Source organism: Lingula anatina, chromosome 9 (assembly GCF_051362555.1).
Source record: "Lingula anatina isolate TDL-2025a chromosome 9, LinAna3.0, whole genome shotgun sequence".
NCBI classification, from domain to species: domain Eukaryota; kingdom Metazoa; phylum Brachiopoda; class Lingulata; order Lingulida; family Lingulidae; genus Lingula; species Lingula anatina.
In genome coordinates this window covers 1,510,727-1,623,485 of record NC_141775.1, presented here as the reverse complement: position 1 = coordinate 1,623,485, position 112,759 = coordinate 1,510,727, and the positions used below count along the sequence as shown (strand labels likewise).

Here is a 112,759-nt window from a genome sequence, read left to right as displayed (position 1 = left end):
AAAACATTTTGTAACGGGTCGAAAAATGCGTTCCATCGCAGGACTTTCACCATTTGACCCTGTTTCCGACACTGATACGTTTTCATCGGTAGGATGAGTCGCGTGGAGTTAATTGGTTGAAATAATGTGAGTGACTAAGTTGAAATGACTGCTGTAATCAATTTTCCATTTGTCAGATCGTCCGTGAAAATGTCATTGATGAAGCAATACATCTGGCAGACAAATATAGATATAACAGAAAAGCTAAAAACCTCTGGTTTCAGATCACGCGTAGATATGAACGACGGCGACATCTTGATCTACACCAGTTGCTGCGTACAAAAGAAACCGGAGTTATTGGGTAGTATAATGTCTGACAGTATTAGGTAGTATAACGAGTGTGACAGATGTTTAAGTTTTGAAGTGAATGTCTTCAGTCCAGTGCGAAAACATTGCTAAAATATACTGGAAGGTTAGGGAAGAAGAATGACTGATATCAGTGAGCAACAGAGGGTTTCAATTGCGACTTACTTGCCGAACCAAGACAATTTGGCGGAAGAGAATAAAAACACACTTTTCCTTTCTCATTTCGGTATTGCTGATCCTTTCTGTTACGTGAGCGAAAGCGAAATTGACCAGTTTCTTGAAGCCGACGAGCCGATCAGTTTGGAAAATATACCAAACAGGTCACTCAACAAAGGGCAAAATGGACAGACCTTCAAAGGACACTTAAAGTACTGGGCTTGGATGGTCAGTTCAATGATCAGTCAGGGATACTGCTACGGACACGGACTTCTAGCCCTAATATGCATGATGGACAATGACCACGTGGTGTTCAAAAATAACCACGCTTCTGTAAGTGACGAAGGCTGCCAGGCTGACAGGGTGAAAGAGCTGGTGCTGTACGTGCTAGTACACTTCATCGTCTTCAACCAATCCTTCCAGGCTCTGCGTTGGCTTCGTAAACTATCGCGCTTCAAAATACCATATTTCATCCCGACGTATAGGCGTGTCGGTGGTAAGGCCACGCCCCTCGCCACACCCCTGTCCAAGCCCCCAGTCACGCCCTCCTACACCGTAGCTCTGCTTCTCTACCTTGGCACGCACGTGGGAGTTCAGGTCCTGGACACGGCACTGGACTGCGGCACAGGGCAGAACTTAAGACCCGACCTCTGGTTGATGAGCGTCGCCGACCCCGCTCTATGGGAGAGGCTTACTCGAGCCCAGTGCTATGGGGTAAGCTTGCTCTGCATGCTGCTGCTCTATTTCCCCCTTCTTGCTTACGGCGCGGCGGCAATGGTGGTGGCCCTCTATCTTCAAAACAGAGCCTATGTACTCCGTAAGTTCCGACAGAGATTGAGCAACTACGGACCATTCAAGGCGGCGGTGGTGTTGAGAGAACGGTTCATGTGGAGAAAAACTGACACGCTGATCGACGTGGATTCCTTTGTGGTCCGTATAATGTACGTGGGGTCGTTGGCGATTCTTCTCTACGCCCATGCCTTCCGATTGCCGCCCAAGAGCGCCACGTTTATTCACTGGCTACGGCAGATTACCCAGATCGCGAAAATTGCATCCGTTTTTGTCCCTCCTTGGCTCCTCATATCTGCTGCGTTTCTCGAGCTTCAGGAATCGTACGCCAAGCTGAGAAGAGAGATTGAGAGACTGGCGGTAGCCGGGTCACACAACGCGGACCACGGCTGGGACTTCGCACTCTCTGTCTTCTCTAACTCGGTGGAACGAACATCCGGGTACTACTCTCACTGGCACGGGGGGCCGATCGATCGCAACTGGATCGTCACTGTCAGCATAAGCTCAACCGCAGTATTATTTTGGCAGATCGTAGACCAGCTGAACGAAATCAACAAGATGGACCACGGTCGTCTGCTGGCTCCCAGCTGCGGGAAGTGGGTCATATTATTCGGGTCGGTTGTCGCTATGGTTGTCGTAATGGCTATTTGCTTGAGACAGCCCAGTGTTCAAGGGTTGCGATATCAGATCTCGTTTTATCAGGCTATTTTGGCAAGGCGTCCCCGACTTTGCTTCATAACTTATGGACTCCTAATAATAGGTTACGCGTCTGTACCGTTAGTTTTATTCCATATATTCTGCCCAACCGCGCAGGACTGCAGGTGTTCTGAAAGTGTGTACGAGTGTTTGAACATCAAAAACGTTACCAGTATTTTATAATTATCCCAAGCATATAAATCGATGGGGTCCTACGCCTATGACATAATGCCTTAATTTGTACATTATTTTTTGTACAGGTAGATTTAAAAAAGGGGTGACGGGGGGAGGTTTGCAAAAGTGGAGGGGTGACTGCACACCTTAAGTTACGCGTTACAGTTGGCCTCCACATATTGTCTCTTTCACTGATGAAGCTGAATAGGAGAATATTGTAGCATAATAAAAAACTGATTCGCGGTTTTCTTTATACATTTTCATGTTAAAGCCTGCGAAAGCCAACGTGAATTTGCTCTGTACGGTACTGCAATTAATTCGCCCTTGTATTATTACCTTGCAAATCGGTGGTCTGAAAGTCAATTGAAAATCGGTGAAGTGAATTGAAAGATGGGGTTTATTTCGAGCAAACCATGATGAGTTTTATTCACGAGAAATTAGAAAGTGCATTGCAATAAATAATAAAATCAACCTGTATCCGCTCATCAGATTGGATTTAGAGCGATCATTGGAGTAAAAATACTGTTGGCCCTACTCATATCCACAGCAACTGTACATTCAAAAGAAGTCCATTACGGATTCCATTACGCCAAATAACCCCGTGCTGACAAGGAGAAATTAAAAAGGAGATTGTAAAAGAACAGTTTACTGTTATCGAATACAGCTCATAAATCGTTTGTCGTTAGACGTCAATAAGGCCGCGTGGACTGATGAACAATAAATAACTACATCTATACTGACTGCGGAGATAGAATTTATTGAAACAAATGGATACGGATCACCGTTTTCATTTTTTGAGCATGCTACAGTTCAGGCACCAATCAATTAATATTCGCCTGATATATTTTCTTACTGTTACCCCTTCATGGTTTTAACTAATTAATATATTACGTTAAGATAATTAGATAGTGACAGTATGAAAGTGTACAATAGCGTTAGGTACATTTATACTAGTGCTTCACTCACGACACATTACGGTTCGGAAAAATAAACAAAATAACATAACATTTAGTTATAGGCCTATCTTTTACAATCTTTACGCTAGTGACCTTTTATATACGTCAGAACGTGCTGGTTGGCGTGCACCAAACGACTTCGTATTAAAACAATTAATCTTCTCTTTTGCGTAAAGCTCTTTTGAGCTCCTCATTGTATTGCATAGTTACTATAAAATAAAGAGCAAGCTTCCCAAGAATTCTCGCAAATATGGACCTGTGGCACTTAACGGTGTCATTATAATTAGTGTTAAAATGGTGGTCGCATGTGCACAGTTAAAGGAGATATTTGATAAAGCGATTCTGCAATTCCTAAACCTTCCGCTCCCTCAACAACAGCATTATGGTGTTATTGGTAAAATGACGTGCAAATTGAGTCAGTGAACACTAAATATTCACCTGTCATTAAACAAATGCAAATAAAAGCAGCAATCCTCGAAGATCTTAAATATCAATGCCTGATACCTTAATCAAACGGCGTGCAGAAAAAAAATGTGTTGTGAAACATCGACCTCTCTTCAGCATAATTATGGTATTAATATAATAATTGGTTTGCAAAGTTCAGCAAAGTGACACGTGGCTCCGGTAGATCAAAGCAAGAAGTTATAATGAGATCTTGATCAAAGCAATGAACAAGCTCTGTTTTTGTAATCTCCGGGACTAAACCAAGTGTTAAAATAACACACGTATCTCTTCCTCCTGATGTTGTCATCTACGGTCACTGTCACCTGCAATTAAATTATTTAATGAACAATTGAATTAATATAATTTATTTTGTTAGTATATTTAAGTGACACATGTACCGTTTTTAAATTGACATTGACACCAATTAAATAAACGCCACGTTGAGAGAGAGAGAGAGAGAGAGAGACTTATGAAGTCGCGGTCTATAACATCTGTGCAGCTGTGAGAAAGTTTACAATGCGTGTTAAAAAAATTGCAAGAATGACTTGCTATTAAATTTTTACACTACTCAACTACAACAGAAATAGAAATACCTGGCGGAGTTTCCAATCATTTCTATTAAAATAGTTTGTTTTATCATGCCTCAGGTGAATCTCAATCTGTCTCAGTGAACCACAGAGGGGGAGCGTCTTTGTGACCGTATCCACACTAAAAACAAACACTAATAATAATTGGTGCGAAAAAATAATATATTTACTGCATGGTAAATTTTACGAGGAATAGTTTTTGCTTCGCCTTGCCACCACTTGCCATTACTCATGAAAAAGATCCGTGGGTGTAATTTAAACTGCAAATGTATGGCGCTAGTTCAAGAACTCAAATCTCTCAAAAACCTAATAATAAAGAGTGTGGAAGACTTACTTTCCATATTCAAATTTTCCCCACACTTCGAATTGTGCCTTCTTCAACTCCCCAAATTTTTGAACCCCAAGTGTAACAACCACGCGCTCATCTGTTCCTGCTCCACCCGTCCTAGAGGTTTCAACACTGACAGAGTAAGTGCACCCTGAAAAACGAATATGCTTAATTTATTGGGCCATGGTGTTCTGCAAGCTCATTTATACAGGATGGCATATTATTCTATTCTGAATTTATTAATTTATAAGGATTTTGGGATCAGAAAAGAGTCTGACGTAAGTTTTTTCTTATCCATCTACAGGTACATCTGTGACTCATAACAGCGAACTAGGAAAACTTTTAATCATTTTTTTAAAATAATGATATATTCAGAATAAAGTTTTGTTTGTTTGCTTGGTGTTTAAAACCTGTATCGCTTCATTTAAGATCCCATTTGCTTTCTTAAGGCGGAAAGTTGTGTTTGGGATTGAAAATCTTTATCAAGGGTTATCTATAAAAGAGACCCCTCCCCTCTCTGCGTTGCATTCCTACTTACTCTGGATCCGGTCTAGGCATTGCAATCCTTCGAAATCCTCCGTACATTGGCATTTGTATCCATCTGGTGCGTAAGCATCCGGTACACATGATCCGCCATTGTAACAGGTAGCTAAGTCACACACTCGGTCTGGAATAAAATAAAATGTTTATGTGAAGCTGTCTATTTTAATAACAGAAGTGCAACATGATAAAACCATGGTCAAAAGATGAACCATGCTTCCACACTTTTTCCCTTTTGGGCCTCTTGGCTGAACAATTTGCATGTCACAAGGTTAACGAGCATAACGCCAATCATAATTCCACCAGTAGCTATCAATTCTGCAGTACTTAGAATCAACCGTCTGTAAACTGCCATTTTTTAAAGTCAAAATTAAAATGTTCTTCGGTAGCATATCCGTCATTTCAATAATACGATAAACAGCACCATATTTACCTCCGCTAAGGAGGTTATGTTTTTACCCCTGTTTGTCTGTTTGTTTGTTTGTCATCAACATAACTCAAAAAGTTATAGACCGATTTTGATGAAAATTTCAGGAACTGTCAGAAGTGGGCCAAGGAAGAGATAATTAGTTTGGTGGTGATCCGTATCAATAAATCAATAATAATCAAAAACCGCTGCCTTGGCGGAGGTCTGCGCTCTCGGAGTGCTTTTCTAGTAGTATATGCGTTTGAATTGTACCGCTTGCAGCATCCGGCGCGCCTTGAACAAGTTGAAACGAGCAAAGTCAAAGTTATCTTGGAGATTGCATTAAAAGTAACATTTCTTTGATTTTACTTTCAATCCATCGATGCGCCTTTCCACTTACCTTGACAATTTCTCCCAGTAAAACCTAACTGGCATTGACAAGAATAAGTATTTTGCTTGTTCAAGCAGTAACCATTCCCGCTACATTCTTGTCCGGAGCAGTGGTCCACTAAGAAAAAAGGGAAAATAACAGAAAATAGAAAACCATAACAGAACTGAGATATCTCTCCATTGAGTCCACTTTGTTTGAGAGGATCTGGTGAGATGCCAGAGAAATTGAAAAGCTCAAATATATTATTAAATGTGGAAAAAGGAATTAGTGAAACATGGTTTAGAAAGTGCAGACTAAGAGTGCATTCCCAGAGATTTAGATCGATCCATCCGGATCGACCTAACTCCCTGGGGGTTCACGCTAAATTGCAGTCAGCCGAGCGCTCACGGTAGTTAATTACCCCCTTACAGCTTTTAATAGGCGGGATAGACGCTTAAGCAAGCTAAGCTGACAGTGATCTAGTGAGACTGCCCACAGGGATAGATCGATCTAAAATCTGTGGGAATGGGGTCTTAGTTTGTTCGAGTGCATTCTGTAAAGAAACAATTATTCGTTTCAGTGGAATAATAATAATTATAATAATAATTATTATTATAATAATAAACCAATATTATCTTTGGTGTTAAACTGCGCTTCACAGAGTCCTCAGCGCTGCTTATGGATATCATGCATCAAATATACAGCCACAGAATCATTTAATTCAACTAGATTTAAATTAAAAAAAAACTAAAAAAAAGAGTAGCAAAAGCTAAATAGGGACTCAAGATAAACCAGTGTTAGCATTTATGTGTGACGGACGTGCGTGTTTACGAGATACATGTATATGAACACAAGATTTGGGGTTTCAGATCGAGCAATGATACTTGAGGAGGAGAAAATATTTTTTTCGTGGGACATTCGAATAAGTGGGAAAACCCCCGGGTACAGTACTTTTGAACTCACCCTGGTCACAGTTGGTCCCCATCCAGCCATCCTGGCAGTAACAGCTGTATCCGTCCACCCCAGACTGTGAACACTGCCCATACAAACACGGGTTGCGAAAGCAGGGCCCATTTGCTGGAAGAATGAAAAATTAAACAAAAACCTGGAATCACCAGAAGTTATTGTGTCAAAGAGACCCCAAAACATTGAATTCTTTATGAGTGATCATTCTTATTTTTTTTTGTGAACTAGATAGACGCATGGAATAAAAGCTCTCTTGAAAGTACGTTAATTACCATTTTCACAAGTCTGTCCGGCAAATCCAACTGAACACTCACACCGGAAGCCGCCATTTTCTTCATGACAGGTGCCGCCGTTGAAGCAAGGGTACGACTCACAAGGACTTGTCTCTGTAATCAGGTGAAATTAGAGGTGTGCGATTTAGTATAACATGCATGGAATCATATCATATATAATATGTCCGAAATAGGAATGAAGCATGGACGAACAGATATACAACCATCAATTTCCTAAAACAAAAATTAGGCCTACGGCTAATAGCTGAGTGGTTGATTGATTTCTAATTACAAGAGAGTAATAAAAATTATGGAATATAAGGAATGTTTAAGTAACTGAGTACCGCCCTGTAAATGTACATGGTTAAGTACTCTATGCGTGCCCTATGTGTAGCTTTTTAAAGTCCACACTTAGCTCAGTGACATGCGGCACTACCTTTTCTTCAATATTATGTACTTTGTAGAATAGATATAATATTATGTTGCATGTACTTATGGCTTTCAATTAGATTGGAGGAAGGCACTACTGTTTTCTTTTCAAAAAATTAGTAAAAGGTTAAACTGCTCATATGCCCTTCATACCGACGCAGCCTGTAGCAGTCCTTATGTACCCAGGTTTGCAAACGCATCTTCCATTTTGAGGTGACCAAGATCCGTCAAAAGAGCAAATTCGCTGCAAAGGCGGGTCGGAAGGATGCGCCCCACTTATACAGGACCCTTGCACTGGCGAAGTAGATGGGAATGATTTGGGGAATGATACAAGCACTCCCTGTATAGGCATGCAAATGAAATATGCAACGGATACAGACAGGCCTTGAGTACAACTTCCCCGGTCATGAAGAGCAATCCGTATTTGGTCTGTCACGGAACCTTGTGCACGAGCGGCGGTGACGTTGTACACGACGTCGACGCTGTCAGGAGCACCCGGAGAACGGAGCTGGATATCTTGAATTAGTTTGACTGCGTCTAGACTGGATGCGTTGATAGAGTTTGTCCCTGGCGGGAAATACCCTGCATACAGCTGAATGTAATTCTTGCATTCGTCCAAGCTGTATTGTGTATAGTCGCAGGCGTGCATAAGGAAAGATACACGGATGCGCAATGGTAATAATGCACCTGAAGGGAGTTCTGGCGGCAGGGGGATAGGGGGCGACACAAGCCAGTTTTCCTGCCCAGACTCTAGAGTGCAAGTTTGGAAGGCACTCAGGACTTGTACCTTTTGCCACTGGAAAAAAAAATTATGACACCATTAAACGACCAAACACCCGAACTACTGTATGACATGTATTCGTAACCCAACAATTATCAAGCAATTAACTGATTACCATTTACATGAAACATAAACCATTTTTCCAATTTAATCAACATCCTTAATTACTGCATGAAGATAATAAGGCGAACTGGTAGAAGTATTGACTTCTTAATTAAATTGATAAAGACATACATGTACATGTATGATGCTGTCGACAAGATTTACTTTTAATAGGGGATGTACTGTGACAGCGTTTGGAAAAAAATGCGTTGTGCAGTGTACTAGTGCATGTTATAACGATACAACATGAATGTAAACATGATTATTTTATAACTCTCTTGTTGGATTGTTCCTTGATACCGCAAAAAATCGATTTTCAGCTGTTTAGAAACGGACATCTGCGTGCTTCACGATGCGACGCCCCTTAAATTGCTGAGAAGCGTTAACGAAGCTTACTGCCAGAACGCGATGTGAAACTTCTGTTCTTTCCTTTCCCCTCGTTCCTAATGCACTGCGACCTGACTGTATTGTGAACAAGGGGAAAGGAGCGAACATAAGTTTCATAAGGTCCAATAGAGGCAATACGCACTTCCGCCCCCCCCTCCCCCCCCCCCCCCACACACACACACCTCATTAAACAAATCGTCTGGCATTAAATACCCTACATTATTACCTGTTTGGATTCTTTCGAATCAAAATCTGCCACTTATTCATATTTTCAGTGGTGTCCCATATATGGTGATTCAGGGGATGCAGTTCGCAGAGAGCCATATTACATGTACATGTAGATAGAGGCAATACGCACTTCCGCTCACCCCCCCACCCCCACCCCACCCCCCCATTTTACTAAATGAATCGCGTGGCTTTCAATAGTCTAGATTATTACCTGTTTGGATTCATCTGAGTCAGAATCGAGTTGTAAAATCTGCCACTCATCCATATTATCATTGGTGTCCCATATTTGCTCTGAAAATATCGTAAAGGATGTACAGTACACATTACCACTCCAGGAGGTGGAATGTTTATTTAAATAATACAGCTGAAAATAATACCGGAAGGTGTCTTACGAAGTCAGCAGTGCCACTTGAAATAGGATGGTATTTTACTCACGTGAATCTTTAGGGGGTGGAAGTCCCAAGAAGGACGTATGTACGCTTAATATGACATTATGCCGAGTGTGCTGTGTGTGAAAGAGACAAAATATCAGGGTCCTCAATGAACTCATCGTGCATCCGTCTTGGGAGCCCCCCCCCCCCCCCCCCCCCCTTATGTATGGTATTTGAAATAACCACAAGAACAATATGCTCATATACTTATAAATTGTTATTTTTAAAAAATGCAATGTAGAGACATGATGCGAATACGCACGTACTTTTAATTTACAAGGAGTGGTACATGTAATTCTACCATAGTGTATTTTACTCTATCTTTAAACAAACTAGAGCGCTTATCGTCTAAAACTATGGTATTGTATTCTGACGTCAACGCACGCTACCTTGTAACAGTAACCCGTAACAAGGCAATATTTTAGTGTATTGTGACGTCACACTGTGAAGTCGACGTCATTAGGTTCTTACCCACATATGCTAAGGCTCCTGTCATGGAAATCAGTACAATCAGCAGGCCCGAACAGCAATCCATGACGGTGCTACTGTGCTAAGATAAAACAAAATAAAATGAAATAAAACAAAACATAAATGTTAGATCATAAGGCTTGTATAGAATGTGAATATTCCTGGATTGCCAAGCCCTTCGCATTGACAACTATTCTACGCAGTTTTTGCATCGACCTCCTTGATTTCTGGTACTGTTCCAATGTAAATTATTTATTGTCAAGTACCTATCAATCTTCTGTCACTGATTTGTTGCCGAACCTAGTTAAGAGATATCTTATTTTTACATTCACACTCTACTCCGTATGAACCAGGATACAAGGCAAGCTAATGGGGAGTGGTGGAATTGGAAGAACTACATCATTGAAATTAGAGTACGGTATATTGGTCATAACTGTGCTGGGTTGACCGAAGCTTTTCAACCCTCAAACAAAACGTACCGCAACGCTTTACTTGACATCTATTGTATTTTTGTGATCCCACATGTTTGACATGTTCATTTCATTTTGAATTATGGTTAAGATTTTTTCTTTTCTTTTGTTTTTAATAAAAAAAGCATCTTTGTGCTAGAAAATTACCACCTGATAACAGTAAAACGGATGCGTGATGACCTCAAGATTAAAAGAATTATTATTATTATTATTATTATTATTATTATTATTTGTTAGACAGTCCGTATTTAGGTACTTTAGTTCAGAGGTACCCGGATCTGGGGGATAGAGTTCAGAGGTACCCGGATACAGGGGATAGAGTTCAGAGGTACCCGGATACAGGGGATAGAGTTCAGAGGTACCCGGATTCAATAAAGGCAGTACTTGCTTCCGCTCACCCCTCCCAATTTACTGACTGAATCGTCTGGCATCCAGAACATTCCAAGTTAAGCAAGGAAAAATGTGCCTACTTTCCTCACCCGTCTATCTTGGATAGATTGAACAACAAACCTGACTGGTATTAGAATTTTGAAAATTGTTGACCCGAAATAACGATGATGTCGCTAACATAGAGCTGAACTTAATGATGTAGATTTGTTTTATACAAAATGAGCTCATGATACGAATTCACGATGGCATTAATAAGAATAATAATAATAACAATCGACTATATATCGGAACTGTAATTATCGCGGAAATGACACAACCGTTCCGAAAATTACTTGCTGCATGTTGGGAATCGACGACACAATGCAAATTCCGTGAGACAGTTCAGTACCCTGGAGTAATTGCTTTCCTTGCACTATAGCTCCAGTGCTTTAGCTACCCAAGTACACATGTCCTGTAAAACTATACACTGTCACTTCCCCCTCCCAAACCCGTCATTGCTGTATTTGGATAGAAAAAGAATGGATATCGGAATTCGACACTGCACACTGAAGCCTATATATAGTCGGTGAAATAGTGGTTGTAGGTGGCAGTGACGTCTGCTTTTTTGTTGTAGATAATTGAAACATAGAAAAAATTGTTTGGTATGTTTACAAGCGAGTGCAGATACAGTTTTTAAGGAATTACGGGAAAGGGTAAATCACGAGGATCGACTAAAAGCTGTTTTAACTGTTTTTGATTAGTATATCTTGCCAGTTTGTTAGTTATAGTAAGTTATATAGTGACCCACTTCATAGCTAGTATAACGTACTACACACTATAAAAACAATTGGCTGACACGCCTTCACGCAAATCCTGTTTTTACTTGAATCTACAGTCACGGGCAGAACTGCATTTGTCTATGTGCATGTGCGAATGTGTGCGTGTGTATGTGTGTATGTGAATGTGTGTATGTGTGTATTTCTGTGTGTGTGGAAAAGGAGAGAGAGAGAGAGAGAGAGAGAGAGAGAGAGAGAGAGAGAGAAAGGAGCAACGTATCCAATGCAGTATAGCGGAATCAAAGAGAACGTATCATGACGTCTTACCTTGCTTTATGTGATCTCTTCTAGTAGGAATCAAAATCAACCCGTTAACAGATGACGTCCAGAAGTAAGTAGTGAGATAATAATAATAAAAAAGTACGAAACACCCCTCTCAAGTGCAACCGTGGCTCGGCGTGACCCTGTTGACGTACAACTGAAGTGCATAAACCGCATGCTGTACACTCACTGCCTACGCAACAGGATACGCGTGTCAGCTGGAGCGGCTTCACAGCAATATAAGGACCACGCGTGTCCGGTTTTAGCTTGTTTGGTGACCTGCAGTGCGCGACTACATTTTACTTAACCTGCAGGAGAAGAACACGGTCGTTGACTCTTGCTTTAGGTTTTAAACTGTACAGGTTTCATGCACGTCAGGTACAGGATATTTTTAGGAAAAAAAATACGAAAAATTAGTTTATTACAGTTGTCTAGTGTGACTAATGCCATCTTTACAGTATCCACTGCACTGGAGAAGATTTATATATAATAATAAATTGTGTATCTCTGAAAGAAATATTAATCCTACTTCTATTTATTTATTTACTTTCGGTGGAAAGTGAATACTTTCCTACACTAGCTTTATCGTTTCGTTATGTGCAGTATGTTTTGTTGAAGGGTTCGGCTTGAGCTTGATTTTCCGAGGTTTCATGTGAAGACAGGCATATTCTTAAATATGCTGGATTCCAGAAATTACTCTGGATTTTCCCATAAATTTATATAGTTCGACTGAATTGTTATTGGATCAGAAATGTCACTTTTGTATGTGTTTGGATGTAAATTTGAGCTTGATATACATAATTTTACCCTTGGTCACTTAAATACAAAGGTGTATGCAGTTCTCAGCAGGAGCTAGAAAAATCACAAAAAAGCTCAAGTTCATTTGGTCCTTTTTCGAGATTGACCTTGGCATTCAGACATGTCATTGGGTGCATTCCTAGAGATTTAGATCGATCCAGATATTTGGATTTAGATCGACCTAACTCCCTGGGGGTTCACGCTAAATTGCAGTCAGCCGAGCGCGCACCATAGTTAAGCTTCGTTCACATGAAAAATCTATTTTCTAAAAATCTATTTTCTATTCGCGGTATCTTGTGATCACGGTCTGTGCCCTGAATACCCCGCGGCGTAATTACTGGCAGCGCGAGCCAGTTACTTCCAAAGCTGTAATTAATTCTCGGCTGCGCTTGGAATGATCACAAGATACCGCGAATAGAAAATAGATTTTTAGAAAATAGATTTTTCATGTGAACGGAGTCTAAATTACCCCCTTACAGCTTTAAGTAGGCAGGACAGACACTTAAGCCGGCTAAGCTGACAGTAATCTAGTGAGACTCCCCACAGGGATAGATCGATCTAAAATCTATGGGAATGGGCATTTAGGCATGTCATTGACTTCTAATGACTTCCAAACTTTTTTAAATGAATGGCGATGCCCTTGAACATTAAAAAGATACCTCTAACAAGTTTGTACGTCACCCAGTTTCCATGATATGCCCACTTAAATACCCTCCCTTATGCATTTTTTGCGACCTTTTTTTTTTTTTTTTTTTCACTTTGAATGGGTGGATTCCGGTGGGAAATTGTCTGGGTTATGCTGGCCCACAACTGGACCGGGTTCTGTTGTGTCTCCTTCGTTAATATTTTTTTCCAAACTAAGTCGTTCGTTTCATGGACTATATGACTTTATCGTTTCGTAATGTGCAGCATGTTCTTTAACGGGATTGGTTTGAGCTTGATTGTGAAACGCAGCACGAGCCAGGTTCATTGTACTTGTGTAATATTTGAGGTTTCCTCGGCGGATATCAAATTCTCATTTTGCTGCAGTAGATAGAAAATTATAACAAAACTGATGAGAAGGAGTACCAACATGTCGCATTGCTTAGCTTTTAAAAGTTAAAGGGATAATAACTCTTTGTATGAGATCTATATTTCACAATAAAAACCTTGTGAATAACTCGTAGAAATATAATATATTCTGTTTTACCACAAAAACAGCAGTTATAGCTTTTATTCTGATATCTGAACTTGTCTTTAGACCACGTGACCTCCATTGATGTCTATACTCTGTTAAAATCTCTTAAGAGATTTTAACAAAAAACCAAACTTTTTAGAAAAAAACCAGGGACTAACTTTGAATGTAAAAATGGATTCATTAACCATTGGTAAGTATGGGAAAATTGTTGTTTACTCCAGGAAAATTCATTTTTTGGCCGAAACGAAGAGTTATTATTGCTTTAAATATGAAGCGAACATAGATTCCGCGAAACGCATGTAGATCACCCCTACCTATTTCTCAAACGATATCAATAAGGGCTACATGCAAAAGAATAAACAAAAATAATCACTCGGCCAAAAAATAGCTTTAAACTTACACCTTTTTACAAATTTCTGGTCGTAAATTTGACACTTCAGTTCGTGAGTGACCGCCAAATGTACTACTACTGAGCGCAATTTAGCATAATTATCGTAATAGCAATAGCATAATTATTCAAATGAGATTTCGAAAAAACGACCGATGATTAAACAGTATATAGCCAGAAACTAACATGGCTACATGCATGTAAATAAAAAAAAGGTGTTTTTTTCTGTGTTTTAATTAATATTATGATGTACAATCTAATGCTGTTATCATAATCTACAGTGTCAAGAGCCTTTGTATTTGCATGGCATCCTCGGAGACTTTTAACATCAAGAAAACCTGCTGTCCGAAGTTTGGCACCAACGAGCTAGCAACTGCGTCTTATAATTCCTTTCGATCTTTGTACCTGCAATGATGTCTTTATCAATTAATTAACGACGGTAGATATTTTTTTCACTTACGAATGAGTACCAATAAACATGTATTTCGACCCACGTTTAACATTTACAGGGTATGTTGAGGGCATGCTGCTAAATCAGTTGTTATTGACAATGCCAGCTGCAGTAAACAGTAATATGAGTGGTATGCATCTAACGAAGATGGCTTTAATATGTGTAGCTTTTCACCCAAAATATAATCATTTTGACAGTCAAACGAGTAGGTACAGGTATTTCACTACTTTTACAGTGGCTTTACGGTTGTAGTATTATAAGCAAAACCTTTGTTACAGCGTTCAAATATAGTATTAACAAACAATATTATATATGATTTAGATGCAATTTTCATCTAAGGGCTGTGATAAAATAGAACCGACAACGTCAAAGCAGAGCTTTCAAAGTAAAAAAGGATTTTCCACCAATGTTTAGAGCCCTAAAATGTCAAGTATCAGGATTCATTATCGTTATCGGCGGTTTTATCTTTCTTGTGTTTTGATAATTTTATGAAAACTTATATGGAGGAAATTAAACCACATTGAAAGCTCTAGCTTTAGAATAATAATAATTAAAAATTACAGTAAGCAAATGCACCACGGCAGTACGGTGAATATGTACACTACAAATGTCAATTTATGAAATTATGAAAACAAAATGATATTATATCGACATCGGATAATGTTTGGGATGAATTGTCATTATAATTGGATCTTTATCATCCTTGACATGCGATCGAATCCTGTAGGTTTCCCCTACGAAAATTTGTCTCTTTTAACGTCCACTTATACGGTTCTCAATCTATTCTAGAACATTTGGTGTATTTTTTACAGTTCTAATGTTGTTCTGTAATCAATGTAACAGTTCGAGAACTGTTTTGGGGAAGTCCTTCAGAATGTCCTAGAACAGATTAAAACATTTTTGAATTAAAGAGAAAAACATTATGTTCTAGGGCAGATTGAGAACCGTAAGTGAGCGTTAAAGGAGACAAATTTTCGCATGGGTTGTGTCACGTAATCCGTCGTCTGCCAAAAGCTTTATCTGGAAATTGCCAGCTTTCACCTTTTCAGGACTTGCAAATAGCCTGCTAGTTAGGACACGCAATCCGACTAATCAAGCAGTAGTCTTTCCGGAGAAGACAGAAACACGGCATCGATTACCCAACCTCTGACGTGCCAGCTGTGAGCGACTCACGCAGGGATCAGAGGAGAGTGGACATGCAATTGTTTGCTCTGTGCCAAAAAAGGGCCCTTCAGATCAAGTTGACCCGCGAACTATCAGATCCTCGGACTAAAATATGGTCAACTCACTTAAAGGCAGCGCCGACTAATTCCACGATGGCGTCCCGGCCTCCACGCGCGCCGTTGTTGCGGGGCCTTGCATTTAAACCTCAGAGCTGAGAGTTGATCCGTTTAATGGCGCGGGTGTGGGCGGGGAAACAATCAGAGGATCACGCGGCGCTTTGAGGTTCGGTCGGCCATATTTAGTCGGTGGATCAGTTAGTCCGCAGATCATCTGTTCTGAAAAGTCTCATAGTAGATTGTAAACAGCATTAAAAGTACTGGCACATACAGGGTATAGCAGTTAGTGAGTATATTAGAAAATTTACCCATACGCAGACAGGGGCGGATACAGAGATATATTCTGACAGTCTTCCAAATTATCTTTGTTGATCCATCCTTCATTTTTGACCGTCTTCCGACAAAAAAATAGATACCCATCAACGTAAACTTTAAAATCTGACTGTCTTCCGGAAGACCCAGAAGACGGTCTCAATCCGCCCCTGCCAGACAAACACAAGAGGTTCGTTAGTCTTACGTCATATACGCCTCGAGTACGCAAGCAAATTAACACTGGTGTACGCGGAGGTAGTTAAATGTTTGAACATGTTGAAAAACAATTTCACACGCTGCTTAAATGCTCATTTTCATAGGGATAATCTTCAATCAGATTGACAGATTAACACGCCTCCCCCAGGCGTCGAGCATTATACAGCAAAGCTGGTGATTATGCGAGAACGCTGGTAACAATTAGGAGAGGAGGCGAGTTAATCGGTTAATCTGATTGCATTCAGCGAGAGTCCCAGCGTAGAACGACAGTTTCATTAATGGGTCCTTATGAGCCAGATTTTCTCTTTAGGATACGTGTTCGTACAGGTAAATTGATTCGTTAACTCCATAATATAGAAAAGGTATTGACGAGCACAAACGTTTTTAATGATCGAATTTATTTTATCCGGTGTAACTAAACAGTATGGGTTTAAATTTAATACAACTTACTGGTGCTATTGATAATATACTGTATACTGTACATACCAATTTGAACGGTTTTACTCGGTTACAGCGGTGCAATATTTATATGAGATTTAAAAAGGCAAGTTTACTTAACTACTGGTACGTAAAGTCTGTGTGCGTAACTATACAAAATCTTATAGTCCCATATTGAAAATAAAATTATGAATATACAGAAACGAGACCAGAAAGTTCACCTTGGGCGCTGCTCCTATTAAATGTTCAGTGTCGACATCTACCGCCCATTGTTCTTTATTCTGCACTAGCACTTAATTACTCTTTGGATCGTTCATGTGTCAACTACATTGTACATTATCACAGTGTTACAAGAACATTGTTACAAGAAAATTTCTGTTACAAGAAAATTTCTGTTACAAGACAACAGACTGTAACAATATTGTTCCGTCTCTGAGTTGAATACGTTCACGCTATATAATTATCAATTCACAAATCACAGTAAACAAAAGATACTGGTACATGTACTGTACTGTAATACATGTTAACTAATAACGTGCCTCGAAAATCCTGAAAATCACGAATCGCCAACTGGGCATAATGACTTCGTTTCACGAAGGGCGGAGAATAAAGGTCGCATTTATGCGTCACGGGAATGGGGTGCTTCACAAATCACGCTATATAAAATGAACGTTTCATGCTTCTCGGGAAATAAAAAGTGACTTTCAAGAGTGACGAAAATACCCTGTGGGACCCTCGTTTATCTGTTTCAAGTGGCAACAACTACTCCCTTCCGTATGGATAGTGTCACTTGGAATACATTAAATGAAACTGTACTGAAGACAACACCTTCGATAATTTGTGGCATAAACTGCTTTGTGAAAAACAACAACTGTAAAAATCTTTTGACCAACAACAATATGAATAACAATAATATCCATACGAGCACAATAGTTAACGTTTTCTCAAAAGAATTATTAAACATCTCGTAGAATTCTAGGCATGCAGTTATAACGCACAATAATTTACAGTATGCGTTCGCATCACCAGTTACTGCCATAAGGCGCAACATCATTTCTATGAAAACACGTGACCTTTTTAACAGGCCTATGCTTGGCCAATCACCATTCACTATTGCTAGAGTGTCCGGTTTATTACAATAGTTAAAAAGTACATAACCAATCACATGTAGGCTACTGTACAAATAGTGAACTGTATACTAATCAGCAACATTAAATGCTGTAAGAATGCTTTTCTCAAACATTGGTGAACAAAAGGTACAATTGCCACGGGTCCCACATGTATTGCCTCTCAATGCATTGGGTCGTATTTTCAAAGTGTAGGCGAGGGCAGGTACTATTTGTATAATATAAAAATACAATTGATTAGTTTTATATCTTTCGCAACAATGGACTCAATAAACCAGCCAAAAGAAATGTAATACGAATCCATTAATTTTCTATTTACTTGTTTGTTGTCCCTTAGAAAATGACAAAATATAAAAATAAATATAGGCCTAGTATACATTTCACAAAAGAGTCGATATTTAGACAAAAAGGCAGTCAAACAGACAGGTACAATATCTATTAGTTTAATCCTTTAAGGATGTTCTTTAATTAGTATTTGTTACGCCATTTGAGGTAGTCACGGGACTGCCGCACCAGAATCTCCGCAAGGCCTGCGAAAAATTCTTATTCATAAGGCAGTAAATCAGGGCGTTGGACGTGAGGGCAATGTTATAGAGCGCGGTACAAATGACATAAATACCTCTATCGACAACGAAGGCCAGATCTAGGGCGCGCAAAAAGGCAAAAGGAGCATAGCCCAGGATAGTAATGGCGCACATGACACAGAACATGCGGCACAGCTTGATTTCTCTGTTCTGAATAAACGCGCTTTGGGGTGGGGCTACATGTACGGCGTACGGGTCGTGGGGAACCACGCTGTTTCCGCTCTTTTTGATCACCATAAATATACGTATGTAGCATGCGTATATCGTTATCGAGGGGATGACTATGAACAGGATGAAACTGAGGATCTTTTGGAAATCTTCGGTGTCCGAGAGAAATATACAGTCAGTCCCAAGACTGTCGATGTGGTACTCCTTGAACTCTTCGTACATGGAGGGAATCATTGACAATGGCGGTATGACCCAACAGAAAGCTATGTTCATTGTGAGTAATTTGGGACACTCAATGAGCTTCTTGTTGTTGAAAATTACACAGGTGTACCGCTGCAAAGCAATGAGAGCCTGCTGCAGCATGGAGCAACCAAAGAGCGACAGGTTGACGAAGGTGAACACGTGACACAGCACTTCACCGTACTGCCATCTATCGTTGACATACGTGTCGATGATGGCGACAAGGAGAAAGAGCGTAAAACACAGTCCGCAGACGCTGAGGCTTATCAAGCTGGCCTTTCCTTTGACGTTGATCACTTTGTCCTTCACAAGAACTCCCAAAATCAGAATATTTCCTAGGAACCCGTTTACGAAGGACAGGATTCCAAACGTGGCACCTGTCACTCGCCATCCTACCGTCAGGCCGTGAGCGGCGCTTCCATCACTAGAATTATACATTTTGTGACTGAGTCTCTTTTAAAGTTGTTGAGGCGTCAGTACACGTAGGGAAATGCCGATTAATATTTCTGAAAATATAGCAAGAAACACAATAAGCAACCGTGCATATGCAATTGAATTGACGAAAAATGAGATACACAGACCCGCTAAAAGGCTGAGGAAGGCACATTTCGAACAATTGTCGGGTGAATTGTGCCCATTGGCGGATTTGGGGGGGGGGGGGGGGTCATGGGGGGTCCTGACCCCCCTTTGATTTCTGAAAATCCAATGGTCCCCTCTTGAAATTAAAAATTTGAATAACTGAACCATAGTTCTAAACAGTACCAAATGGCACCGTTCGCCCTCAAAAATACCAAAAATTTCCGGTGCCTTTCAGCGGGCCCCGAAACAAAGGCGAAGGGGGGAAGGGTCGGCTTTGCATCATCGTACCCCCTTCAAATAATCCTGGATCCGCCCCAGGTTGTGCCGTATGCCTTGACCTCACCACGGACCTTCTGTTGCTTGTTTTGAACATCAATCGTGTCTCTTCTGATATTTTTCACCATCATATGCATTCTTCAAATCTTTTTCCGCCAAAAAAATCAAATTTATAAATAAAGAACTTTTTTATTTTGACATAACTCGTTGTGAAAGAGACTTTATGTGTTTTTCTGATCTTGCATGGTTCCTACCGTTGAAATGGATGCCAGCAGTTTTGTAACAGTTACAGTTCAGCCGTCTTAAAATCACTTAAAAAGTGTTCGTACTTCATGAATTATAGGCGTTTTGAGGAAGATGCCCTACACCCTCATCTATTGGTATGCGTTTTGGCTGCAATCCTGGCTTCAAAAGAGTCCCATCTTATACCTTCATATAATAAATTTACCCAAAGGATACTTTTGTTGAGCATACTAATTCCAATACGTCTTGTCGCCCACGATATAAGCGCATTGGCGTAAAAAGTATAAGACAAAATTTATTATTTGTGTTTATAGAGCTTTTTCAAATGTAATTTCACACCTCCATAACAAGGAAAATAAGCCACGATTCCATATAAATTTTAAGCAAATACACGTGGAATTGGATGTGTGACAGCCTCTTTGGCCAAGAGTGTATCTACGGACACCGGACAGCAAAATGAGCAATTCAACAATATTTACATAATAATAATAATAATAATAATAATAATAATAATACAGCAAAATGAGCAATTCAACAATATTTACATAATAATAATAATAATAATAATAATAATAATAATAATAATAATACAGCAAAATGAGCAATTCAACAATATTTACATAATAATAATAATAATAATAATAATAATAATAATACAATGGCTGATTGATAAATAAATTAGTTAATTAAATAATTAATTATATGATTCATGAAAATAATAAAATAAAAATAAGTATGTTATAAAATCTGATCACACTGATTTTCAAAAGGAAACCTGCCCAATTAACAGACAAAGTCACTCAGCAAATTGAAGTAAAACAAAAGTACGATTTGGCACTTATTGGACAAACGCACATTCATGAATATGCAGGAATGACTAGAAGTAAAACTTGGTTCATACACATGTATTAAACTTCAGACAAAGCCTATCGTCTTAACAGTAAAGAAACATTCTTTCTGATAGTTCATATACTTAATATTTCAGCGATCTGACATTTCAATTTAAATTTTACATCGCTCTGTTGACAACAGGGCTGGTGCCTACAGTCTTCTATTGTAGAATGACAAGCATACTTCTCTGGCCATCACAAATGATTATTCGCAAAAAAAAAAAAAAAAAAGATAAAGAAAACACGAGAGAACATTGCAAACTCCGACTCTTGGACAAATTGGTTTGGCAACTAGACTATGGCTACTTCAGCAGGGAATAAATAGGTTGATTGTGGGGTTTGAAGCTAATCAAAAACGTTTATCATCTGCATCGGTCAAAATCCCCTGCGGCATCGCAGCGGTAACAAAGCTGCTCGAATCCAATCAGTATTGACATACCGGGGCAATATCAAACGAATTTGAAAGACTACAACCTCCCTTTTATTTTTTTCATAAATAGATGGTTTTAAAGTTACATATTTATTTATTTTTTAAATGAAATGCTTAAAGTAGAATAAAACCTTTGGATATAATGCCCGATTTGACAAATCAACTCTTAATGTTTCAAAGAAATGACAATTCAACGTCGCTCCATATTTACCGCCGTCGTCAATGCCTTGTCGGATTTCATTACACTTGTTAGACCTGTGAACAGACAAGGAGGTGAAAAGTCCACATTTTTCTTCTACATTCAAGGGAAACATTGACTTGAGGTATTGGCAATTCTATTTTTTACCCTTAAGAAATCACCGCTGAGAATTAAAGCAAGCAGAGGAATCGGGTCGTTATTTCGATGACTGATTTCCCAGGCTGTAGTTACCATCTGCTTAGCTAATTTGCAAAAGCTGGTTTCCTTCGTTAAGGATGTTTTTATGATTATCATGTTTATTGATCTCAGTCAATGACGGAAAATGTTTTAGCTAGTTTTCCTCTGTCCTCCGTTTTCAGTTTCTTTAATTGCAGCGGTTCCACTAATTGGCTCACTTGTTGAATAAATGTTTTTATACTTATCCAACTGTGCCAGCTGGGTTTGATTATCGCAGAGAATATGCAATCGGAAGTGTATTGTCGCACTGAATATTACCATACATTATGTTATCATTTTGCAAAATGTTTTGTGTCCATGTTATCGTGCAGATGTGAAATTTGGGGCTTTAGCGATTTATAATTAATATATTATTATATTATTAATACAATATATTATTGAATAGGTGCATATGAAATTTAATAAAATCTTGTTGAATTTGAAGTCTAGCGCAACAAAAGTACTGATATGTGCTATATAGGGACAGTTTAGTAGGCTCTTCTTATGAGTCAAACATTAACAACTTATCTGTTATCTACCGGCCTAGCTCATTTTACATGCTGTCGTTTCAAAACAAAAGCATCTGTGTTGACGTGTGAAGCTTTCTAGCATTAATGTATGGGTGTTTTCCAACGTGCTGCCCCCTCTTGTAATAAATAAGGGTGTCTGACCAATAGGAACTAGGACGCCCTCCCCTTTCTCTCTATCTGCCTCTCTCTGGCTCTCGCTAAAATTATTTTATTAGTGTCTTGAAATTTTTTATCAGATTAATGTCATATATATCTTTCTCAAGTTACAGTACCTGTACTTATAGTATATTATAAATGTCATATCCATTTTTTATCTGCAGAATTAGTATCATTATCAACATGGATTTAAATCCTCTAAATACAACATGAAAAAAGTCTTTACGGAAGGCATATGATGTTCTCAAACCTCTTGATCTTAAAACTCGATCGTTAAAGAAAGCCTAAAGGCCAAGAAAACCAATGAACGATATCTTACTCTCACGCATCTTATCACGCTAGGTAAATTTCACTATAATAGGTTTTGATCTATCTACGTTAATTTTCCGTTAAATGAAATGAGATGACAGTAAAAATGGCTTGACCTTGTTCAAAGGCGAAGTAATGATAAGTTAAAATAAACACCTACCAGGCTCACAGTATAAAATACAGTTTGCAGTTGTGTGCAGACTTTTATTTGACGTTGAACAACAATGATTTAAATTTTTACCAGTTAACGTGGAAAATGTGATGGTCAAGCAAGTGCGGTTGAGTTGAAATGACGAAGTTGATTTACCAATACAACTTGTACAAAAACATAAGGATCCCCTTTCAAATCGTCTGCATTAGTTTTATATATAGTAATTAAACTGGAGGAGTCAGTTTCAGTTTCAACAAGTTTCTTCTTCTTTTTCTTTCTTTTTCTTTTCTTTTTTTTTTACTTTAAAAGGGGGGGTTATCGTTTTATTTGAAGTGAACGGAATTATTTGAAGCCAACGGAATGCAAGAGTCCGTACTATAATCAATCAACACATTTACTCACCTTGCGTGAATATAAGATCCCATACGATTATGACAAAATAATGAGATACAAAATAAACCTACTGAACAACTATATGAAAGTCAACTCACGCGCCAAACGTCTTTATGCACACGGCACCATTCTGCTCTCTTTGAATCGCCTCTTTCAGATGGACTTCTCTGAGAAGATAGCTTTCACGAAATGATTTGTATCGATAAGAAAAGGTGTCTTTATATAAGCCTTATAAAAGGTAAGTTTGCATGTCATAAAAGTGAGTTTTTGTCAATGCGATATTTCCGTTCACACGTCAATAACGTGTTGCCAAAAGAAAACTAACCTCATGTTATCATTCGAACAGCACGATTTTCAGCCACTTTGACAATAATAATGTGTCTTACGGCACATTTCATTAAAAATCTCATTACGCTTTACAAAATATCTAAAATTATTCTAAAAAACGACAATGGAATGGCAATCACTAGCAAAACAAGGTTTGAAATACTATTAAAAATGCTCATAGGCCCTACTTTGTAAAAATTAGCATATGGTCTTAGTCATTTTTTCCAATAAATTCAAAACTTACCTGTCTTCCAGTTAAAAGCTTTGGATGTGTTAAATGCAGGGCCCCCGTGATATACACTTGCTTCCCTAGCGGCAGGTGAACGCTGAAAAGGATACTTTACAATTTGAAAAAAAAAAAAACGGTTTTTTGAACTACAACATCTGTTATAGGGCTTAACAGGTATGACAGGTGCAGGTAGGTGTTAATAGCCAGGAGAGGTTTTATAGGTGTTAATGAAGCCTGTGATGTTCATATATACCAAAATTGTCTTACAAAATTGTAAAAAATTACAAAACTGTCTTACAACACATTATGGTCCAATTAAATAACTAAGGCTGTCACATTAAACTGTTCGAAAAGACACAAAAGCACGCAAAATTTGTAGCATAACCCTACACCACCTTTGATTCAGATACAAGTAGTCAGAAACCATAAGTAAAACCTATGAAAAAAAGTAGTGTTACGGTGATGACGGTGATGATGATTAGTAGGAAATCTTTTACACGATAGAAAGAAACCGACCTGTCTTGATCATTGCAACCTGTTCGCGCCAACGTTTGTTGCTCTGAAGTAATGCTTCACAGTCGCTAAATAATGAGACGAGGACCGTGCTAAATAATCATCTCATTGTCTATCTCATTGTCACGCGTATTGTCACCAATTAGTGCTGGTCCACATCGCCCAGACTACTGCACGTCTAATGCGCCATTTTCATCCTTATAACTGCTTTATTCCTAAACTCTTGCTAGAAGGTTTGGAATAACCCAATAACATGAGAATACAGTGATTGTAAAAAAGGCCAAAAAACACAAAATAAAGCATCCCAACAGCCATTAACAGTGTGGAATCTATAACTTCCACTGAATGCCTTTGCAGCAGAAACATTTTAATTAAAATGTACATTTAACCTCGTATTCTGCGCAAAGATTGCCACGCACGGTGTAAAACTCTTGCTATGCACCTTATGTGCACCATACCTGTACGCTGTACTAGCAACTTGTTCTATTTATCTAATTATAACTTGGAACTAGTGCAATAATAATAAAAATAATAATAATGGTTATAACTTAAATTAAGTCACATACACGTGCCAGCTATGAACCAATGGTTCTGTAAAAACATTCACCTCTCAGGAGAGGGTGGGGAGAGAATAGCTTCTTCAATGAAATAAAATGGGGAAGTATCATCAATCTCATCAGCTGTGACCAATTCTTTAGAGAGCGATGTTTAAATTGCCAACAGTCACCGCCAAATGGTATGGATCTAAAATTTATGAACCCAATTTCCCGGTTTCGAAAAATTAATTGGGCTTTAATTTACGATATATTCCGTTTTTTTCAAGCAAAAGTGTACTTTGAACCCACCTTTGTTGGTGTCGCCAGCAAGATGCCCTCAAACTGCAACGTTCCGCTTTTGCTTCTGCCGTCCTTAGTTTCACTCTCTGCCGCCGTGTTCCTTGGAGAGAGAAGCAATTAACACTGAACGCTCTTTGTCCAGCCGCTGGGTCTTGCGTGTCGCGATGAAATGAGATTACTGGTTGCTTGAAGACGTCACTCAAGATAGTACCTAATGAGCCACAAGACAAGCGTGATATTTACACGGCATTGCTGTGTAATAGTACACTAAACCAAGAAATTGGATTGGTTATCTCATTCCTAGACTCAAAATAGCTGTGACAAAACATGCTAACAAATAATACGTATAGAAATGGCCGTCAAACTTGGATTCAAAATATGTGCAAAAGGAGAGTATCAAATTCATGAAATACAATGCTTGGGTCTGTTTACATAATCTTAACTGATTAACATTTCTTCCCATTTTCCCATTATTATGCTGTAAGTATTTGTCACGGGGACGAACACATTTTTGCTCAGCGAAATTTGCATCGCCACTGACATGCCGCATAATATTGCACCAACGACTGACTCGCGAGGATGTTGTACAATGTAGCATACTACATGTACGACAACTGTCGAGAACAGAATAAAAAAGAACACAAAACACGGACCTGCCGTGTCTTGCTCACACGTCACATATATAGATACGAGTTATTCACTTGCCTAGGTCTTTTGTTCGCGACGTTCGTTATTGTATAAGCCAGGAAGCATCCTCCCTAACAAAGTGTTTGTGTTATCCGCCTGTGGTTCTCGCTTGTGTTATTACACACGCCCCGTTGACTCGTGATGTATCTATTACTTAAGGGAAAATGCTAGGAACAATTTCAAATGTGGGTTCTGAGTCTGAAATCATTTAATAATTTTAAATTCTTTTTTACTTGTGGGGTTTTGTATTTCTCCTAGAGCCAGGCATCAGCTACTTAAGTGCATGTATTTATACAGTTTATATCAATCCTCTTGTTTTCTGAAAATAGTTCTTAAGTGTTTTAAATGCCTGGTATTAAAGCTAACTTAGTTTATAATCTGGATAACTGTAAAACCAAAAAGTTCTCTGCTATACTGAAAAGGTGTTTGGCGTCCACGCTCTATCACAGCGCTTCATTATGATTCAAACGGCATTCATCCGACAAGAGAGACTTTCGGCGCTGTGGGACGTCATACGAGACTTGAAACGGTGCGAGAATCCGCGTGAGGTAGGGGTTAACTTTTCCAGGTAAGAATAAAACCGAAGTTCGACCAGATGACCATGTGGTTGGAGTGGCCAATTCCGGAACAAGGCATAATACATGCACTATACAATATGATCCTGCCTGCGGCATACAGGTGCCGGTCCTTCATAAACGTTCTTTGGTGAGGCTTCCTCAACGTCACATGGTTTAAGCATGGGTAATGCTACTAGTTATATGTTTATCTAGTCCGTGGACATATTCTGTCAGATTTCATTCGTTGCAGCACGGCATTTTGCTTATCTTTCTTCAATTCTGGTTCTATTCTCATCCAAATCTCGCAAAATCTCTTTAGGCTATCTCTAATGATGACCATTTCCCCAATATTTCTGACTCATATATAATTATTTGCCTTGTTTTATTTTACATATATACATGTTTATATTTTAATTTGTGAAGATTTTAAATCCATTCGTTCGAAATTCATAATGTGTCAACAGAAATATCATTTATCTTATGACCTCGTGCTAAATACTACACTAAGCTTTAATAAAATTTAAATACATGTTTCAGTGAAGGACAGAAACATAGAACCAAGGACCTGTTTTGCAGTCTAAAATAAGTCATGATGTTTAAGTCTTAACCTACCAACCTAAACGACTATTTGATATTACACAATCAGTTTAAAATTCTGCTTACCTCTTTTTTTTTTGGCCTTCCAAATAGGCTCAAATGCAATAAGTCGTATTCTACTTCTAGAAAGGTTTAATCTCAAGCTGATCACTGCAACAAAGCAAGTAAGAGAATGTATCATATATGCCATATATATTACCATTGCGTGTGTAATACTTTAGCACTGCTTCCGGTTACTACGACTGACACATGCATCCAATATTAATATAGTTATAGTTAAACCAAATGTGTCCTTTTCAGCCGCCAAACCCACGGGTTAAAATACACAGAAGGTTAATAACCTTACACGTTATTGATCCAAAATGGTGTCAGTTATAAAGCTGCAGATGGGAATGAGGATATTTACTGAGAATGTCGCGGTAAATGACCCCATTCAAATACTGTTAAGAAAACGTGGGGATGGGATGCTCCTAAAATGTGGACGCTGCTGGGACCGTGCGCTGTAATCCCATGTACACACTCTTCCAGGGGGCCTTCTCCAGTATGTCTACCCACTCTCATTCGACCGTCGTTGGGACAACTAGGTTACAATGATGACTAGGTACATATAGGTTGTGGTCTCTCTCTTTCTCTCAGTCCATTGTGGTCGTGGGAGGGGACATTAACTGCGTCATTTAAAACAGACAATGTCTTATTTCATTTGCACAAGGTAGCTTCAGGGGCAGTTAAATACCTGAACATTACACACACCTGCTCTCGATTTCCGTCTAGAGAGCAATTTCTTGCTGATTGCTAGTGTTCTCAGAATGGAACAACCCTGGTTGAGCCGTATGCTACAAACCCAATAGAGCACCAGTGGGATGAATTGGGGTGTACGGGCAGAGGAGAATCGAACCTCTTAATAATGTGAATTCGACCAATCGTCCAGTGTCAGACGATTAAGCCGATTACACTGATTGCACTTTATTGAGAATCCCCCGCAGAGTTGGACCGATCCAGCAGGTCCGATGTTTGAGTTTGAGCGCGGCCTTAAGTTTGTTATAAAACTGAATTGCGAGAGGCGCAATTATTACTTTTACCATACGCATTGGCAACTTGAAGCCACGACACTAAGTAAATTTAGAAAACATTCACCCTGGGGCCCTGTTTGCCACACGCAGACTGTGCGGGTCATCTCTTGGACTCCACCCCTCAGCCGAAGAGAGAGAGATCTAGAGAGAGAGAGAGAGAGAGGCGGCAGCTATCCATACTTCGAAGCGCATTTTGAGAGCATCCCTTACTTCTCGCTTCCCTTCTGTCTGTAACTGATTTCAGTATCAAGGATCATATAACATTTTTTATGTTATTAAAAGTAAGCGAGCCGAAGAATTATTTGTCCAAATGGAACTTTACTTACATCAGTCTAGCAAAACAATTACTTATTTTATCTGTTCTGACACAAAAAAAAAATCAATGGATTAAAATTTAAACCGCCATCTCGCATTTTCCAATCGATCTAATTTTTTTTCTAAAATAAAAATTTTCAACTTATCAGGAATCATGTGTCTAAAGAAACGGTTCTACTGTATAGTATGTTTAACGTCTCAGAAAATGACAAGAAGTTTATTTCAAATAACGCAATAATTAGCTCGCAGCTATTTTCGCGGTGTCGTCCGGCTTTTAAGAATGGAAAAACCCTTCGTGACGTCTTTTGCAACAGGTCATTGTTTTTTGTTTGTTTGTTTGTTTGTTTGTTTGATGGCCTTGCAATATTTCAGCCATTAATAAAATCCTCAATTCAGTTACCTTCATGATTAGTAAGACGATATGGTGACAGGGCGCAGTCAAATGTTTTACAGGAACCACGGCAAAACTGCATATTCTTAGAAAGCAATTTGCAAAACTTTTTTTCAGGTAATGTACACATTGAAGTTGAGGCCTAGCTAGCATAATGTCGTGAAATGTAATGAAATAAACGTGCATCTGGCAATACTCCTTCGGCGCAGTCCAATTTTTGTTATATTGCAGCTTTAAAAAAGTGCAAATATCATCATTACATAAAGGGTTGTTATTCTTAAAACTTCCGTTACTCAAACTTTCATTAATGGATACGAAAACTGTGCATATTAGCTGCTCTCTACCAGGGTGGCATATATTATAGGCACATTTTCAACATTAATGAGAACCAAATGACCGTCTGTTTTCCAAAGATGTATCTGTGAATATCTTGTGAAAAATCAATCTGTGGTCTTGGTAGAGGGTACATATTAGCACTGCATGAATCCGAAAATGTTTGCATTATGCAAACAAAAATTAAGGAGAGATTGACCACTTTCTGCCACCAGAGTTTTAGAAAAAAAAAAAAGAATTTGCGAATACATCTTTAACTTCTTTTTTCATTGTTCTTGTTGCCCTCAAAGGAATATATATATATATATATATATATATATATATATATATATATATATATATATATATATATTCTCTGTATATCTCGCTCTCTAAGTAGCTACCTATTTTAGGAACAAAAGCGCATAAAACGCAAAATAAGATACATGTACCCTTTACTTTCTATACTTTTTACTTAGATGCCCTTTATTGATTAAATTTGATAGGCGTTGCATGGTCATGTTCATGACACCTGCTTAAAGAATCATTTTTTCTTTCAATATAAACATATTGAAATTCTCTGTACATATCTATCACGCTCTCTAACTAATTAGCTACCTATTTTAGGAACAAAAACGCACAAAACGCAAAATTGGATACCCTGGCGTGTCATTTCTATTGGATAGGTTTCTGTACTCGATAGCGGTCCTTAATTGTTTAAATTTGATAGGCGTCGCATGGTCATGTTCATGACACCTGCTAACAGAAAAAAAACATCCATGCGTATGGTGCTGAATTCGATCAACTTTTTCTCTTTCTTTCTTTCATTCATTCTTTCTCTCTTTTCTTTCTCTTTTTTTAAATTTGTGGGGAGGGGGGGCAAACGTAATCTGCTGAACCTAGGTTAAAATAATCCAGACTTCAACGCCGCGTGTCTCTGAATAAGACGCCCGTATCATTAAATGCGCTTCAATGCAATTGCCTATAGTTATGTAACTGAATTACGCCATCCTAATGAGAACAACTGATTCCAGTGTCTCCTACACACCACCCAGCCAAGCATAGTTACCATAACAAGAAAAAAAGAACTGCTTTGGAAGGCAGAACCATTTCATATCAATTGATAGCGTGGGGCAGGTAAGTTTACGTTAACAATTGTAAGATTGGTACCACTTGCGAATGATGGAAGAACAGGTTCAAATTTCATTACGTCGACTTTCATGTGTAATTACCGTCTGCTCCCTACTGTAAGAGACTTTGACTTGAAATGTAGCTCGGCGGAAAACTTGATCATATTACACCATATATACCGTTCTATTTTATAGCTGACAGCACGCCCACTGCACCTTGGTTTTCAGCGTCTTTACCAAACGCCCATTAAAACCAGCAAGCTAAGTCATTTCCTGGATGTACATATACCACCCTGAATCCCCACGTTTACCAGAGAATCTCCTAGAGGGCAATGTGTAACATAAGTGTACATACTTAACATGTTTTACCTTCTCGAAATAAAGCATTTATTATTATTATTATTATTATTATTATTATTAATATCTTCAAAACCATCTAGGTCTAACTACCCCCCCCCCCCCCCCCGACTTACTCCATATCCTGTGAAAATTTCTGTGCACCATTATAAGTTGATAAATTAGTTGTGGGTTAATACAGATTAATACTATGGGTGAAGCCTACCCTCTACATCTACCAGGATGACGCTGGCAGATATTACAGCCACATTTTCCACGTTTCTCCAGTTAAAAGATTGACCATATTTATCTGGGAATATCTAGTGAAAAAATCAATCCGTGGCTCTGGTAGAGAGGGTACCTCACCTGCGCCGCGTTATAGCTGGTACGCTTTTGTATGTGGCGTACAGCGGACGACTTCGACTTGTGTTGTAACTAGTACCTATAGCTTCACTTGCTATATACTAACACGTTGATGGAAAGCGGACGCGAAGTACAGGGTTGGTATTTTTAACACCGTTATACCCAGGGTGATGGAAAGCGTGTGTTTTACCGGCTACAGGAGAGCGTGTGTCGAGATGAGAAGAGATTAGGCTAGGAAAATCCGTGCTTAAGACCTTGTAATGGGATCAACAAATCGAAAACAGGCTTGCAGACACCGGTGTGAATGGTATGCACCTGTTCTCAAATCTAGGTCCCAAAGGAATGAGTATACATGTACATTCGGCTTAAGCCTAAAGGGGCACTTCATTCTAACCCCTTGCCTCCCCCCCCCCCCCCCCCCCGAACCCGCCGTGCTTGAAGCTGAAATGTTGATGTTATTGCCACTCAAATACCCACTGCCTACGGTGTCTTACGTATACTGTCATATAACACCCATGGACTCATTTCCTGATAAACATGTGTTAGGAGACTGTGGTATATATTTGACTGGTTATGACTATAGCTGTAAAAAAACAGGAAATTATAATTTTGTCATAGATCAATACCGCAAAACAGACAATTCATAAATGTACCCGTTATATTTAAAGGCACTGGCTATTTTCGTTTTTATTTATTTATCTATTTTTAAAACAACTCCGAACGCGCTAATTCAGTCAGCCAGTAAACTGTTAATCACTGTCATGAGTGCAAGCTTACACATGTAATGGAGTTCCCGTGTTCAGAGGGCAGGGGTCAAAGGGCAGGGGTCAGGGTCACAGGTCACAGGTCAGCACAAAGAGCAGGAGAGAGGGAGGAGAGAGGGAGGGAAAGGTCACTAATGCAAACCATGTGTGTAGTGACAGGAATGGTAGTCTGCTAGGAACCTCTTCCCATTACTTTGTACAGGTGACATTCCTCCCATATACTAACCCCAATACTCCGACCACCCCTAACCTGTGCCAATCCATTCCTAGGACTACCGTTCATGTCACACAGGTCTACTTCCGAGAAATTAGTCTTACAACGGTTTATACTATCTCATTCCTCTTTGGTCCATCTGAGCGCCATCTGGTGGCGCAGTATAAAACACCCCACCCCTGTCGAGTAAGTTCGGTTAGTCTTTGCCTTCTTCTTCTAGCGCCTAGGTTACTTCCCAAGGACGATCAAGATTTTCGGTAAGTTGCTGACTTGAATGAAAATATATCACGGTAGGCAGTTGTTACTTAACTTTTTTAATGATCCTGGTAAGTTTGAATTCAGGTTGTGCAAGTTTATGGGAATTATTGTTCAGCTAGTACCCCTGCATTAGCCAATACGGTTTTTGACTTAAGAAAGTGAACAATCTTTATTCATTTATTTATATTGCTACCCTGCATTAAAAAAATTACAGTGGAATTACACGCCCACCATTTTTAAAAGAAAATAGATGTTAGACTTTATTTTATCAATTAGGGAATAACTACACTGCCATCAAAGATGTAATCAGCTTCCTTAATTAGTACAAATTACTTTTAACTCTAAAATATCTGGCGCTTATGACGACAGAATTGATATAAAGCGACAGAAATCTCGCTTGTATTGAAGAAAAATTGTTATTCATGTGTAATACTACTGCTCAAGATAAACTTGTATTCCATATATAAATGAAATTGGAAGTCACACCAGTGAAAAATTTCTGGAAGGAACTCTCGAGATCTCCCCTGTTTGGCAATCCTTTGCACTTTTTTTGTTAACAAGGGCGCCAAGACGAAAATTGTAAAGCCGACTGAACTTCTTCCAAGGCTGTAAGACATAAAGCAATGCTTCAAATTGTACCTTTCCTGTTCTTTCAAATAGTTGATTCGCTTAACTCGATAAAATTCTGTAATCTTATGACACGTCTACCTGGCCATCGCCCAAGGTAAACCTTCTGGTTCTTAAAACTTTTTTTTAACTCGGCAAAAGTTTCCTGTTGCCCCTGTAAGCGCTGCTTGGCTTATGGCGAATTTTAAAGATATAAGGGAAACAAAAAGGTAAATATCATCTTATGAAATAAATAAATTGATTAATTAATTAATTAACGATGGTAATGTAATACCATATTACCTATACTAACTTGACTCTTTCTTCCAGCTACTTTGCCGAATTTGATATCATTCAGTATTACAAGAATAAGATCCATTTAGTATTTGTATTGGACTTCAGATAATGTAAACTTTAATTGAAGAAAATAAGGTTTGGAATTAATTTCACTTTTACTCAAACTCTGAAAACTGCAGGCGATACTTAATGTACGCCTTCGTGCCCGTGTTACTCAGATATCATTCAGACCCATGGCTTATATCTTGGGTCGCATTCAGAAAAAGAAATAGTCCCATCGACCTCATTAGCCGGTTGACCCCCGTTTCACCCCCCCCCCCCCCCCCCCCCCCCACACACACACACACACACACACAGAACAGTAAGTCTGTTTTCTGGCTAAAATCCTTGTTACTAACTTTACACAGTCAATAATTCAATAGTCGTCCATCAAAATAAGGCAGTCATATACATTGTCCCATACATTGTCCTTCTATTACTTTATTTAACCGACCAAGCGTATTCCTTAATAATTAAAGGAACAACACGTACTGCTCTATCGTGGCTTAGATTTTGCCATAGTAATCATCCTTAAAGCTAGCATTGGCTTTCCACCAGAGTGCTTTCGAGAAACTGACCACTGGGTACCGTTCAGCGTTAACAACACCATTCCCATACCTAGATCGATCTAGCAGGATCGACCCATCCCTCTCTGATGTCTGGCGCGCCTATACTGAAGCTGTTAGGGGGTAATTAACTATCGTTTAGCATCTTCAGTAGGCGTGCCAGACATCTAAGCCGCTTGAGCTGAGAACAATTTCGAGAATCCCTTGGAGATGGATTGATCCTGTTAGATCGATCTAGGTATGGGAATGGGGTCTTAATGTCTGATGTCATGATCAGGTAGTTGGGTGTCGCAGTCTCAGAACATCGCCGTACTCATACAATTGTGTGAAATTTGGATTGTAATCTTAATGCTAAGATATAGATAAATAATCACCACATTATTGTTTAGAATGAAGTTCAAAAATTTAATAAAAGAAGGCATTTGCTGTCAATGGCCCTGCACGTTTGCGAATCGCCAATTAAACTCTACTTAAGTGTCTTTTTACATGTTTATCAAACTGCTTAAAGCAAACGAACCATTGGGCTTCGATTTTGCAATAAACTTCTCATTCCTCAAAGCAGCGCGTTTTCTAATGGAAGAAGAAAACAATCTGTTTACGACGGTCTCGACATGGAACGTTCGCGTCAAGCAACGCGATTTTCAAAAAGAACTGTTAATGAAAAATACATGTAGCGTTTCGTGGGTCAACGGTTGACCATGGTGCTGAAGGGTTATTTTTTGGCTGACCAAGCAGTCTGTTCGAGCTACAGGGCGCAGAGACAAGAACAAATCTATGTCTGAATGTCAACAGGCGGCAGAGCGTCCCGCTTTGACAGTAAACACAATCGTTGAGCAATTTTGAGCTATGAAAACACTCGCCACCATCTTACTCGTAAGGTTTCCAACGCAAGCCGGGTGATCATTATACGGTCTTAAACCCAGCTTTGTCTGGGATTGAAAGGAAATCCACAGCAGAGAGGAATCAGCGCATCAGGCTTTGATTATCAAATGACCGTGCTGAGAATCGAACTCTGATTATCGTGTCACATCCAATCGTTTCACTTCTGGCAAATATATTTTTACGAGAAGCTCAGATTTGTTATGATGTGGTCAGAAACGCATTAAATTTAACAGGTATAAGTGCATATGACGTCAGTAATCGTCCTGATGTCCCATTGATTTATATAGACAATAAACCTCTGAAACACGTACGTCCACCTATTGTGACGTCATTTAGTGTAGTCCCAGTTCCGCGCCTCAGCGTTGAAGCGGTAATTATTGACCAGGGTGGAACTAGGGGAAGGAAGAGAGGGGGGGAGGTCATGGTTTCTGAATTTTCCAAGAATTATCATCAGGTCTATCTTCACTCGTCTCCATTAATCAACAAAGGCTGTCAGCTGGTATGTAATATTCGATAAAGCAATGCCTGACAATAAGCTGCCAATCAAGTGTATTTCTTTTTTTTTTTAAATCTTTGGGAACCCAGGGAAAACTGATGCCTTGATGTTATGAGAACTATATTTTTACAGAGATGATTGTGTCTATTGAGGCTTTTTCAAGACAATTTTAATATGTGGTCATAGTATTGGCTCTTTTCCAACATCGCCGTGATGTTCATAAATGGTTCCATTCTCTTTTCGAAGAATTCACATGACAAACCGCATGAATTCGACACTTTCACAGAAGTGTCATAGGTGACATTTCCGAAAGGCAGTCAGTTATTAGTAATTGGACACACTTACCAGAATTTGCTGATTGCGCTCATTATCAGCTTGTCATGGTCTTAAACGTGGACGGCTGTTTGGGCTTAGATGACTGACAGGAGTACTGTTCAACGCTTTCACGACGAGCTTTGAAATCAATATTGTTACATGATGTCAAAATAACTGAGAAGAAAAATGCCTCGAAAACTATGGCTTCTGTTAACAACATCACGCAGAGTTGTTTTGATAGTGACGCACTCTAAAAAGTGTCCACAAGTTCCGAAAACACAAATGTCTTGGTTAAATTATTGTTTACATCAACATGTTTCTCTTTTCTGGTCGAGTTTTCAATTGGAACTGCGCAATTAAGCGCAAATTTGTTTTGAAGGGCGCAGCTACATGTAATTGGCTTTTGTAGCCAACTCGACATGTGCCAAATACATCCATCTTGACACGAATCCACTAATTAACTAGCATTATCAACTGCTACATCATTTTAGATGAAGCAAAGCTTACTTGGAAAGGGCCCAGAGTGCTCTGGCTTCCTCCAAGATAAATAATTAACATTAAATTAAACATTAATTGATTGATTAGCAGATCATCTCCAAAATCTGATCACTGTAGCCCATTTCTGGTATCTTCTGACCTATACTGAAAATATCAGCAAAATCCGTTTAAAACGCTTGTCAGACAGTTGCTTACATAAAAAACAAAGAAACAAAAGGAACCACACGCAAAACTCCTTAACGGAGGTACCAAACAAACAATCAAACAAATAAAACAACAACATGTTAATAAATAAATAAATAAATAAATAAATAAATAAATAAATAAAATAACAAACTACCGGTAACTAAGGGAACCTCTTTGTTGGAGTCAATAAGCTTAAAAAAAGTTTATTTCTCTAAATTCTTCAGAGAAGGTATCATTTTAATGGAACTACGTTTAGTTGTATTATCATGAATTTGCAGATTTTAACCAGGAAAAAACCGATACCTGAATAAAATGAGATCTGTAAATTTACAGAGGTTTTTATATTTATGGAAGTTTTTTACGAGAAAAAAAAACAGCTTATTAATCTTAGGAATATTAGGTATTGTCCGGCAATTCTGCGAGATAAATAATTCCTTTTCCATTTCGACGAATTTACATGGCATGGCAGTGCATGTCATGAGCCACTGGTGCCCGTGGGAGTGGCTTTCATTGTACACTGTTCGTGTATGTTGTCTGCAATGAAGTTCAAAAACAAGTCAATCTTTTCAGTTGTTGTCATGCACCTGGATAGGCTCGTTATCACCTTGTTATCACCTCTGACGCACACGACTAATTGGCTCATTAATACTAAAAATAATGATCCGTTTATTTTTTGAGTCTAAAAGTCGTGCAATGTTCAGTAGACTTTACAACGTATTAGATTTATAAATGGTTACATATAAAAATGATTAAGATACACAGACTTAAAATTGACTATGCAATTTTTATCCAAATAATTTTTCTTCGATTTTTTCCTATTTTTTTTTTTGACTGATAATTGAAAACAAGGCTTCATGTTTCAAAAACTTTTAACTACTGTATCTGTGACACTGTGACATTTGAGTGCATTATCCTAATTAAGCAATCAAAAAATACATGACTAATTTTAAGCCATACAACAACCATTAAAAATGTGATTTAGATCTTCATATTTTCCAAATTATGATCTGTATTAGAGTTATACGCCTCTCAAAGGACGTCCATATCAGTGCCAAGGTCAATGTTGCTTCTAGCATCATCTGGATGCTCTGTTTGGGCGGGCATTTTCATCTGATAAAATAAAATAGTTCCTGAGGTGGCCACCAACAAATGGCAGGCAAGTGGTTTCCAGAAAATCCTTACTTGACATGGGTAAGGTTTCCATTGCGGATTACCATTGGCGTTTTGGCACCTATAAGAATTCCCCCCCCCCACCCCAAAGATACTGGTGCTGGCACTGCCACCAGTCACTTTAGAAGCAACACACTCGTAGGCCTGCACTTCTTTATTTGTTTTTAGTGAATTGGCAGCTACCGTTGAAGCTATTCAGAATGTTATGTCACCATTTGTTTTTAAACTAGCTTTGGGAGGTTCTAGTACTATTTTGTCACCGGGCTTCATGGTTCTTTGAGGGTATTTATATCCAACCAGATCGGTTATATACAGTATATTTTGAGCTAGATAATAAAATGCAGCATGAGTAAAAACTAAGAATTGAAATAAAATTCTAGACCGAACTGGAAGCCAGTGCAGTTGCTTTAAAATTACAGAAATCTGGCAATCTCTAGGCTGTAACATAAACAGCCATGCCGAAACATTCTGAATGCGTTGTACTCTTTAAATCTTCAAGACTGCAGACAAAAAGTTCTCTGCAGACAAAAATGTCCTTGTTAAGGGATAATATCTGCACAAAGGAAAATGGCGGTTGGCTTTGGCGAGTCCACGTAGGGAGCTGTAGTCTAGAGGCGCATTCAGAACAGCGGACTAACAAATCCGAGGGTCAAATATGGCGACTCACTAAAAAGGTTGCCGCTTAATTCCCGCTAAGACACTGAATAGATTCCCTGCGAGGATTACGCAACAAGCATTCAAGAGAACCAGTCATATTTGGTCCGCGGATCTGCTATTTCGCTGTTCTGAATGCGCTCTAGGATGTTTTGTGTGGACAAGCCAGGTTCCAAGCGATTTGATGGCTTATTCTATTTTATTTGGATTTTCAACGTGCGTAGTTGGTGTTAAAGTTCTGTAAGCTTCCATAACGCTGGTACCTTGCGATATTATCAAGTTCTATTAAAATGCTTAACCGATTTTAGTCTGGTTCATTGCATTATAGAGTGTGATGTTCTTAAGTCATCTTATGTGCTTTTTAGATTAATGGACTGGACAAGGTGACGGATAACATGGAACAAACGATGCGCCTTAAATCTTACTGCAAGACCTTGTCTATTCGTCTTTGTCTTTTACAGTGAAAGAAGGACAATTTCATGCTGGGAGATGGCTAGGCAATTGTGCATTGTGTTAGCGGTGCTGATTATGTTTGTGGACGTCACCAGCGCGCGCAGCGTCATGGAGGAGAAGAAAGAATGGCGGCAATGCTTCTGTCCACGCTACGAGCCGTACAACTCTATTTGCCCATCTGAGTACCACTGCTACGGGTAGGTATTGCGAAGTCTTAGGCTGTATTCAGAACAGTGCACTAACTAGTCCGAGGGTCAAATATGACCGACCCACTTGTACACTTTCCCACGGGATATCTAATCAGTGTCTATTAGCAGATTAGACGGCAAGTTTTTAAGTGGGTCGCCATATTTGACCCGCGGACTAGTTAGTGCACTGTTCTGAATGCGGCCCTAGGTTCAGTTTAGAGCTGGGTTAATTCTTAACTGGGAATTATAAAGCGACTGTTACTAGACCAGTTGCGAAACGTTGACTTTCCTGCCTATTTAAGAAATGATGAGGGTCTCTACAATCTTTTTTTCTGGTGGCGTAATTCATTCATTATTTTTAATTGAAGCTAGATCCATTTTCTTTATCTCGCTTGTTTTAATAAATCAGTCAAATCAATTGAAATTTGATGGTTCTTGTGTTCTCTGTTTAGTTTATTTCTTAGAGACGCTAGCCCAGAAATATTTTCCGTCTTTATATCAACTCATTTTCGTTGACATTGTCACCTCAAATTTCAAGCTACATGTACTGGACCTTAAAATCCATTTTTAAAGAAAAGTCCCAATCAACGCTATTTTTTCTCTTCCTTCCACGCAAGCGTCCAGTGTGAATGCGTCACCTGTGGCTGCAACCCCCCTCGTGGCACACCCTGGGGTCCTTACCCGACCTCCAAAAACACCGACTCCCTCTATCAACACTACATGGTGAACTACCGCAGGGACCAGGCCGGCATTGGAGCCAACTTCTCCCCGCATCCAGCAAGACCGTATAGCAATGCACGCCCCGCTGACGACGACTACTACTGGAGACAAATGTTGTACTTGAATATGCTCCGTTTCCGTGACAGCAGACCAAACTAGACGCTCTCTGTCGCCAGGATTGCCGGTATTATAGACCTCAAACGTCCTGGCGGAAGATTTTTCATAATATATATCACAATCGGTGCTTTGGTGCGAACGTAAGCGGCAGACGCAATACGTAGAATGTATGTCTATTAGGGGAACTTGTATTTCCATTAAGAAAACTATTATACATGACAGTCAGACCATTCAACGAGATGCTGACGCCCACTCCACTGTGTTTTCTTTGAAGTGTTTTAGAGTTAAGGACTAAAATTGTAACGAATTGACTGTGACAGCATATGGAGCATCCTGTATTTCAGGAAAATGATATTTTCATAGTTTCGGAGCTGTAATACGACTGATAAAAACACGCTTGAGCTCATTGTACTAGATAGCGCTTAACTGCCTTGGTGCTATCATATACTATGCTTAAATGGTTGTTAAAAGCTTATCACGCTGTGAAAACAATGCAATTTTACGGCAACATTCATCCCAAATCACTCAATTGGCGATTCCTTACGTGAGTTAACAGTTATTTTAATTCAGCCGGTAGAAACCTAACCGAAGAGTTTATTACCTAAGGCTTAGCTGTACCTTGTCACATTCGTCTTTGTCTTATACAGTAGAAATAAGAAAACTTCAAGTTGGAAAATGAGTAGGCAGTTGCTCATTGTGTTAGCGGTGCTGATTGTGTTTTGTTGCCAAGCGAAATTGTTTTGAATGGATATTCATGAGAGTGTTGTTGTCAAGACGTGCAGGTGGATTGCAAAGTACTTAGTTAATCCTAAATTAATTTCTTTTTCAGTCCGACAACCAAAGTAAAAACTAAAATTCCCGAGTTGAAAATAATGTGAATGTAACCCCACTAATAAAGGACTTTTGTCACGCGTAACTTAAGAGACACCTTAGTTGTTAGAACATCACTGTTCACTGTTCCAATACAATACTGGACTAATAAAACTTATTTATAATTTAAACCTTGTTGTTCGTTTCGTTTTATTTACTGTTATTGATTGTCTCTTCGAGCGCATTTAGAACCGCGACCAAATAAAAAGCTTGTCGGTTAATTCCCGATTAGACACTGAATAGATTCACCGCGGGGATTACGAAACAAGCATTCAAGTGGATCGACCATATTTGATCCGCAGGTCTGTTAGTCCTCTGTTCTAAATGCGCTCTTTGGAACAATTTGACCCTTCATATTAATAATTCACACCGACAGTTACTGGTGTAAAATTTTGTGATGCCTGTTACGGTCACTTATCGAGATTTGTCTAAAATGCAATATATTTGCCAGTAAATCAAGATTTTGACAAAGGGTCTGAGCGTAAAATGTCTAATTAAAATAAATTAATTGGTTGATATTTCAATATTTTTAAATATTCACAATGTTGTCTGTATCCTTATTTTATTACTAGACCATATTTCACTAAAATCCTGCCTACAACAGAGTATACTGCTCTTAATTGGAAAACCGACCATGTTATATAGATTTTTGTATGACTGAATTTTTAAAAAAAGTTTCCCTCAAAATTCACCAAGGTTCGCCTTATTTCAAACCAGCAAATAGATTCCAATCTATAGGCATATTTTCCAAGTTTCATATTTCTATATTTTCTATGGTAGCGAGTTACGAGAGTGACTCAAACCAAGAAAACTAGAGCTCAAAAATACTTTTATACTTTTAAACGCATTAGACTAGGTCACGTGGTCCGACGGCACGCACAGATGCCAAAATAATTGCGTTAACCGTCGTTTGGAGGTAAATTAGAATTTATTATATTTCTTTTAGTTGTTTACAATGTGTTCATCGTGAGATTTGAATCCCATACGAAGAGTTGTTATCCTTTTAATGAGTTACAGGGGTAGGCTTATACATCAATTATGTATCGATGTGTCCAATACCATGTCAATGTAATGGGTCAATGCCCCTGTACTGTTCACTGGACACCAGTAAATCAATATGAACCCAGAGTGGACGGTGCACATAATGGCATTTATTGAATTTTATTTAATGTACATCGGTGGTCAAATAATATTTAATTTATAGGTTAGTAGAGTACATACAACCCACGTTACAGATGCGGTCGTCACTTTTAATTGCAGTGACGTCCATTCTTTTTCGATTTATTCATTTTATCGTCGGATGTTGACAGTGATAGATTTTTCTTCGTTTCCAAAAGCAACGCCTCCCAATGAGCGGAAATTGGTGTTTATCAAAATTTTCAATAATCCAGTCTGGCTTTTGATTCAGAATTGGAGTATTCAGAATTGGAGTATGAAGGAAAGGCTTTGAAATGCACAGTTGTTATACATGTATATGTGGTTGTTTGATTGTTTCTAATGTAAACATACGTTGTTTTATTGAAAGGCATTTTAACGCAAAACCCCCCTCACTTATTTACTCTCTTTCTCACTCGACTAACTTTGAATGTCGTAAGAGATTCTTTAACTATTGGGTATGAGTATGGAGAGTCGTTCTCGTACCCCAGGAAAATCCGTTTTATGACACTTTTCCCTCCAAAACGTAGAGTTGTTATCCCCTTAACCTTGCTGACGTACACGTTACCAAACCCTGATTTCGTAATCTTAAATCTTTATCTAGTGGAAAATGCGAGAGTTTTTAACTGAAGTTTAATTAACTAATTCGATCTTACAATTCATTTTAACGATACATATTCAATTTCCAAATCTATTATTTTAAACGATGGCCGCAGGGCTTTTTTTTGCTAATGATATAACGAAAATTTAGGATCGATTTTTTAGCCAAACGAAGAACTATGTACACCCAGACAGTCGATATTTCATCACTTTACCTGGTGTTGTTTTGAACTACAGCAGTCGATAAATCAATATCCAAAATATCCATAACTTCTTAGTATTTGGTTTGATTACATAATTATCGATTTCTTTTCAAATTACAGTAGGCATTACTATTGAACGAAGGGTCAATTTATTTTTAAATACTTGAAGTAGCAGTGTATGGCAAGCTGCATGAACGTCAAGTTATTTTCGCTGTTGGCGTTCACTTTTACTTCACACTAGGGAAGTGTCAACTGCAAGCCTGTAATATATATTCTGATGGGTTACTTTACGCTTTAACGCCGAGAACAATAAAATGGAGGGAATGATTGAAATACTGGTAAGTTCAATAAAAATGGTGGTAGACACCTTTCAGCCAAGTTAAATATCTTGATTTTAAAGAATCAAAAAAGTTTTTCTGGCTAACGTTGTTGAAGTGGATCGATACATTAATATGATCTGAATCGTTAAGAAAAAGGTTTTTCTCCCGTTTACTTTATGTCAAATACTTATCTTGACAATAGTGCAATAAAATTAAACGCTTTTAGAGCAAAAACTCCCTTTTTCATTCCCCCCCCCCCCCCACCCGCCCGCTCCTGCTCTTAAGCGATGTTCCCGTTTATCGCCAGTTGAACTGTTCGTAAATTGGTGTAAGAAAGTGATTGGTTTTTGCTCTACTCCGTAACTACATAAACCAGATATCATCATGAGTATTGGAATGGTTGACGACAAGAATTTGAAATACAATCCCAAGACAGATTTTACATTATTTTTCTTGTTTAATTAGCCTCCAATCACAATATTCCGTCAATTAATTAATTCGCTTACTTAATGATAAATTCCACATTAAGCTTTTCAAGTATATCCCCTGACAACAGATTTTAGTAGTTCTTGTTAAAATGGTGTTGATGGCTGTCCAGATGAGGGAGACCTGTTTGAAATCGAAAACATAATTGTCAAAACAAAAGCTCTACTGGTACGGCAACAGCCTGCTAGTTCTGATTTAACGTTTCGCACGACTTTAAGAAATAGATTTCGTTCATTTGTCTACAGATCCATATAAAAAGATCGACCAATACATATTACATAGAACAGTGTCAGAGTGACAACCTTTACAGTGAGATGGATAGATGAATCTGGAGACAAAGTTCGATTTGTGTTCTGAACTTTTTTATGAATTTAAATATACCAACGATGGGCTTCGGCCTCAAATCACTACACGTCCAATCTTTATAGACTATTAAAACCATGTATTTGATTAGAAGTGTTTGATAACCCTATAGCGAAGATGATGAAGATGATGATGATGCAGTAATAATCCGCTAAGATTTCTCGTTTCAGGTCCTTTTTATCATATTGATGACGCTAACGCCGGGTAAGTGGTCTCCTTGGTGAATTTATAACACAAATGAAAAGCGGGAAAATTTTGTGAATTAAAAGGATATAAGTTATCGAATATCTCATATGACTTAATTGTTATTTCAAGCCAGAAAAGGGCCGTTTCTAGCTATAAACTTGAAATCTTGGCTCAAATACAGCTCCTTAATCTCTTTGCATATTATGAGATGCATGTCAGCTGAACTCTGATAGAAATGTCTGAAAGAGTAGTAGTGATAGTTGCCGAAACACAATTTCACACTGTTCACAAAATTTCTGAAACAACATGGTTTGTTCTGCCTAAGCTTTTTCGTCAACCTACGGCAGTAATTCTAGAGTTTATTTTGTTTTTTTTTTCTTTCGTACGTATCTAAGTCGCATTATGGTCATTTGTGGTTGTAAATCATACACGAAAAAAAGAATATGGATAATGACCAATTCGATACATTACGTAGATCAAAGTGTGTAAAAGTGATTGTCCATTTATCAGCACATTGATTGACCAATAAATCACTGTATATATTTGACCAATATATTTAAAGCGGTATGGCCTTGACCTATACGATACGAGTATGTTAATTTTTTCTGTTAATTTATTCGGGGGGGGGGGGGGGGGGGGGGGGGGCAAAGCGGCTTTTAAACTGCACTGAGTAGCCACAGGTCTAAGCAGTATTCGGCAAAGTATTGTGATTATTTCGATCCCAAAAATAATATCAACTGAAGTATTTATTATTATTTATTTATTTATTTATTAATATACTTCAGATCCGATCTCGGGTAGTTGTGACAGCGGCTGGACACATAAACCCGAAGTAGGAATGTGCTACAGGGCATACCATACCTTCCAGAGCTACCAAGGCGCCAAAACCAACTGTGAGAACGTCGGAGGCACACTTGCCATGCCAAAGACGCAGGAGTTACAAGATGCCTTGGCGTCCATACTGTATGTTTGATGCATTAGAGTTTAGGGCTGGATAAGAGAGAAAAAGCAATTCTGGTGGCCCCAAATAACAAATAGGGATATATCTCATGTGCATAATATACATTAATTGTTTCAGCTGTGCTACTGGTGAAAGGTCATAAAAGTATATAAGGCAGTACAAGTATATAAACTGAATTAATATGGATATGAATGAATTTATAAAACTTCAGCATTAAATGTATTGCATTGCAGTCAATTCATAAACCGAGTCGTTAAAGTAATACGCCTTACAGTACACTGTAGTGATACCATATCTTCTTCAGGGAGGACAGAGAGTATTGGATTGGCCTGGAGAGACTAACTGGAAACACAGATACCTGGTTGGACGGAACATCGGTCTCGTGGGACTATATCTGCCCATGTGACGGAAAACAGTCGTCTTGCGCTGCATATCGAACTTTGGGGAGCTACTACGGTGGAAATCACTACTGGGCAGACACTGCCTGCTCCTATTATTATGTTTATGTGTGCGAAAAATCAGGTAAGTTTTTTTTTTCGTGACTTGGTGACTACGACCCTTTTCACATCGGGCCGTTCACTTAACAACAATGGCCCATTTACGAGCATGAAGCACTCAATTCTGCCAATTAATTAAGTTAATTAAGCATAAGAAATTCCCTGGATCATCTGGCACTGAATGCACCCACTGACATCTTAATTTAGGCCCTACTATATAAGTATACTAGTAGATTTAAGTCTTCATTTTCTGTTCTAGATGGCACTAGTGGCGGCGGAGGGGTGCCTAACCCATGTCCCTCAGGCTGGTCCCACAAGGCGTCTGTCAACAGATGTTACTGGCAATCTGGCAGCACGCATGCCAATTACGAGGACGCTAAAGTGGCCTGTGCTGCCAAGAGCGGCGCCACCATCGCTATGCCGAAGACCGCAGAACAACAGGCTGCAATGGCGTCCATATTGTAAGTTTGTTTCTAATCGAAATTCATCACATGGGCAATTTGCCAAATGCACTTCAAAATGGGGGTTGTATGGTCAACTTCACTGTGTTCATTCTTTCGGATATAAACAATGGATGCAAACGCATTTTCCAGGTCATTGACATAGGCCTACGATCGACTCGAATTTCGGGGCCGTAGCGATAGTCCGAAGGTTCAATAGTCCGAAGGTTCATTGGTCCGAATGTTCACTATAGAACCTTCGGACCAATGAACCCTTGATTAAAAAATCGATGAAAATGTTACCACTTTTCGGACCAATGAACCTTCGGACCAATGAACCTTCGGACTATCGAGACGCCCCCCGAATTTCGATATTTTTATAACAGCTAATGAATTTTAAGAATGGTTATTTTTAACACAGCAAATTAAAGCCTTTTGGTCAAAAAGCACAAGGTACATCTTATTCTGGCAGCAAATTTGGCATATTTTTTCTTTGTTTTCTTGAATTACTACAGGTCAGGGGGCTTGTTAACCGGTGCACATGCAGAAATTGTTATTGGTCCGGTGGGCACGAAAACATTCGGGGGCGTCTCGATAGTCCGAAGGTTCATTGGTCCGAAGGTTCATTGGTCCGAAGGTTTATTGGTCCGAAAAGTGGTAACATTTTCATCGATTTTTTAATCAAGGGTTCATTGGTCCGAAGGTTCTATAGTGAACATTCGGACCAATGAACCTTCGGACTATTGAACCTTCGGACTATCGCTACGGCCCCAAACATTCAATAGGCCTACTCGCAATCCCCGATGTAAATGACAGAAATACCCTGATTAAATTGGTTTGAGCAATACTTGTTTTTCCATCTGGTATGACTTATATAACATCTTTTACACCGTTAAAGCATGCCTATTCAACATAAGAGGAAAAACACATCGTTTACCGGACATGCAAAGTACCCCTATATATAATAACGTAACTATCGCTGCTGAATAGTGGGATATACCAGCTTCCAGGGTCTGCCTGTAGATGGCGTGGAAGCGTTCTCGGTTCTACTAAAATCTCGCGTTTTTTACTTGCGGTTTCACACCATAGCATTAACGTGAACACGCGTCACTGACTTTAAACTAACTCAAACGCAAATTATTCGAATACGGTATTCGAATATGGTTGATTGAATAGTATCTTTTTCATTTAATTTTAAAATGTTAAATGAATATTTTTTTAAAAAATCGCATTTTTGTTTCCTTCTCCTATATACACTGTAACACCAGTCATTCTTTCTTCAATTTTTAAATGACACTGGTAATTATTATTATTATAACGGTTATATTGTCGTTTCTGGTCTCCAGGTTAAGTGCTCAGTATTGGATAGGGCTTGAACACATGGGTTCCAATCCCGACCAGTGGGCCGATGGTACCACACCAACCTATGATAACATATGCTCATGTGATGCTCGCGGCAACGCAAATTGCAATGCCTATCGGGCACACAACAGCTACAGTTACCAGTGGATGGACCGTTCCTGCTCTTACAATTATCGCTACGTGTGCGAAATGATAGGTAAGCACTGGTGGGTTGCCTTTCAGACCCCGTTCCCATGCCTAGATCGATCTCGTAGGATCGACCCATCTCCGAGGATTTTCTAGCTTAAATGCATTCGGCTTAAGCGGCTCTGATGTCTGGCAAGCCTACTGAAGCTGTTAAAGGGTAATAAACTATCATTTAGGGGGTAATTGACTATCGTTTAGTAGCTTCAGTAGGCTTGCCAGACATCTAAGCCGCTTAAGCTGACTGCAATTTAGCAAGAATCCCCTCGGAGATGGGTCGATCCAGCTAGATCGATCTAGGTATGAGAATGGGGTCTAACACTTCTGCCTCTTGCGGAGTTGGCTTTGGACCGTACTGGCAGCTACACATATGTTTACTCCAGTGTCTTGTAGATTTCTCTCATTGGCATTAGGTGCCTCAAGTTTACTAGTACCTCACTTTCATATCTTACTCCGCTTCGCACTTGCCGCAGGTAAATGTAATAATAAGGCATTATCGCGGCCTGTGTAAAAGATCATAAGCGTTCAGGAAATCTTAATGTCCGACAAACTTAACGTCCTACTGTTTTCGTTTATAGCGATTGATCTTCCGATTGGCCTTATATTTCAGTAAGTGCAGGCTGCACTGCCCCCTCGTCTCCTGCCGATACCACAGAGGTCGTAGCGGGCACTAACGTAGGGGACAGTATCACCTATTCTTGTGTGTCCGGGACAACTCATAGCAGCGGAAACCTCGTCCGGAGTTGTCAGTCCGACGGGACATGGGACGGCTCGGCACCCGTGTGTCAAGGTAAGGAAAGCTTGCGAGACACGTTTAAACTGCTGCACCCTTCATGAGGACAACACTTCAAATAATGAGGTATCTGCCCTCTCTATTGCGGATTTGGCGGTTTAATCATTGATGTTACTGTAAGTCAGAAGGGCAGCTATAAAACTACTACTACTACTACAGGGGTAGTGTTGACCTTATAAATTAGTTATAAGCTTAGGTACTCCTTTTGCCGTTTCTGGCACCAGTCATCATGTGGAGCTTAAAGGTCCTCTATTTGAACCCATAGTCACCTGCATGTATTTATACAGGTCCGTAGCCAGCAATTTCAGGGGGGGTCGTTTTCTGAAAAAGTGGACCTTTTACCATAAAATCCTGAAATACATAGATCAACTTTTACCCAGAGTGGACCTTTTCCCAGCAAAAAGGGTGGTTCTTTCGAACCCCCCGAACCCCCCTGGCGACGGGCCTGTTATATTTATATCAATTAGAATGTTGGTTTTTTATCTACGTCTAACAAAAGATAACTTATGTCCGCCTCGCACCCGTTGATATCACCCAGATCAGAGGAGTTAATGGCAGCAGAATATAGACCTTCTATCTAAGTAACGAGGTATATATCCGCCTTCTAGACGTTAATTCCCCTTTGGACTTCGAACTGCTTCCGATAATGATATTTCTGCCTTTGCTTTCACGAACAGGTTGCCGTGTACCCTGGCGACACCACTCATGTGATTTGGAGCTCTCGTCAGTCGTAATTTTGACCTTGCATCTAAATTACCAAATTATATATTAACATTTTATTTCAGTTACAGTTAAAGATGGCCCCTGCATGCTCTCCGTTGGCCTATGGAAGTTTCAATGTTCACCTTATATTTCAGCTATAACTTGTAGTACCCCCTCTTCTCCTGCCGATACCACAGAGGTCGTAGCGGGCACTAACGTAGGGGACAGCATCACCTATTCTTGTGTGTCGGGGACAACTCATAGCAGTGGAAACCTCGTCCGGAGTTGTCAGTCCGACGGGACATGGGACGGCTCGGCACCCGTGTGTCAAGGTAAGGAAAGCTAGCGAGACACTTTTAAACTGCTGCACCCTTCATGAGGACAGCACTCCAAAAATTGTGGTACCTTCCCTCTGTTTTGTGGATTTGGCGGTTTTTAACGATTAAAATCATTGATGTTACTCTGGGACCATTTCCAGACTCTATCGTACTAACTGTGGATCGATCCATCTCCAAGGGGTTTGTCGCTAAATTCCTTTCAGCTTAAGCGGCTTAGATGTCTGGCCCGCCTACTGAATCTGCTAAACGATAATTAATTACCCCCTACCAGCTTCAGTAGGCGTGACAGACAACTAAGCCGCCCTTAGCTGTTAGACCGATCCAGGTATGGAACCCAGTCTAAGCTCACAAGGGCAGCTGTAAAAATGTGCAACAGGTTGCCGTGTACCCTGGCGACACCACTCATGTGATTTGGAGCTCTCGTCAGACGTAATTTTGACCTTGCAACTATTAACCTTTTATTTCAGTAACAGTTAAAGATGGCCCCTGCTCTCCGTTGGCCTATGGAAGTTTCGATGTTGACCTTATTTTTCAGCTATAACTTGTAGTACCCCCTCATCACCAACTGATACCACAGAGGTCGTAGCGGGCACTAACGTAGGGGACAGCATCACCTATTCTTGTGTGTCCGGGACAACTCATAGCAGCGGAAACCTCGTCCGGAGTTGTCAGTCCGACGGGACATGGGACGGCTCGGCACCCGTGTGTCAAGGTGAGGAAAGCTGGAGAGACACGTCAAAACTGATGTATGACTTCATGAGGACAACACGTGTAAAATATCACGTACTACTGTATAAATTTTGGCTTTCGGCGATATTTGCATTGTTTGCCTATTTAAGGTCACAACGGGGCTTAAAGTAGAGTTTATGTTGACCTTATAGTTCAGTTATTAGATGGGTGCTTCTTCTCCTGCTGCTGACAACGAGCTTTTTCAGACGTAATTTGAACCTTGCGTTTTAGTGACAAACTGTAAACCCTCTTTTCCAAAAGGGCGTTGTCACTTTGGCCTTCGGGTAGTTGCAGTGTTGACCTTATTTTTCAGCTATAACCTGTAGTACCCCCTCAGCACCAACTGATACCACAGAGGTCGTAGCGGGCACTAACGTAGGGGACAGTATCACCTATTCTTGTGTGTCCGGGACAACTCATAGCAGCGGAAACCTCGTCCGGAGTTGTCAGTCCGACGGGACATGGGACGGCTCAGCACCCGTGTGTCAAGGTAAGGAAATCTAGCAAGAGTCAAGACACGTCAAAACTGATGTACGACTTCATGAGGACAACACGTCCAAAATATCATATGCTATATATTCCGGCTTTTGACGGCGTTTTCATTATTTGCCTATTTCAGGTCACAGTGGGGAAACAGTAGAGTTTATGTTGACCTTATAGTTCAGTTATAATATGGGGTGCTTCTTCTGCAGCTGCTGACATCAAGCTTTCGTCAGACGTAAATTGAACCTTGCTTTTTAGATACAAACTGTAAACCCTCTTTTTCACAAAGGACGTTGGGTTGTTGTGGTATTTGCCTAACCTTATTGGACGTAGTGCCCTCTGATGTTAGTAGTTAAAAGCTCCCCCCTTTTTAAGCCACTGTGCCACTCACGTCACAAGGGGCCTTCTGAAGTTGTTATGTTGACCTCCTATTTCAGTGCCCAGCAAACACGTAACGTTTGGATCACGTGGCTAGCATGTTGCTACCACATTATGACGTCGTAGAGACGGATTAACCACGTGGTATCAGCGTGACGTGTTTGCTGGGTGGTCCCTGCTCTCCTAAAGATACCAATAATGTCACGTTGGCCTAGGGTCGTTTCAATGTTGACCTTATTTTTCAGCTATAACCTGTAGTACCCCCTCATCACCAACTGATACCACAGAGGTCGTAGCGGGTACTAACGTAGGGGACAGCATCAACTATTCTTGTGTGTTCGGGACAACTCATAGCAGCGGAAACCTCGTGCGAGTATGTCAGTCTGACGGGACATGGGACGGCTCGGCACCCGTATGTCAAGGTGAGGAAAGCTGGAGAGACACGTCAAAACTGATGTATCCTTCACGAGGACAACACGTGTAAAATATCACGAACTATAAATTTCGGCTTTCGGCGATGTTTGCATTGTTTTCCTATTTGAGGCCACAACGGGTGTTACAGCAGAGTTTATGTTGACCTTATAGTTCAGTTATAATATGGGGTGCTCCTTCTGCATATGCTGACAACTAGCTTTTGTCAGACGTAATTTGGACCTTGCGTTTTAGTAACAAACTGTAAACCCTCTTTTCCCAAAGGGCGTTGTCACTTTGGCCTTAGGGTAGTTTCAATTTTGACCTTGTTTTTCAGCTATAACCTGTAGTACCCCCTCATCACCAACTGATACAACTGAGGTAGTAGCAGGCACTAACGTAGGGGACAGCATCACCTATTCTTGTGTGTCCGGGACATCTCTCAGCAGCGGAAACCTCGTCCGGAGTTGTCAGTCCGACGGGACATGGGACGGTTCGGCACCCGTGTGTGAAGGTAAGGAAAGCTAGCGCGACACGTCAAAACCGCTTTACTAATCGAAAGGACAAAGTTGGGTCTAGAGGAGGACACAACAGACACGTGACTCTACCTTAGCGTCTGAGGTACATCTGCTCTCTTAAGGATAAAGAAAGTAAAAAAAAATACCAATTAACTGAGACAAACCCAAGACAAATTTATTTTATCTCTCTGTCCTTTATATTATGGTGAACCCGCCGTCTCGTATATAGTAAAAGTGAGTGGCATTTGGCCCTGTCCTCTTTCCAGAGCCTAGCATTTGTCCTCTATGTTTGACATTTTGTTCCAGGTGAACAGTGCCCTCTTCCCGCAACACCCGCTAATGTCTCTCAGGTGGTCGGCGGTCTACGCCTAGGGGACAATATCACCTACACGTGCGATACTGGTTCCGCGCTTAAAAGGGGCGACCTCGTGCGGGAGTGTCTGGATAACGGGGCGTGGAGCGGCCAGGAGCCCGAATGTGGTATGCGTAACGTAGTTCATGTCCCTTTTTATTATACTTTTATCACAAATGGAAGGGTTTGTGAGGCCAGTGATCAACGTATTGAGTTGATTTAACTATGGGAGACTGCTCTGGAACTTGCATTGCGAAAATATATTACATTGTGTGGCTAAATTGCGAAGGAGAGAGAGGATAAACGGGAATGGCGGTTTAGTCTCTCCCCACTTTTTCCAGTCGCGTCTGTCATAAGCGAAGAAAGCAAGGGAGGTGGGCGAGGGGTGGGCTTGTTACGGGCCGGCCTGAAACGCATACAAGTTATTACCGTCATTTACTACTATATTAATCACACGTTCAGTCGAAAAAAAATAAATAAAACTGCACCTACTTTTGATATATGATCTTACACTTGACCTACTTACCTGTATCCGTCCCCTACAATTCCTAATTAATCTAAACGAATAAATGAAACAAAACCCTGTTTTTTTTTTTCTTTTCTTCTTTGGGTTGCATTATTTGAAACTGTATGGTGTTATGTGGTTATAGGTTAAGTGTCGATAATTTGGCTCATCTACCGCCATAATGCTCATCTTTACTGTTCCTTTTTAATGCAGCGGGCTACATCACCGAATAATGCTCATCTTTACTGTTCCTTTTTAATGCAGCGGGCTACATCACCGAGGTGGAGTGCGAGGGTAGGACGGTATCACCGCAGTGTCCTGTTGACTACATCATCCATATTGTGGACGCCATGTATGGCCGGAACAACAGAAACACGTGTCCAAGCAGTGCCATACGGACCACGGACTGCAACGCCACCAGGTCCTACAGCGTCGTGGCCGCGGCATGCGAGGGTCAGCAGTCCTGCTCTGTGGTAGCAAATATAGCAACATTCAGTCAGGATCCTTGTTCTGGAACCTACAAGTACCTGCAGATACACTATAGATGCACAGGTAAACGATTCAGTGGTATCATACCACTGAGGAGGCCATGGATGTAGTTCTGTGTAGACCACTTCTGTTTTCTCCTGGCGGTGAGGGCTGTGGTGACGCTATTGGTCCTACTGCTTCATGTACTATAGTATTCCTCAATCTAAAACAGTCGTGGTGTTGTCTGTAATGCTGTTTTAGTGCTGCAAAACCAACACTTCCTACTTTATTTATCAGTGGGCCTATTTGGTACGATTTGTAATAAATATCTTTTGTGTCCTCGAAAGCCATCATTCATATATTTCAACATTTGATACCGGAAGTATTGTTGGTCTTTAATGGCCAAAAAATTAAAGACACCCAAAAATGTTCAAATGCAGAGTTTTGGAATATGTCATATCAATGTTGTGATGCTCAAAAAAACTTTTAAGATCACACTTCTAGTATATTGTACAGCTTCTTACGGCAGTACATTCTAGAATTTGAAAAATCTTGGTGAAAACTCCCAGAAGCTTCTATGCATACACTAATACCAAAAGCATGTAGAAACTACAGTACTTAGTAGTGGGTTGTAAATAGCGCTCGGCTGTCATTTCTCTCTGTTGCTGTGTGACTGTTACTGTTTCAATTCTACTGCATTACAATTACTGTTAGTATCACATCCTTATGGGATATTGTGAGCTGACGTACTTGCTGTAAGTACGTGAAATTGTATTGATGATCGTTAAATTGTTGGTTATTTGTTGGATACATTATCACATTATTATAAAATATACGATTTAATCTGAACGTGTTTGTTGAGATTGAAAATACAGCACAAACCAAGATTATGTCTGTTTTAATGGAACTGCGTTCCAACAAAGTATTGCATTCAATGCTGCATTCCATAATCATTATAATGCTAGCAATGCTCTTGGCTGGTTACAGGTGATGCCCATCCGGTGGCATTCTGGCCGTTGGACGCCAACAGCCTAGGCACCGATTTAAGTGGGAATGGGCACCATGGAACGGTACATAACGTCTCACCGTCGCCCGGACCATACGGACACGCCCATGCTTTGACCTTTGCTGAAGCCAGTGACTCCCATGTAGTCATACCCGCGCATGCGCAGCTTTCAGTCCAGAGTTTCACTTTGATGTTCTTCATGTATCTGGAGAACATGGACCCCAGTTGCTTATTTGAGTACGCATCCAATCCAGTCGCGTCTCACATATGGGTTCACCCTAACGGACAATCCCTAAAAGTAAACCTCATTGACTCAAGCGACCCCAATTTGCAGCACTTCAGTCAGGTGAACAACATATTTACAGTGAGAACGTGGCACAGAGTGGTCGTCAGCTACTCACACACTACCGGGGAACTGACAGTGGAATCTGAAGTGTTTGACACCCAACAGGTCACCATTAATACGACGCAGTTAGGGACCTTTACTCATCACACAAACGGCCTCAATCTGCAAATCGGCAAGCGGCAAGGGTTGGCCACAGAAATGTTCGACGGACGTTTATCGTGTGTTCAACTGTTTGATGACGTCATTGATGCGGACTCCAAGGATGCAGCGTGGGAACGATGCCAAGAGAGAGGGAATTTGGGTAAGTATTGCCTTGACACTACTAGACCCAATATCTGGTATTGGCGAAGGGGAATGCAAAGATTTAGAATAAAACGATTCGGTTTGCACTGCCTCATACATAATTTAACTATTATTTGAAGACTATTTCATTCTGATTTCTCATAACTTTCTCTGTTAAAATATTTAAATGCTTTTTCCTTCCATCGTATATATATATACATACCCAGTTATTATCTTTTATCTATTTAACATTAGCGTGCAATGCCCCGGATGACGGTGTCAATGCTGCCTACTCTGGTAACTTGACTATGGGGTCTGTGGTATCGTACACCTGTAACTTTGGTACCACCTACGCCAGCGGGGACTCCAACAGAACGTGTCTGACGAACTTAACCTGGTCTGGAACGCGCATGGAGTGTCAGTGTAAGTATGACTAGACCAGTACATTGTGTTAAGTTTGAGAGCATAGTGTTTAAGTTGAGATGGACCATTGCAACCACTGCGATACACTTACGTGTGTATATCAAATGGCACAAGAAAACAATCTCTCTCTTACTCCTCCATGCAAGTATATAGTGCTTTATTCACCGTAATGAAGATCACGGCATAACCAGAGCATTCTGACAGCTTTAATAAAACATCTGCCAATTAAGTCAAATTGTTATGTTTCAGACGACCTACAACAAGTTGCTTTCTGGCCATTTGACGGCAACAGCCTGGGCAACGACCTCACCGGAAGAGGGCACCACGGGGCACTTTCTAACGTGATAGCAGCCCCGGGTCCTTTTGGGGCTCTCCATGCGTTGGAATTCACTGCCTCCTCTTTATCGCACATAACAGTGCCAGCGCATGCCGATCTAGCAGTCAGAAGTTTCACCTTGATTTTCCTAATCAATCCTGTGAGTGTGAGCTCATCTACAAGGGCCATTTTGTTTGAATTTGGAGTTGATAAGCCCCATATATGGCAGTGGGATGCCGGTCCTCACTTATATGTCAATCTAGTAGACACCGGCAACCAATACCACACTGACACGTTTAACAATGCATTCTCCGCCAACACGTGGCAGAAAGTCATCGTACAATACGACAGAGACACGGGAACAGTTTTGTTAGGATCGGGGACTCTCGATTCCCACTATTTCAATAATTCAACGGCAGTGTTAGGGCAGTTTGATCTGAATACAGCACACGATTTTCATGTAGGCAAACGACTAATCAACAATAATCCGGCATACGCGTTCAATGGCCGGCTATCGTGCGTCCACCTTTTTGACACAGCAGTCGACTTGCAGACAATTAATGAAGCGTGGGAGCTGTGCAGAGAAAGAGGAGCAAGCGTAGGTGAGTATACTGATGATACAGTTAAGCACTAGATACAAAAGAAGAATACTTATACTTTCCATGGCAGTTGGTATATCACACCACTTGAAACTGCTTTCTTTAATGCTAAAATGCTTAGATATTATGCTATTAGAATCAAAAGATAAAGATGTGTACATCCAGGCATAGCAATGTCGTAATGATAGCCCCTTCAGCATTGGTATTATTGGCGTTTTCACATTTCAGCTCCGAACTTATGTTTAGAAAGGTTTGTCCTCTTTCCAGGCAGAATATTTGCTCATTTTTCAATTAATTTCTGTTTTGATTTTGTCTTATTTCTTTTACTCTCTTAGCCCTTTCGAATCGCTGTGAATATCGTATATGATTATTTGATATCTTCGTAGCTTTAAAGGTACATACGAACCGAGCATCGGTGGAGTGTGGATTCCCAGTAACACATGTAAACCACTTCTACTAGATTCTTATATGACTCAAATAAATTCGACATGCCAAGGGAAAAATTGAACAGATCACTCAATCAGCCATAAAAGACCTTTAAACTGCTCCTTTCTTCAAATTTATGGTTGTAAATTTAACCTATTTCCGTGACCTACTTTCCTGCCCCATTGACATACAGCTTAGAATGCCAGCAGAAAAATCTGTTCAAACATCATTTTCGGGTAAAATTAAAGCCTCTCTGTGTGGGTTAAACCCTTAATATAGCAAGAAAATGAATTTTCCTGGAAATCTTACCAATTTCCCCATAATGGCCAAGGTATATCCTATCCAAAACTGTTCAGAAAATGAAGCTACCTAATACCGTTTTTAAGTTCCATTAATTAATAAAAGACGACTCGTCTTAAATACTCAGCTACTACCTCATAGTACGGCTTCCGAACGCACAATTTCTTGCTAGGTCTCGCTGTTTACTATTAGACTATATGAATGAAGTACTACGGCTGAGACCTGGATGTTACTATTTGGCGCCAAAACAGCAAACATGGAGACGCGCATAAAGTCTGAAGAGAGTGACAAAAGGGGACGAAAGAAAATAGCCACTCCCGTTCGAAAGATACGAAAGAAAATGAGAGACAGACAAAGAAGCTCTCAGACTGTGTATGTTGGGAGGGAGGTGGGGCGGTGGAAGAAACTTAAAGCAGAGTTAGGTCTCACATACGAGGCAATGGCAAAACTACTCCTCGACACGCGAGTTTGCGCTTCACAGGTCTCAGGTGTGTATGATTATCATATTAGCCTGTTCACAATAAATGACAATATTTTGGGCTTTACGTTTTCTGCTTTTGATCGGTACATGTACCGAAACGATGGACAGGCGGTTACTAACAAGATACATGTGGGAAATACTTTTATGGTTAGCGACGTTACCTGAAAATTATTCCGACTTCCTCACTTTTGAAGTTAGTTTTTCACAGACAGCTGATTTAGAATATGCTATATAAGAGAAGTATGACAAGCTTGATTCCCTGCTGTGATTGGTCGTGAGCGTGGGAAAATCCAGGTCGTAACCTTGAGCCGGAAGTGCTTCCGGCTGTGCTCCGAAATCATGACAAATAGTTCTCTTTTTCTTATTTTTTATTCTAGTTGTTTTAGCAGAACTTTTTTGACCAAAACTGATTAAGATAAAAATGACCAATCTCCCAAAACACAAATCTGATCAAAGTTTTACATAGAACATGCTCCTATACATTAATCTAACCCACACAGACAGGCTTTATAAAGCCTCTATATAGTTTCCAACCAATATAGTTTCAAGTAGTATAACTAAGAGAATTACCAAAAGGCATTGTTTATAAACAATGCCTTTTGGTAATTCTCTTAGTTATACTACTTGAAACTATATGCTGGCATTTGGTTGGTTTTTGTGACAAAAAATTGACTTTGTATGCATCTTTAAGTTACACATTTGTAACGTGGTTACTTACATTTTTATTTATTTATTTATTCAATAATTTATTTATTTAGCATGTTCTGCTCCTGAACCCGGGGTAAACGCGACTTATTCGGGCAACTTAACCATGGGCTCAGTAGTGACGTACAGCTGTAATGTGGGTCACGTGTACGCCAGCGGTGACGTAAGTAGAACGTGCCAGGGGGATTTAACGTGGTCCGGGGCGCAAATGGAATGTGACGGTAAGTACAAAACATGAAAGAGGGTAAATCAAGGCCGCATACACTGTCAGAGTTCAATCAGGGGCATGTTTTCGGACTCAAACCAGAAAGAGACACTATGAGAAACCAGTTTTAGGCAGTCGGAATTGATTATTTGCTCATTAAAATTGATTATTTGCTCACACAGAGAACATAGTAGCCCTACAGTACATAACTGTATTCTCTTTCCAGTTGTTGTTTGCAGCGATCCCGGTTTTATCAGCAACAGCGCCAGGCTTCCGGCCGCGAGCCAAACCTTTTATGGCGGGAACAACGTGACTTACACGTGCGACAGCGGCTATTTCTTAGCAAACGGCTCTTTATCACGTGTCTGTCAGGACAATAGCACGTGGAGCGGTGATCCGCTTTTTTGCGAAGGTGAGTCCTTTACGGAAATAAGATACATGATTATAGATTTTAATACTTGTTGACTACTCCCTCACGGAAAAACCCTATACACTAGGATAATCTACGGGAAATTGGCTCAAAATCGTATAATCTCCTTATAGGAAATTGGTCAGATATTCTATTGGGTAATTTAGGACATATGTCCTACACATTATAATACAATTGTTCTCGTCGATTTTTCGTTATACGCACGTTTTTTGGCTTCCTAACCCCCCCCCCCCCACACACACACACACAAACACACACACACACACGCACACACACTAGCAAAATCCGGGATCCGTTAGTGCACGATAATCAGGGGATTTGAGAGAGTTTTGTTCTTAAAATGTTGATCGACTTGTTTGGACCAAACCCCGCCCCGTACCACCCACTCCTATAGACCTGCATAAATTGGTACTTTGTAGTCATCCCTGTGTGGTCAACGCCGTGCTATGGCGACTGGGGACATGGCTACTACGGTCACTGCTACATCTTAAACACCACTCTCACAGATTGGGAGACAGCGAATGATGATTGCCATAGACTCGGAGGCTACATTTGGGTCCCTGAGACAATTGACGAGAGAGACTATGTATCTGGTTTGTCAACAAATACTCGCTGGTGGGTCGGTAAGTACAAATTTTATGCTAATTGATTAATATGATTTAATATTAACCATCAGTAATTTGTAGCTCCACATAAGGGCTTAGAGTTATATAATGTTACTAATCTCTCCTTTGATGCTGAAGAATGAATTGTGTTTCTGTATATATTGTAAACTATCAGTTACTGTATATATTGTAAACTATCAGTTACATGTATGCCTCTGACATTGAATAACCAGACCCTGTTGATTTCTAGCACTTCTTTTCCAGGTATCACTGACCCATGGTATACGGAAGCAACTGTTCCGCTGTCTGGATCTCTTTTGAAAGATCATATTTTCAACGGCAATGAACCGGATGATTTAGACAAAGTTTACTTTCGCTTAACCAATGCTGGCTTAAGGGACAGTAGGTCGTATACAGGAAGGAGGAACATCTGTGAGCAAAGTCGAGGTAACATACACAATAACGTGTCCCTATTTTGTCTACATTATTTTCAATACAAATTGGGTGTTATTAGTGACCCGATGCCTCATTCAGTGCATGATATAAATTTTGTTTTAATGTTCTGCTTTGAAACTATAATATTCCATCAACATTTGAGAACTATTTTAAGATATCGTGTCCACCTACATGTATAAACAGACATACCGTTTCTGATGAAAGCAAAACCCTCTTTGTACAATAGGCGGCGGTAACACTACAATGTATATTTCAGCTTACCTTGGCTGTTATCGCACGGACAGCAGTCTGGCGGCAACCCTCAGCAGCCCCGTACACATGAACCTCCAGCAGTGTATCGAGTACTGTCGTGGCTTGTCTCGTGCCTACGCCAGTGTGTCCTCCTCGGAGTGTTACTGCACGCAGACCGTCACTGAAGCTAACAAGGAGAACGACTTCACTCTCTGTGATACAAAATGTCCTGGAAACAAACACCAGTTCTGCGGGGGCAATGGATATGTTTCGATGTATCTTGTTAGTAAGTGCCAACGCGTGTGTGTGCGTGTGTGTGTGTGTGTGTGAGTGCGTGCGTGCATGCTTGCGTGCAATTATTTTGTTGTGCGTTTTCAAATCCTTAATGGCAGTTCTGGCAATGCCCAAAATTTGGACTTCCTCACTCTAATGGCCTAGGAGGAGTTAGCAGAAAAACCAATGTCAAAAGAATTCAGAAACAACCACCCCCAGGGACAGCCCAACCCCCTGTTACACTTAAATTCTGAAATGCCCATGTGCATCCTTGATGATAGGTCTATCAATCTCCTAAATTTCAACTTTTTTACCTGTAATTGTCAAGGAGGGGATAGCGGAAATCACTAACGCCTTAACGCACTGATGTGCAGACTCAAGGGACGCACGAACGGGTGTGATAAGATTATCCCCGATTTTAGTTTCAAAAGTGCGGGAATAAAAAGTGTTCCAATGGGTCGAGGTTCAATACAGCCAGTCTAAATGGGGGTCAGATAAATATTGTGAGTAAGTGAGCGTTACATGTATATGGCTCAACGTCCATTGTCAGGGGCGGATCCAGAGATATTTTCTGACAGTCTTCCACATTATCTTTGTTGATCCATCCTCCATATTTTGACCGTCTTCCGACAGAAAAAAATTAGGTACTCATCAACGTAAACTTTGAAATTTGACCGTCTTCCGGAAGACCCAGAAGACAGCCTGAATCCGCCCCTGATTGTAAACTGCGCTGACACGTAGTGCAACTTGCAGTATATAAGAACCAGATTTCACTTTCACTTTCAGCTTGGATATCAGTAGTGGCCAGTTCCTGTGATGTCCTGTACAAAAACGGTGTCCGGGAGTATGGTCAGTACTGGGTGGCAGCGGCTGGAATAGACAAAAACATCCGTGTGGAGTGTTTTACATCAAGTGAGTGGCCATTTTGTATAAGGTGTACTTATCTGTTCTTATCCGTTATTTATTTACTTATTAAATTATTCATTTTGTTTATTTCATAAGAGATCATCGGTTTGAACATCTCAGTTCCTTTTATTTTAAATGCAATTTTAATATGCAATTTTTTTATGAAAACTGTTAAATGAAAATGTAACTTTGTTTAAAATGGACAAACACGCGCCATGCCTTTGGCGTTTTAAACGTGTATGAGCCTATTTTATTGTGTCCTTAACGGTGCAGATTAATTCTTTTATAAATACGTCTTTATTTCAAGGTAACCACATTTTATAAGTGCTATTAATCTATCAAATATATAGATCTATTTGTGTGTGTGTGTGTGTGTGTGTGCGTGCGTGCGTGCGTGCGTGCGTGTGTGTGTGTTTTGCTTAAGGATGGCTGATTTATCAGATCTTGTTTTTCATACATTGTTGCAGGTCCGTGTAACGATTGGCTGATTTATCAGATCTTGTTTTTCATATATCGTTGCAGGTCCGTGTAACGAGTGGCTGATATATCAGATCAGCGACTCATCAATATCAGCATCATCCAGCAGAAGCAACCTCTCGCATACAGACATAAGGTACTAGTTATGGCTCACACATAACTCAACAGATGGATAGATTAAAGGAAAACCCAATTTCGTTAGATTCATACCACCTTTTTAAAAACCTAAACTCTTACAGCAAATTGGGGTTGTCATCACAATGTTAAATGTTCTAGGCGATGACATTCGTTCATTAAGGATCTCAATTGCATTTTGCTGTTTAGTTTAATTCTTCATTAAACGTTGTATCCGTAGTCAGCCATCCTAGTGCAACGTCTAATTAGCTAATCCTAAGAATTGTGTATTTTTTGTAAAACAGGTCCCTGATTATTCCTTTGCATTTTTCCCTTTGATAAAAGTGGCTATATGGTCACTTTTATTTTTAAAAAAAGCAATATAGCTGTTCTTTAAGGCGGTTAACATACATGTATCCAGACTATAATAGTTAAGTGAAAATACACTGATTATATATAATTGATAATAATAATAATAACAATAATAATAATAATAATAATAATAAATTATACCTGCACCACTCCAGACTATATGGTGAGAGTGGATGGGGTCCTAACGTGAGTACTGACACTAACGGCTCTTGGGTTCAACTTTCCTTGCCAAACCGGTATATAGTCACTGGCTTCAAGACACAAGGTATGCTTTACACTATATGACTGCCGGGGTGGACTGTATTTTATTTTTATCGTATATGATAATTGTTTAAGAAAATAATTAATGGGCTAATCATTAAGTCTGTTCATGAATGTACGATAACTTAACCAATACGACCATTGGTTCATTGACCATTTAATAAGCCATTGAACTGGCGCTGAGAAACGTTTTGGACACGTCATATGATTGGCCAGTGTGATACATACGGGGCAGAATTCGGTAGTTTGAGTTTGTGTCTTTTAAAAAAAGTGTTGTGAAATCACAGGACCTGCACCCTCCACATTTTAAAAATATATTTTCATCTCTCACAGGTCGTAATGATATTGGTCAATTAGAAAGAGTGCAGAACTTCACAGTGCAGTACAGAGATACAAGCATTGGTGGTGAATGGAGATTATACAGAAATAATTCCTATGAAGATGTGGTAAGATTTATGTCAGCTTTACTGAATATTTTTGCTTTTGCCAAATAATGGAAAGTCGAGAGTGAAAATTTGTGTTGGTGTGTTTGTTTTATCGTACCTTGATTGCGTATCATTATGTGTTGGCGTCTTTTTTGTACACACTTATAAAGTAGATCCATTATGCGTGACATATATGTGTACTAACGTGCGTTACCTTTAATGTCGTATTGTTTGACGTGTGACCACGTGATTAGAACTCATCTAAAGTTAGCTCATTACGGGTTTTGTGTAGACATGTTTATGACAATCTTCGGACTTATGTGATTGTTTATTAGAGATCAAAGCGATGCAAAGACGCGTGAAACGTTCAGTACATGAAATAAGTGGCAGAGGGATTTTTGTTGCAATATCTTTTTTATTTGCTTATCCATTTATCTGTAATTTTTATTCGCTTTTAAATATTTTCAAATTCCGATCTTTAAGTTTGACGCCAGAGGGCCAACGAATACCGATTTCAACACCCCTGCGTACAGTGAAGTTCAGGACCCATTTGTGGCCACAGATATCCGAGTTGTGCCGGAAACAGGAAGCTGTCTAGGAACCGGATGTGTCATGAGACTTGACGTAAGCGGCTGCCAGTTTGACACATTTTCAGGTAAGAAAACAGTCGTTCATCAAGGTTTGTATCAGCCTATTTTAATACCAACGCAGGCCAGTAGGGGCCTATTTCATTTTCAAATGTTATAATTTTAATCAATCAATCAGCATTATTTGCCTTATGAATCTATCTTCCATCATTACTGTAATGAACATTGTTTTCAACACATTGCTTTTTGTAGATTCCAGTAATCTTCATTTGATTTTTTTTCAATCTTACCTAGAAACTGTTGTGGACGTAGGGTGTTTCCTGGATGACCCAGATCACCCAGAATTCCCGACTATCCTGTCTTCCGGTATCACGTTGACGTCAGAATGCCGTGAGCTTTGTGCACAGGGTGGCTACCTGTTCGCTGCTGTCACCAACGGTAAGTATGACATCCACTGGTGGATCAGGGGGTTGTTTAAAGGGGGGTGGGGCGCAAGTTGATAATCGTCATTGTCATTATCATTATTTTTTTATCTCAGGGACTGTATGCGGGTGCGGGAACCAGATCGGAAAATACGGGAAGGCACGCAAAGGGATGTGCGATATCGCGTGCACCGGGAACCCACGAGACGCGTGCGGCGGGGAATTGTTCAATTCAGTCTTCAGAGTGTGGAGTAAGTAGAACATAGGCCTTAAACAAAAATTACCGCACAAATACAGTCAGACATTGCAAGATAGATTCAATTTCAAAGTATTTATAACGCAGTGTATTTGCAAAAAGTGCAAGAACGTACATGAGTAAAGGCAACGAATGTGGAATGACATATTCATGCAACTGTGACTTTGAGTTGCGTTTGTAGGAAATGCGTAATTTAATCAGAGCTTGCATATATAAACCAGAAATGAACACACGATAAAGAGCATACATTTACCTTTGACAGGTGTAAAGTGCCCGGAGCTACCACAAAAATCCAATATGGCCCTGAATACGACAGAACGTTCCCATGGGGACGTTGCAAAATACTCGTGCCTCCCAGGATACCGGCTGCCCTCAGGAACCAATGAAACAGACGTCTTGAGATGTGTTCAGAAGCAATGGGAAGGGGATATCCCTGCCCAGGGATGCGAACGTACGTCACAACAAACTAAGCAACCCAACTTTTTTCTAGTCAGGAAATTATATGTACATTGCCACAATCTCTAAAGAAAACGCCTTACCGTGTGGATGTTTGTGGCATTTACTAATTAAACATCGTGTGCTCTCTATCACAGCTCTTCTTTCTGTGCAAGTTTTGTATGTAGTTCAAAAATTAAATCTTTAAATCAAGCGTTGAAAATGGACATTCTTTTGTCGTCTACGAAAATTCACTTTTTGCTGGACTGAAATTCATTGCTTTTTTTCTTATGAACAGGCATAATTTGCAACGGAGCTCTACCCTCTGTGGCCAACGCGACAAGAACAGATACCGGGAATTTCTTAGATAGCACTGCCACTTACCGTTGCTTCTATGGTTTCCTGTACCCAGACAGTAGCGATGTCCAGCAGATCCGTTGCCAGGAAACGGGGGCGTGGTCATCTTTATCTCATACTGAGTGCCAAGGTAATTTTATTTCATTGAAACTGGGTTAAGCTCCTTTCGGGCACACCTTGTCCTCCAAACACTGCTTCGTCACGGCTTTTATTCCTCATTATTATTATTATTATTATTATTATTATTATTATTATTATTATTATTCTACCCAATATTACTCTCTCGGAACACCTCGGCCGATTCCGTTTTTCGATCCGACACGGAATCACCCGAGGGTGAACGAATCCACTAGCATCAAATAATAATGATAATATTGATACTGTGTAGTGCATAGAGACTATGCAGCGCCTGAACTCGATTTTTTCACAGTTACGTTCCTCGTCATTATGGGAACTTTGGTCAGTTGAGATAGTCCTATGAATTATCAACAAATCGGTTAATAAAATGTACATGTTTTTCATACACGTTGTTTATCCAGAGAGATTGTGCAGTGCGCCGCCAGATGTCGCCAATGCCACCGCTGTCTTCAACAACCGCACCTGGACGTTCACCTGTGACGCTGGGTACGCGGTATCGGCCGGAGCCACCACACAGACCCTGTTCTGTAATTTACAGGGGCAGTGGGAAGGCAGTGTGGAAAACTGTGGTAAGGAGGGTTTTCCTATGTCATTTTGTATTGAAAAAAATCCCGGTTTTCCCTTTCTGATAAAATAAAATAAAAGGGTATGCGGAAAACTGTGGTAAGAAGTATAAAGAGACCGTTCGTATTATTTGTGTGATTTGAAATAAATCTCATTCACACTTTTTGAAAAATGAAATAAATTGCATAAGGTCTCGAAAGCTAGGAACGTAACATAAAGTTCCATCTCCTGCAAAATCATTTCTCGTTACTGCGTTTAGGCCTTTGTGGCTTAAAATGGTGCAAAAATTTAAGAACTTGCTCAAATAGAACGAAGGTCGTATCCAGTGGAAGGCACTGGTAGGTAGAGGAGAAATTGTCCAGATATTACATTGTATTTAAACCCCTTAATGATGAACGGCGCCAACGAGTACGGTAGGTATTGTTATATTCAGTAGCTTTGCCCTTAGTTAGTTATGTGAGAGCAGTGTGTTTTTTCTTCAAAATATTGCACAAATCTGGAAAATCAGTTTGCCTTATTTGATTTCACCTGAATATTTATTGGACAATTCCTAAGTTTTATACTGATAATCTCATGCATCTTTATTTGTGCTACTTTTAGTTTGGATGTTTAACGCTTGCATTGCTTTTGATTCAGTTGGCATGGCCAAGGGTGAATACATCGTAGTGGTTATTTTTATCTGTGGCAGCGTGCGTGGTGACTCCATTTGTTTCGTGGCCCTTAATCCATGTGTTCAAGACTGTTATTGGTCTTGTGATCCGTCATTTGTGATGAAATGTTGCACATGGTACATGTAGCATGATTGCAAGGTGCGCTATATGTGTGAAGTATCTCTGGATGTTGATAAAAGCTTGTGGAACATGTAATAGGCGAGAAAAGTGTCCATGTGATCAAACGAGAGAGAGAGAGGTGGAGAGGAGGAAGAGAGAAGAATGGAAAGAGAGAGAAGTAAAGAGAGATAGCGAGAGCGGAAAGAGGAAAGGAGAGAATGAGAGAAATAAAAAAAGTGGGTGGAAGGGACAGGAGTGATAAAAGACAAGGAGAGAGAGAGACCATGGTGTATTCTAAAGTTAATGATGAGAGAGAGAGAGAGAGAGAGAGAGAGAGAGTCTTCTGGTTCAGACCAGCAGAAACACCACGTGACATTAGCCAGATAACACACACAGAGTTTTCAGACAATGTTTTGAACTCATATCATTTTGAGTACTAATTTCATTTGGATTGAGGCAAGAGCATTTTGCCAAAGTACGAGACAGTACTCCAGTCTGGATATATCCTTCACTTTCGCCTTGCATTCGTCTTATTAGATAAAAAATTGGATTTTAATGCAAACATGAAAAAAGAGCACATCAGTTGTGGATCGATTTGATTGGTTGTGACATCAGTTATTGTGGTATTCCGCTGAGATATTCCGAACATTAGACAAAAGGATGATTATAAAGAGACAGGAGAGGCAAACAAGGAAGGACGAACAAGGAACCATTAATATGGGGAAACACGACTTCACATGTAGCACTAACGTTCCGAAATAACTTAACATTCCAAACAGAAGCCGGGATAAAGATGCCTGGCGTGAACTTAACTCTACAAGGATTTTATGACATCTTTGCTGTTGGTGGAAAAGTACATCGTTTTTAATGAGACTAAACGCTTCTTTGAATGTTAACCCATGGCATTTGGAACCGTTCATCAAAGGACGTTGCATGTGAAGTCTTTACAGAAACGATCTGCTTTTTCGTCGTAGTACCACAATGAAAGACCTTTGCTGTTATTCGATGGGCAATATCAGAGAGACGGTGTCCATGAAACTGTAAAAATGGAAAGAAATGAGATTGTTCTTCAACTGAAAACGAATTATATCTTATTAAGTTGTGTTTTGAACTGTTTCCAGATATTTTATTGTGCCAAACATTATATATATTTTATGAATTTGCATCATATCGTCAAGCCGAAAACATGACCAATACGACCAAGCATTTTATTGTAATGTCTTGTTGCTAAAGAGTATGTAATTACCCATTTTTATTGAAGGTTATCATTAATATATATTTGCTCCTTTAGAATTGTTAAATGGAAGGGGAGATAAGTGGATACTTTTTGTAACGTTTCCCAAACTTCCCACCATTAAAATGGCTTTATTATCACTTTTTTGTCTTTTTATGTACAGACACAGATGTGTCTGTACATATAGCCATCATCTGCGTCTGTCGTCGCCGTCGTCGCCGTCGTCGCCGTCGTGCACTTTTACCGATAACACGATAAGTGGAAAACCATTTTACCTTTTGACTTGAAACTTGCAGAACTGATGAATATTCATAATACGCAGGTCAAGTTCGAAAATCAGCATGATCGGGTCACTTTTAGGGAATTTATGCTGTTTTTTCACTTTTTTCAGCATATATGCAGCACCGATAACACGATAAGTGGAAAACCATTTTACCTTTTGACTTGAAACTTACAGAACTGATGAATATTCATAATACGCAGGTCAAGTTCGAAAATCAGCTTGATTGGGCCATTTTTAGGGAATTTATGCTGTTTTTTCACTATTTTCAATATAAATACAACACTGATAACACAATATAAGAAAAACGGCTTGGCCAATTGTAATTATACTCACAGGAGTGGTCAATCTTACTAAAACGCAGGTTGAGTTCGAAAATCAGCATAATCGGGCCATTATTTTAGAAGTTTTACTGTTTTTCACATTTCCTCAGATTCAATTATTAGGCATGTTAACAGTCTCATTATTTAACTAATAAGATGCCTAAAAGTGTTTGTTTGATATTTCCTGCATCTTTACAACATTGTTAGTTGATTATGTAAAAAACATGGTAAACTTGTTATCATGTATTGTGTAATAAAGTGTCAAAAATGGAAATAAACTCATATCATTGCAGTTTGTCAGATTCAATCATCCACTATGTTCAGAATCTCAGAATGGAGGAAATTGGACATTTAACACTGTTCTATTGATACTTTTCCCATCTCATCAATTTTCTTAGTTGGTCATATAAAATGGCAGTAAAATGTTTATTTTGTTTTATGTTAAAAAAGTGTTAAAAATGGAAATAAACCCATTTCAGAACAGTGCTGTCTTGTTTACATTTTGGCATTTTCAAGGCATGACTTTGAAGTTCCATGGTCATGAAGACCTTTGCTAGTCACATTTTCTGAATATCTGTGAAACAAATATTTTATAATTAAAAATTGATGGTCATTAAGCTGTTAAACATTATGTAATATTGCATCAAAATTTGAAGAAACTCCTATTTTGGGCACTGCTTCCATGATGACCATTTAAGGAAAATCATGTCACTTACTGTTCTCAAACTTACAGGAATGAAACATGGGACTAAAATACAGCTTCAGTAGGCAATGCAGTCTGTTTGGTATTTTTATTTATTTATTTATTTTTTTTTTTTTGGCAGTTAAACAGTTTTTTGTGAAAATTTAATTTTTCACATATTGGCATTTTCAAGGTGTGACTTTAAAGTTCCATGATCTTGAAGACTTTTGCTTGTCACATTTTCTGAATGTCCATGTTACTAATATTTTATTAATAACATTTGATTGTCATTATGCTGTTAAACATTATGTAATGTTGCATCAAAATTTGAAGAAACCCGTTTTGGGCACTGCTCCTATGATGACCATTTAAGGGAAATCATGTCACTTACTGTTCTCAAACTTACAGGAAAGAAACATGGGTCTAACATACAGCTTCAATAGGCAACGCAGTCTGTTTGGTAAATTTTTCTGGCAATTTAACAGTTTTTTGTGAAAATTTAATTTTTCACTTATTTGCATCTTTATTTTCTGTTCTTTGTCTGTACATTTGACAGCTTTGCTGCCTTGTTTTCTTTTTTATCCATGCTCAACCACGTAATGGTTGATAACCCTGTTGATATCCTAGAATACGACGAAGTGCTTGAAAACTGTAAGAATTCAATGCAATCCACGCTCACTTCATATGAAACTTTAGTAAAGAACTTATGTCACGCGTAATTAAATAGACACCTTAAATGTTTGAATATCACTGCTCATTTTTTCAATGCAATTCTGGACTAATAACAGCCTGGATTTTAGCCTTAAAAAATACGCCAGGATATCAAACCCGTCACTACAACTGTCTTCAGTTTTATCTCTTTAATCTCAGTAACGCGAGAGATGAACAATGACAATTTGTTTGTAAAACAGTACATGGTTTCTGAAGAAATACATAAAGAAGTACATCTCGACCTTTCTTCCTTACCTTTGAACAAGTGAACGACTCATCACAGGTAAAACGGTTAACACGCGTAGTCCCTTCAGAATCGATATACTTTTGACCATCTTTACACCGAACACGATGAAAAAAAAACAAGATCCATTATTCTTAAACGACACTGAAATCTTTTCATAGAAAATAGCTTTATTATCATCATTCATTGATTCTCAAGCCGATACATAATGTAACTGGCCTAGCGTATACGTTTTGCCACGGTATCATGCAAATAACTTAATTATATCGAGTGTGCAGTGGGTGACTTTACTATACAAAAGTAATTTACCGTCATTCATTTTTTGCTAACTTCACGAAACTAAGAGATGTGTTTTTATTTTGTATCTGAAAGTTTACAAGTCGTTTTATAAATGACAATCTACTGTTTACAAAACATATCGCCTTGGTGATACATATTTCTACACAAACTTCTTATGCAACAAGTCTATCATTTTTCAGGACATTTCAACATTTTCCACATTAGAATGGTACACCCTATCCTAAACTAAACTTACAAATTTGGAAAATTTACAAATTACGAACCCTTTTTTATTTCATTTTACCCAATTTACATAATTTCACCCATAATTGTAATAACAAATTACAGAAAACAAAAAAGGGGTTGGCATATCGTAATATTCTTAACAGTTTTGTATAGGATATATCTTGGTGGCAAAGAGTAAATTGTTGGCAATGCCATGCTTTGTTTTAGCTGTATAAAGATATAACATGTACTGTATTCCTCTAAGAGATCATTCCTTGACTAGATGGGTTCAGCTTAGACAACAGTAATACACAACCAAAACACCATGGATACCATTACCATAGCAACAGTTGTCAATGGTGATACAATTTAATGACCAAAACAAGGTGCCAGTTATTCATAGACCTATCATGAAAATGAGAGCAGGCAACTGTGTTTGAGGCAGATATTTAAAAGCAGTGAAATCATTATGTGCATAATGTTATAAGTGTCTGGGTGAACCCTGCTAGGAAACTCTGAAATTATTTGTTACAATATCCTCAAAAAACTTAGTTTACATGTTTGTTAACTTCAAACAGCAACTTTTCGAATTCAAATTAACTCTACGATATCCAAGCTGCAAAAGAGATTAGTTGGCTTTAGACAATGTGGATAAAACAAAGGGACTCTTGATTCTTAACAAAAGAACTGCAGTATATCTGTATGCCCTGAAAAGCGGAAGACACCATGATGCAGCACTTTCACTCGAGGATTCTTAGGAATATGTGCTTATGTATACCGGATAATTTCTGTAGGGAAAATCAAAACATTATTATCATGTTGACAAGAGAGAAATAAATACAACCTAATTTGCGACCAGATAAAAAACTGATCCCTCTATATGTTATGCTGCAATTCTCTGACATGCCTGCATGAACTAATATACATAATACAGAATATAGTTTTTGCTCTAACAAGTGACTATATGGGATTCTAAACTGCTATTAAGCTGCAAACACTGCACGTTCAAGTTTAACTTAAATTCATTACATACTGGGACGTTATGACGGATGACATTTGTTCTCATGTGATCTCATAAAAATATAACTAGGTCAAATATGGCTTTAAAATGTTCAGTGCTACTTTTCATCTTCAGTTTAGAGAAAATTAGCTATTTTGACAAGAACAAAAAAGTGTGTAACCAGAAACTTTTAACACTTTTCCCTTATTACCATGGTAGTACACCAAAATACGATCTATTCACTCATCTTTGAAATTTCTAATATCTAAATACTAGTTTCAAATTTTTGAGTCATTCTTGTAACAGAAATGAAATTCACAACAGGAGAATCAGATATCAGGAGTCTGAAATCATCACGATTTTCTAACCAAATTTGAAAAGTATAAATTACTCTCAAATTTGTAATTTTTATTAAAAGGCAAAAAATAAAATTTAAAGGAAAATTCAATTATTTATTTTTGCTTTACAAGTTTTAGTTTAGGTAGGTATTGTAATATTATGTTGTATGCTGTGTGGATATATATATATATATTCTATCAAAAATTCTATCAAAAACTTCTGTACCAAATGTCAAGTGATGGGTATCAGCGACTGGGATGTGGACCACAAAAAGAGTCACTAAAAAGTTTCAAATCGAAATCAATCCTCATATTTAATAAACTTTTTGTTAACCTTGCATTTCTAATTCATAACAAAAAATCAGACCTAGCTGAAAAAACTGCCATTTTGTTTGTCAAGTACAAAATGTCTACCCCATAATCAATCTCAGGAGGACTACAATTAATTTTACTTCCCCATGAACTAAACAATATGACAATGTACATGTTTAAATAACCTACAGTCACTTAAAATAGACAACTTAACTGGCAAGCAAGAAGCCAATTCAGGAAAAAAAAAACTTATAGCTGAGCTTGTACATGAATTGAAGTGAAATCACCATCCTCTTCGGTGTCAGTTTCAAGCCAAATCCATTTGTGATTTGTTGATTGTATGTCATGTCTTACTTTAAAATATCTAACATTACTTTTTAAGTTAATAATCAGACCTCTTCAGAATGTCACAGACACTCACAGAATGTCACAGACATTCCCCAGAATGTCACAGACACTCACAAAATGCTACTTACAGTCACACATTGTCTATTCAATAAATGTCTGCTGTGTGTGCACCAAGGGCCATTAAATCCAGTGCGTGTTCACAACAGGACACATATAGACCGTAAAGAGTCCAACTGACCTCACCTGGCCTCCAGACTGCTTATTACATGGCATTTTATATTAAAAGGTACAATGGAGCCTTCTACATAATCCTTTAATCTGGGTGACGTGAGTTATGACTTCCCTCAGTTCATGTCTTCCTTGCATGAACGCACCTTGTGTGTTACAAATATATTATTTTCTCCAGGACAATTATAAAATCTATTTGCTCCATACCAATCAAGTTGTGTTTTGATAATATATGTCAATGGTGACATGGTATCCACGTCATGTTGATTTCTTCTGTGTTGCCTGTCCCTCGGATTTCATAGAGCCAACGTTTTCATAAATCTGGGGTGGAGCATGTGGAGCATCGTCTGGGGTCCTGAAGCAGCAGATAAAAAACACTTTAATTCTTTCTCAATTGCTATGGTGTTGTTTTAACCCCTCTTTATCCTAATTAATTCATATGCAGTCCATTTACTTTGCTACTAGAATTTTACCCTTTGTAGTTTTTTTACCCCTTTTTCACTTACAATAGATAGAGTTTTACCTCACTTATTTTCATAGTTTGTAGTGTTTTACTCTTCTTTTTCCTCTCTTACTAAGTTAATGTTTTACCCTTTTTAATACTTATTTACTTTGGTGGTGTTTTACCTTTTTTAATCCTCACTTTGAAAGTGTTTTACCCTTCTAAATCCCCACTTACTTTGGTAGTGTTTTATCCTTCTTTCCCCTCACAGGAGCTGTAGGACTGTTAGCTGATGGAGAGGCTCCTTTTGGCAAGGCTGTTTTGGCTGGCTCACTGGCGCTGGTTTCAGCTGTGTACTGAATGTTAAGGTACTCACGGCCCGTGTGCTGGCTTTTCTATAACAGAGACAAACACAGACTGGTTAAAATACTCTTATGATTGAATTGCAAAAGTTCTACAGAAACACCCTATTCTTTTTAATATAATCATATTACTTAATATACATGCAAAGTTGAATAGATCAAAGAAGCATGTAAGGTGTGGCCGGCTGTGACTTGTTGAGTAAGATATGGTAAGTGATTAAAAGAGGTTTGACAACTTATTCACAAGTGATAACAAACTGACTTAAGAGTGACAGCTAATTCTGATAGGCAAGTTAATTAATTGTGTTAGGTGTGATCACTAATCAAGTCCTGAATGTGACACCTCATTGTTTTGAACATGATAAATATTTGTAACATCTGATTATACTACGTGTGACATCAAATTAAGTAAGTATGACTAACTGATTGTACTAAGTGTGACAACTAAACATTTTGATCATGGCACAAAATTGTGTTGGTTGAGACAGCTAATTGTGTTAGGTGTGACAGCTAATTGTGTTAGGTGTGACAGCTGATTGTGACCATGTCTCACCTGCTCAGCTTGCACCCTCTTTGTTGTGGTATCTATATAGTGATGAACTGCCATGTATACAAATTTATACTGAGCCTCTGTCTGCACCATCCCTGACCTCTGGGACCTCACCATCTGGATTGTTTTCTGGATGTCTATTTCACAATCCAAACCTAGGAAATTCAATGGCATTTATTCACTGATAAACTGGAAAAGCACTCCGAGAGCGCAGACCTCCGCCAAGGCAGCAAAGTCTCCGCCCAATGCCGTTTCACCCCTAAATTTTCATTCTATAATGATTTAGTTTTTTTATTTTTGATCCAGATCACCACCAAAAACTAATCATCTGTTCCTTGGCCCACTTCTGACAGTTCCTGAAAATTTCATCAAAATCGGTCCATAACTTTTTGAGTTATGTTGATGACAGACAGACAAACAAACAGACAAACAGGGGTGAAAACATAACCTCCTTGACGGAGGTAATTTTGTCTCAAATTAGTGATAAGTATTAGGGCACATTTAGAATGAGTTATTTCGCAAAAGTTACTGTGCAATTACTCCCCGGAAACTCTCACTGAATGCATTCACATTAACAACCTAACATACTTAATTTCCTACACTCGAATATAATCACTAATATTATTTTATAATCAAAGTCCTCATATTCTTACCTTGTTGTCTTATTTGATTGAGAATCATATCAATAACAATGAACGTCCCAGTCCGTCCAATACCAGCACTACAATGCACCACAATGGGCCCTGCGCCAGGGATACTCTCCTGCTGTGTATTCACGTCTTGTAGGAAGCTGAGAACGCAGCCGGGGTCAGCTGGTACGCCGTGATCTGGCCATACCTTGAAGTGGTAGTGGTACACTTTCCTGTGCTCTTTAGGCTGGTCCTCTCCATCGTGCCACACCTCCAGCTCGCGCCACGTGTAGTCTGTCATGACGTTCTCCTTCACGTGCTGCACGTGGATTTTACCGCCAGGAACCTCCAGGTCCTTAGTCCTCCCCTCCTCAGGCCAGTATCGCACACACTTGTTCTATAATTATGCAATAATACAAATTAACTGTCAGACATAGATTTTACCATTGGGAGCCTCCAGGTCCAATAAATAACAGCCGTGAAATGTCATAAATACTATAAAATCATGTCATGTAAAAAAAAAAACCCCGAGTATCAACCAAAAGGACCCCATGATCAAAAGACATGCCTGCCTCCAGTGAAATTCATTTCAAAACTTAACAATAATTTATGTCACAATTTTACCTTCAGGGATGCTAGTGGGGTCCGGAAAGAAAACCTGAACTTTTTTTTGGCAAAGACGGGGGGGGGGGGGGGGGGGGGGGGGGGGGGGGGGGGGGGGGGGGGGGGGGGTACAAATTGATTATGAAACAATTACTATATTTCAAATTTTATTTAATAAATATATTGCAATATATGTCATCACAACTTCATGGTAATTTTCAACAGTTGTTTCCAAGGATAATCTTGACATTGACAAGATGGAAGTGCCATCAGTACATAAACACCTACCACCCATAGTAGACAGTAATGATCCCTCACGTAAGCTTGATAATCACCAGCATGATAATGATAGTCACTAAATGTTAATCCCTATCATTTATCATTTTCAAAGATTGGTAATGGCTTTCGTGGTAATGCCCAAGCAACAAAAATGTGTAAAGACAACTACGTGCTTTGGCATGCTTAGTTGTTTTAGCATGGTTTTTCAGAGCTTTTTTACCACTGCTTCCGTACCGGATCACGTCGTTGCACCATACACACCAAGCTTCTCCGGGGGACTTTCGCTTCCGAACATAGGTAGAAAAAAAATCGTCATTATTGTTCTTTTCCTCCAGCCAACTCCAACTAAATCTATTTTTGACAGTAATGTCGATGTTTCTAATATCGTCTGTTCCCCTCTCCGCGAAATCCATTTAGTTTGGTTTAGTTCAAAATTCCGCGCACGCGGTGTCAAAACTTTCCACATGGGTGCCGACATTAAAGCCTACATTTCCAACCAATCAAGCGCCATAAATAAATCACGTGCTACGGTTGTGACTAGATATTGTGTTGAAACGCAGCTCTGTCGCAATGGTTGAAATGCGACGTTCCTCTGACGCATCGTTCGTCCAGTCCGCGACCACGTTAAAAACGAGAATTCCGGAACAAAATATAGTACCAGAAAATTTTATAACTGGACGCAAAAAACCGGAATTCCGGTAAAAACCGGAAGACTAGCATCCCTGTTTACCTTTCCTCTCTCGACTTCTTTCGTTGTCATAACAATTATCCTGGAGTTTTCTTGCCAGATCATCCTCCAGAAATCGGCCACTGTGGTGGGCAGACACCCCTGCGTGGCAATGTAGACCTTCTTATTGTTGTTGCCGGGAATAAAATCATCCTCCATCTACAAAAAAAAAAAAAAAAAAAAAAAAACAGAGCACATTAGTCAACAGCGCACATGGATATTTTCTCCTTTCTGTGCTGAGGGAGATTTGAAGGTCAGATAATTAGGTCAACCTCTGACTAAAAATTAAAGAAGTTCAGTTTTTAAGCTCGTTTATATGGATGATTGAGTGATTATTCAGTTTATCCCTTGGCATGTTGACTTTTTTACAAATAGGGTTGAATTGAGTCAAATAAGGAACTACTGGCAGTGGTTTATATGGATTACTTGGGAATCCACGTTGGGTTCAAATGTATCTTATAATGTCCACATATTGTCCTTGTACTTACGGTGATGATGTTGGCATTGATGTAGTCACCACCGACCTGGTTACTGTCATCGTCTCTGAGCAGCACTCTTGTGTGGTCAACTGCAACATGGGTCAACAATGATGGTTATTACTGACATTTTTCAAAGGCTTGCTCAAATATTTTCCTTTTTTTTGCAAAATTTATAAAACATTAGTTACTTGTACAAAATCTGTACTTTAAAGATGAAGCCAACTTACTTTTCAAAACCTTTGAAGCCACATATGATTTAAATTTAAACAAACAAAATATGATTTAAATTTATGGAAACTTCACCATTTTTTAAATTAGAATAGAATAGAATATCACTATAAGGTAGTCTGCTTTTCAGCTTTTCTTGCAACCACTCAATAGAATTGCTTTTATTTTAAGAAATTATGACTTAAAAATTACAGTATCTGTCAAATTCACAATTTTCCCCCAAATGAAAAGATTGAGTCATTACCGCAGTTCTTCCAGTACTTACATGGCAGAATATTCTTGTATCTATTTTTAGCTTTATTCTCAGGTCTCTGTCCTTCCTTTCTGCTGTACAAATGCTTACATTCCTGCTGCTGCAATTGCTGTATTCAAAAATACACGAATAATTATTAAGGCACATAAGGTGTTTTATTTTCAACGTAAAGAAATACTCATTAAAGGCATAAAAAAAAGTGCAATCATTGTATCAAATTTGCAATCAAAGTAAAACATTACTGAACAATGTGTACCTCAAATTCCTCCCAAAATCCTGCTTTGGGCCCGTTCTCCTTCTGAAGTACCTTCACCCTGTTCTCTATGCCTGATGCATTGATTCTTGTTGCATTGAATGGCTGAAATAGAACGGAAAAACCCACAAAATATTAAGTTTTTAAAATCAGGAAAAAAATGGGTGAAACAGCGAACTTTAATCAATTCCCATCATAATGGGTGGAAAAAAAGGAAATTAAAAAAAAAAACAGAATACATAATACTCAATGTTCTTCATATTTTTTCCTCAAATATCAAGTAACTCAAATGACACAAACAGCAACTGATGAACCTGGATGGTGGAAGTAGTGTGTGTGTGTGTGTGTGTGAGCTAAGCACACACACACACACACACACACACACACACACACACACACACACACACAGAGTATGTGTCACTGTGTAAAAAATTGAAACATTGAACTCACATTTTTGAGGTGTACCACAGTCCCTGATGTTTCCACCATGGGGTTCTTCCTATAGTGCTCCACTAGATCTGAGAGGCTTTCAAACTGCTCTCCACCCCCCACGTCATAACGCCCATCCTAAAATAAGAACACACACAGGTTTAGCATAATTTGATTATATTAGTAACAGTTGTTTTTTCCTCAGAGAAGAATTTCATCAGCTGTGCTATGTTATAAGAATGATGTAATTTTTCTACAGTCAACAGCTAATACCGTGATCGTTTTTACCTCCAATGTTGTATTCACCTGGATAGCCTCATTCCCTGATGAAGATGTCCTGCTAGACATCGAAATATTGGAGGTAAAAACTATCTCAATATTAGCTGTTGACTGAAAAAAATTTACATCATTCTTAGCAGTTTTCCTCGTTACTTTGAATTGTTTTATAATTTTCAGATTTTTCATTCCTAACTCAGCCAACCCTGTTATAGGGATAACGTGAACACAGAAGTCTACTGAATCTGGCTTTGATCCAACCAACAACTTGTAACTAAATGTATACCACTGAAAACGAACTTCCCATGACTAGCGATCACAATGGAGATAATTTCCAAAAGTTGCCTATGTATAACTGACTTGACCAGGAAGTTTGGATTTATAACACTTTTTGTAAGAGCATGCATAAATCACATGACAGAAAAGTTGGAATGTTTTCAACACTGTGGCAAAGCTCACATCAGTGTAATTGAATAGCCGAGTCAAAATATCGCACCATCTGCTAATATGGTTAAGGCTAAAACAAAATCAAATTTTGCTACTACCCACATTTAGGTCATAAATTTAGACAACTAAGATCATGTCAGGTATCTGATTGAGCTGTGTTGTACCAGTATTATCATCAAAGAAAGTGAATACTATTCATATTTCTAAATGCCACAGAAACCAGAGAAAGCACAAAAAGTCGTAACAAAATTGATGAGTTGGTGAACAAGCACAAGCAATTAAAATGAGTTCCTAGGAAATCACATTTTTTGCAGAAAAAGTCTCGATCAAATTGATGAGTTGGTTGGCAAGACCTTACTTTTAGAAAATTAGATTTTGTGTACATATTTTTGGTAACAAATGAATTGTGCACGAATTTGGTAAGTGGAAAAAAATTACATTTCCTGGAAAAACCACAATACAGTCCGTTTCTTTTTTTATATCAGAAACCACCCACACAGTGAACTTAAAAGGTCTCTTCCTCTAAATAAAAACACCAACCCTAAAATGTGACTGCTAAGCTCTTAACACTTCAGGTGTTTAAAAATATTAACAAATATTGCTTATCAACCATGTTTTCAAAGCGCCACCACTTCATAAACAACCTATCAATGTTGTCCATCCTAACCACCAGTCTTGTGTCTCTTCATGACGGGTTACCTTACAATATCATCAACACGCTAACCCAGATGCTGACAGTAAAGCCACAACCAGGAAAAGTTGACGGTGATTTATGTGGAAAAGTGGATTTGATAAATGTCACGAAATGCCACGATTGCTAAAAATACAGACTGAACAGATTTTGAAATGTACACCTCCAAAGTATCATGTAGTATATACTTTCTGAGGCACTTATTATTTTTTTTCTAATAAAAGACATATTGTCCCTGTTGCTTTATATTAGATTGATGCCCGCATTTCACTGATTGAAAGAAAAACGAGCAGAAATTTTATCTTGTTTGGAACACTTCTCATGATTAGATCCCATCTGGTCTCTGGACTAACCAATTCCCATGATGTGAGCTATGACAAATTTTCTAAATATTTCACAGCTTCATGTTTCCAGTATTTCAGTCAGTCATCCTTCATAAACTGTTTTTACGACTTATATTTTTTCATTTCTTGAAAATACCAAAACGAAAAATTTTCATCATATCAGTAACAAATCAGCATTACTAAAAAAATATTTTCCTTTCCTTTACTATCAGAAAGCACCTCAGAATTAAACAATTATTTGCTTGAGAGTTGAAAAAAAATGAAGACAAAAAATAATTACCTGGGTGCGTATCATTATATGTGTCACCTTATCTTCGCAACGTACAGACAGGACAAAGTCACCAGGCTTACTCTGACTCTCGCGTACTAAAAAGCTCCCATTACGCCCCTTCTCCACCAGCACACGCTCGGCCTCCTTGCCCGAGATGTGACCATGGAACCACCTGAAACAGATCATGAGATTCATAAACTGAAACAAGGCAAATCTCAGTCTGTTGCAGCAAAAACACCTGGCAAAGGTAGTTGAGTTTGTTGGTTGTACTTAGAAATCAGAACGACAAATTGATGTTCTTCTGACATAATAAATGAATAAATACATGAATTCCTTAGCTAACTTGTCTAGAATTCAAAAAGTTTTAAAAAGACAGGTGATATTTTGTCAGAATTTATCTGAACATTATAATTCTTGAAAAAAAAGTCCATTTTCAGTTAAAGTAAAATCATTTGAAACTATGAATTTTATGCCAAAAAAAAAAAAAAAAAATTACAAATTCAACTCAATACTGACTAATTATCATGGGTTAACAATGCCACACAACACTTCTCCAGTCTCACCTCTCAGTGGTAGGGTCTGCAGAGTTGAGCGGATACTTGAGGTTAATGATCTCTCCGTTCTTCTCTTTCAATGTCCCCTGGTTTTCCATGTGATACTGGACCAGCTCGGCCAGGGTCGCAAATTTCTCACCTCCGTAGAGATCGTAGAAGTCGCCAGTGTTCTGAATCTTGATGTGGGTGACCTCCCCATTTCTCCTGAATAACAAAATGAGATTAATAAGCAAATTCATTAATTAACATGATGGGAAATTAAGAGAAGATTTCAGGAAAATATTTTCCTGATTGAAATAGCAGAAATAGCAGTTGATTAGGATTGGGCCAAAAATAAGAATAGTAAAATATAGAAAAGCTAGTGATTATACAAGTAACTTGGAAACAAGAGAAGGTGTTTTAGGCTGTTAATCTGATTGCAATCCACAAGAGTGCTTTATCAGTTAGTGTGCATTATCTAGGTCAACAAAACTCATTGTGAAGGGTGGCTAAAAGTGTGAAATCCCTGTGGTTATTTTTGCCCAGATATTTGACTCACCTGACTGACAGAGTAAAATCCCCAGGATTACTTTTACTTGGTCTACAGAGAAAACTGCCATCAAAGCCTCTCTCCGATAGCAGCGTGCCTGCCTCCAGGCCAGAGATATTGGGGTGAAACCATCTGGAAAACATGACAAAATACAGGCATATATTATATAATATATTTCTTCATTTTCTTCAAGAGATACCATGTGTTTCTGGCTCAATGCATGCCAGCATCATTTTCAAACTTCTATGGAATACATGTTAATTACTTGATCTTTTCATGGGGGGAAATTTTGTGAATTTTATAGATACGGCATTTATGAGTCACGAGTTTCTATAAATTGGAACATAACTATTAAATGGTAGCAACAAAATTAAAAAGCAGGCTACTCTATAAGTCAGAGAAGAATTTCATCAGCTGTGTTAAGTTATAAGAATGATGTGAATTTTTCTTCAGTTAACAGCTAATATTGAGATAGGTTTTCGAAATATTGGAGGTAAAACCTATCTCAATATTAGCTGTTGACTGAAGAAAAATTCACATCATTCTTAGGCTACTCTATAGTTCTGTTCTATGCTGTAAAAGTACAACAAATGTTTGTAAAATATTATTTTTGTGATTATAAAATAATGCATCTGAAATTTTGATGATTTCTGTAAAACGCACATAACAGGGTCATGACTCACTCTGTTCAATGGGCAAAAATTATCAAAAGAACCATGGTTAATGTAGTAAAAAAAAGTTTAGATTAAAACTTGTTGAAGTTCAGAATTTTGAAATATGGAAATATTAAAACGAAGAAGATAACCTGGCCTAAAAATTTAAAAAATTGTTTGTTTTATAAAACATATACAGTGCTGTGCACTAGGGCAACATGTATGCTATGCACTGGTTTTATTGTTATCCAACTTCAGATAGTTAAAACTGTTGTAAAGATAATACCACACTGTGTCTCTACTCATATCTTTACATAGCTCATTGATAAACTTCCTCTCAACTAGAGAGAACTCCAAAAATGCTGACCTCACATGTAGAAAAGGGCAACGAAAATCTTCATGGGTCTGTCTCTAGTCAGATTGAGTTTGACACCCAAACTAGTGTTTACTTAGCACAGCTGATAAGAACACTTGAACAGTCAACATCCTGATTACAAAAAAAGCAATTTATTACCAGCCTTAAGTCTTGGTTACATGAATATTCTGACTAACCATCTCACTGATATCACCTGATAAATCATTTTTACAAGGTCTACAGGGTATTTACCTACTGATCCAGGATTTTTACACAATGGGGGAGGGGCAAAAAGATTTTTTTAAATTGATTTGGTTCACTAAGAACTGATAAAAATATTTTACAATGACATGTGGGAAATAGAAAATTGCTTGGATTGCTCTTATCTATTGTGTTGTAGTGGCTTGATCTATCTAACTATATCTATCTATCTATCTATCTATCTTTATGTATTCTATTCATAAACTTTGTTTCTTGAGAAGAGAGTGGAGGGGGTAGAGGGGGGGGGGGAGTTACCTCAACAGTTCGAGGACTCTTGGCACACTGTGCCCCCCCCCTCCCCCCACTCCCCAAGTTCCCAACCCTGTTTAACAGCTTTCTTTACTTGTATTACTTGAGAGTTTGCTCATGTGTAATATAAAGGGTAATTTATTACAAGCGATGATGCATGGATTTTCATGCTATATGCTAAAGCATGGATTTTAGAGGTAATCAACAGACAGCAAATTGGTGTTTTCTAGATGGTCCCAGTTCCTTGGGATAAATGGATTCCTGAATATCTCCCCATGTCACCATGAAACAGTGATCATCGTTCTGTGCACCTTTTTAGCATGACAGTCCATTTTGCGATCCGGAAATATAGTTTGTGTGTTTGTCATGACTTTGCGTTTGCCTTTTCTGGTGAATTCTAAAATCTCACCTAATGCGATCACGAATCTTTCGAAATTGTCTAATTAACACATCTACCTTAAATCACCCAAATCCCAATAATATCAATCTGATTTTTTTAAAAATAATAATTCCATGTCGGATATCTAGCATAATATCAAACCGCAACTTGGACTTGACGTAAGAAAAGTCGGTGATCCTGATAACAAACATTCAACAGGTCCGTCACATATCAAAACAACACCAGAAACATGTTACAAATGTTGCATGGAAACACTGATACATTCAATGATATGTTGTTACCAACATTAGCCGGACTTACCGTCTTGAACTCATAATTTGCTGTTTTTTCCTCTCCAGGAAACGTTCTAGACCTCAGAAGAAGCCCGATGGCGAAACCGGAAATGCCTCTATTTCGATCTTACTTCCGCATTGATTAGGCTATTTGTCAGTAAGAGGCCGCAGATTCGCTTTTTGGTGTGACATGCACCCACCTTTTAAAATTATGTGTTACGTCATTAAAGTTAGTCCAATTTATTATTACACATTAAATTCCCAACCAATATCACTGGGGTGATTTGCCAACTTTTTGAGAAAAGGGCAGGACATTTTACAAAATGGTGGAAAAGGCATCTCAGGCCACGAGAAATATGGCATCACAGGCCAGTGAGATCACCACCAGAAATAACCCTTTCTATGCAATCTCACCTCGAACAGCTAAAACAATATGTTTCATTTGGTTTTATTACGGATGTTTTATATAGTAATTTTTTTTGTTTGAATACAATTGTTTCATAGGATTATAGGGGAAATATCACTAGTTTACACAATTACTAATAGATGGTGCAGAGTAGTAGGTTCCACGAAAATATTATTTAACAAACACTTGCAAGCAGTCACAGTTGTTTGATAATAATAATAATAATAATAATAATAATAATAATAATAATAATAATAATAATAATAATAATTTTATTTGTAAACAGCACTAAGATATAGAAGTGGAATGCGGTTTTTACAAAATAAATATTATTATTGTAAATATTCTTTTAATAATCATTAAAATAATAATTAATTCCTGCACCATTTATTTATTTGTTTATTTATTTATTTTTACGAGTTAAACTCACTGTCCTGTGATACCTTTTTGCTAATTTTTTTCTCTTGGCCGAGATACCGTTTCCGCCATTTTTTGACCTGTCATGCCGTTTCTGCAAAAGCAAGGCAGTATCATATGTTCTTTCCTGCCTCCATATCTTAAAGACCTACATGCCCCTTATAGCATGAGATAATTAATTATAAGTTTTAATACTATGCCATTACCACGCTTTAAAACCAAAAATTATATTTATTGTCATTCATTTCAAGTTTTTAAAATTATATGTTTATATTCCGTACATCATTCTTATGGAATATTAGTTTCAATAATCTATAAATCCACATGGACCTAAGCGACTCGGAAAAGTGAAAAATCGAAACTCTTGTCCAGACGTCTCCTTGTTAAACCAGTCCGTGTCCACCAGGTGAGTGTTTGACGATATTATTTATTGTGTATTGAATTGGATTGAAAGTACACCGCTACAGTGGACCATTTGCTTGCTTGATGACTGACTGTCATAGATTTAATTTCGCCAGGTTATGAGGAAAAAAAATCAATAACAAATCACGAGTTCTGTGGTTAAATTCGTGTCACTGTCACAATGTCAATGTCATTGTCACAGGCAGTGTGTCACTGTCACTCGATAGATGTCAGCTCGAAAGATTTTACACAACCTTCTAAAGCTTTCAGTGTGTTATACGTTATGCTAAATGTCTTCTCTTGTTTTGTTTTCTTGTACATGAAACTTAATTTTTCTATTTATACATGTACCAGGGTACATGCATGTGCCATTACTAACTGGTAGTACACACCTGTGGCTGGGGTGGCGCTAACACTCGCCAATTTAGCCAAATGCTAAAACTGACTTAAATTGGCTCAAGAAAAAGGGCTAGATTTGACTTGTTTTAGCCAAATTATAACCATTTTGATAAGAAATTGACAAAAATGTGGTGATTTGGCTAAGTGAAAAAAAATTGCTAGCGCTACCCCAATGTGGTATTGTATATATTTATCATTTGTGTAGAATGTTAGAATATTAATCACTTTCAGTGCTTTCATGCCACTTTTGCAATAGTTTTTATGCCTTATGTATTCCAGGTTTACACTGAAAAGTCGGCTTAACAACCCGGGCCTTTTAGGACAAGATACTGTGAATAGTAAGTGAATACTTTATGTGTACGAATCATGTTTTATACTAGGTATAATGAGGGGGGAATGGTTAGAGCCTGCCAACAGGAGAACTTAATGCAAATCTTCTAGTTTTGATATAATATCTACTGCTATGAATCACATCTGCCTTGCATTATTTGTATTTTTTTTTATTCATACCACCAAAGAAGCAAACATTTTAAGAATTAAAAGCTTGTAATGTACACAATTGGAGTTATTGGTGATTAGTACATGTACATTACATTACATCATATTAATTTTTGTTTGTTTAGTGGCAGAAGGAAATCCAAAGGAGCCTGGAAATGTTGCCAATGGAGAAGATTCTGCAGAGGGTGCCAGTGAGAATGGTGCTGCTTCAGGTGACCAGCAACAATTCCGTGCTCAGAGCTTAGGTCTCCGCATCCAAAAGAAATGGGCGGGAAAACTTGCCAAGAAAGATGTGGCTAAGATCTTCATTGATGACCAGACGGGCCATCTTTTAGATGTGCTCTTCTCTATTGCCAAGGATTACAGTGGAAGCAAGGGACAGGCCGAAAAACTAGTGAAACACATGATCAAAATGCCTATTAAAATAGGAATTCTTTATCGCCACAATCAGTTCAATTCTGATGAGATATCCCAGGCAGAGAATTTCCGAGAGAAATTCCATGTGGCCGCTCGGACTTTTGTGAAAATGTATGAAGGGAAGATGACCTTTGATGCACAAGTGTTGGCAAACAACCTACGTGAATGTCGGGATATTCTCAAGCTTGTTATCAACAACCACCTTACTCCCAAATCCCACGACAGACTTGACCATGTTGTCGCTTTCTTCGGGGATCCAGAATTCCTAACAGCTGTTTTCCAGAAAGATGGGCCGTATCGCCAGCGTTTAGGGGAGATTGTCACAGAATGCCACCAGTTGATGGATCAAGGGATTTTGTAGGCTGAGAGTTTAACAGAAAATATGCCATAAATGACTGTTAACTTTCAAATTACCTTGACTGCTTATGTGATTCCTACTGTAAGTCCACTTAGAGACTCTCAATTCCGTGTTTTCCATTGGAACCATGCCATAGTATGGTAATCAATGACTTGATCTTTTCAATGTAGAAAATTACCAGTCTTTCATAGACATAATTTTGTAACCATTAAAAATTGTATTTCTATATAGCATATGTGGTGCGCATACTGTATACCATAGAAATATAGGGTAGCCTTTTTTTTTTTTTTTTTTTTGTTTTTTTGTTTTTTTGTTTTTTTTGTTTTCCAACCACACACTGGCAAAGGCATGTTCTAATTTTAAGAATTTATTACTCAAAAATAGAGTGTCTGTAAAATTAATTTTCCCCATTGAAAAGATTGAGCCATTGGCATCATGTATATTCCCCCTTAGTAACATGGTTCTTCTCCAGCAATTTTTGGAAGTTTTCAGAGTGTATATTTTGATTCATGTAGTTGTTCTTTTAATTAGGTAAAGAATGAAAATTAATTCTTACGGATGGTACATTGTATGATTTCCAAGGTTGATGAAGACTGGGATAAAGATGAAGCAGTGGAGCTAACAACATCTGCTGATACAAGGTGTATGTACTAGGGTCTCAGCAAGTGTCCAGTAGTAGAATTCATTTTCATTCTTTTTGAGATTATTTAAGGTATACTATTTACGTGTGATAATGTCCCAAAGTAATAATCTCTATGTCTACATATCCTGCAGTGCTACTGATCTTTCTCAATTAAGACTTAAAAAAGGACAAAATCTTTCCAATAAAGATTCCTGATGTTGATATTTTCTGAAAAGTAAAGGAAAACGTGGTTAAAGTGCCAGTCAAAAAAAATTGCAATATTTATTAAATAGTAGTAAACATTTAATCCAGGTGCAGGGAGGGGTCAAGCAATGACTCTTGTGTATGAGGAAATAACCTTTTTATTTCAAGGGAAAAATATCATTTGATAGAAAAATCTGGAATAGGATTCCTTTAACCCACAAAGCTTTTCATGAGAGTAAGTCTGAAATCTTTATTTTCTCACTTGAGATATGAAAAGATAAAATTTAACAGAGGGGGGAAACATGTCAGGGAGATTAAAAAATTATGATGGGCCAACATGAATGAATTTAGACAATGACTATCAGTACATGTATACGATACCCACCAATTTTCTATGTATTTGCTGTTACTAAGCAACAAAATGTGGTTGTTTACCACAGATCTGACCATGATCTCTTGTTTTTCCTTTGGTAGAGATGCTTTTTGCTTTTAATATTGATTTTTTTGTTTTATATATCTATTCATTTTTTTCTAATGCAGTTAGACCTGTATATGAAGTCACTTGGCTCTCTGATATTCCAGCAAATATCGCTAGAACATATACCACCCCACAATTTCCATTTGATCACTGAACTTGGGATAGAAATCTCTCAACCGTTTCACAATAGTCACCATTAATATTTTAGTATTTAGACCAAAGCACTGTACACATGTAAAAAAAAAAGTGAATATGCAAAAAAAAAAAAAAGAAAAAGAAAAGAAAAAAATGTATTTGTTGAATGAAGGCAGGGGAGACATAGCTATTAACTAGATCCTACTGCATAGAAGTTATCTTCACCCAAAGCTCTGAGCAGCATCTGGTCTTGTTTTTCAACAGGCATTTGAAGTTGCTGTTGTTCATGCTTTAAAAATATTGAATTGAAGTGTCTTACTGACAGTACTCTAACATAGAAGGTGAAATATTAAAATTATTGCTGTGCTGACAAATTATCAAGACAATCAAGATGAAATAATAAAATGATTGAGTTGTACATTCCCTGTAAATGAGTATATATGTATCCTACTGCATATGTATACGTAACATTATAAGATTGTCGCAAGTATCATTTGAACATAAACAGAAAGTGTGTGGAACTTAAGTGCAATACATAAAAATTTAGATAGAAACTGACAAGAATAAAGTGAATTATGAGATATGCATGTAATTATTATTATTATTATTATTATTATATAACCACCCGTTTAACTAATATTCATGGCTTGCTGTACCTGAAAATTTCTGTACACCTTATCTTGTGCATTGCAGTGTTTTAAAACATAGGACCAAATCAAGTTGAACATTAAGAAAAGGACAGGAGCATTGTAATGTTATTGCTCGCTGATGTAAATAATTTTTTGTTGTTTGAAATCCGTATGCAGTGCATTATATGCTCAAACTGCTATTTTGTCATTTACGTTGTATACGAGTGTCTGATTTGTGTGAAACCATTCCATTTGAGGTACACTGATACAGTAGTTCGAGAAAATTAGGTTGAGACTTCTTTAATTAAACTGCCATGTTGTAGAATGGGCTTAAATCAAGCCTCTGTGTTAATTAGATCTGTATTGGAATTGATGGAGAGATTGAAGGAGGTGGAGTATAGAGAAGATAGAGAAGGAAGTCAATGCAGTGATGAAGAGATGGTCATTGAAGGATTTTGTAAAACTGCTATTATGAGATGTCTAAGACTGGGTTCCCATACTTAGATCGATCCATCTGGATCGACCTAACTCCCTGGGGGGTTCACGCTAAAGTGCTATCAGCTCAAGAGGCTTAAATGTCTGTCACGCCTACCGAATCAGCTAGGGGTAAAATTAATTACCCCCTAACAGTTTTACTAGGCATGACAGATGTTAAAGCCGGTTAGTTTGATAGCAATTTTATATTTAGTGAGACTACAGGGAGATAGATCGATCCAAATATCTGTGGGAATGGTCCCTAATTTTTTCCATTATAAAATGGTGAAAGTAAATAGTGAGCATCTAAGGACAGCTTTGTTATTTTTGTGTTGTAAATCTGAGAAGCAAGCCACAGCATTTTGATCAGAATATGATTAAATATAATTTATCATTTTGTTTTGTCACTTTATTAATATTTGAATTAAAAAAAAGAATCATTGGTGTTGCTCTCTTGTATTTGTATTATAACCAAAATAATGTAGTAGTAATGGGAATGTTATGCAATTTAAATATAAATATATATTTATTCATTTAGATATTGCCACATTTTTATTTAACATCTATTCTTACAAGTATACTAGTAAACCTTGAGCGCTTAGGTTTGTCTACGTTCTTCATCTCATTGTAGGTGACAATGGCTGATGGAAAAAGAGGTTGGCTAAGATGAATAGACAAGTATACGCGAGTTCCATTTTCCTCACGCGAGTTCCGTTTTCATCATTCTAACCAGCTGCGTGTATAAGCGAGATGATAGGTGTAGAATATTGCTTCCATAATAACCCACAGTAGTGTTAATCAGTAATATTGAAAATTGCCACTTCATAAACATACGTGTACAGTGTAACCTTGTTATTGAATTCTTAGATTTATTGTCTGGAGAATGGGGAGGGGGGAGGGGGGCTGTGAATTTGCAGTTGATTGAGGTGTTAACGTACGTTTAGCATTTTAATTTTGAGCCAAATAAGATTTTATGAAACCTGGAAAACGGGAGTGCTATTTTTCTTTTTATTTTCCTTTAATTTTTTTCCTTTCACCAAATATTAAGTCTAATTTGACGCAACATAAATCAATATTTTAAATATTGCGACTGTTTTGCAATAAGAAACAACTCATCATAATTACCGATAGAGCCTGCGACGGTACGGGAAAAAGCTCGGTATGCTAAGTGTAGTGGATTCACCGTGAGAATGTACAGGTAGATCTACTTATATATGTGTACCCTTATGAATATATAACTGCAGTATGTTACCTGGTTAAACGCAACTAATCTCTACCATACTGGTATCTACGTATGTTGCAAAGCATGCTGTTCAATATAATTGTCATTGTAGTTAATAATAAGGTTATAGCCAGGAATTTTCTTGGAAAAATTGGGGGGGGGGGAGAGATTCCGTTTAACAGATTTTACCCTTGCAAAAATTGTCAGAAATCCTTCAGAACAATATAGGAATTCTATCGGACGTCCTGTAGGATTCCTATTAAGGATATATGCCTTATAGGACCAGTTTCCCACAAAGCAATATATATATATATATATAATGAGTGTTTTCACTCTCTCCTAACACAATCTGTTACTAAACATAAAACATTATATATATAATGTTTTATGTTTAGTAACAGATTGTATATATTATATATATTATATATATAATGTTTTATGTTTAGTAACAGATTGTGTTAGGAGAGAGTGAAAACACTCATTATTTTGTTAACGGTGTCCATGTATTCTATAGTCAGTAAAACGCCATCGTTCGTATAAATACGGTGTCAGTCATGCTTTGTGCGGTCTTTTTCATTTATTTTATCAGTGAAAAAAGGTATAGTTTTCCTTTTTAAAGTACTATAAGCCTATGGTAAAGTTTAATTTTGCCGTAAAATGTCTCTCTATTGTGGGCTATCGTTGTGCCATTGATTTTTAATGAAGCTCACACGTTTTAGAAATTATTATGAACCAGTTCTGTAGACCTGTGGGCGTAGTGCTAACTAATGTATTACATATCTTGCATCTTTATGAGCAAGCACTTTCACGTTTTTAAAATAAATTACCAGTACCAGTCCAGTTGTTCGCTACTGGGCAGCTAGTGGAGTGGGTTTCATGTATAGAATACGCTTTTAGTGTGAGTGTCTTGTATTTGAAGACTTACTGGGATCAGTTGCAAAGTCGAACTATTGGTTTAACAGTCAGATAACAGCGCGTGGATTTAGCCAGTGAATATTAAAAATCAATCTCCATTTGTTATCATCATCATTTTTGAATAGTTGTATCATTTATTTTTTATTCCTTCGTATATTTAGGCCTACTTCGTATTTTTCTTTCTCTAGAATTCACCGATTTCGTTTATAGATCTGCGTAAATGTACAGTACTCTTATCCACTTAGAGTTCCTTCATCTTGCTTCGATTGGAGGATCCGCTACAGGAACATATATAGGATTTTTAGAATTTCCTTTCGGGCGTCTTATTGGCCCCTAAAGAAAATCTCTCGAAAGGGTAGTAGCATACACTGTAACACTTTATATACTACAACTGCAACCGCTAACGTTAGGTTTTTGTTAATATGTTAATAATAAGAAGTAAACGCGCCGGATATCTATTAAGAAATTACAAGGCATCTAATGTCGACGTGATTCTGAGTTTCTAGTGCGGACTTTTTAACCTCTCTGCTGTCTTTTCTACGTGGCAGTGGTACGCATTTTCAGTTTGAGATCTTGTTCAGTCCTAGAAAAAGAATATATTAAGACTTTAAAATTCGTCAAACTGTTATTTGTCACGCACACTAAGTAAAAAAGAAATAGATTACCGATGTCTGTCCCCCTCTCCGCACTCTTTAAATTTTACAAGCAAATAAGAGAATAAAGGTGCAAAAATGTCCATCTCTTCTTCTGTATTCTCAAAGAGAGATCTGCACATACAGTACCAACTCCACAGTCGACATTTGAAATAGCAAATACTACTCAAAACTAAAATCGCCAAGGCGTGAACCGCTTTGGCTTTGGCTGTCTTCGTGCTCTGTAACGTTAGAGGTGAAGTCAAACGTTACCTAAGCGTAAAACAAAATGAAAATAAAAGCATCTGAAGTCATCTAGCTAGGAACGTTCCGGGCAGCCCTTTTAATAAAAGCTACCAAATTACAGTAGCTTTCCCGGTATAGCACAATTAAGCGATCGCCCAGGCGTAAATACACCTTCATTGCACAGTGGCCCCATACTTTGATCACTCTACTCTGATACGGAAATTGAAGATACCCTCTACCAGGGCGACAGATTGATTTTTCACAGATATTCACAGACATGTCTCTAGATAAATAGACAGTCATTTGGCTCTTTGTCATGTGGATTTTCCCGTTTTTCCCTACAAAATCTGCCACCCTGGTAGTGGGTAGAATTAAGGCATGAGAACCGGCCAACAACGATTTTCTTGAGTAATGAATTAATGCAAGACCAAGCATCTTAAAAAATACATGTCCACTTACTCAGGAAACATCTTCTGAGCTCGTGTGTAGTTTATTGCCCAATATGTAATGTTAATCTTTTCGTCATACTTGGCGTCCATTATTCCTTTCCATACAGTCTGAAATAACCCAGATAACCATTATAAGAGGGCAGGCTTCGGTTTCACAAAAAAAAAAAACTAAATCAGGTTCCCTGGCCAATAAAATAATTACCATGGTCACATGGTCACATCTTACCCTATCAGGAGCAGTGTTACAGCATTCTCATGGAAATCCTATAGTCTAGATGACTGGTGCAAAAATTGCTCAAAAGGTGGAAAAAGCATGAAACTTGGCACAAATGTTCTTTGGACTATGCTGATCATTTTCAAGGGCAGTGCCCAAAATTTCAAAGCGTTGCTTAGCAACCGTTGCTAAGGAAGTGATTTACCTTAGTAACAAGCTAATTGGACCTTGCTTGTTCAGTTTAAATGATTTAAAAAGGCTTTTAATAATGTTTCAAACCATCAGAACTATCACTATACTATTTTAAGACATTAAAAACCCAAGTAAACCATTGCAACAGTTGCTAGGCAGCATATTACCCTAGCAACAAGTATTTAACATGCTGAATTAGCCCAGAAAGTTAGTGTTAAGGTTGATTTTTTGTTGAGTTCCTCTAGACAGAGGGGAGTTCAAATGTCATTAATAATATCATTGATGTAAAAAAAAACAAAAACATTTTTACACCATCTTTTATGGAAAATAGTTTTTTTAATTTTTTTCAATTTTTGAGTTTTGACATAATGGTTGTGATAAGATTTCATCTGGGGTTAAATTGAAATTTTCCTGAATTTCACTCAAAGAACCAATAATGTTTGCCAAAAGGGATAAGAAGTTGCTTTTAGTATTTTTAATCCACCTTTTGTTACTACCGATTCCTGACATTTTGCCAAGAAAAACGCTCTCCACTTACTCTTATTTTCTTCATAAAGAAGTCTCTTAAGCCATGTAAAGTTTAGGGCCTTGGAAAAATTTTTATTTGCTGTACCTTTTTCCGTCCATTTTTGTAATCAGACGCCATCCTTGCTCATTTTATTTTTTATCTTTTTCCATTCCTGATAAAGTTAAATACAGACTTGACATTTAATATGGAATATTTAAGTTTCGAAGGTATACCTAGGTAAAAATACGTTCTTTTTTCAAAAAACTCCGATTTCATATAAGATTTGTGAATGTAAAAGTATGCAGTCATTTGTGTCACTACCAATTAACTGACTTTCATGCATGTTGCGCTGCTACACTATGTAATTTGCAGTGATTTAATTGGGTAGTGTTCCTTTGGGCTGATCAAAGCTTGGCTTAGGCAAAGCTTGGTTCTGTCAAAAAAGTATCCATATTTCAGCAACTACTGCATAGAAAAATTTGAAATTTTGCATGCAAGCGGCCAGTTTTGCAGTGCGTAAGATGAGTCAAGAAGTGCATTACAAATTTGTTAATCTAAGGCAGAATGGCGCGAAAAAGACAGACATCACCAGACAGACCATAGCGCCAAACGGAACGGTCCCCACAGTTTTATAGAGTAATGCCCAGACTGATGTACCTACACAGAGGTCACCCCCAATGTATCAAAATTTTACCTACAGGGTACAGGACCCACTGTCTTTCGGGATACGCTGCTGCAACTAAACAAAAAACACTTAGTCCGTTCAGAACGAGGGGTAAATTGCCACTAAAATGCGTTTTTCAAAGCCCTTAGCGAACACCAAACTGGTTTTAGCAGGTAAGAACACCTAATGACCTCCGAGGTACCCACTGTATACAGCAAAACATCGTCGTCTGTTTCTCTAATGAATTGGGGGCCATGAACGATTCTGGGTAGAACACTGAAACTGCGTGGGCTCTTTATTGAGGTCAGATTTCACCTGTAACGCCCAATTAGTCAAAACAGAGTTTACAGATATCCAGAAGAGGCCTACGACGAAGCATATGCCGGGTCTAAAGTGACAAGGGTGATTGACAGCGTCAGTATTTGGAGTAGATTCCACATTGGTACCAAAACACCAATGGTAGTCATCGACGAAAACCTGAACCAGATCAAATAAAGGGATAATCTCGGAACCACTTGACTATCATTTGATAGGGGGCACCTTAGGAACAATTCTAGGTTGCACGATGAGGTTGCAGGTTCACACAGAGCACTTTTAATAGCAGATAACTTACAGAACCAAGGGGATGAGCAGCTACCCTGGTCATCAAAATCGCCATATTTGAACCACATAGTCAATATTTCGGTAGACCATTACTCACCAATCAACTGCCTACATGTCCTACATCAAAACTGGACCAGATTGGACAATTTCAGACCGATGCCTAGAATGCTATTCCAGATTGAACTCTAAAAACCTACCCTCAAGAAATGCCTTGCCGCTTGAGAGCGCTGGCAACAGCCACGAAGAGGCCAGGCGTAACAACGACCATTACTGTGACTAGCAACTGACATGAGGGTCTTTTGTGGAGCGTATTACCCTTTTACAGACGATAATTTGGAAACTATGGAGATCCAAAATATCTCTTTTAATGGGAGTCGTATGACATAGAATAGGCAATGTGTTTTTGTTTGTTTCTCTGGCGAATTCCATTAATGAACTGATGTCACAATGACATCAAATAGATAATTTAAAGTTATTAAAACACGATTTTAATCCTTATTTTCATTTATCAGTCCGCAAAATAGGAAAAAACTGATAAAAAATTATTTCGAAAAAAATATTCCATATTAAATGTCAAGTCTGTATGATATGCATATTTTAAGTATTGAGGGAGGGGGGGGGGGCTGGTAGGAGAGTTTATACATGCCCTACGTAAGATGAGAAATACTAAAGGTTAAACCACTGTTGACTTTCCTATTATTGAAAGGTTTCTCAGAGACCAGATTTCCAAGTTTTTTTTCATTTTGTTCAATATTTTCTAAAAAGTTTTTTCACATTGTATTTTGTCAGTTCAGCATGGTTCTATTTTAATTCTATTTGTTAATCAATAAAGTTCAAAAGTTTCTGTTCACACCCAAAGGCCGTTAGATGCCATATCTTACTTCCACCAAGGCTGCTCTACTATATATAAGAGTATTCTTGCGAGATGAACATATCTGAATCAGCACTACGGTGCCATGTCATCAGATACCATGTGCTCACTCTGGTTGGACTTGTGCAGAACAGTGGGCCTAAGTGGACACATTTGCCAAAAGCTATTGACCTGTTCAGAGTTGCTCCAGTGTGCATGTAGGTGCAGATGTAGAGGCTGACAATGTGCAAGGGCAAAATGCACTGTATATTGCACATACAAGGGAGAATTAACTATTATTATTATTATTAACTATTGCAAAGTTTTATAAAGAGTCGTAAGGTGATAAAAGCATGGAAATGGCTGGTTACTAATTTTGAACATGCTGCCTTAAGTATCTGCACTGGCAATTTATTTGATCGGATGTGTGTAAACACACAATTGGTTCAACTTACTGGATTAAAAGTATGAACATCTTGCTCAAAAGTGTAGTTCTTAGCTAGTATTATAGATTTGCCTTACTTAATAGACTAACGCAACTTTAAATGCTTGTTGCTAGGGTAATATGCTGCCTAGCAATCGTGGCTAAGGTTAATTTGGGTTTTAATTGCCTTAAAATAGTCTAGTGATAGTTCTGATGCACTGAAACATAGTTATTAGCATTTATAAACTTTTTAAACTGGACAAGAAAGGTCTAATTAGCTTGTTACTAAGGAAATTCACTTCCATAGCAACGGTTGCTAAGCAACGCTTGGAAATTTTGGGCACTGCCCTTGAAAATGATCAGCATAGACCAAAGAACAATTGTGCCAAGTTTCATGCTTTTTCCACATTTTGAGCAATTTGGCCAAAATATAGCACCAGTCATCCAGACTACTAGTCAACTAAGCCAGGGAACTGACTTAAGTTTTTTTTAGTGAAACTGGGGCCAGGTAGAGGTTATACATCGAATTAAAGATAAAGATAGGGGGCGCCAGCATTGGAATAATGAATCCATTCCGAAAATCAGAGTTTTTATGTAATAGTCTCTTAAGACACTATTACGGATGAAAGCCACCTTTGAAGGCACGTGGTCCGATGCAAGCACAGGTTACAGAATAATTCCTAGTCGGTTTGGTGGTAAATTGAAATTAATCATATTTCTATGTGTTGTTGACAATGTATTTATTCATGGAATTTTGAATCTCGTATGAATGGTCGTTATGCCATGAACATTGAAAAAACTAAAAATTTGGAAGGGGTAGAATTACCCTAAAAAGATCGAGCAATTTACGAGGGGGCTCTGGCTGAATGCCATCACATTAACAGATAAACACGCCTCCTCCTGTTCCCAACGTACTCGTCTATCTATCTATCTATTTATTCGACGTTTTAACATTAAATTCTGTGCAGTCTTTACGATAAAGTTTTACACTCGCGTACCTTCATCATGTTGTTCTGATCAAAATTAAATTTGATCCACGTGTATGTTGGTCGATATTCTAGAGCTAGTCGGGTGTAGTTTAATGTATTCAGTCCGTTGTCCCACGGTCCGTGATGCCAATACAGGGCGGCGGCAAACTGGACCATGCGGCGTCTAGGAATTATGAAATATGATCTTCATTTTCAACGAAAGCTATGCGGCATTGAAAACTTTGCAGACTACATATATATATATATATATATATATATATATATATATATATATATATATATATATATATATGTGTGTGTGTGTGTGTGTAATTTCACTGGATCGAGTAGCATTAAACATCGACAGTGGGTCCAAGCAAAATTTCACGAAAACATTTGAACTTATGTCACCGGGAATAAAATAAATCATAAATAAAATATGAGTGCCTCGTAAAAAACGTTTAATTACTGTGCATTCTTCCGAATGGAGGCATTTGATCTGACGTGAAAGTACGTATTTTTTATGACATATAATAAGACAGAATAATGTAATTTGTCCTTAGAATAACATTAGGCCTTTCAATCCCAGCTAACAGCCCCAGGATATTATCGGGGCTGTGCAGCCCCCCTCCCCTCCCCCCCCCCCCCTTTCGTAATTATGAAAACTCACTTCTCACTGTTGGCGTAGCCAGGCAAACGCGAATGGTTAAGAACTCTGTACACGCCGGAAATTTCGCTGGCATGCTCAATAGGAACTCTTTGAAAGACACTCCTAGAAAAAAACAAGATCGTTTTTCAAAGGTGATATACGGCAGGCTAAGGTAACAACGACCTCAGCTGCGCACCTGTTGATATCACTTTTTCTGCAAAATAACGAAGTGACTGAAAGCAAAATTCACAATACATTCTTTTTACAATATGATACGCATTCATATATGGACAACAGTTTGAGGTTGACAAGCCGCAGTGTGATTTATTTATTTATTTATTTATTTATTTTTTGTGGGTCATAACGATTTACCTTAGTTATAAAGATTCCTATTAACGTTATTTATTTAACTTACCTGAGATAAAAATCGTCGTCCTCTCCGCCCCATCTTATGTAATTATTAGGAAAACCGTTTATCTTCTTGAATGTGCCAGGAGCTAATCCTAGAACTCCCCCGATATACCTTGGATAGCGCAGTCTAAGTCCAAAGCATGAAAACCATACATACACATGTATATAGTTATTTATAGTTTATTTTATAGACTGAATTATCATGAATTCTGGTGACACCATTAAAATTCACGAAAATGTCAAACTTTTTTTAGAGTAATGATTCTGAATTTCACGTGGTCTGATTTCGGGTTGAACATGTATGTTTTAGCCATGACTATAACCTCAGGATATTTGAAGAAACCGGGTCAATCATAGCTAAAGTTAAACTAAAAACCCGTATGACATGCAGCAGAGTGATGGCTACATGTTCAGACTACTGTCTGTATACACAGGAACTGAAAAGGGCAGTGAGAGTCTTTTTATGTACAGACACAGATGTGTCTGTACATATAGCCATCATCTGCGTCTGTCGTCGCCGTCGTCGCCGTCGTCGCCGTGCACTTTTACCGATAACACGATAAGTGGAAAACTATTTTACCTTTTGACTTGCAACTTGCAGAACTGATGAATATTCATAATACGCAGGTCAAGTTCGAAAATCAGCATGATCGGGTCACTTTTAGGGAATTTATGCTGTTTTTTCACTTTTTTCAGCATATATGCAGCACCGATAACACGATAAGTGGAAAACCATTTTACCTTTTGACTTGAAACTTACAGAACTGATGAATATTCATAATACGCAGGTCAAGTTCGAAAATTGGCATGATCGGGTCACTTTAAGGGAATTTATGCTGTTTTTTCACTTTTTTCAGCATATATGCAGCACCGATAACACGATAAGTGGAAAACCATTTTACCTTTTGACTTGAAAGTTACAGAACTGATGAATATTCATAATACGCAGGTCAAGTTCGAAAATCAGCATGATCGGGTCACTTTTAGGGAATTTATGCTGTTTTTTCACTTTTTTCAGCATATATGCAGCACCGATAACACGATAAGTGAAAAACCATTTTACCTTTTGACTTGAAAGTTACAGAACTGATGAATATTCATAATACGCAGGTCAAGTTCGAAAATCAGCATGATTGGGCCATTTTGAGGGAATTTATGCTGTTTTTTCACTATTTTCAATATAAATGCAACACTGATAACACAATATAAGAAAAATGGATTGGCCAATTGTAATTATATTCACAGGAGTGGTCAATCTTACTAAAACGCAGGTTGAGTTCGAAAATCAGCATAATCGGGCCATTATTTTAGAAGTTATACTGTTTTTTTCACATTTCCTCAGATTCAATTATTAGGCCTGTTAACAGTCTCATTATTTAACTAATAAGATGCCTAAAAGTGTTTGTTTGATATTTCCTGCATCTTTACAACATTGTTAGTTGATTATGTAAAAAACATGGTAAACTTGTTATCATGTATTGTGTAATAAAGTGTCAAAAATGGAAATAAACTCATATCATTGCAGTTTGTCAGATTCAATCATCCACTATGTTCAGAATCTCAGAATGGAGGAAATTGGACATTTAACACTGTTCTATTGATACTTTTCCCATCTCATCAATTTTCTTAGTTGGTCATATAAAAATGGCAGTAAAATGTTTATTTTGTTTTATGTTAAAAAAGTGTTAAAAATGGAAATAAACCCATTTCAGAACAGTGCTGTCTTGTTTACATTTTGGCATTTTCAAGGCGTGACTTTGAAGTTCCATGGGCCTGAAGACCTTTGCTAGTCACATTTTCTGAATATCTGTGATACAAATATTTTATAATTAAAAATTGATGGTCATTAAGCTGTTAAACATTATGTAATATTGCATCAAAATTTGAAGAAACCCCTATTTTGGGCACTGCTTCCATGATGACCATTTAAGGAAAATCATGTCACTTACTGTTCTCAAACTTACAGGAAAGAAACATGGGACTAAAATACAGCTTCAGTAGGCAATGCAGTCTGTTTGGTTTTTTTTTTTTTTTTTTTTTTTTTTTTTTTTTTTTTTTTTTTTTTTTTTTTTTTTTGCAGTTAAACAGTTTTTTGTGAAAATTTAATTTTTCACATATTGGCATTTTCAAAGTGTGACTTTAACGTTCCATGATCTTGAAGACTTTTGCTTGTCACATTTTCTGAATGTCCATGTTACTAATATTTTATTAATAACATTTGATTGTCATTATGCTGTTAAACATTATGTAATGTTGCATCAAAATTTGAAGAAACCCCTATTTTGGGCACTGCTTCCATGATGACCATTTAAGGGAAATCATGTCATTTACTGTTCTCAAACTTACAGGAAAGAAACATGGGTCTAACATACAGCTTCAATAGGCAACGCAGTCTGTTTGGTAAATTTTTCTGGCAATTTAACAGTTTTTTGTGAAAATTTAATTTTTCACTTATTTGCATCTTTATTTTCTGTTCTTTGTCTGTACATTTGACAGCTTTGCTGCCTTGTCATATTTTGATATTTTTAGTGCTGTCAGCGATGTTACCCACTCGTCATATATATATTTTGCACAATTTTTTTCTCTCTTTGTCTGTACATTTGACAGCTTTGCTGCCTTGTTTAGACTTGTTATCACAATTACTGGTAGTACAGAAGTGACCGCCATGCTGTGACATTGGCAATGATTACAATTATTGAAAACGATTCAAGTGTCATATATATATATATATATATATATATATATATATATATATATATATATATATATATATATATATGCGGAGAACATAAAAAGAGAGACGGTTAGAAGGAAAATCAGCCCGCGTGACGCATTCTTAATACAGACCTGTATTGATACCTATCCTCAGCGGAGGAAAAGTGAAGCACCCTGTCAGGCGGACATCTATACAGTAGTGAATTGTTCACAGGGATTTTATCCACGTCTTGAAATATGTAGCAGGTGAAATTAAACACGGCACTGGCCTCGACGAAGCCAACATTTCTGGTGTACCCTAGGTTGTAAGGCTCTGGAAGCGCCTGTAGAAATATAAATGGGCAGAGGATAAATTAAATAATAAGAGAGAGAGAAAGACAGAGAGACAGAAAGGCAGATAGACAGATGAAAATAGCTAAGAAGAAAAGGACATTAAAAAATTAACCTGTTCAATGACGAATATCTGGTAGTGACACTTCTGGCTTTGTAGAAAAGGGTGCAGATTTTGGAGGAGAATATCCAGGTGTTCTTGTCTGTCCCGGTAAGGGATGATGATGGCCACGTGATCCCTAGGCTTGCATGACGTAGGTGCCCACTGACCTCCAGTGGCGACCTCTTTAAATAGTTTTGTTCTATCTTGGGTTGGCAAAGGTTCCAAACGCACTTTGTATAAATCTTCTAAAAATGAAAAGAGAAAACACTTGATATATAAAGTCACTGTCGATAAAGGGGAAAATGAACAAAAGCTATCACATTTGTCAACTCGACTCCATTTGACTATTTGACTATGTTACGGTGTATCTTATAATTGGGCTCATAATAAGCTAGCTTGACAGCTAGTTTAATCGTTTTCATAAGTAAGTGACTTACGGGATTGAAAAGATATATCATTTACATATTTTATCACTGAGTTTTAATTAAAATACACATCCTCCGTTCCCATCCTTCAAATGGGGTGGGGAGGGGGCTGGTCTTGAAGGGCAACGCCTGCACTTTGCACACGAAATGAAGAGAGTGGCAAAAGAGATGAGATAAAAGGCGTAACCCGTATACTTGTGCATGTTTTCCCTTAAATCTTAAATTATACAGCTTTCCTCTTTATATCCAGAGTCAGAAAGGCATCGATATATACATTCTGCAAGGGTGGTTGTATAAGGGGAACCTTGCCTCGATCTCATTCCAAGTCCTTACCTAAATGTTCGTGGTTTACTTGGCATACTCTCGAAGATATGGAGGTTATTTCTTCTGTCTTTTTGCTAAAGACATATTTGTTCTTCCTGTAATTGATACATGCGCCAAGTGATGAAACATGGATTTATCTAAATGAATTTTGCCTTCGTTTGAACCCTTTTTAATGCAGATGCAATACTCTTTTGAAATATTTCATCCGTTTTATTCAGAGTGCAAAAAGAACATTACATGCATTTTCAAATTGGCATACATCTTATTAAACCAAGTGTTAAGAATACGTAATATTTCATCTAAAACATACCTGATTGTCGCCTTTGAATGGTGGACTGTTATCATCGAAAATAAGCTAATTCCAGCCAAGGTTATAAAGATCAAACATCGCCTCCTATGCGTCGACATTTCTTCTACGATTTGTAAACCCAGTAAACAAGAAGTTAACTTGCTGCATGGATTTTATGCGTGGTATACGGTTGCACAAAATGGCTGTCCTACCTCACAAATTCCATGTATTTTGTTACATACCAATTATATAATGCACAGCTGCATCTTTGCAAAATCTAAATGTTTGATCGCAAGACGTGCAGAAAGGTAGGCCTGTTCTTCACAAGACCCACCTGGCTGGCACCAAGACCAACTATCAACATATATAGGGCTTCAGGAATTATTTAAGTGTTGAAAACCTAAATTTTCTAGGGTGTGACAACCTTTCTGAGCAGCAGTGCATTATTCAGTGTATGCTGGTGATTATACACAGTTAATATACAGACGCGTGCAAAAATAAATTCAATACGGAAAGAAAGCAAGAATTGTACAACATTCATATACCTTTGTGTATTACTGCACTTATGAAAACTTAGATTTGTGCTTATTTATGTATACTGATATTTAGTACTCTGCAATAACAAGATATACATGTACTTTTATTTTCTCAACATTCAGTACAAGGTCCTTATCGTTACAGCATTTGACCACTGATACAATATTGAACCTGTGAATGGCCTGGTCGTTATCACGTACCATCCCTACTTATGTTGTATCATCAGGAAACTTTATAATACTGTCTACTTTCAAGGTTATGTTTCAGCGTTAACCGTCACGTGCGAAGACACGAGAAAAACAGCGTCTGTTTTAGTTTTTAAAGGATGCTTTATTTACGAGACACCTGCAAGTTGTCGTGACATCTACGAGAAAAGAATTTCAGAATAATATCAAAGAAATAAAAAAAAGAAATAACATGAACTAAAATAAAAAAATTAAAGAATATTCGAGAAAATAAAAGAAATTGCATTTACAAAATAAACTGAACTTTACAACATAAAGAACTGAGAAAGAACTGAATTAAAAAAATATATAACATGAATAGTAAAAGCAACTGCAAGCACTGAAAAATAAAATAACATTTATAAATAAGATGAGTTAAATCGCAAAAAAGCAACCCAGTCAAGTCAACCATTTGTATTGGCACACATGAGTGTCCCGCTGAATGAAAAATATTATTTATTAAATAAAGAGACGAAGATACACGAACACAAACGGAGAGAGACGAACACACTACCCTAACACAATCACAGCTGAAACTGTCTCATACATTGGTAAACATTGGTCCCACAATCACATGTGAACATGCCATACAAGCATGGCGATAAATCATAGCCCTGAGGCGCACCTGTATTCAAATAAAATGTGTCAGAAAGACTTGAACCAACTTTCACAGCCTTCCACCTATCTAGCAGAGACGTTTTAATTCATTCACATAAAAATACTGGAAATTTCAGGTCGTTTTAAATTAAAATTGGCACGATGGTGTTAAAAGCAGAACTGTGGTCTATAAATAAAACCCCTGCAAGAATTCTTCTTGTCCAAGTGTTCTTTGGATAAGGGGTAAATGAGTTTGAATTTTTCTTCTTTCTTCTAACTTTTCTTCGGTGCTTTCGGCTTGGCAACTTGTTTAGTTCTATAAAAAATAAATATATATATAGTCACAATGAAACAAGTGAAGTCTTTATGTTCCTATTTAGATATACTTAGATCGCCGACATAGAAGGCTTTGGGTATATAATGTTCACTTACTTAGGAAACATTTGGAAAGCCCTCTGGTAGTTAATTGTCCAATATGTAGTATTGGTCTTCTTGTCATACTTGGCATCCAGGATGCCTTTCCATACGGTCTGAAAATGTAGGCTACACGATGCATGTATGTTATAGCATTTATCGAAATTAAATCTTACACAATGCAGGGAATTATATCGGATTCCCTGCACAATGTGACTCTGAATAACATCTGCAACAGACACATTTGCACGTGATCTCATTCTCTCTCTCTCTCTCTCTCTCTCTCTCTCTCTCTCTCTCTCTCTCTCTCTCTCTCTCTCGATCGCGCATTTTTTTTTTTTTTTTGACCGTAACAGTGTAAGAAGACAGTGTATGCAGGACATGAGATATGCTAAAATTCGTTTTATACAGTAACGACGGCTAAAAGATATCAAAAAGTATATTTAAAATTGGGCACCTTACTATTATTATTGTATAGGGGAGACCGGGGCACGTTCGGCCCCGGGGCACGTTCGGCTTTCACTCGTATTTTCCACAATTAACACTTTTGGTCCAGCAGCGACCCCTTTACGTGTCACTTGATCTATTTAGCGGGTCCTACAAAAATAAGGCTTCTGTGGTGCACTCCGTTCGGAAGATATGATTGAAAAACTTATTTTTCACGGGTTAAATTTTTTACGGGTTTGTTTAATTTGGGCCTACTTTAGCATTAATTAGTTGACTTACTGTCACCAATGCATTATAATATAAGAGCATATAGAAAGCCAATTTAAATGAGGTATGGCACCACACTGTCGTCTTCTTAATTATGTTGCTATGGTAACATACATTCGGAATGCAGGCTTGGGGCAAGTTCGGCCCCTCAAGGTGGGGCACATTCGGCCCCTGGGTTGTGTACGTTCGGCCTGGGGCCGAACGTGCCCCGTGGCTTTGGCGAAAGACTTGATTTAAAAATTATTATTTTTAAGCCCAAAAAGTTTGTTATATGCTAACATTTCAGCGCCATTAATGGGGTTAAAACTTAAGCTTGTATCTTCACATTTTAATTGTCGCGTTTTTTCAACCACGCATGAAGCCTTTAATTCAAATATTTAATACATGTACATATCATTAACTTATATTTTCCAGAGAAACACTATGGCATCTGGCCGGAAATATTAACATTGTTTAAAGATCACTGGAATTGTTATCTAGGTTTTTTTAAATATTTCCTTAACGTGACATTATTTCAAACAAATTGTGTATGTTAATATGTTCTTTGTGATTAAAGTTGATGTTTTGCGTTTGAATGCTTTGTTGGGTTTCAAATATTAGAAAGTTTTCCCGTTGGATTAAATGTGGGGTTTCAAAACTGACGTAGGTCGGTTCCTTCATGTTCTGTAATTGATATACATGAGAAGTATAAAGACCTATGCATTAAAAAACAGAAGTTCAATATATGTAGTTCCAGGACAAACATGTACCAAACAAACAATTTCAATTAGGCCTACATATCTTTCTAAAACCTAACTATATTACTTATTTCAAGTATATCGTCACTGTTTAGCACCAAAACACCTATTTTTAAGGTATTCATGTGAAATGGAAATAAAAGAAATCGGTAGGAAAGTATTTTAATTTGCAGGCCGAACGTGCTCCATCGAGAGGCCGAACGTGCCCCAGGCCGGGGCACGTTCGGCCACGTGTTGGAAATTTTTTTTCATGTTAAATTTCTTAAAAACGCAAGGTCTTCTTTACATTTGACCAATGTATAAAAAAAGGAAATTTAGCAGTCTATCTGCTCAAAACACATCATTGAGATTCGTCGTCAAACAGCTGAATTACAACCGATCAAAGGAAAAGGGGCCGAACGTGCCCCGGTCTCCCCTAAGGATTCTTTCCTGGCGTGTACAATTGTTTATGATACGCCCGGCAAACACAGATCGTTATTGTAACGTTACCATGGCGTTTATATGACCCAAAACCGTTTTGGTAACGCTGCTGTAACGTCACAGTAACGTTATGGTAACGTTATACATGATAATGCGTCCTGTGTTTGTTGGGCGGTCTGTTATCATGTACCTTCATCATGCTGCTCTGATCAACATTAAATTTGATCCACGTGTATGTTGGTCGATATTCTATAGCTAGTCGGGTGTAGTTTAATGTATTCACTCCGTTATCCCATGGTCCATAGTGCTTATACAGTTTCGTTGCAAAATAGAGCATGGGGTACCTATGAATTGTTCCAAATTATATTTGTATATATTATAATAACATATATCCTGAAAGCACAGGTGAATGTTTTGGACATAGGTTCAGATAAGCTGAAATGAAATTAACGCTATGCTTCATTTAAGAAATACAAAGCAATCAATAGTAAGCAGCCCAAAATATTGAACGCTTAAAAAACCCTCAACCTCTACCCCCTCTCTCTTTTCATGTAATAATGCTCACTTCTCACTGTTCACGGAGCCAGGTAACCGCGTATGGTTTAAAACCGTGTACACGCCTGAACGGTTGTTGGCATGCTCGATGGGTATCTTCTGGGAGGAAATCCTAAAAAAAATAGCCTGGTTTAAAATTGATATACTTTGTTAGGTCTCTACACATCGAACAGTATATTCAGTGGGGGATTTAGGGAGGGGGTGTCAAGGGGGGCCTGACCGACCCCCCCCCCCCCCCTTTAGAATTCTGAAAAAAAAATTATACTAATATTCCCCTCTTGAAATTATAATTTTTACTAGCTGAATCAAAGTCCTAAACCTTACAAAATGACACCGACCACCCTCTAAAATACCAAATTTTTTTCGGGGCTCTTCAGCGGGCCCTGAACCCCACGCCAGGGGGGTGGGGGTGGTGGGTGAGGGCCGGCTACGCATCCGTGGACCCCCACTTCAAATAATCTTGGATCTGCCCCAAATATTTGAGCGATACGGCCTATCCACTTTGAGCGATTGACAGCTTAATAGCCTGGGTATTGAGTAAGAGAATCATGTTAGATGTAGCTACTGCACTCGACATGACTAATTGCTTGTAGTCTTCCAAGCCAGGATTTCCCGCCAAAAATTTATATTTCACGAATTTTCCCGGGGTAAAAGGCATCCCCCTCCCCCGACTTCCGAATCTTTTAATCGTCCTTTTCTGACACTCTCCATAACCCTGTAAAACTTTTGGAAGAGCCAGAGATCAACCCGGCACTTAGGGCAGGTTTTCCCGATGCATCAGTTATTCCATGCCTCGACTTCTGGATAACGCGGGACTCTTGTGCCGTGACCCGCGTTACTTTCAAACTGTGTCAAGATGGTTGACTAACTGAACAGGGGAGGATGAATGTATTTTTTGCAATATTGATTAGGGCCATTGATCTGTCAATAAATGTTTTAAATATTTTAATTGTCCTCAGATAAGTTCAACAAGAATCTATTAATGCACTACTAGCTTAAAGGGATAATAACTCTTCGTTTTGGCCAATAAATGAATTTTCCTGGAGTAAACAACAATTTTCCCATAGTTACCAATGGTTAATGAATCCATTTTTACATTCAAAGTAAGTCCCTGTTTTTTTTTTGTTGTTTTTTTTTCTAAAAAAGTTTTTTTTTTGTTATAATCCCTTAAGAGATTTTAACAGAGTATAGCCGTCAATGGAGGTCACGTGGTCTAAAGACAAGCTATGATATCAGAATTATAGCTATAACTGCCGTTTTTGTATGAGTTGTTCACAATGTTTTATTGTGAAATATAGATCTCATACGAAGAGTTATTATCCCTTTAACCTGGAAGAGCTGAAAGGTTCATTAACTTAAATATTTTCTTCTACTTACCTGAGAAAAAGATCGTCGTCATCACCGCCCCATCGTATCATATTATTAGAATACCCGTTTGTTTTCTGGAATGTGTTAGGTGCGAATCCTATCACTCCTCCGAGGTAGTGAAAATAGGGCAGTTGCCTGGAATTAAAGCAAGACTTCTATGTGCGTATCAAAATTGTATTTATGGCCTGGTTTGGAAAAGTTCACAAGATTTTGGGATAAAAAATGAGAGCAAGTACCAATCTTTACTAATTAAGCCATCTAAGATATAGAGCATGATAAATAATAGCGGTAAACAGATAAAAAGACAAAAGTATTTTTTTGCTTTGGTTTTCACTATTTGCAAAGTAGTGGCCGACAAATAATCATCACAATATAATTTTCAGCGAGGCTTTATTTTCAGTTTTCACATAATTTCGCACATTATGTTCAGTGAATTCAATATGATATATAAGGGAATATTTTTTAGTGATTCGGGGGTTATTTATAAATCGTCCCTTTTTCTCACAGTCCGCCAGAAATATCTTTCTTTTTCCTTCGGTCAGTGTCTAAGTGAGTGCCAGGGCCGATGGGTGAACAAATAGTCTTCTTATTAGTATTTTAACCCTTCAAACAGCTACCACAAACATTTTCTCGCCCTACAGCCCTGGGGAGAGAGGCGGGATTCTTTGCGGGAGTAAATTATCCTGATACATGCCCGTTCGGAAATCTATCTTCAGCTGCGGCAAAGTGAAAAACCTTGTCAGGCGGACATCTATAGAGAAGTGAATTGTTCACAGGGATTTTATCCACGTCTTGAAATATGTAGCAGGTGAAATTAAACACGGCACTAGCCTCGACGAAGCCAACATTTTTTGCATATCCTGTGTTAAAAGGCTCTGGAAGCGCCTGTAGTAAATAAATGCACCGAATAAAAAATTTAAATATGTACAAAAATAAAGCAGTATAAAGCAATATAAGACTACATAACCCAGGGCCCACTTAGTAGTGTTTCCAGACATCTTTTTAGGCAACCGAGACAGAAATCGAGAGAGAGAGAGAGAGAGAGAGAAAATAAAGGAGAGTAATGAATGTTTCTGAGATGCAAGCGTGTAGCAATCTACCTGTTCAATGACGAATATCTGGTAGTGGCACTTCTGGCTTTGTAGAAAAGGGTGTAGATTTTGGAGAAGAATATCCAGGTGTTCTTGTCTGTCACGATAAGGAATGATGATGGCCACGTGATCCCTAGGCTTGCATGACGTAGGCGTCCACTGACCTCCGGTGGCGACCTCTTTAAATAGTTTTGTTCTATTTGGCGTTGGCAACTGCTTCAGATTAACATTATATGTTTTTTCTAAAAAGAAACAAAGAACACATTTAATTTCCAAAGTCTGGAGTGAAATTAACGGAAAAGAAACAAAAAGCATGGTGATGAATACGTTAGGTATGCATTATATTAAATTTTGTAAATGTGTATTAGCTGGTTTATTTCTACGCTGTTACGCGGCTTGCTTTATTGGTTAACAAACTAATAGGGTAGTCAAAAGATATAATATCAAACACTTGCAATAATTGGTTACAAAGGCAAATATTTTTCTCACGATATCTTTAACAGGGTTGTTCAGTCACTTAGAACTCAATCATTTAATTAGATATGAAAGAAACCATCAAATTCAAGAACAGGGACGGGTCGAGGAATGATTCGTGAGTAGGAAAAATTTCTTTTTTTTCCCGGAAATTTTGCTATGTCGGGGTGCAGGGCTGTTCTAATTTAGGGAGGGGTGTCAAGGAAGGCCTGACCGACCCCCCCACCCCCACCCCCCTTTCGATTTATGAAAAAAATCACACTAATATTAACCTTTTGAAATTATAATTTTTACTATCTGAATCATAGTTCTAAACCTTATAAAATGGCACCGTTAGCCCCTAAAATACTAAATTTTTTCGGTGGACTTCAGTTTGTATAATTTGATGTTTTGTGTTCAATACAAAAGTTTAAAGCCGTTAAGTTTAAGTTAAATTCAAAGAGTTTTGCCATCTCTTGGGGTTATAAACATGTGAATTATAATCATAGTGTTTCTTGTACTTGTTAAGTTCCAAGGCAAAGCGCTTATACTGATGAAAATGAAAATATTTAGATAATTAAGATAATTTTTATGTCAAAATAAATTCTGAAAATCTTTTCGCGATTCAAGTTAGTTTTTTTCTGAATACGGGACGGAGTGATGGGATGTCCATACATTTCTGTTTCAATATTATAGATGCTGGCTTCAGTATGAATGGCGATTTTAGATGGGGCAGACACAGTATACTAGGCCATAAGAGCTATTAATTCATAAATGATTCATAAAATTCATTCGTACCGTATTTCGGCTAGACATAAACTCACCTTTAAGTTGCTTGAAGCATCATCTATATGCTACTGTGTGGATAAATACGCAGTTTATTCTACATGAAACATTTTTACGACTCTTCATATAGGCCTATTTCCAGTTTCACGCTGCTTTACCTTCATGTTAACATTTTGTACAAGCACAAATTTATTCAATTGACCTCACTATTTTCATGTTTTCAGTAATTAAGCTTACCAAAAAGTTCTTGGTTCACTTGACAAGCACTCAAAGGTTTGGGGGGCATTTCTTCTAGTCTTTTTACAAACTTCGCCTTTCTGTAATTGATAAGTGCACCGTTTAATTAGTACAGAGTGTCAGTTTTAAGAAAAAAAATCAAAAACCGTACAAAAACATTTTTGTGACACGTTTTTAACAGTAAATAGTATATTAACAAATACATTTTTAAAAAATGAAGGACAAGAATTATTTCAAGATATGGACGTGTACTTAGGCCGCTTTCAGAACAAGTCGATCCGCGGACTATCAGATCTGCTTGTAGAATTTTGCTGGTCGGTGATTGAGAGTGTATTGACACAGTCTTTCACCTTCTGGCAAAGTACTGCTATGTACAGAAGGAGACCAAATACGCCTCGATCGTGTAGTGAGAACCGTCAGTCGTACAATGGGGGGAAAAATACCATCACTGGAAGGTCTCCATGAGAGCCGAGTCCTCCAAAAATGTGAAGTCCTTTATGAAAGACTTTGGCCATCCAGGTTATAGTTTGTTCAAGCCAATGTCAACAATGCCATAGCAATGGTCCCTCAATTTCTAAAGCAACCTCTAAATGTACCGAAGCCAGATACTATCCAACAGTAATACGATTTTTAATCGGCGTATCTAAACTTATCATGTATCTTTCAATCTCACACATACTTGCGAAAATTGGCCATTTTGTCCATAGGTCACAAATTTCAAACTTAGTATTAATGTGACAATAAATTATCATCTCATATTAAACAGCATCCTACCGATGTGTTATATTTCTGTTGCCCCTCAGCCAAAAGGCCTCCTCATCCTGTGAGAATTGCAATCAATCGCCTATTTCCGGTCACAGCCAAGAAGAATGTTCCTTTGTTACCTTACCCATGGAACATGTGACCAAAAACAAAGCGACATTGAAACATCTTCATAATAGCCAACATTTTTAGTCTGTTCCAATATCCTCGTTTTAAATCAAGTGTTGCGTCTAATATCTACTCAAACATACCTGATTGTTGACTTTGAACGGTAGAAAACTATTAGCGGAAAACTCACTACAGCCAGGGTAGAAAAGAGCAAAAATAGCCTCATGTTGGTCGACATCTGCATTTTTTCTGCGCTTCGTTATTTCACTTTATGTGATAGATACAATACAAGTCGCTAAGCTGCACGTGAAATATTATGAGTGTATCGTCGAGCTGCAAAAGAGAAAGTGTACGAATAATTTTCACGTATATAGCCCGGCGACGTGTATTGTCCAAGTATATGGCTTAAACCACAGCCTCTGATTGGCTCAAACACTTTACTGCCCTTGCGATGTTTTACTCATACATGTTAAGGGGCAAATCTTTATCGGAGGCCAGCAGAGTGATGAATTTTATTCCAACTCGGACATTTGTTGTGTTTTGTGTCCGCGATTTCAAGCAAAAAATCTTGCAGGACATTAGAAAAAATTGACAAGCGTTATGAGCCGACCATGGCTCGAAGAGGATGTAAGGCAAGGACATCTGGATATCAAGTGAAAAATCAATCTACGGTAAAGGGTACCTAGAGCTCATTGCGGTCACTTTGCCCACGTATTATGGACGATAGAGAGCGAGAGTGAACGAGCCTTCGACACGTGGTCACACGATAGCGAAAAATGGACCATCCGAGACATTTGGATATTCTCTAGGCAATTCAACAGTTACTGAGCATGTACAGGCCCGTAACCAGCAACTTCAAAACGGGGCTCTCTTTATGGAAATAGTGAAACTTATACCATGCAACCCTCGTGGATCTAGATCAAAGATATAATTTACTCTTCCATGTCGCATTCAATTGACGATTAAACAAAACTCGGTCCAAAAGCGATTTAAGTCCAAATAAAAAATTTAAATACCAGTATCCATCAGATCACTCCCACACCAACTACACGGAGCTCATGCTACATTGTCCTGCTGTTTATTATTAAGACTGATTCCTACATCTGAATTTTCAAAAACCACTTCGGTTTTACACTCGAATTTACCGGTGACCGTGAATTTTGGATCCTTCGGTGCCGCGTCTGGTAATAGTTGGGTATGCCTGGTAAAGAAAAATCGCCATTTGCGATCTGGAGCTGCGTTTGTGACTGTTTGTGGGGCTTGTTTATCACAAGTTTGTGTTTCCAAGAAGTATCACTACAAAAGCACCATAAAATCATAGTTGAAACTGTTGCTCTGTAGAAGTTAATGGGTTCTCATCCTTGGTGGCACAGAATTTTAACCAGGTGGTGCTGATGGGCAGCCACTGCACTGCATATCCCACACTTTTCCAAATTGTAAAGAGTAGCTCACATTCAGGAACCCCAATGATTATCTATGACAATGCCTGGTTCCTGGTTCCTTTATGTACTCATTCACTTTCCATTTCACCTGAGAAGTTTTAATAATAATAATAATAATAATAATAATAATAATCTTTATTGGAAAATCGCAACTCGAAGGTTGAAGTTAAACAATAATGTAATTTATTTATTTAAATGAAATGAATATTCAAGTCAAGGAAGCCTTGTCATTTTTGCACTGGTGCACTCTGTAGACCCTGGGGCGGATACAGCTCGGCTGCCATATTAGGCGCTCAGAGCTAATATAACATTTCTGCACTGCCTGACCAGGCCCCTGCTTCAAACCCCTTAGTGCTGAGTGCCAAGCGGGGAGACAGCAGGTACCGTTTATAAAGGACTGGTATGTCCCCGGACGGGTTTTGAACCCACGTCCTCCCGCTCTGGAGGCGGACACTCTAACCACAAGGCGGTTGGTCGGTTTTTTTTTATAATGGGCGCTGTTATGTGATGCTCTGTGTCATTAACGTGTACATTCAAATTGAAGGAAATGACACTGCTAATGGCAACATTTTATGACAAATTTTGGTAATGTGTAAATGTTGTTTTATTAGAGAAAGAATTGTTTTCCTGATTTTAAATATATATATCCCTTTTTATGGGTCACCCCCTTTTCGTCAAGGGTTGTAATTTTAACATCTTTTCCATATACTAAACATCATTTAAAATCTGCCAAGGCTTGTTTTTATTTGTCTTTTATGAAAACATAAACATACAGCACTTGTAGGTCTCACGGTAAAAATGTCCACTTTTTTTTCGGAAAAAGACCCCCCTTGAAATTGCTGGCTACGGGCCTGAATGTTCAAGTAAAACCGTGGAAATGGATATCGTCATTTGTTAATAGACAACAGGCAGTGTAGGGGGAAGTTCAGATATGAATGCACTCCCCCCTTCCAGACATTTTTTCATACAAAATTCCCACATTGTTGCTCAAAATGTTTATCGTGCCCCGAGAATTTGGATCTCGAAGTTATAGGTTTTTAAAGCACAATTACGCAATGTTGAGCAAAAGTGTACGTCTTCATCTAACTCTGGGTCAAGGATTT

General features: G+C 38.4%; 8 protein-coding genes across 10 annotated transcripts; 3 read left to right on the top strand and 5 right to left on the bottom strand.

Moving 5' to 3' along the window:
* Positions 1–2,894: 2,894 nt before the first annotated feature.
* LOC106176091 (uncharacterized) lies at positions 2,895–12,020 on the bottom strand. Of its 2 annotated transcripts, none has more exons than XM_086995926.1 (11): positions 11,798–12,020; positions 9,859–9,937; positions 9,168–9,247; positions 7,612–8,254; positions 7,030–7,143; positions 6,755–6,868; positions 5,822–5,929; positions 5,014–5,142; positions 4,482–4,626; positions 4,154–4,268; positions 2,895–3,883 (listed from the first exon to the last, which is right to left on the bottom strand). In XM_086995926.1, exons 2-11 carry the CDS (start codon positions 9,920–9,922, stop codon positions 3,776–3,778), a joined length of 1,620 nt encoding a protein of 539 aa, XP_086852052.1. In that variant the 5' UTR covers positions 9,923–9,937; positions 11,798–12,020; the 3' UTR covers positions 2,895–3,775. The 2 variants fall into 2 exon arrangements, with proteins under 2 accessions (XP_086852052.1, XP_086852053.1); XM_086995927.1 differs by lacking the exon at positions 11,798–12,020 and adding an exon at positions 10,072–10,172.
* Positions 12,021–16,827: 4,807 nt separating this feature from the next.
* LOC106176023 (G protein-coupled receptor moody-like) lies at positions 16,828–25,454 on the bottom strand. Its single transcript, XM_086995928.1, has 3 exons — positions 25,257–25,454; positions 23,914–23,995; positions 16,828–19,476 (listed from the first exon to the last, which is right to left on the bottom strand). The coding sequence occupies exon 3, from the start codon at positions 19,406–19,408 to the stop codon at positions 18,443–18,445; it is 966 nt and encodes a 321-aa protein (XP_086852054.1). The 5' UTR covers positions 19,409–19,476; positions 23,914–23,995; positions 25,257–25,454; the 3' UTR covers positions 16,828–18,442.
* A 6,066-nt stretch (positions 25,455–31,520) lies between these two features.
* On the top strand, positions 31,521–39,698 carry LOC106176045 (uncharacterized). The gene is made up of 4 exons (XM_086995552.1): positions 31,521–31,560; positions 31,772–32,240; positions 38,412–38,600; positions 39,209–39,698. The coding sequence occupies exons 1-4, from the start codon at positions 31,521–31,523 to the stop codon at positions 39,468–39,470; spliced, it is 960 nt and encodes a 319-aa protein (XP_086851678.1). The 3' UTR covers positions 39,471–39,698.
* A 4,751-nt stretch (positions 39,699–44,449) lies between these two features.
* LOC147759757 (uncharacterized) lies at positions 44,450–67,267 on the top strand. Its single transcript, XM_086995551.1, has 30 exons — positions 44,450–44,574; positions 44,877–45,094; positions 45,329–45,530; positions 46,856–47,067; positions 47,665–47,844; positions 48,705–48,881; positions 49,423–49,599; positions 49,930–50,106; positions 50,723–50,899; positions 51,226–51,402; positions 51,713–51,964; positions 52,528–52,815; positions 53,719–54,384; positions 54,621–54,788; positions 55,038–55,706; positions 57,669–57,836; positions 58,047–58,232; positions 58,670–58,873; positions 59,120–59,302; positions 59,568–59,828; positions 60,602–60,727; positions 61,244–61,334; positions 61,840–61,949; positions 62,279–62,391; positions 62,854–63,025; positions 63,252–63,395; positions 63,496–63,630; positions 63,898–64,086; positions 64,369–64,557; positions 64,967–67,267. The coding sequence occupies exons 1-30, from the start codon at positions 44,450–44,452 to the stop codon at positions 65,200–65,202; spliced, it is 6,372 nt and encodes a 2,123-aa protein (XP_086851677.1). The 3' UTR covers positions 65,203–67,267.
* A 2,258-nt stretch (positions 67,268–69,525) lies between these two features.
* Positions 69,526–82,827, bottom strand: LOC106154086 (tyrosine-protein phosphatase non-receptor type 11). Its single transcript, XM_086995518.1, has 13 exons — positions 82,668–82,827; positions 80,459–80,581; positions 79,930–80,124; positions 79,376–79,538; positions 77,359–77,475; positions 76,912–77,013; positions 76,668–76,764; positions 76,184–76,263; positions 75,699–75,854; positions 74,111–74,483; positions 73,461–73,612; positions 72,783–72,940; positions 69,526–72,458 (listed from the first exon to the last, which is right to left on the bottom strand). Exons 1-13 carry the CDS (start codon positions 82,679–82,681, stop codon positions 72,362–72,364), a joined length of 1,827 nt encoding a protein of 608 aa, XP_086851644.1. The 5' UTR covers positions 82,682–82,827; the 3' UTR covers positions 69,526–72,361.
* A 912-nt stretch (positions 82,828–83,739) lies between these two features.
* LOC106154032 (tumor necrosis factor alpha-induced protein 8-like protein) lies at positions 83,740–88,520 on the top strand. The gene is made up of 3 exons (XM_013528258.2): positions 83,740–83,868; positions 84,543–84,601; positions 84,887–88,520. Coding segments are annotated over exons 2-3 (654 nt in total). The 5' UTR covers positions 83,740–83,868; positions 84,543–84,600; the 3' UTR covers positions 85,540–88,520.
* Positions 88,521–89,784: 1,264 nt separating this feature from the next.
* On the bottom strand, positions 89,785–101,643 carry LOC106154039 (beta-1,4-galactosyltransferase 4-like). 2 transcript variants are annotated; one of them, XM_086996154.1, is made up of 9 exons: positions 101,233–101,637; positions 100,932–101,017; positions 100,186–100,418; positions 99,873–100,063; positions 97,030–97,152; positions 96,636–96,737; positions 95,996–96,149; positions 91,553–91,650; positions 89,788–90,798 (listed from the first exon to the last, which is right to left on the bottom strand). In XM_086996154.1, exons 1-9 carry the CDS (start codon positions 101,328–101,330, stop codon positions 90,753–90,755), a joined length of 1,131 nt encoding a protein of 376 aa, XP_086852280.1. In that variant the 5' UTR covers positions 101,331–101,637; the 3' UTR covers positions 89,788–90,752. The 2 variants fall into 2 exon arrangements, with proteins under 2 accessions (XP_086852281.1, XP_086852280.1); XM_086996155.1 differs by lacking the exon at positions 97,030–97,152 and having other exon boundaries at positions 89,785–90,798; positions 101,233–101,643.
* A 10-nt stretch (positions 101,644–101,653) lies between these two features.
* Positions 101,654–109,437, bottom strand: LOC147759756 (beta-1,4-galactosyltransferase 4-like). The gene is made up of 8 exons (XM_086995550.1): positions 109,345–109,437; positions 107,878–108,110; positions 107,459–107,662; positions 106,787–106,932; positions 105,420–105,521; positions 105,045–105,198; positions 103,002–103,099; positions 101,654–102,885 (listed from the first exon to the last, which is right to left on the bottom strand). The coding sequence occupies exons 1-8, from the start codon at positions 109,391–109,393 to the stop codon at positions 102,843–102,845; spliced, it is 1,029 nt and encodes a 342-aa protein (XP_086851676.1). The 5' UTR covers positions 109,394–109,437; the 3' UTR covers positions 101,654–102,842.
* Between the last annotated feature and the right edge of the window lie 3,322 nt (positions 109,438–112,759).

Excerpts from the sequence above, each read along its gene's own strand:
- LOC106176091 (XM_086995926.1), bottom strand. The coding sequence starts at position 9,922 with ATGGATTGCTGTTCGGGCCTGCTGATTGTACTGATTTCCATGACAGGA. Across the intron at positions 9,248-9,858 it reads AGGAGCCTTAGCATATGTGG|AGCAAATATGGGACACCAAT; the intron begins GTAAGAACCTAA and ends CGATATTTTCAG. Across the intron at positions 3,884-4,153 it reads ATGATTGGAAACTCCGCCAG|GTGACAGTGACCGTAGATGA; the intron begins GTATTTCTATTT and ends ATTTAATTGCAG.
- LOC106176023 (XM_086995928.1), bottom strand. The coding sequence starts at position 19,408 with ATGTATAATTCTAGTGATGGAAGCGCCGCTCACGGCCTGACGGTAGGA.
- LOC106176045 (XM_086995552.1), top strand. The coding sequence starts at position 31,521 with ATGGACTCATTTCCTGATAAACATGTGTTAGGAGACTGTG. Across the intron at positions 32,241-38,411 it reads AAGGACGATCAAGATTTTCG|TGAAAGAAGGACAATTTCAT; the intron begins GTAAGTTGCTGA and ends TGTCTTTTACAG. Across the intron at positions 38,601-39,208 it reads TCTGAGTACCACTGCTACGG|CGTCCAGTGTGAATGCGTCA; the intron begins GTAGGTATTGCG and ends CTTCCACGCAAG.
- LOC147759757 (XM_086995551.1), top strand. The coding sequence starts at position 44,450 with ATGTGCTACAGGGCATACCATACCTTCCAGAGCTACCAAGGCGCCAAA. Across the intron at positions 59,303-59,567 it reads CATCTGTGAGCAAAGTCGAG|CTTACCTTGGCTGTTATCGC; the intron begins GTAACATACACA and ends TGTATATTTCAG. Across the intron at positions 64,558-64,966 it reads ATCTCATACTGAGTGCCAAG|AGAGATTGTGCAGTGCGCCG; the intron begins GTAATTTTATTT and ends TTGTTTATCCAG.
- LOC106154086 (XM_086995518.1), bottom strand. Across the intron at positions 77,476-79,375 it reads ATATAATGATACGCACCCAG|GATGGGCGTTATGACGTGGG; the intron begins GTAATTATTTTT and ends TTCTTATTTTAG. Across the intron at positions 74,484-75,698 it reads AAGAAGTCGAGAGAGGAAAG|AACAAGTGTGTGCGATACTG; the intron begins GTAAACAGGGAT and ends GCATAATTATAG.
- LOC106154039 (XM_086996154.1), bottom strand. The coding sequence starts at position 101,330 with ATGTCGACGCATAGGAGGCGATGTTTGATCTTTATAACCTTGGCTGGA. Across the intron at positions 100,064-100,185 it reads AGATATTCGTCATTGAACAG|GCGCTTCCAGAGCCTTACAA; the intron begins GTTAATTTTTTA and ends ATATTTCTACAG. Across the intron at positions 97,153-99,872 it reads GAGGATAGGTATCAATACAG|ACTGCGCTATCCAAGGTATA; the intron begins GTCTGTATTAAG and ends CTTTGGACTTAG.
- LOC147759756 (XM_086995550.1), bottom strand. The coding sequence starts at position 109,393 with ATGCCCCCCAAACCTTTGAGTGCTTGTCAAGTGAACCAAGAACTTTTT. Across the intron at positions 108,111-109,344 it reads AGTGAACCAAGAACTTTTTG|AAAAAACATATAATGTTAAT; the intron begins GTAAGCTTAATT and ends GTTTCTTTTTAG. Across the intron at positions 106,933-107,458 it reads CGAACGGGCATGTATCAGGA|AAGTCTTGCTTTAATTCCAG; the intron begins TAATTTACTCCC and ends ATACGCACATAG.